Here is a 138,665-nt window from a genome sequence, read left to right as displayed (position 1 = left end):
ACTGTGGGACAGACAGGAAGGCAGTGTTGGGCTGTGATGATGAACTGGGTGTTTTGTAGCCAAACACACCGGAGCCTTGAATCCCGGCTCCTTCTTTTTGTTGTTGTTGTTGCAGCCCCAGCTGTTGCAATCCCGGCTCCTTCTTACTCGTACAACATGGACAAATCACTTCACCTCTCTGAGCCTTAGTTTCATCCTCTATAACGTCAGGACTACGATAGTGCCTGCCCCACTGGGTGACTGTGAGGACTGAGGGAGACACTGTGTGTGAAGTGACCTGCTCAGTGCTGACACAGAGGCCACCTGATGAATCTCAGCTCTGATCATCCCAAATACATTGTCCACCTGATCAGGTTCTCCACATCAGATGGACTCGCAGGCCCTGAAAAATTTTCAGCCTTTTCATGTCAAGCAACGTCGGGGAGGTTCTGGCACTGAATTCCCAGGGTGAGCCTGGCTGGAAGTGAGCCTGGGTGGGGAGTCAGGGAAACTGATTCTTGGGGACTGAGTTCCCTTATCTTCCAGGTGGATGCTTGCCGAAAAGGGTGACTGCTCTAGAAATTGAGGTACAGGAACTGATTGGGAACTGCACGCAGGTAGGAGACCCCCAAGGAGCATGGGTGGAAGTGTCCCGTGGGCTCTCAGGACAAAGGCAGGGGTGGTAGCAGCCTTGTGAGTGCTGAGCCACCCTCCCCTCCAGCCTGCAACATGAATGATACTCTGTCGTACAGTGTGGGGAGCAAGCTGGAGAAGCAGGAGCAGGAACTCAGCAGGTCCAAGGCCACCCTGGATGTTGTGTGTGGAGGGTTTGAGAGCTGCTAGGGCCAGGGCAGGGCACTGTTGAAGGGATTAGGGGTGTCTGGCCTCCCGGGACCTTTGCTGTCCCCCACTGCCCATCTGTGTATATCCCCAGGATGGATGACCATGTTCCCTCAAGTTCTGCAGCTGGTGGCTGATGTGCAATGTCCTGTCCTGTAATATGGCTGCCCTTGAGAGCCCAGGCTTCATCCCACCATGTTGCCTTCCCCCATGGGATCCTGGCCTCTGTCCATCAGGCTCCATGGGAACCTGGTGCCCCAGGAGCTGGCTGGAGCCCAGAGACAGCTTGAAATACCCCAACTTGGCTATAATGAATACATTTTAAACAATCCTGCTAACTCCATTTTGTCCACTCTGAGCTATGTAGGGCATTCTGTTCTGAGAGCTTGTGGTCTGAGACACCTGGCGTCTTAGTAACCAATTTTCTGAGAAGCAGGGCCCACTGGCCCTGTACATCCTGTACATTCTGTTTTGCAACTGTGTAACTGCTCACCCCATATCCTGAGTAAAAAAAACAACTTTAAATAGAATTTTTTTGTTAGGCACTCCCACTTCCCCAACCTGCTCCTTCTACTTCTGTAATAATCTGCTTACTGCCCCCCTCCTCCCAGCACCCCCCCAACCCCCCCCCACCCCGCCCCAACCCTAAACTGGTATAAAAATGTTGACCGCCATTTGTTCTGGGCTGAGAAGTTTGAGCTCTAACTGACTCGGACGCTGGCTGTTAAAGGTGGACTCTCAACACATTCAGAGTCTAGAGCTTCTGTTTTAAACTCGCTCGGGTATAACAAGCTGCCACCAGCCATCTTGCTTTTAGGCATTTTGGTCCAAGGCTGAGAACCCTCCACCAGCTGGAGAACCCCCACCTGGTTGCCATTCACTCCAGGAAGCGCTGATGAGGTCCTGATGGTGAGACCCCCAGCCTAGAGCACCTACATCTGGGTGGAGAGAAGTCAACGCCACCCATGTGTCTCAGATATTTGTTCCGACCTTCAAAGGCAGCATATATGTCAGGATGAGCCTCAGTGAACATGTGGGAGCTTGGGAATGAGGGGACGGCTCAGATGATGGGACACACTTCAGGGGAGTGTGCCACCGTCCCGTGACTCCCACTCTGCTCAGCTGTGCCTTCGTGGTCCGACTTCTCCCCTCTGCCCCTCACCCGAACGCTGCTCTGTTGACCTGCATGGTGGTCTTTGTAGTCCGAATCTTCCCCTTGTTTAGAGTCTACTCATCCTTCAGATGAGCCAGGCACAGAAAGGCAAATATTTCATGATCTCACTTACATGTGGAATCTAGAAAAGTCCAATTCATAGAAATTGAGAGTAGAATGGTGGATACCAGAGTCTGGGGCAAGCTGGAGCAGGAGGGGAGACATAGGTCAAAGGATACAAAGTTGCAGTTAGACAGGAAGAGTAAGTTTTCCAGATCTATTATGTGGCTTGGTGACTATCGTTAGTAACAATGAAATGTAAATTTTCTTTTTTTTCTGATGGAGGCGCGATCTTGGCTCACTGCAACCTCCACCTCCTGGGTTCAAGTGAGTTTCCTGCCTCAGCCTCCCGAGTAGCTGAGATTATAGGTGCCCAACACGGCACCCAGCTAATTTTTGTATTTTTAGTAGAGACAGAATTCCGCCGTGTTAGCCAGGCTGGTCTCGAACTCCTGACCTCAGGTGATCCACCCACCTCGGCCTCCCAAAGTGCTGTGATTACAAGTGTGAGCCAGTGCGGCTAGCCAGAATATAAATTTTAAAACTGCTAAGAGAATAGATTATAAATAGTTGCCTCACACACCAAAAAATGTATCTGAGGTGATGGGTATGTTAATTCGCTTTATTTAATCCTCCCCTAACTATACATATATCAAAACATCACACTGTACCTCATAAATATATATAATAATTATTTGCCAATTAAAAAAATAAAAGGGCCAAGCATGGTGGCTTATGCCTGTAATCCCAGCACTTTGGGAAGCTGAGGTGGAAAGATCAGTTGAGTTTGAGACCAGTCTGGGCAACATAGTGAGACCCCATCTCTATTCCTATTTAAAATAAATAATACAATTAAATGTTTAAAAAAGTAAAAATATCTTCATCCTTCAGATCTCAGTTTAAACATTACTTCTTTCATGGCCAGGCACAGTGGCTCATGCCTGTAATTTCAACACCTTGGGAGGTAGAGGTGGGAGGATGGCTTGAGCTCAGGAGTTTGAGACCAGCCTTGGCAACACGGTGAAACTCCATCTCTACAAAAAATACAAAAACTACAGCCAGGTGTGGAGGCTTACACCTGTAATCCCAGCACTTTGAGAGGCGGAGGTGGGTGGATCACGAGGTCAGAAGTTCAAGACCAGACTGGCCAACATAGCGAAACCCCATTTCTACTAAAAAATACCAAAAAATTAGCAGGCATAGTGGTGTGTGCTTGTAGTCCCAGCTACTTGGGAGGCCGAGGCAGAACTGCTTGAACCCAGGAGGCAGAGGTTGCAGTGAGCCGAGCTCGTGCCGCTATACTCCAGCTTGGGCAACAGAGTGAGACTTTGTCTCAAAAAAAAAAAAAAAAAAAGCGAAAACTAACCAGGTGTGGTGGCTCATGCCTGTAGTCCTAGCTATTCAGGAGGCCGAGATGGGAGGATTGCTTGAGCTTGGGAGGCAGAGGTTGCAGTGAGCCAAGACTGGGCCATTGCACTCCAGCCCGAGCAACAGAGCAAAACGCTGTCTCAAACAAAACAAAATTACTTCTTTCAGGGTAGGCTGCCCCATTCCCTGTAGAAAAAGGAACTTCCTGCGGTTCTAAGTCCCTCTGTAACTCTGTGCTTCTTCCTCTGTGCCCCCATCCCCTGACCATTACTAGTCCAGATGTCTGTCCTACCTCATGGACAGACCCCCAAGACGGAGGGACCACAGCGGCCCCTCCGCTGATGTCCTCTCAGCTGCTGGTGCTGGGTGGTGGGTGGAGGGAAGGAGGGTCCCAAGGAGCAGACATAGTATTCCACAGTCGCAGCGCTCACACAGGAATTTTCCTTAGTTCTCTCCGCCAGATCCCGGCAATGCTCTGGTGCACACGTTATCGCTAATGTGAAAACCAAGGTGGTGAAAACCACCTTGCTGACTCTGAATCACCCGTCACTGCTAGATTTTCTGTCCTTTTTGGCCTTGGTTGATTCTGGATTCTCTCCCTTCCATCTTCTCACTGATTTTCCTAGGGATGATCTCTCTTTGCAGTGGGGCCTTCTCCTCACAGGTGTTTGATTCTCCTTCTCCCTCTTCCTCCCCTGAGGTATCCATACTCTTTTCTGTTCTGCAGGCTCCTGGTCACACAGGTCACCCTGTATCCTCCCTGCCCCATGTACCATGCCTCTGTGTCTACTGGCTCAACCTTACCTCTTACACAAACCTCTGAGGACGCAGGAATCTTTAGATAACTCTCTTGCTGCTCTTTGGGGTGATGGGAGATTCAGAGTTTGTCTTCAGCTCCTTTTGCCCACACACCAGCTGTCATCCCTGCCTTCTGTCAGTGGCGCCTGCTGCTGCAAGGGCCTCTCCCTGATGTCTTTTGCCTGCCCTTCACCTGAAAGGCAGAGCACAACCCTCTCTGCTCTGTTCAACCCCAACCCCATGCACATTCAATCATCCTTGTTCCCAGAAGTTCCACCCCATCCATAGTCAGAGCTCTGACCCCTTTTACGATGAACCACGCCAGTGACTCACTTTCTGATTCTCTTGATTTCCCCAGCAGAACTGTATCTCATTCTGCAATGCAGTGAGGCTAGCATTGGATTATTGTCTCATCTCTGGACTTGGCTTTATGCAGCCCTGTGATCTGCATCATGGAAGCTTTGGCTGTTGGTGTTGAAAGTCAAACCTTTAAAATTCAAAAAATCTCTCAGGCCAGGCACAGTGGCTCATGCCTGTAATCCCAACACTTTGGGAGGCTGAAGCGGGCAGATCACAAGGTCAGGAGTTCGCGACCAGCCTGACCAAAATGGTGAAACCCTGTCTCTACTAAAAATACAATAATCAGCCAGGTGTGGTGGTGCACGTTTGTAATCCCAGCTACTCAGGAGGCTGAGACAGGAGAATCGCTTGAACCTGGGAGACAAAGATTGCTGTGAGCTGAGATTGTATCACTGCATTCCAGCCTGGGCAACGGAGTGAGACTCCAACTCAAAAAAAAAAAAAAAAATCTTTTCTCTCCTCTGTGGCCTGACTCTTGTAATCTAGAATCACCTTGGCTTTCAGAAGTTTGCTTCTGTTAGGAGTTTGAAAATCCATTCAGAAATGCAGCTGACATATCATCTACTGTTCATACCCACCCCCAATTTAGGGCTGTGACTAAGGAGAGCTGTCACTGAGGCCTGACCGCTGGGCAGGATAACGCTTACACAGGGGTTTGCTGTGTGTGACAGAGGCCTCCTTTGCTGCTCCAAATATTATCTACTGTAAGCCTTTCATTTAATGTCTTTCTGTACTGCTTGGATTTTTTACCTGCATAAATCATATTATTTAAATTAAAAACCAACAAATAAATGAATGAGTTAAGATCATGCTATAATGGTCACCCCCACAGTGAAAACAAAATCAAACAATTCCAGCCTGGTTGGGAGAGGATGATGTGGGGCAGGTTGCAGCCACCAGGAAGGGACAGAAAGGGGAGGCTGTCACAGCTCTGAGAAGCTGGAATGCTTACAGTGGGATTAGGTTAGATTGGGGCATTCGGTTGGTGGCAGGCTCCATACATTAAGCATACTCAGAGAGTGAGACAGGGACTGGGAGGAAGCTCAGCTGATCAGGCACAGCTGATGCACCAGTAGACTCACAGACTGAACAAAACAGTGCTTTTTATTTTATTTTTAGATGCAGTGTGGCTCTGTCCCCCAGCCTAGAGTGCAATGGTGTGATCTTGGCTCACTGCAACCTCCGCCTCCCGGGTTCAAGCAATTCTCCTTGGCCTCCCAAGTAGCTGAGATTATAGGCACCCACCACCACACCCAGCTAATTTTTTTTTTTTTTTGAGACAATGTCTCTGTCTGTTGCTAGGCTGGAGTACAGTGGTGTGATCTTGGCCACCTCAGCCACCCGAAGTGCTGGGATTACAGATGTGAGCCAGCCACCACGCCTGGCCAATGGCTTTCTTGCCTTGTGTGTCTGTGTCTCCTCTCTTCTTGTAAGGACACCAGCCATATTGGATTAAGGGCATGGCCTACTCCCACATGACTACATCTTAATTTATTACATCTGCAACAACCTATTTCCAAAGGATCACATTCTGAGATACTGGGGGTTAGAACTTCAACCTGTCTTTTGAAGGATACAATTCAACTCATAGCAGCTTGTGTGAGATGCCCTTGTATAATGAATGGTCTCTGTATTACCTAAATCCAAAGATTTTCTGTAGTTTATGACCCCAGAGTCCTTTTATTTTTTTGCTGGAGTCTCGCCCTGTTACCCCGACTAGAGTGGTGCAATGACGATCTCAGTGGCTTACCTTCCTGGTTCAAGCGATTCTCTTGCCTCCACCTCCTGAGTTAAAAAAAAAAGAAAGATTGTAAAAGAGGAGCTGTGCTTGTTACCTTCCTGTTGTGGGTGTTTCCTTGTGAGGGCAGGAGATCCGGAACAGTGGCTGTGTCTCGTGACTATGAAGGGAAGGCTAAGAGTCAAGTCCAGCTGTTACTGTTTGGCAGCTGTAGCAAGGTGAACGTGCTGTGATCCTTGGGGGAAGGCAGAGAGCTGGGAGTTCAGCTGTCCAGGTAGCAGGTCCACCACCGGCTTCACACCAGGCACTAAGTAAAGTGGCCAGCACATCCTGCCTCTCATCCAGAATGAAAAGATCCACTTACCTTACAGTCAACCACTTCCACATTTGGGAGAAAAAGGAATGGCCAGGGTTAACAGAATCTGAAGAAAATGTATGAATCATGCTAGAAAGGTAGACAAATGCGTCTAGTATTACCCCCGCAATTCTTAGGCTTTGTAATGTCAGAATAAGTCACAACTGGTTATGTTTTAAAAGTGAAAAAGCAATCTCATTGTATATTATTCATGGGGTATGTGAATACTTCATGGGGGTGGACAGGAACGGTCTATTGCCATTTGATAGAATGGTTTCGGAATGAGAAAAGAAAACCATTAAATAAATCAGAATGAGTAATGGGCACCACTCTTAACTATCCGTTTTCCACAGCTTGATTTGCACCATCTAAGGATGAGGGAGCAAGACATCTATACCTTCCAAACACTCAGACATGGCTTCTACCGCTTAAAATCAGCCAGTTCAGAAGTTGACACATATGGCCAGGTGCGGTGGCTCATGCCTGTAATCCCAGCACTTTGGGAGGCCAAAGGGGGTGGATCACCTGAGGTCAAGAGTTCGAGACCAGCTTGGCCAACATGGTGAAACCCTGTCTCTGCTAAAAAATGCACACACACACAAAAATTAGCCAGGCGTGGTGGCAGGCACCTGTAATCCCAACTACTCGGGAGGCTGAGGCAGGAGACTCGCTTGAATGTGGGAGGTAGAGGTTGCAGTGAGTTCAGATCGTGCCACTGCATGCCAGCCTGGGCGACAAGAGCAAAACTCCATCTCAAAAAAAAAAAAAGCTAACACGTAAATTCTCCAGTTTCATACCTTGACCATGATGAATTGAGACTAGGAATGGAGTAATTGTGTTCCAGGAACTTACAAGGAACAGAATGAGGTGAGATTGTCTTGGACATCTGTAGAAAAACTAAAAACTGCTGCCCTCTGTGTTCCACCACTGCTCTTCAGGCTTTTATAAGATTCTCAGCACATCCTCCTTCTTAAAGGGAAAAATCTTCTCCATCGCTCTCATTAAAGGCAAAGAGGGATTGAGTCATACATACTCTGCCTCCTTCTGCCTGAGAATCACCCCCGTTTCCTTCTTGAACCTAGAAGCTGGTTCTGTCAACATTGTGGGATCCAAATTGTGCAGGAGGACCAGTTAGAATGAGTTTCTATAGTGTTAGAAGACCTTCTATACACTCAGCTATAGCTACTTCCACTTAAAATCAGCCAATTCAGAAGTTAAGACATATGGCCGGGTGTGGTGGCTGTAGCCATCTAGGATGGGGAAGAGAGATACACATTTATTCATTGCTGCTACATTGATGCCCATGGACCATTGATGCCCATGCCAGACATGATAGGATGCCAGGTTCTTTGCACACGGTGTAGGTATTTCTTCTTGCTCCTTGGGCAGTATATATTTAGTGGGGGATAGAAGAATTGGTGGTAAAAATCAGGACAAATCATGTTTCTAGTAATAAACAACAAAAAAAAAACCTCAGCAGATTCCCAAGAATAGTCCCCTTCATAGTAATCTTTGGTTTTACAACCTCCCCAAGTTCCTTCAGGCACCAACAGTCAGTCCTAGATGGTTTAGTCAATACTCTTGGTTTTCTATGCAACACTGACTCTAGCTTTGTCCTCTCTTAACTGTCCCCAAGTGGTGTTTAGGAATTTATGCTACCTTACAACAGCAATGGTCTTCAGATGAGGCTGGCTCCAGCCAGTCCTAGAGGTAGGACCCAATGAAGTAAGTCAATCGTGGTGGAACCAGCCCTCTTGTCAGTGGCTGGTTTACTCGTAGACGTGTAGCACAATTCTGGCAATGGCTGAGGGACTGTCTGCCCGGGGCTGTAGGAGCAGAGATCCTTACTGCTAAGGGGCCCCACTGGAAGAGACGTGCTCATTTTCCTCTGCACGCTGTTATGCCTAGACGCCATATCTGAAACTGCAATAGCCATGTTGCAACTTTAAGAGGAAAAAGCTAAAACACTGGGGTGATAGACTGAAAATATGGGAAGAACCTGAGTCTTTGATGATGATGTTGAGACACTGATAAGCTAATGGAGTATTCCCACTTCTAGTTTTATTGATCTATGAGATCAATAAAGCTGAATGTGTTTGTGTTCCCCTGTCCCCCAAATGTATATGTTAACTCCTGAAGCCTAATCCGATGGTATTTGGAGGTGGAGCCTTTGGGAGGTGACTCGGTCATAAGAACGGAGGACGCGGGCCAGGTACAGTGGCTCACACATGTAATCCCAGCACTTTGGGAAGCCAAGGCAGGTGGATCACAGGTCAGGAGTTCAAGACCAGCCTGGCCAACATGGTGAAACCACATCTTTACTAAAAATACAAAAATTAGCCTGGAATGGTGGCGGGCACCTGTAGTCCCAGCTACTCGGGAGACTGAGGCAGGATAATCACTTGAACCCAGGAGGCGGAGGTTGTAGTGAGCGGAGATTGCGCCACTGCACTCCTATCTAAGTGACAAGAGCAAGACTCTGTCTCAAAAAACAAAACAAAACAAAAAAAAAACCAAAAAGAACTCATGAATGGGATTAGTGCCCTTATGAAAGATGCTTCACCAGATGTAGCAGCTCATGCCTGTAATCCCAGCACCTTGGGAGGCCAAGGTGAGAGTGGATTGCTTGAGGCCAGGAGTTTGAAACCAACCTGGGCAACAAACTGAGACCCGCCCCGCCGCCATCTCTATTAAAAAAAAAATTAAAAGTTAGCCAGGCTTACTGGTGTGTGCCTGTAGTCCTAGCTACTTGGGAGTCTGAGGTGAGAGGACTGCGTGAGTCCAGGAGTTTGAGGCTGTAGGGAGCTATGACTGTGCCAGTGCTCCAGCCGGGGCGACACAGTGAGACCCCCCTCTCTGACAACAACAGCAGCAAAGCCCAGAGAGCTAATTGCCCTTTTCTGCCGCATGAGGACACAGTGAGAAGGCATCAGGAATGGGCCCTCAGCAGACACCTGATCTGCTGGTGCCTGGATCTTGGACATCCCAGCCTCCAGGATGGTGAAAAGTCAATTTCTGTTGTTTATACCACCCAGTCTATGGTATTTTGTTATAGCAGCCCAAACAGAATAAGATATGAGAGAATCTATTTCCTTATTGTTTAAGTCAAGTTGTATTCCTTGGTGCTTGCTGCCAGCAAGAACTAACAGACATGATTTATGTAGCCGGTGAGCACACTGCTTACTTATGCTCTCCTGGACGGCTTATGACTCAAAGTCAACACGATCTTCCCTTCATTCTGGGGCTGGTAGTGCCAGAACACCACTGAGCCTTCTGCACACTGCCAGTTCTCATCACCATCTGCAATATGGGGTGGGATCATGGGAAGCCGAACCCATCATGAGAGGCAAAGACAAAGGCAAAAGTGAGAGAGACAGATTGAGAAGAAATGGTGAGTTGGGCATAGTGGCTCATGCCTATAATCTCAGCACTTTGGGAGGCCAAGGTGGGAGGGTCCCTTGATACCAGGAGTTTGAGCCAGCCTGGGCAACATAGTGAGATGCCATCTCTCTCTACCCCTCCAAAAAAAGAAAAGCCAGGTGTGGTGGTACATGCCTGTAGTCTCAGCTACATGGAAGGCTAAGGTAAGAGAATTGCTTGAGCCTTGGAGGTTGAGACTACAGGGAGCCATGGACCATGCCACTGCACTCCAGCCTGAATGACAGAGTGAGACCTTGTCTCAAAAAATAATAATAAAAAAAGAATGAGTAGAGTCAAGGAGGTGTAAGTGTTGTGCTGGGTGCTCAGCAAAATCAACAGCCACTGAAGGATCCAGCAGGTCAGTGTAGAAATGGATAATGAGATTTGAGAGGAGTTAGGAAGACAGCTTCCTTAATAAAACCAAACCTGAGGCCGGGCATAGTGGCTCATGTCTGTAATCCCAGCACTTTGGGAGGCTGAGGTAGGTGGATCACTTGAGGTCATGAGTTCGAGACCAGCCTGGCCAACATGGTGAAACCCCATCTCTACTAAAAATACAAAAATTAGCCAGCCGTGGTGGTGTGTGCCTGTAATTCCAGCTACTTCGGAGGCTGAGGCAGGAAAATCGCTTGAATCCGGAAGGCAGAGGTTTTAGTGAGCCAAGATTGTGCCACTGCACTCCAGCCTGGGTGACAGAGTGAGCCTCAATCTCAAGAAACAAACAAACAAACAAAATCCCACCAAACCTGGAAACTCCATGGGTTAGCCCAGGTAGGAAAGGCCCTAACGCTGGATGGTAACTCCAGGGTCTCTGAGTTTTCCCCTCTTCTTGGGGCCCTTTTTGCTCTGCCTCCATGCTGAAAACACCGCAGGTTCTTCTCATAGCTGTGGCCTGTCTGCAAACCACACGGGGTTCACTAGCCAGGTGACCCGAGATGGAACCTTCTTAAAGACTTAAGCAAATACTTAGGGATCAAAAGCTCGCCTACATTTGTTTATTTAAACAAACAAACAAGGCCAAGCATGGTGCCTCTCACCTGTAATCCCAGCACTTTGGGAGGTCGAGGCAGGTGGATCATTTGAGGTCAGGAATTGGAGACCAGCCTGACCAATATGGCAAAACCCCATCTCTACGAAAAATACAAAAATTATCCAGGCAGTAGTGGTGCACGCCTGTAATCCCAGCTCTTCGGGAGGCTGAGGCAGGAGAATCACTTGAGCTCAAGAGGCAGAGGTTGCAGTGAGCCGAGATCGTGCCATTGCATTCCAGCCTGGGCAACAGAGTGAGACCCTGTCTCAAAAAACAAGCAAGCAGACAAACCCTTAAATAGCCCTTACTTCTTGCTAGGAATTGTTCCAAAAACTGTACAAATATTTACTCCATTAATCCTTTCAACATTCCTAAGAAGTTGTGCTAATAGTAACAAGGTGCTATTATTGTCTTAGTTCATTCGAGGTGCTATAACAAGACAGCTTAAACTATTAATTTATAAGCAACAGAAATGTGAGCTAATGCCTGTAATCCCAGCAACTCTGGAGGCTGAGGTGAGAGAACTGCTTGACAGGGCAGTCTGGGCAACCAAGTCAGATTCATCTTTGAAAAACAAACAAGAAACAACAGAAACTGACTGCTCACATTTCTGGAGGCTGGGAAGCCGGATGATTTGGTGTCTGGTGAGGGCTTGCTCTCGTAGATGGCACTTTCCAGCTGTGTCCTCACAGGGCAGAAGGAGTGAATAGGCTTCTTCAGGCCTCTTTCATAAGGGCACTAATCCCATTCACAAGGTCTTCCTCCTCATGAAGAACTCAGTCACCTCCTAAAGATCCCACCTCTTTTTTTTTTTTGAGATGAAATTTTTCTCTTGTTGCCTGACCTGCAGCCCAATGGCACGATCTCAGCTCACTGCAGCCTCTGCCTTGGGTTCAAGTGATGCTCCTTTGTGAGCACTGCTCAGTACCAAGCTTGGATTTTCTAATCTTTTCAGGCAGATTCGTGGGAAGAAAAACACCAGCCGAGGTATATAGAGAAAAAGAGTTTATTTACAAGGATACCTAGAGACGCTCACAAACTTCAACACCGGCAATAAAGCAGCACGGGTTTTCGCAAGTCCAAACCAAATCACCATCGAAGCTCAGTTCGGCTTCTGCTAAACAATCTTTTATACTTTTTAAAACAAAGAAGGGTCAAGTCAGGACACTGTCCATGTCTTCATCATGTAACTAACATCCTTGAGGTGTTTACCAAAAATTGGATCAGGGAACTGGCCAGGTTCCCAGGTCCGGCTCTTCAGAGCCTTTTTTTGCATTGGGAAAATTCTGAGCTCGGAATGCTCTCAATGATAAGGAAATGAAGACAACATAAAGTCTGTCCATGACTTGTAAACTTAATTAACTCCTTCTGTTCCATTACAGCTCCTGTCTCAGTCTCCCAAGTAGCTGCGATTACAGGCATGCGCCACCATGCCTGGCTAATTTTTGTATATTTAGTAGAGATGGGGTTTCACCATGTTGTTCAGGCTGGTCTTGAACTCCTGACCTCAGGTGATCCACCCGTCTTAGCCTCCCAAAGTGCTGGGATTACAGGTATGAGCCATTGTGCCCAGCCAAGGTCCTACCTTGCACTGGGGATTAGATTTCAACATATGAATTTGGCAGAGAGAGGCACAAACATTAAGATCATAGCAATTATCTTTTTTTCTCAAAAGTAGGAACTATTATGTTTTCTGGGGGATGAGAGAACTACTGCAAAGAGAGGTTGAATAACTTGCTGTACGTTATACAGCCAGTAGCTACCAAGGCCAGAGCTTGAACCCAGGCAGTCTGGTACTGAGACTCATGTTCGTCCCAGCATGCTCTATTACCTCTTAATATCACATACTAAAATACACTCACATTCCACACTAAATATATTTTTACAATTAAAATTTTAAAAGACTTCTAAGATTTTTGCCATTTCAAATCTTAAAAGGAAGTTTATTCTTTTGAAGGATTATTCATCTGCAGGGTGCTCACTGAATCTATGATCAGCTCTGATTTCTCAACAATCATGAAAAATTTAGAAAATCCTGCAAAGTGAAAAAAAGCTTCAAATTGTTATCCAATGTAATGAAAATTTAGGAATATGAAATTTAACAAACAAATAGACTCATGTTTTGTAGACATTTTTTAAACACCTCAGCATTCATACTTGCGATTTTTAAGTGTTCCTTTTGTATTTGGAAATCAATACACTTTTTCCTATCCTTAGCATTTCTGTAAGCACGGGGAATGCTTTTAGCCCTAAGCCCTGTGTACTCAGGGAATAAATAAACTCTCCTCAAGGACAACAGGGAAATAAACCCAGAAACCATAAGCCACCCAAGAACAGCTGGGCTTTTTTTTTTTTTGGACAGAGTTTCCCTCTTGTTGCCCCCAGGTTGGAGTGCAGTGGCGTGATCTTGGCTCATCACAACACCCAACTCCCGAGTTCAAGCAGTTCTCCTGCCTCAGCCCAACAAGTAGCTGGGATTATAGGCATGTGCCATCATGCCTGGTGAATTTCCGTATTTTTAGTAGAGACAGGGTTTCTTCATTTTGGTCAGGCTGTTCTTGAACTCCTGACCTCAGGTGATCCACCTGCCTTGGCCTGCCGAAGTGCTGGGATTACAGGCGTGAGCCACCAGGCCCAGCCAACAGCTGGGCTTTTACATGTCACGGAGCTCAGGTCTCAGCCTACCCTGCTGCTCACTGTGTTCAGCACTCACTAGCCACGGTACTGAAACATCAGCTTTTGGGTCTGTGGCATCAACTTCCTGCCTCCCAGATCCCTGGGCCTAGGGAAGGGAAGCTGATTACCCATATCAGGGTACCCTTCCTATGCACCCAGTTGACGAGATGCCTGAGACCTTGCCTCACCTCTCTGTAGGCTTATTCGGGTGTGACTTCCCCCCAGGGGAGACCCTGATATCCCTTTTTCACAAATGCGTTTTAAACCAAGATTGCTCTCATTGCAAGAGACTCCTTATTGTGAAACCAGGAGAGAGACATAGGATGAAAGCTTGAGATGGAGGTTGATAAAGCTGGGTACAGCTCTTTGAATGGGATAGAGGGAAGGAACCCTAAGGAAAAGAGGCTGCCTAGCATTTAAATGTTTTGACAGGACCTGGCGCCATGGCTCATGCCTATAATCCCAGCACTTTGGGAGGCTGAGGTGGGTGGATCACCTGAGGTTAGGAGTTTGAGACCAGCCTGACCAACACAGAGAAACCCCGTGTCTCCTCAAAATACAAAATTAGCTGGGTGTGGTGGCGCATGCTTGTAATCCCAGCTACTTGGGGTTGGGGGTGGGTGCTGAGACAGGAGAATCACTTGAACCCTGGAGGTGGAAGTTGCGGTGAGCCAAGATCATGCCATTGTACTCCAGCTGGGCAATAAGAGCAAAACTCCACCTCAAAAATAAAATAAAATAAATATTTTTACAGTAGGGGAGAGGGAGGAGAAGGCTTTGCAGAGAAAATGGCATGGAGACGTGGGCAGGGGCAAAGGAAGTTCCTTTGCTCCTGAACACAGGAGCACTGGAAGGGATAAGCCCCGCCCTGCTGAAGGACAGGAAGAGGCTTGTGTGGCATCCACTGCAGCTAGTTACAGCCTCCCCAGTGTCCGGGCCCTCTTATGGCTTTGGGACTTTCTCGGGGCTTGGCCAGCCCCCACGTGACTCCTCCTAGTGTTCACAAAGGCTCCTCTGTCTTGGGGACAGAAAGCAGGCACCCTTTACTTACTTGGCCCCAAAAGACTCTGCCTTGCTATGTTAGATCCTCTAGGATGTGTAATTTGCATCCCTATAGAAAACCTGTTATCTGACTCCCTGTCTGCTCCCACCTTCGCTTCTGGTTCTGATTGACATTCCTTGGAGAGGTAGAGACTCTGGCCAGGCCAACCCTTGAAGGCTGATGTCCACTAAGAGCCAGAGTCCTTCAAGCCAGATGCCCAGGTCTCAGGCTGGGATGGGGAAGGCAGACGAAGGGGGCCAAGAAACTCAAAAGTAGCTGAGAGGTTGGTACAGCAGCGGGGAGATGACAAATACCACCCTCTGGCCCCTTCTGGTCTGACCTACAAATCCAGATAGGAGGGCACAGCGACTCGGAGTAGAATTGGACTGGAGTAGAGATGAAGGGGTAGCTACCCGTGGCCAGAAAATGGGATGAAATGAAATGGATGGGAACCAACCTTTGTAGGATGCCTGCCCTGTGCCTGGAGTTGTTCGGGGTCCTTTCCAAGCTTAACTTCACTGAAGTCTCACCAACAATCCTTTAAAGCATTGCCCCCTTTTTATAGATGCCTGGAAATGATTGGAGTTGGAAATCAGGAACTGTGCGTTTAATAATTCACCAGGTCTGCCGGGAACGGTGGCTCACACCTGTAATCCCAGCACTTTGGGAGGCCGAGGCAGGTGGATCATGAGGTCAAGAGATCGAGACCATCTTGGTCAACATGGTGAAACCCTGCCTCTACTAAAAATACAAAAAAATTAGCTGGGCATGGTGGTGTGTGCCTGTAATCCCAGCTACTCAGGAGGCTGAGGCAGGAGAATTGCCTGAACCTAGGAGGTGGAGGTTGTGGTGAGCCGAGATTGCGCCATTGCACTCCAGCCTGGGTAACAAGAGCGAAACTCCGTCTCAAAAAAAAAAAAAAAAAAAAAAAAAAATAATAATTCACCAGGTCCAATTGGAATCTCATTCCTATTCTAATAATCCATTTTAGTTGGGCTTACACAGTTTTAAGATTTTTTGGCCTTCTTGCATCTGAACGCTTTCCTTTAAAAAAATTTCCATCTTATTATTATTATTTTTGAGATGGAGTCTCACTCTGTCGTCCAGGCTGGAGTGCAGTGGTGCAATCTCAACTCACTGCACCTCTGCCTCCCTGGTTCAAGCGATTCTCCCACCTCAGCCTCCCAAGTAGCTGGGATTACAGGCACATGCCACCACACCTGGATAATTTTTGTATTTTTAGTAGAGATGGGGTTTTGCCATGTTGGCCAGGCTGGTCTCAAACTCCTGACCTCAGGTGATTCGCCTGCCTCAGCTTCCCAAAGTGCTGGGCTTATAGGGTGAGCCACTGTGCCCCAGCCCCACCTTATTATTTTTGAAAGGAGGCAGAACCCATCTGCCTATAGACACTGAAAGTACCAGGTTCTCACTCTTCCTGCCACCCCTTCTGGCGAGGATGAGAGCATGTGGCCTAGGTTCCCGTGGTCAGGATCACTGGACTTGGATTTGGGAGTGCAGCAGCAGAGAACATTTCTTTTTTTCTTTTTTCCTTTTTTTTTTTTTGAAGATGGAGTATCCCTCTGTTGCCCAGGCTGGAGTGCAATGGCACGGTGTTGGCTCACTGCAACCTCCACCTCCCCAGTTCAAGATTATTCTCCTGCCTCAGCCTCTTGATTAGCTGGGAATACAGGCTGGGAATTCAAGCGATTCTCTTGCCTCAGTCTCCCAAGTAACTGGGAATACAGGTGCCCACCACCACACCCAGCTAATTTTTGCATGTTTAGTAGAGATGGGGTTTCACCATGTAGACCAGGCCGGTCTTGAGCTCCTGACCCTGTGATTGTGTCTGGACACAGCTGAGAACATTTCTGAGGACGAGCAGCAGTGTCTAGGCCCAGTGGTTACAGAGGGCTGCCAGCAGCGACATCTAGTGTCCTGTGGTGATAATGGTGGCCTTAGCAACCCGTTTAGGCTTGTGGCCATCTCTGTTCCTGCCAAACCTGGCTCTTTGGTTTCCTGGTGATTTGATGAACTAAACAGCATCCTGTGATAAATCATTTCCTTGCGACTCACAACTTTGATAGAGATGTTGGCCAGGTCCCAGACTTAATTAATAGAATATGCCAGGCAAGACACATTTAGGCCAGGCATGATGGCTCACGCCTGTAATCCCAGCACTTTGGGAGGCTGAGGTGGGTGGATTACCTGAGGTCGGAGTTCAAGACCAGCCTGACCAACATGATGGAACCCCTTCTTTACTAAAAATCCCCCCCCAAAATTAGCCAGGTGTAGTGGCAGGCGCCTATAATCCCAGCTACTCAGGAGGCTGAGGTAGGAGAACTGCTTGAACCCAGGAGGCAGAGGTTGCAGTGAGCCTAGATCACGCCATTGCACTCCAGACTGGGCAACAGAGTAAGACTCTGTCTCAAAAAAAAAAAAAAAAAAATTGGAGATTTAGACACAGACCAGGTACAGAGCCTTTAGTTGGGAACTTTCCCCAGGCACTTTCCCCTACTGTCCCTGATCTCCTGTCCTGGACACTGGGCTGTCCAGAGAGACCCAGGAGTCAGGTCTTCCAGATCCCCAACATGCAATAGGGTGGGAAGGGGTTGGTGACGACAGAGGGAAGGGATTGGGCCTGGATTGGAAAAGGCACTGGAGACAGATTTGGTAGAGGGCACAGGAAAGGGGTAATGGAAATGCAAAGGTTAGCCAGGCGTGGTGGTGGGCTCCTTTCATCCCAGCTACTTGGGAGGCTGATGCAGGAGAATCGCTTAAACCCGAGAGGCGGAGGTTGTAGTGAAGTGAGATCACGCCACTGCACTTCAGCCTGGTCCACAGAGTGAGAGACTCTGCCTCGAAAAAAAGGAAGAAGTACTGTGAGGTAGGATTCCCAGCACATCTGAGGTCTTGGCTCTGCTCTAGCTCCAGCCTTAGCTCTGTCTCATCTGTGTCCCCATCAACCCTATCACCAGCCTCCCCACAGCCCCAGACTCAGCAAAGTCCTGCCCCAGTTCCAGTCCCCACACCAGGAAAGCTTGGGAGACTTGGCTCCGTCTCCTTCTTCCAGTTGGTGTGGTCGTCCAAGCAGACTTGTTCCAGGTACACAGGGAGCCCCTACCCTCCGGCTTCATTACCCACTTCCCCTTTCATTCAGTGCCTCTCAGCGATGTGCTCCCCGACCCTGAGCCACAAACCCTGAACTCTGTGTCCTTATCGCCTCCCCAGGTTACGTGCTTCTCCCACTTTTCCAGGCCCTGAGTGTGGGCTTTAGCTCTATGCTGACTTTCCACAGCATGGTCTCTGGGTGGTCCAGGGAAGGGGGCATTCTTGGGGGTGCGGGGTGAGAGGCAGCTCTATTAGGTCTTAGAAACCCAAGATCAGCTGAGCCAAACAATATAGAGCCTCGCATTTTGAGCACCTCCAATAGAGCAGTGCTTCCTGTGGGTAACCCACTCACTCTTGCCTGCCCACCTCCCTCCTGGTCCACCTTCTGCAGAGGGAGCCCATTGGTGGGGATACTGGGAAATAGATGGCCTCAGTTCAGGGCTTCCCCGAGGGGGCAGGCTCCAGGCCCCAAGAACCTCCAGCAGGAGCTCCCATGAAACAGCCCTGTTGGGAGCATTTGAAAGCAGGCCCTAAGCCCGGCATAAACAGGCCTTAAAGAAACTGGCCATAAACAGAATATCCATAGCACTGTGACATCCTCGTGATGGAGGGATGCACATTGCTAGAAGTTGTTGGTTTACTGGAGCCAGGGAAAGAAAGACCTAACCTGCCGTTGGGTGGAAGACAGATGGGGGTTTCTGAACCATAAACAATAGCATGAGTGACACGTGCCTTAATGACATGTTCCAGCTGCAGTAGATAAGCGAGCCAGAGCCTGTTTCTTGCCACTAGTAAAGAATGCTTTGTTCCCTGCGAAGAATGCTTTTATTTAAATTATCATGTGCTTGCTGTCAATAAATGTGTGGGTTAAACCCTGTTCGAGGCTCTCAGTGGGGAATGCTGAGGTCCCCTGTCTGTCCCTTACCTTTTTGCTCTCTATCTGTATATCTGTCTCTTCAGTGCCACCTGGGTTGGGGTCTCTACCACCAAGCTGGTCTCGGTGAGCCCCGGAGCAGTTCTAGAGTTTGCAAACATAGATGCATTCCCAGATCCTGTGGTTCTCAGAGCCAATGATGTACCATGCTTGACCCTTTTCTATGATCTCCCTGTAGACATCATCTAGCTCAGCATCTGCTTTGGGGGCTTTCCCCGAGTGGGCAGGCTTTGCGGTTTGGTCCATCCGCGACTCCTTCTTGTGCTACTGCTGCATTCTTTGGAGCACCAAGTGCCGGGTCCACTCATTCAACGACTCCTTTGTCCAATGTTTTCGTCCTTCAGTGATTCAGCACTCACCTTTGGCATCTTTGTATGTGAAAAATCCAGAAATCAATGACATAAGGTCCCACCTCTAGGGCCTCGTGGTGTAAGGGTAATGTGAGGGATAAAGGGCCTAAGACAAAAATGGAGAATTTCCTCCCGGGCTGATCAGAAGCGGGATCGCACCTGTGAATAGCCACTGCACTCCAGCCTGAGCAACATAGTGTGACCCTGCCTCTAAAAAAAAAAGAAATTTAAAAAATAAAAAGATGATTTCACTACAGGCCGAGAGGTACTCTGATAGGGTTAGCACAGGCAGATAGGAGCTGGCATGGTCAGGGGCTCTGCAGGGGGGGCTTTGCTGCACCATGGTGGCTCCCCATCACCCCACGGCCGTGTGCCAGGGAAAACAAAACCTTGGAATAAATATATACATCTTCCAGGAGAGCATATATATATATATGTATTTTTATTTTTATTTTTTTTTAGGCAGAGTCTGCAGTGGCGCCATCTTGGCTCACTACAACCTCCACCTTCTGGGTTCAAGCAATTCTCCTGCCTCAGCCTCCCAAGTAGCTTGGACTACAGGCGCCCACCATCACACCCAGCTAATTTTTGTATTTTTAGTAGAGACAAGGTTTCACCATGTTGGCCAGGCTGGTCTTGAACTCCTAACCTTGTGATCCCCCCGCCTCAGCCTCCCAAAGTGCTGTGATTACAGGTGTGAGCCACTGCACCTGGCCGAGAGTTATATTTTTTTCTTGAAGGTATGAGGAGAAAAGGTTAAATTATTTATCTTCTCACTGAAAGCATTATTTTCCTATGAACACATGCATCAAAAATGGTTATAAAGTAGAATGCGGCTGGGTGCGGTGGGTCACGCCTGTAATCCCAGCACTCTGGGAGGCTGTGGCGGGTGGATCACTTGATCTCAGGAGTTTGAGACCAGCCTGGACAACATGGAAAAAACCTGTGTTTTGCCAAAATACAAAAATTAGCCAGGTAAGGTGGTGTACACTTGATGTCCCAGCCACTTGGGAGGCTGAGGTGAGATGATCACTTGAGCCCAGGACGCAGAGGTTGCAGTGAGCCGAGATTGTGCCACCGCACTTGGCGACAGAGTGAGACTGTCTAAAAAAAAAAGAAAGAGTAGAATGCAAAATTCTGCATGAATTTTCAACATAAAACAAGATGTTTCAAAGAAATTTCCCACATGCAAAAGGCAAACACTCCTTACCCCTCTGATTGTGGCCTGACTCCTCTCTCCTCTGTCTTCAGCTTCCAATATTAGTGAGTGCTGCTTCAGTGGACATTTGCGAGCAGTATCGGCCTCTGGAGTAATATCTAACTTCCTTAGCTTGGACTTCAGGGCCTTTCAGACAGGACCCCCTGCCCCCACAGCTTCATCCTACGTTATTCTCCTACATATTCTCTGTTCTCTACACAGCGGCTATTTATAGCTCCCCAAACAATAAACAATGTGCCAAGCTAGTTCATGCCTTTGTGATTTTCCACAAGCTGCTCCCTTTGCCTGGAATGCCCCTGCCCACATATCCATCTGGCAAACTCCTACTCATCCTTCAAGACCCAGCTCAAGGAGTCCCTCTTCTGTGAAGCCTCCCAACAGGCCTAAGTGGAATGAGTCAGTTCCTCCCATGCAGCACTCTACGGTTTAAGTGTCCCTGTCCTTGTGCTGACAATTTTTTTCTTTATATGATGATCCTCTGATTTGATTGTGAGGCTGAGAGTGGAGAGACTGTATATTATTTATATTTGTATCTCCAGCCCTAAGCATAGCACCTGGCATGTGGCTGTCTATAAATATTTTGTATGAAGTTTTATTTTGGTTTATTTATTTATTTATTTTTGAGATGGAGTCTTGCTTTGTCTCCCAGGCTGGAGTACAGTGGCGAGATCTCAGCTCACTGTAACCTCTGCCTCCTGGGTTTGAGCGATTCTCTTGCCTCAGCCTCCTCAGTAGCTGAAACTACAGGTATGTGCCACCACACTCAGCTACTTTTTTATATTTTTAGTCGAGATGGGGTTTCACCATGTTAGCCAGGATGGTCTTGATCTCCTAACCTATGATCTGCCTGCCTTGGGCTCCCAAAGTGCTGGGATTATAGGCATGAGCCACTGCGCTCAGCCTATTAAAAAAAATTTTTTTTTTTTTGAGATGGAGTCTCTCTCTTGTCACCTAGGCTGGAGTGCAGTGGCATAATCTTGTCTCATTGCAACCTCTGTTTCCCAGGTTCAAGTGATTCCTCCTGCCTCAGCCTCCCAAGTAGCTGGGATTACAGGCATGCATCACCACGTCCAGCTAATTTTTGGATTTTCAGTAGAGACCAGGGTTTCACCATGTTGGCTCCCTCTGCAGAAGGTACATGGGGAGGGAGGTGGGCACGCAAGAGTGAGTGGTCTCAAGCTCCTGACCTCAGATCGTCCACCTGCCTCAGCCTCCCAAAGTGCTGGGATTACAGGTGTGAGCCACCGCATCTGGCCTTCTCTTTTGCTTTTAGAGTCAAGACAGGGAGACCAGCATTTTCTCGCAAAGTTTGGAAAATGCTAAGGGAAAAGAAAGAAGAAAGAATAAGAAAAGTAGAAATGTCCATTGAATCTCTATACCCACTTACATTTTATAACCCATGTGGCTCTCCTCAGAACTTACCAGGCCAATATGGCGCCTTGACCTTGAGGCATTTTTGTCATCAGAAGTAGCCAGGTAAGAAAGGGGCTGCCGTGCTGTTCAGTCCAGCCAGGTTCCTCAAGTCACAGCAATAGCGGCAATAGAGGCCAAGTGTGGTGGCTCATGCCTATACTCCTAGCACTTTGAGAGGCTGAGGTGGGAGGATCATCTAAGGTCAGGAGTTCAAAACCAGCCTGGCAAACATGGTGAAATCCTGTCTCTACTGAAAACACAAAAAAGTTAGCTGAGTGTGGTGGCAGGCACCTGGAATCTCAGCTTCTTGGGAGGCTGAGGCAGGAGGATCACTTGAACCCTGGAGGCAGAAGTTGCAGCATGCTGAGACTTTACCATTGCAATCCAGCCTGGGCAACAGAGAGAGACTCAGTATCAAAAGAAAAACAAATAGTGGCAGTGGGCTCTAACACATATCATATTTCCGCACTGTTCGAAGTCCTTTACTTATGTATGTAATCACAGTGACTCATTTAATCCTTATAGTGACTCATCAGGTAGCTGCTGTTATTACCCCCATTGTAGAGATGAGGAAACTGAGGCACAGAGAGGTTGAGTAACACTTGCTCACAATTGTATAGTTACTAAGTGGTAGAGCTGGAATTCAATCCCAGGAAAGCCAGCTTGGGAGTCCATTCTCCTAATCTCTGTGCTATTTTACCTCCATGAGCAAATGATGACAAGTTTTGCTAAGAATATAGGGAGCCCGAGGTAGGAGAGGAATGTGCCTTCACAGCCCTAGTCCCAGGCTCTGGGATGCCCTTCTGGCTTTGTAAGCATCCTGCCAAGGTGCTCAGACTCAGCACAACTCCCAGATGCAGAGGGCCCAGGCTTCTCTTTGACTGCCCAGCATTTCTGCCTCACCAGGGGAGACAGTGATTTGTTTAGCTTGGAGCAGAGTCCTCAGCAGCCTTCTCAGGAAGCAGGATCCCTGCCCTCCCCAGTGGCTGAGGACCTGGTGACTTTCACAACAGCTCTCCAGGCTGGGGAAACAGGTGGAGCCACTTTCCTAAGCTGTGTCTGTCAGGACCTTAAACCTTCATGAACTCCTGTACTCCATCCAGGGCATTTCAAGCAGAGAGCATGACATATACAAAAATTGAGGAGTGAGAAAAAGCTAGGCATGTCCACAGATCAGAGGAGAGAGTGGCCGACTGGAGGGTGCCAGAAGGGGGGCGGAGATGGTTTGAAATGGTAACCTAGGTCTACCTTTGATTATTGTAAAAGTACAGAAATGTAATTTTTCCCCTCTGTAGGCAATGGAGAGTCATTGAAGGTCATGCTGTGTTTTTTAGGTTTACAGTTGAGCTCTTCAAGAAGCTGTTTTTCTTGTCTGTACATGCAGATTGTTTCCCAACAATTAGGACACACTGCCATCATGTGGCTCAGTGCATGCATGATCCCAACTAAGTTGCTGCATTTTCTATCACATTGTTTAATAATTAAACCAAAGAACACATCTCTGAATTCAAACAGCTGAGGTAAAGCAATGTTACCCTGTAAAAAGGGACATTTTCTATAAAGTGGTTCAAAAAATCAATCTCTGGGTTCGATGATCTGATTTCTTACTTTGCTTTTAAAACTCTAACCTGGCCAGGTATGGTAGACTGTAATCCCAGCACTTTGGGAGACTGAGGTGGAAGGATTGCTTAAGTCTAGGAGCACGAGAACAGCCTGTGCAACATACTGTGAACCCCTCTCCACAAGAAGTGAACAAATTTAGCCAGGGGTGATGGTGTGGAGTCTGTAGTCCCAGCTACTCGGGAGGTTGAGGTGGAGGATTGCTTGAGCCTGGGAGGTCGAGGCTACAGTGAGGCTTGATGGTGCCACTGCCCTTCAGCCCGGACAAGACCCTGTCTCTAAAAATAAATAACGAAATAAAAATAAAAATAAACTTTTAACCTAAGTGTTTAGAGGTTCTGATCTCAAGGATCTCAAGACACACCTTAGAAAAGCGGCCCCACTGGTTTCTCCAGCCTGGCATGCTGTTGTGGTCCCTTGTTTTAGACTCCTAAATTTTCTGTCCCTGCAATGGTTCCGCCCTTTTCAGGGTAGTTTGCATCAAGCTGCCTCCAGGACATTTCCTTTAACCGTGCCAGATTTTGTTTCGGCACTGGGAAACCGAAATTCAAACATTTACACCATTTTTTTTTTTTCTCTGAGCTTCAGTTACTGCATCTGTAAAAGAAGAATAACACATCTGTAAAAGAGGAATAACACCGGCCGGGTGCAGTGGCTCACACCTGTAATACCAGCAGTTTGGGTGACCGAGGCAGGTGGATTACCTGAGGTCAGGAGTTCGAGACCAACCTGGCCAGAGGGCGAAAACTTGTCTCTACTAAAAATTACAAAAATTAGCTGGGTGTGGTGGCAGATGTCTGTATCGCAGCTACTCAGGAGGCTGAAGCAGGAGAATTGCTTGAACCCAGGAGGTGGAGGTTGTAGTAGCTGAGATCTTGCCACTGCACTCCAGCCTGGGTGACAGAGTAAGACTCGGTCTTAAAAAAAAAAAAAAAAAAAAAAAAAAGATGACACCTGCTGTAGGGTCTAGCCCTACAGGGTCCTTTGAGCCCCTCTCTGCTAGTGTGGAGACAAGAAATTGTAGAAATAAAAGACACAAGACACAGAGATAAAGAAAAGAGAGTTTGGGCCCATTGGTCCACTGCCAACCAAAGCTTGGAGTTTGGCAGTCGCCCCGAATGTCAGGACACTCTGACTTTTATTGAGTTGCAAATCTGGGGGCAGGGTAGGTAGGGTGTGGGCTTGGTGGTCTGCGACTGGTGGCGGGGTAGTGTGTGGCAGTGATAGAGTCAAATACATCACGTGTTATACAGGTAGGGGCTCAGGAATTTCTAGCAGCCCAGATGAGGTAGGGAGCATAATGCATCAGCACTTTTCCATACTTGTTAAGAAAGAACAAAGACATTCAGATTTATATTACTTTTACTGATTATCTCTTCTGAAAAAAAAGGAAATAGGTACAGAAGCGGAACATCAAAGTAGACATGGGACGTGACCACGGACGCACAACACCACACAGACGCATGACAGAGGGCTTAAAGTGTCTTGCCTTAGGGTCATTTCTTTCACAATGTCGCCCCAGGTTCACACTTCCGACCTGAGAGGCATGAGTAGAAGAATTCAAATCACCTATGAATAACTAATAACTACTACCATTATATTTCTAGTTACTTTCTTCTTCATTATTTAGATGGAAATAGGCTGAGGCTTGTGGCTTCTGCCTCCCCGTTTATGGGATCTCCCCGCTACAGACACCTTCATAGGGTCACAGGGTTATCATAAGGCGAAAGGATAGCATGTGTAAACAGTGCCTGGCACATTGCAGGTCCTCACATTGAGGGAGTCCTCTTTCATCCCTCTGTCCTTGAGAGCCTGTCATTTTTATTTTATTTATATTTATTTATTTATTTTTGAGAGGTAATCCCTGTCGCCCAGGCTGGAGTGCAGTGGTGCAATTTCGGCTCACTGCAACCTCTGCCTCCCAGGTTCAGGAGATTCCCCTGCCTCAGCCTCCCAAGTAGCTGGGATTACAGGCATGCACTACCACCCCTGGCTAATTTTTTTTTTTTTTTTTGTATTTTTAGTAGAGAAGGAATTTTACCATGTTGGCCACGCTGATCTCGAGCTCCTGACCTTAGGTGATCCACCCACCTCGGCCTCCCAAAGTGCTGGGATTACAGGAGTAAGCCACTGCGCCTGGCCTGGGGCCTACTATTTTAAGCACAGAGCAGGCGCGCAGTGGAGGTCTGTGATTTGATATCCGAGATTTACCTGGTCCTCAGCAACATTCCTGAGAACAAAACTACTCATCCCCTCAGGCTTTTGGGACCACTTCTATTTCCACGCATTGGCGGTGGACCCCGGGCTCGCTGGCGTTTGCAATCCACGTGTCTCCCCTGTGCGCAGCAGGAGGCAGGTGCAAGGGTGTGGGCAGGGCCCCGCGGCATTAATTCCTCGCCGCTCCCTCCCCGGAGCTCGGGGTTGTGTGTGTACATAATTCAATCCCCGTGGGACTGGAGTCTGGCCTCACCGGCGGCTTGGCGGATTGGCTGTCACAGCTCTCCCCCGCCCTCCATACCCCTCCTCCCCTTATCCCAGGTGGCTCAGGCCCCTGGCTGATTTCTGTTTACCAAGAGAGCTTGTCCAAGTTGGGCTCCATCTCTGCCCTCGCTCCCCTTTGGGGCCCCCGCCCGCCTGGGAAGTGGAGAGAAAGCGGGGCCCAGCCCTTCCTCGCCCTTCCCCTCCCCGCACCGCCCCCCGAGAGGTCGGGTAAGGAGGAAGGAGTGTGCGTGGGACTGGGAGCCCTGGGCCTGAGGGATCTGGCTGTCCCCATCCCGGTGCGTCGCGTGGACCCGGGAGTTCCAGCCTTCGGACTGGCTCCGGCTCCCTCCGCCCCGCGCCATTCCTCTCGGGGTGACGGGCCCACCCCGGACGAGCAGCCAGAGGCTGGATCTCAGGGATGCCAGCTCCCCAGCGAAAGCACAGGCATGGAGGCTTCTCTCACAGGTGTTTCCCCCACCCCCGCAGACGGCGATGAGCCCCCAGCCCGCCGGACCTCCGGACGGGGGCTGGGGCTGGGTGGTGGTGGCCGCAGCCTTCGCGGTGAACGGGCTGTCCTACGGGCTGCTGCGCTCGCTGGGCCTTGCCTTTCCTGACCTTGCCGAACACTTTGACCGAAGTGCCCAGGACACTGCGTGGATCAGCGCCCTGGCCCTGGCCGTGCAGCAGGCAGCCAGTGAGGGGGGCCCTGAGACGGGAACGGGGTGGAGGGGCTGCGAGTGGAGGGATAGGAGACCCACCTGATTATCCAACAACCTGAGAAAGGGCTACCGGCTCCAGAAAAGAGTGCACCTTTAGGTACAGGAGAGGAATCATTAGTTCGAGGGAGGCAAACAGCCAATGAGAAGTGTTGGACCGAGTTTGGGGGCCCAGGGGATTGTCTTCCATTGACCCCGCCCCCTTCCAGGCCCCGTGGGCAGCGCCCTGAGCACACGCTGGGGGGCCCGCCCTGTGGTGATGGTTGGCGGTGTCCTCGCCTCGCTGGGCTTCGTCTTCTCGGCCTTTGCCCGCAGTCTGCTGCACCTCTACCTCGGCCTGGGCCTCGTCGCTGGTGAGGGAAGTGGGGTGCCTGCATCATTCAGGGTGAAGGTGGGGACCGGAGCTTGTTGAGACCGGCGGGAACAAACGAGGTGGGGGGCCTGGTGCGGAGGGCGGGGCTGGGAATGCAGGGGCAGGTGTCCCCAGGGCCAGCCTCATCCCCTGCCATTCATTCGCAGGCTCTGGCTGGGCCCTGGTGTTTGCCCCTGCCCTGGGCACTCTCTCCCGATACTTCTCCCGCCGTCGAGTCTTGGCGGTGGGGCTGGCGCTCACCGGCAACGGGGCCTCTTCGCTGCTCCTGGCGCCCGCCTTGCAGCTTCTCCTCGATACTTTCGGCTGGCGGGGTGCTCTGTTCCTCCTCGGCGCAATCACCCTCCACCTCACCCCCTGTGGTGCTCTGCTGCTACCCCTGGCCCTTCCTGGAGACCCCCCAGCCCCACCGCGTGGTCCCCTAGCTGCCCTTGGCCTGGGTCTCTTCACACGCCGGGCCTTCTCAATATTTGCTCTAGGCACAGCCCTGGTTGGGGGTGGGTACTTCGTTCCTTACGCTCACTTGGCCCCCCACGCTTTAGACCGGGGCCTAGGTGGGTACGGGGCAGCGCTGGTGGTGGCCGTGGCTGCTTTGGGGGATGCGGGTGCCCGGCTAGTCTGCGGCTGGCTGGCAGACCAAGGCTGGGTGCCCCTCCCGCGGCTGCTGGCCGTGTTCGGGGCTCTGACAGGGCTGGGGCTGTGGGTGGTGGGACTGGTACCTGTGGTGGGGGGCGAAGAGGGCCGGGGGGGTCCCCTGCTGGCCGCAGCTGTGGCCTATGGGCTGAGCGCTGGGAGTTATGCCCCGCTGGTTTTTGGTGTCCTCCCTGGGCTGGTGGGCATCGAAGGTGTGGTGCAGGCCACGGGGCTGGTGATGATGCTGATGAGCCTCGGGGGGCTCCTGGGCCCTCCCCTGTCAGGTAAGGATCTGAGCCCACAGATCCACTTACAACTATGCTCTGCCCCTGGGCTTCAAGGCTTCTGAATTCCTTTACTTAACCTCCTAGGCTTCCTAAGGGATGAGACAGGAGACTTCACCACCTCTTTCCTCGTGTCTGGCTCTTTGATCCTCTCCGGCAGCTTCATCTACATAGGGTTGCCCAGGGTGCTGCCTTCCTGTGGTCCAGCCTCCCCTCCAGCCACGCCTCCCCCAGAGAGTGGGGAGCTGCTTCCTACTCCCCAGATTGTCTTACTCTCCCCAGGAGGCCCTCATCCCACTCTGGATACCACTTGTTGATTATTTTATTGTTTGAGCCCCTCTCCCAATAAAGAATTTTTATCGGGTTTTCCTGAAACCTTCAACTGTTCACCAATCTAGGACCCTGAAAACATTCTACTTAAAACAGCCAGAAAGGCTGATTCAAAGGAAAAGGCTCCCAGAAGGCCCTGGGGATGAAGAAGGGTTACTGTCTGTGCAGCCAACCCCTTTTTCTTTGCCCAAGTCCTTGCAGTAATAGGGAAGCTTTGAGAAGTTGTCTGCCAGCCAGTTTCAGTTTGTTCCTGGGGCTGGGGATAGGTTGCTTGTGGGTGCTATCTGCCCCATCTTCATGTCTCTTATTCTAGTACCCAGACCTCCCAGACTGACTCTCCCCTCCATTTCATTTCCTTCTTCTTGCTCTGTTGCCCAGGCTGGAGTGCAGTGGCGCGATCTCGGCTCACTGCATCCTCTGTATCCGGGTTCCAGCGATTCTCCTGCCTCAGCCTCCTGCGTAGCTGGGATTATAGGTGTGTGCCACCATACTTGGCTAATTTTTGTATTTTCAGTAGATAAAGGGTTTCTCCATGTTGGCTAGGTTGGTCTTGAACTCCTGGCCTCAGGTGATCTGCCCTCAGGTGAGTCTCCGCCTCCCAAAGTGCTGGGATTACCAGCGTGAGCCACCAAGCCCAGCCTCAATCTCCTTCTATGGGCCTGAGGGAAATACAAGAATCCTAGGCCCAGACTTCAGCTTTATCTGCTCTTTCCAAAGCTATCTGCACATCTATACCCTGTGTCCTCAGCAGTCTCTCAATTTCTTTTCTAAGCCACGAGGATAATAAGGAAGAGGGAGGTATGTGGGGCACTGGAGAGCAGAGTCCAGGGTTAAAATGCCTTGGGTCATCAGAGCTCCTGGATACAATCCCCCACTCCCAGGCATGACTCCATTCAGCCAACCCAAGCATATGGGCCCCAGCTCATCTTGAGGTTGTGATTATTATCTAATTTTCTTATTTGATTTTATCTCAAAGGAACATTCTTGTTTCCCAAAAATAAGTGTTCAGAGAAGAAACTTAGGAGGTAACACTAGAGATGGTATACAAAACATGATCAGTCTCTTGGCCTTGGATTTTCACAGTTGATTCACAGCTCAGTGAAGCAGGAACTCCTAGATGTTTAAAAACTCCTGGATCCTTTAGAAAAGGTTAGGAGAGTAAAGGAGGAGAAATAAGAGTCCTCAAGAAAATACAAGAAGGGGTTGGCACACACTTTGCAGGAGCCCCAGGCCTGCTCTAGGGGGAGGCAGATCAAGGATCTTAAGGCACTATTGTTCCGTGGAGGCCAAGACGTGGCAAGAGAAGACCTGGAGCTGTCATGCTCTGACTTTCTGGGCCTGACTCTGTGGAGTTCAGTCCTCTTCCAGCCCTTCCCTGGGCAGGGGAACTTTAGTATCCAGTGCTTCTGTTACAAGGTTCTGGGGCCTGGAGGCAGCAGCTGAGAAGCAGGAGAAGAAGTGGGGCAGGGTGATAAGAACTCCACTCCCTGAAAGAAGGAAGGCTCCAGCCACCACAAAAGAAGCCGTGTAGTTGCCTGTCACATCCCGGAGGTAGCCTAGGTCCAAGAGAGAAAAAGTATACATATGGGTGATCTGTTTGCTGGGGCTGACAGCTCAAACACATTTTTGGGTGGAGGGAAGACTTATCATTGCAGAGGAGTTGGAACTCCCATGGAATATTTGGATAAACTTGAGAACTCTGGCTTCCCAAAGGGGCCTCAAAAGTTAATTTCAACTACCTCCCTGCCTTCAGAAAGGACCTCCAAACCAGCCTGCAGGTATCTGGAGATCCAGATGAAATCAGGCATACTTGTGTCTTTCTTTCTGCCAACTGTGGCCTTTCTAAACCTTCAGTTAATAGCTAAGAGGAGATAAGGGTCTGAAAGTTCTGGCACTCTGAGCCAGCAGAACTTTGACCAGGTGCCTCAGACATCTGGTTTAGGGCCCAGTGGGCCCAAGGTCAGGGTAGACAATGGAATGCCAGGCCAGGTTCTGCCAGGTCTTCTGAAAACCCAAGCTGTAGGCGCCCTGCCAAGGGTTCCACTTAGTTTCTCTTTGTCTTTGCACTCAGACTTTCTTGGCCCCACGTTCTTTGCCCCTTGGACCTATTTCAGGGATGCTATGGTTGGCCATGCAGGCTGTGTACTGTGCTACACCAGAGTACAATATTCACGTACACTGTAATGAGAATAGTAGCCTCCCCAGCCGTGTGTGGTGGCTCATGCCTGTAATCCCAGCTAATCCTAGCACTTTGGGAGGCTGAGGTGGACAGATCACCTGAGGCCAGGAGTTTGAGACCAGCCAGGCCAACATGGCGAAACCCTGTCTCTACTAAAAATACAAAAACTAGCTGGGTGTGGTGGCGCAAGCCTGTAATCCCAGCTACTCAGGAGGCTGAGGCAGGACAATCACTTGAACCCAGGAGGTGGAGGTTGCAGTGAGTTAACATCATGGCACTGCACTCCAGCCTGGGCAACAGAGCAAGACTCCATTGCAAAAAAAGAAAAAAAAACAAAAAAATAGGCTCCCCTAGCTGTGCAACATGGCAGCCCTGATCCCCTAGGAACCCCATTCCACTTACCTGATAGAGGAGGTCCCAGCAGCCCCCCGATGCTCTCTATCATCTGCAACAGTCCCAGGCCACAGTAAATCCTTCTAGTCCCTACTAGTTCAGGCAGCACGGAGAAGGCCAGTGGAGCCAGCGCCCCTGATGTGAAGCCGTAGGCCACAGCCAGAGCCACCAGGGCTGTGGGAGCCCGAGCTATAGGGAACAGGGCTAGTGACACCCCAGTCAGGGTGGTCCAGAGCATCAGGAGTCGCGTCACGGGCCCTGGGACTGCATCTCCTAGCCATCCAGAGGCCACACGCCCCACGAGGTCAGAAATAGCAGCAACTGAGAGTAGGAAGGCAGCAGGCAGTGGGTCCCAATCCAGGTCCTGGAGATGGGCTACCAAGTGGAGGTAGGGAATGAAGTAGCCAGTGTTGATCAGGGTGAGGGCAACAGTGTAACGGAGGAAGGGGCCATGATGGAGGAGGGAGCTGAGTTGGGCCCTGGGACCACCCACAGCAGGGTCCTCAGCCAGGGAGGGTGGCCGGAGGAGAGCACCACAGGCCACCAGGTGGAGGGAGATGGCAGACACCAGCAGTAGGGACCCCCGCCAGGCGTAGTGGCTGAGCAGCCACTGGAAAAGGGGGGCAAATGCGAAGGAGGAGAGGCCCACGCCTGTTAGTGCCAGCCCGGTGGCCAGGGATCGACGACGAGAGAAGTAACAGGACAGGCAGGCCAGGGTCGGAGCGAAGGTCAAAGCCCAGCCAGAGCCTGTCAAAAAGGAAGAAGTGGGGTTAGGGACTCTTTTTTTTTAATTTTTTTTGAGATGGAGTCTCCTTCTGTTGCTCAGGCTGGAGTGCCGTGGCATGATCTTGGCTCACTGCAACCTCCGCCTCCTGCGTTCAAGCAGTTCTCCTGTCTCAGCCTCCCAAGCAGATGGGATTACAGGCACATGCCACCACACCCAGCTAATTTTTTGTATTTTTTTAGTAGAGATGGGGTTTCACCATATGGGCCAGGCTGGTCTCAAACTCGTGACCTCATAATCCACCTGCCTCAGCCTCCCAAAGTGCTCACTGGCATGAGCCACTCTTCCGGTCTGGGTTAGGGACTCTTAGGGAGCTCAGGGCACCCGGTCATCACCACATTGCCCAGCAGCAGAATGTAGTACTTAACTTGGCGTCCCACAGACCTGGGATACAGTCTTGGTTTGGACACTTTCTAGCTGTGTAATCTTGTATTTTACTTAACACTCCCAGCCTCAACCTTCTCAACTGCAAAATGTAATACGCTTTTTGGGATTGTGAGGATTAGAGACAGAGTCTGTAAGGTAACTAGCATAGAACTTAGACCTGGGCTCTACCATTTCTGGTGGTGTAACCTTCATTTGCCAAGTTGTATAAGCTTTAAAGCGTTTCCTCAGCTGTAAATAGAATAATGATATTGATTTCACAGTCACAGTACCTAGCACCATTTTATAGTAATTCTTCCTTTTACACTCCAGTCCAACTAGCCCTGGGCTTGTAAATAGGTTTCATTTTTTTTCTTTTTCTTTTTTTGAGACGGAGTCTCGCTCTGCTGCCCAGACTGGAGTGCACTGATGCAATCTCAGCTCACTGCAACCTCCGTCTCCCAGGTTCAAGGGATTCTTCTGTCTCAGTTTCCCCAGTAGCTGAGATTACAGGCATGTGCCACCACGCTCAGCTAACTTTTTGTATTTTTAGTAGAGACAGGGTTTCACCATATTGGCCAAGCTGGTCTGGAACTCCTGACCTCAAGGGACCCGCCTGCCTCATAATCCAAAGTGCTGGGATTACAGGCATGAGCCACCACGCCTGACCAGTTTTCGTCATCTTTGAATTTCCTAATTCCTCACCACTTTGTCTGTTTAGCAACTGGCCAGGTTTCATCATCTTTGAATTTCCTAGTTCCTCACCACGTTTGTAGGTTTAGTCATTCCTTTTAAAAGTTGCCTTCTGGGCACAGCTGCTAGCTTAACTTTCCCTCAGCTTCTCCCAGAACCTTTTGGAAGAAGCAGGAAGGAGGTGACCATCCAACTATGTAAGCATTTGACTCTTCCGCCCTTGTGCAGGCTCTCACCTGACAGCAACCCAATACTCAGGTATAGGTGGGTCAAGGAGGTAGCAAAAGAGGCGAGCAGCATCCCCAGCGCAGCCAAGACACCTCCAGTCATCACCACCGGCCTGGGCCCGAACTTCGTGCTCAGGGCGCTGCCTACCGGGCCTGAGGAAGTGGAAGGGGCGCTGCGAAAAGATCTCGGGCGTGTCCCCGCTTGCATCTCCCACCCCTTGCCTTCCCCTTTCCGGTCCCCGCATTCCCTCTCCCTTCCGAGGGTCGAAGTCCGCCAGATCCAGGCACAGCACTCACTCCCAAACTGCTGCACCGCGATTCCTATGGAGGCGATCCAGGAGATGCGCGATGCCTGCTCCTCAAACGCCGCCACAAACTCCACGAAGAAGACCCCAAAGGAGCGGAGCACCCCGAACACCAGTGCCGACTGGAAGAATGCCGAGAGCACCACCATCCAGCCCCAGCCCCCGTCGGGGGGCTCGGCCGCACGCACCATCTGGGCGGTAACAGGGCTGCTTGCTACCCAGAGCCTCTGCGGGAGCCGTGTTCTGGACGCCGCACCTCTGCACACCCACCCACGCAGCCAGGTGGCTCGGGGCCGAGAGGGTTTGGAAAGGCAGGTAGAGAGGAAGGACCCGACGAGGCGGCGAGAGGCCCATGCACCTTTTCCCAAGTGGGGGCGATATATGACTGAAGACCAGCCCTGCGCTGGCCAGGCAGTAGGCTCCCGGGGGCGTGGTTCCCCGGGCTCGGAGCTGAGCAAGTCCAGGCCGGGGCCGGATCGATCCCGGCTCAGTGTTTGGCTGGGAGCCAGAGGGCGGGACTGCGTTTGGGCCACACCCCTGGGGCGCGCCGGTCTCAGTGTGGAAGATCTATTTTATCGCTGGGGTGTCGGCGCCGGGCCACCCAGGCCAGCATCCAGGTCCAGAGCTGGCCAATCAGGACGTAGGCTCCCGGGCAGGGCGGGATTTAGGCTTTGTTGGGAACCCGCGCAGTGAAAAGGCGCATGCGTAAGAAGGGGAGTTAGGCGGCCGACTAGATTGGGCCCCACGTGACGCGGGGACTGCCAGGAAGCTTCTGGGGTGCTTCCGTCTCCTTTTCATCTAGCGGGCCAACTCATCCTCATTTCAGCACCCAGACCCACACGGAAGGGTTGGTGGTGGGTAAACTGGTTCTGGAGAGGAAAGCACTGTCTTGCTTTAATGAGGTGTTTCGGAATTGTAAGGCCCTGTTGGGGGTAGGGGAGGGGTTATGAGATGAGACTCAAACGGAGTATCTGTCGGAGCGCCTGAAGCTACTAACGCGCAGCCCTGTCCACGCGGATTTAGAGGCCTGGATCCCTGAGAAGTTCAAAGGCTAAGGGAAGAGAGAAGGGAAATCAGTTGGACTCCCGGCGTTCATTTCTGTAGTGGGAACTCGTTCCTGTCACTTCTGTTCCCCCTAACAGGAAACCTACAGGTCACAGAGACCAAAAATAACTGAGGAGAGGAAGGGCGGCTGTAAGCTCACACAGGGCCCTGCCAGCACCACCTACCTCTTCCTCACTGGCGCTGGAACTTTTTCCTCTGCCCTCTAGTAACAGCCACTTCCTAACCACCTTTTTTGATCTCATGGTGGGATAGACTAAAGAGACAAACTATGACCCTGGCCACTGGAGCAGTCAGCTCTCTCCTACCCAACTGGTCCTCAGGCCCCTGGCCAACACCCCCCAAGTCCTTCCCATTCTCCATAACACCAATGAGTTGGATTTCCTGTTGCTTCATTATAAGCCAAGCTTCCTAGGCACGTGCCTGTAGTCTCCCAGCTACACAGGAGGCTGAGGCAGGAAAATCGCTTGAACCTGGGAGGCAGAGGTTGCAGTGAGTCGAGATTGTGCCACTGCACTCCAGCCTGGGTGACACACAGGGCTAGACTCCGTCTCAAAAAAAAAGAAAAATATGGAAGTAAAAGCCATTCTGATGAGGTTTCAGATGGGACTGAAGAGCAAGGTACTGAAAACTAGAGTAAAGCCCATCCTTGTTATGAACTGGCAAAGACCTTGGCTGAACTGTGTCCATGCCCAAGGGCTTTATGGAAGGCTGAACTTGAGAGTGATCAACTAGGGTATCTGGCAGCCAGAAGAAATTTTTCTTTCTTTTTAAAAGAATGTGAGGGGATCCCTTAGGAGGTGGTGCTCCTTGGAGCTGTTCAGGCCTCCTTCACCTGGGTCACATTTCCCTGGAAGGTGAGCTCTGCTTTTCAGAGCCAGTTTGCTTGTCACCAGATTCAAATTTCACTAAAAGGCAAGATTTCCCCTTAGAGCACTGGAATCAAAATGCTTATTTATTCCCTTCATGGTCATTTCTGGCTAATCATCATAAATGCATCATTTGCAGACTCGGGAAAACCTAATTTGATCAAACTTTGAAAACCCCAGTGGCTAGAAGAAATTTCTAACCAGCAAAACGCTGAGGCTGTTGTGTGGTTTCTTCTAACTGCTTATGGTGATCTCATAGAGAAGAGAAACAGAGTGGAAAAATTTGGAAAATTCTCGGCCTGGCCACATGGTAGAGAATGAAAGAGCAGTTTCAGGAGATGAATCTGAGGGTGTGGCTAAGCCACTGCTTGTCAAAGAAAAAGATTAACATGGCTGAAAGGGAGCCAGGTGCTATTCCTCAAGAAAATGAAGAAAGTCCCTGAAGTCATTTCAGAGATATTTGAGGCTGGCCCTCCCATCACAGGCCCAGAGGCCTTGGAGGACAGAGGGTTTCAGGAGACAGGCCCTCCATGGGCTCCACCGCCCAGGGCTACCTCAGGACTCTGCACCCCATGCCCCAGTGTAACACTCTGCGGCCCACCCAGCCTGGCGGGGGCTTAACTGGCCCTAGGTGTTGCTTGTATTGAAGCTCCAGAAGGTGCAAATCATAGACCTTGGCTGAATCCTTGTGGTGCTAATTCTGCAGTCTTGCAGAATGTAAGAGCTGTGAAGGCTTGACAGCTTCCACACAGACTTCAAAGGATGTTGTTCAAAGCCTAGGGGCCCAGGCAGAGACTTGTCACTGGGGCAGAGCCACTAGAGAGCGACCCCACCAGAGCAATGACTAACAGAAATGTGATAGTGAAATTGTCTCAGAGAGTGCCTGAAAGGACAATGCCTATTGGAATTATGGAAGTGAGGTCACTGCAGAGTCCCCACTGGGGTAATCCCTGGTGGAGCCAGAGGACCAAGGCCAGTCCATAGAATCCTCAGTAAGGCAATGCCCAGTGGAGCTGTGGGAGCAGGACCACCACCAGGCTCCCAGAACTTTGGAGTCACAGGCAGTATGCAGTCCTAGGAAAGTTTCAGGCACCAGACTCTAACCCACTCACCAAAGTTACAGGGGCTGGGTTGCTTAAAGCCTTGGGGATCCAACCTCCACCCTGTGTCAGAAGATACCACATGTCGTCAAAAAAGATTATTCTCTACCTTTAAAATATAATGTTGACCGGGCGCAGTGGCTCACACTTGTAATCCTAGCACTTTAGGAGGCTGAGGAGGGCAAATCACGAGGTCAGGAGTTTGAGACCAGCCTGGCCAACACAGTGAAACCCCATCTCTACTAAAAATACAAAAATTAATTGGGTGTGGTGGCAGGCACCTCTAATCCCAGCTAATTGGGAGGCTGAGGCAGAAGCATCACTTGAACCCGGGAGGCGGATGGTGCAGTGAGCCGAGATCATTCCACTGCACTCCAGCCTGGGTGACAAGAGAGACTCAAGCCCCCAGCCCCCCAGCAAAAAGATGTAATGTTGGCTCTGCTGGGTTTCAGACTTTCTTGGGGGCCTGTTTCACCCCTTTCTTCTTGCCTATTTCTCTCTTTTGGAATAGGAATGTGGACACTATGCCTGTTCCCATCATTGTATCTTAGAAGCAGATAACTGGTTTTGATTTCACTAACTCATAGATGAGACCTTGAAGCTGCAGTGAGTTAAGACTTCGGGATTATGGGGATGGAATGAATGTATGTGAGGACAGGAGTTTTGGGGGCCCAGGGGCAGAATGCTATGGTTTGTATGTCTCCTCCAGAAATTCATATGTGAACTTTTATTCCTCAACATGACAGTATTGAGAGCTGGTTTTTTTTTTTTTTTTTTTTTTTGAGACGGAGTTTTGCTCGTTACCCAGGCTGGAGTGCAATGGCATGATCTCGGCTCACTGCAACCTCCGCCTCCTGGGTTCAAGCAATTCTCCTGCCTCAGCCTCCTGAGTAGCTGGGATTACAGGCACGCGCCACCATGCCCAGCTACTTTTCTGTATTTTTAGTAGAGATGGTGTTTCACCTTGTTGACCAGGATGGTCTTGATCTCTTGACTTCGTGATCCACCCGCCTCGGCCTCCCAAAGAGAGCTGGGGCTTTTAAGAGATGACTGGCTCCTTAGGGCTCTGCCATTCACGGATGATGGGTTATCATGGGAAGGGAACTGGTGGCCTTACAGGAAGATGAAGAGAGACCTGAGCTGGCAGCCTTTGCATACTTGCCATCCCCTATGTGATACCCTGTGCTGCAGAGCCTCCGCCAACCGGAAGACCATCACCAGATGTGGCCACTTGACCCTGGGCAGAATTTTCAGTGTCCATAACTGTAAGAAATACATTCCTTTTCTTTATAAATTGCTCAGCTTCAGGTATTCTGTAATAAGCAACAGAAAATGGACTAAGACAACCACAACTTTCAGTGTTGGGAGGGAGTTGCAGAGATTATGTTAACTGACTTTTCACAGATGAGGAATTGGAAGGCCCAGAGGGAGGTAACATCAGAATTGACCTCTGCCTGTGGGGCAGAACAGAGATATGCACCCAGAAACACAAAGGACAGGGGAAAGGGTGGGAGGGATGCATGCACTGGACCTGGGATAGATTCAGGATCCCCTTGCTGCGGGAGGGTGGGCTGGCATGTTGGTTCTAACTCAGTCTTCTCAGTGCCACCTCCAGCCCCTGTGGTCCTTAGGGGACCCAAATCCTAGCCCTTTTCCTTGGTGGTGGAGGCATGTCCCGAATATTAAGATCCCCTCACAGATGCATGCCCCAGCCTCTTGGTATTATTAGCGGCTTCCTGGTTTCTCCCTGCTGCCTCCACACCTCAGGCAGGAAGTGACTTCAGGGCGGCAGGATGCAGGTGGCTCCGGAGAAACTTCATGAAGTCACTGGTTCCTACACAATGAGCAGGAAGGCAAGGGCAGGGAAGGGGACAACGAGGACTATTTCAAATGTCTGGTGGGAAGGGACAGGGGAATGGTACAGAATCCAAGATGTTATCCAGGAGGAAGAGTTCTCTTCCCTTGTCCCCAAGCCCCCCTCCACCCCCTCACCAGGCAAGAACCTAGGACACAGCAGGCAGCACAGAAAGGCTTCTTTATTCCATCCAATCTGCTAAATAGAAACCATGGTTCCTTCTTACATACTCTTCTACCTTCCCTTCTTCCTTCTTAAATTCTGCAATGGGGGCCACAGGTGGAGGGCTCTTCCCTTAGGGAGACCAGAGCAGCTTTCTCACTAGTCCCCAGGTGATAGCCACTAGCACTGACTTATTGTTTAAGTTCTACCCCGAAAATTCAAAAGTGCTTCTTACTTTCCACCCTTGTCCCATAATCAAATAGGCCCCAGGGCAACTGGGGGCAGAACTATAAATCAAGGCTTCAGGGCATCTTCTAACATTTCAAGAGACTCCACCCATTCAAGAGACAATCCCATTTCTAACTTTTTACCCACCTGGCCTACACCAGAAACTGCACCCCTCAGCCAACCTCTTAATCTTACCTGAAACTTGGTCAACTAGAACAGGCCTTTGGCCTATCAGCTAGTCAATCTTTTAAATCTGTAATGCCAACAATAATCTCAACCAAACTAAAGCAAACCCAGAATGGAACTCAGCCCCTTTTCTTTTCCTATGGAAGGTTCTAATGCATTCACTGGTTCTGGACAGGAATGCAGTGATGGGAAGACCAGGTCACAGACCCAGCTTTTCTAAGGTAAGGTTACAAAGCACCGTCACTTTCTAGAGGCAAAGAAGGTTCTGGCATCTGGACACTTGCCAGAAGATGTCCAAAACCCAGTAAAGGAAGAAGGGGTTCAACTCAGTAGAGAGAACCCCAAGTAACATTCAAACCCAGATGCCTCTGTAGTATACCATCTAATCAAGGTAAAGAGTTTCACGATTCTTCCCTAGGTCATAACATTCATAGAGAGTGGACAGAGTCAGAAAAGGTCACATCATCTCTGATAAGGAATTTCTGATCTCTCCCCCATGGAGGGATCAACTCAGTGCTACGAACAGGCACCCTGTGGGCTCAACTTAAGCCCTGCTGGGGCTCTACCGCTATAGATGGATACAGCAGCGCCAAACCCAAGTGCCCGGATTAGTCGGACATTTTAGCTTCTGGACCATCTTGCAGAAAAAACTGCCGGCCTCTACCTGGAGTGATATGGAATTCCCCGCACCCACAGCCTCTAGGACGCATTTATTATTACCTCCATTTTAGGCTCAACATAATGGTTCCTATCACTCTTGAAGAACAGAGACATGTCTACATCCATTTCTAGCCTGCTAGAGAACCTACAACATCCAGAATACCAGAGAGGGTTCCTGACCCACTTCCACAATCCCACGTGCTCCCAGAGCTGCCCTAGAACAAATAAAGTTCCAGACCTAGAATTAGAGGGGCAGGACACAGAGAACCCCTTTTTCCATTTTAAACAAACTAACAAGCAAACACACAGGAGAAAGAACAATTCTAAAGATAAAACTCATGACAGAAATAATATAAAACACCCAAGCCAAAGGAGCCAGCCGAGGGCTGTAATCTCTGCCAGCAGAGCCGTGACCTCACCTTCTGTGTTCCAGGTCACTTTTGATCACACTTGTGGAAGAGGGAAGTGGGAAATGGAATAGAATGAAGGTCCTGGTGCCACCTGAAGGCCTCAATAAATTATATTTACAGATAAACCGAATGCAGTGGGGGCCACAGGTGGAGGGCTATTCCCTTAGGGAGACCAGGACTCCAATCTCTCCCCTAGCCCAGTCCCTAGCTAGCTCTCTCCTCAGGAACAATCCGGCTCATCAGGAAGAGGTTTTGACCTGCAAAACGGAGGCAGATCTAGCCGGGATCTGCCACCCCTGCTCTCCCCGGCAAGAAATTCAGATGGTGGCAATTTCTGATACCAAAGTGGCCCTGCACACCCCCATGCTCAAGCCTGATAGGGAAGCAAGGCCTGAGCCTGCAGCTTTCCCCCCCACAGGAAGCAAGTGGGGTCTGGACCTGCGCTCAGCTAGGGCCCCCCAAGAATGTGGTAGTGCACTTTGGTGTTGGTAGCAGCTCCGTGTTTCTGGCGCAGGTGCAGCCGCAGTTGACTCTTGTGCCGGAAATGCAGGCCACAGGGGTCACACTGTGGGAGGACAGCCAGGTCAGGGCCTGCCCCATCCACAACCACCTTTTAGGTGTTGGGGGGCGGTGCTGTCCAGCTCGCCCAGGAGGGAAATGTCCAGCGGAAGGTGAGCGCTTCGATTCTCACATCCTGCCAAATCCTCAGGTGTGGCTGAGGGGCCAGGCCCCACCTTATTTAGCAAAGGTTTTCCCACCTGTTAGCTCCTCTCTGAGGAAACAGCACCCAGCCGAGAAGCGTAACTTCTATACCTGCCCACCTCTCTTCCCAGCCTCCACCCCTTATTTGCTTGGACTCTTCCAGCCCCTGTCCATTTCTAAGAGATCTGGGGACAGCAAGGCCTGCACCTCTCAGAGCCCACCCCCAGGCAAAGAAGAGATAATTAATTCTAAGGCACTGGGCAGGCCAGGTCGGGTACCCACGTGGTAAGGCTTCTCGCCAGTGTGGATGCGAACGTGGCTCTTGAGGGTCTGTAGGTGGCGGAAGCGGGTCCCGCAGGTAGGGCAAGGATAGGGCTTCTCCCCTGTGTGGATCAGCACGTGCGCCCGCAGATGTGCCACCTGGGAGGGTGGAGATTTCAAGTCATGTTTCTGGGAGAGACAGAAGAACCCTCCCTATTGGCCCTCCCCACCTCTTGCAGGTTTGCCTTTGAAGCTGCTTGGAGGCTGGTTTCGTACCTGTACAAAGCGTGAGCCACACGTCTCACACTTATAGGGCTTCTCTCCCGAATGGATGCGGCTGTGCGTTTTCAGGTTTGCTGGCCGGTTAAAACGGGCTCCGCAGATTGAGCAGTGGTAAGGCTTTTCCCCTGGAGGTGGGGAAGATGGGAGGTCAGGCACTTTGCCCAAGGACACCTGTGGGCTTGAATGCCAGGGCCCTCTCCTCCTCTACCTGTGTGCACTGTGCGGTGACTGGCCAGGTTGCCCTTGTAGCGGAAGGAAGACCGGCAGAGCTGACACTTAAAGGGTTTGTCTTCATCCCCAGGAACCAAGGGGTCCAGCCCCGATGAGCACCCAGCCACAGCCTCACAGTTCTGGCAGCTGAAAAATTCATTTCCTGGCAAGGGGCATGGGTAACGGTAACCACAGTAATTAATGAAGGCTGTCTAGATACTAGTGAATCCTCAAGCCACATTGTAGCTTTCGTTTTCCCAATTTATTGTTAGGACTTCTGGGATTGGTTTGACTTGCTTGAGGCCAAATAAAAAAATGCTGATGACTCGTTCCCATGTCCAGATATTTCAATCTATGGAGCATGACCTGGGCGGTGGGAGTTTAAATCTTCCTAGGTGATTCTAATTTGTAGTAAAGTTTAGTAACCATTGGAGTAGGCCTTTCTGGGGAGGTTTTTGCGGCAAACTTGCCTGGAGCAGTCATGGGAGAAAAGGCAGGAAAGAAGTGCTCTTACCTGGTAAGAATGGACGAGCTCGCTCAGAGGGGGATCCAGAGGTCTCTTGAGCCTGGGACATGAGGAGGTGGGGGGTATTGGCTGGAGCCCCACATTTGAACTGCACAGTGGCAGCAGCTGGAGAGAGCCTAGGCAGATGGCAAGGCCCAGAGGAAAGGGTTAGAGATTGTATGGACAGCGTGAGTGGGTGGGGAGGTGGGGGAATCTCTCCTGGGAAATTTGGAGCCAAAGTCCTGCCCTCTGGAGGTGAGCCAATATTGACCAATGAACTACGCACATTGTACTGCCAAAGTGCCACCCTGCTGGATAAGCCTGGTCCCTGGCCAACTCCCTAAGGTGGGATAGTGTCTCTGAAACCCACCCTGTCTCCTTTCCTCCTGACCATGAAGGCCCAATGGCTCTGTCTCCTGGTTGAGGCCAGCTCTGACAAATCCTTGAGGTTCTAGACTCTGTACCTGCTCTGGGGACCAAGAATGGGTCCTTCTTCGCTGCTGCTGCTGCTGCTACTGGAGGCTTCATCTCCACTGGGGAGCCTGGCTTGGGGGCAAGGTTGACCAGAACTCCTCTCCCCCACCAGGCTCCCTGCTTGGGAGGCCTGAGAGTTTAGCACGATATACTTGTATTTTTTCCAGTTGCAGGCCTTGGGGTCTGGGCTGGCTGGACTAGGGGGGCCTTGACGGCAGCTTCGAGATTCAGTTGGTGGGTCTGGGTGTCCTTCAGAGCGTCTGGGACTGCCTGGTGGAGGGGCTGTTGGGGGTGTCGGGGGTTCTGCTTCCAGAGACCGCAGGGAGATGCCCAAAGGTTCATAGCTGGGGAAAGTGTGATCAACGTTAGTGCCATTTTACAATCTCTGCCTTTGCCCTTAACACCTGGGGCACCACCTCAGCCACAGAGAACGCCGACCCAGGCTCTCACCTGGCCTGGATGAAGCGGTGGCATGCCTGGACCACGTGCTCCATCTGCAAATAGGTGGCAGCGGCAAGGACTGCTGGTGCAGTGGCCGGTGAGAGGCGCAGGCGAGAAGTGTACATGAAGTCCAGGAGAGGGGCGAAGCCTCTGGCTTCGGGACCCCCGGGCAGAGAGAGCACGTCCACCCCGACTCCCGCACGGCCCCGGAAGATTGAATAGAAGAAGCCACTGGAAAGAGAGCAGATAGGTCTATTAGGGGCTGGGGAACCAAGGGAGGCAGTAGCCGTTTTAGGAAGCCCCGCCCCCTGAAGAAGTTCCACCTCCTCACGATCACCCCGCCCCCAATTCTGGGACGCTCGGTCTCCTGCTTCTGGAAGACTTGGCTTCGGATTCCCTCTCCACGGCCGTCTGGCCCCGCCCCTTTCCGATTTTGCCCCGCCCCCGTCTCAGGCCCCACCCCTCGAACCTGCAGGCGATGAGAATTGCCTTGTGTGCCCGGAGGGGTTGCCCGCCAACCAGCAGCGTGACGTCAGTGAGGATCCCGCGCAGGCGCAGCTCGTTGAGGTTGCCCAGCACGTCGGAGGAGTGGCGAGTGAACTCGCGGACGTAGCCTAGCGCTCCCTCCGGGGCGGCGGGGGAACCCATAGCGACGCAGGCCTGCAGAGGCCGTGGAAAGTGCGCTGGATCCAGGCAGTCCTAAGACGCCTTCCCTCCTCTGTTTGCCTTTTCCTTCCGAGGTGCAGCTAGAGCCCGGGCCTCCAGCCCCTAGCCCCGGCACATGCAGCCTCCCTCCTAATTCTTCTTGCTCATTCTGCCCTCAACGACACCATCGCTCCCTTGCCTCTTCCAGATCCCACAGCACTTGGAGCCAGTTGAAGGTTCCACACCGCTGCGTCGTTGTTGAGCGTGGGGGAATCCCGCGTCCAGCACCCTGGGTTCGACTCCCAGCGCCCTTCCAGCACCGCCACTTCCCTCTGCTCGCCTGCGTCCCAGCGTCTGACCCTACCTAGAGACTTCACGGCCTGCCGTCCACACACCTCCAAATCCCAGCAGAAGCTCCCTTCCCCGAACGACGGAATTCTGCGACTCCGGTCTAGTCCCCAGTCCCTAGTGTAGCCCAATTTCTGGGACTCAGGCTTGTTGCCATCCACAAGCCCCAACCCTCTTCGGGGACCCAGCAGTCTGGCTCCCTCCGTCTCTCGTTCTTACCCCCGTCCCGCAGGGGCCGCGACTTCTCTTCTTAAGGGGGGCGGGGTCTCTCTCCCCGTTTGGCCTCGGCTCCTTTATCTGGCCGGGATGTCGGGGGCGGGGGTGGAGGTGGGGTGAACGCCTGGGTCTGTATCCTTCCTTCCTCCCTCGCTCTCCAGATGGCAAGCCCAGGGCGGGGTCTCCGTCTCGAGGGCGGGACCTCAGAAACCAGGGGTGGTCGTAACGTAGGGGGGCTTGGGTCCCTGCAGGTGGACACGAGGACGGGGTTGTTGGAATTGGGGAGGGGGTTAGGGATATCGAGGTTGGAAATACCGGAGTCTGACTCGTCGGAAGGCCTGGGCCAGTGAAAATTGGTGTGTTGGCTTTTGGGAGGGTTTGCCAGGAGCCAACCTTGGTTGCAGGACGTAGCGCGTACAGCAACCCCCTCTCCCCCTCTTTTACTGGGTTAGGGGAGAAAAGGGGGAGCCCAACGAGACAGCAGGTTTGGGGAGGCGACAGTGGGCACCCGTGGGGTCTCAGACAGGGGGAGGGAGTGGTGTGAATGACAGGCTCCTCTATCCGGCCCTACAAAAAGGGGGGATCTGGCCGGGCGGGGTAGTGAGAGAGCGGATATGATTTCTAGTTGGTTTCCTTCCATTGTCCTGCGACCGGACGGCTCCGCCAGCTGCTTCCCCTCGAGGAGGTGGGGAAAGCCCCGAGGTGGGGGCAGGAGGACGAGAAGCGCTCTGGAGACCTAGGCGTCCGGCCTCTCTCGCTCCCGACTCTTCTGAGTCCTGGTAGGGGACCCAGAGAGACGGACTCCCGCCCAAAGCCCGCTCGCTCTCCCCCAGTCCCCGCTCTCCAGGGCCTCGGGTACCCGCCCGTCGGCAGCGCTCGGAGGCTGGCTGGACGCCGCGGTCCAGCGCGGCAAGTAGGCAAGGCTCGGCAATGTGCGGCTCCTTCCACGAGGGGGCGGCCGAGCACCGGCCTCGTCTCACCCCTAGTCTCCACCCGGCCGGGGGAGCGCTCAGTCAGACCCGGGCGCAGGATCCATTCGGTCTGGTCGGCTGAAACCTTTAGCCTCCTCCCCTTTGCGCGGGTTTATTTTGCACCTCTGTCTCCTAGGAAGGGACTAGGGTTGGGCGGAGGGAGTTAGAGTTAGGAGACCGAGGGGACTTTCCCCTCAGGCTGGGGTTCCTACCCGAGGTGAGAAATCGCGGGCTGTGGGAGTCAGGGGAGTGGGTGAGACATGAAGCGGGATCTGAGCATGGAACTCCGGAATTTCTTTTCGAATTAAGCTAGACACTGCCACCCAGATGTCTTTGGAGGTGACTTTTAATTGAACATTAATATTAAAATTGGGTGGGGTAAACAAGAGAAGGGAAGACGACATGGAGGAGGGAGAGAGGGCAGGAGGGGGCTAACAACCCTAATTTGAAGTCCCTGATCTGAGAGATGGGCATGGATCACACCCTCATATTTTGTTTCAGGAGCTTGCGGGGAGGCAAGGAAAGGCTCATTGGGAGCAGGGGTGCTAGAGCTGAATCCCGCTGCAAAGCAGAAGCTTCACGGATATGGGCTGGGGAGAGTGTACAGTTGGCTAGGAATGACCGATCATGGTCCGTGGGGCTGGATATCAGGCCCGGGGACCCCCACTTCAGACCGGAGTGTGTTTTCATTTGAATGCATGAAAGAACAGCTGAGAACCCAGGAATTGGGGACCACTAAGGATTCAGGATGATGAGGTGGCTTTGACATGTGAGGGTTACTTGGGTCTCTGCCCAGCTTGAAGATGGGAATTAGACTAAGGGGTCCCTTTGGCATCAGGATGGAGTATTATTTGGTTGGTTGTGGGGTGGCTGTTATTATGGGGTGTTGAGTTGATTTGATTGTTATGAGCACTGGTGGCTGCACTCAGCCTTCCAGGGCCTGTGTGGTAAATTTCAGATATGGAGCTGATTTTGAAGCTACATTCATTCTGGGGGTTCTGACACCCACAATTTAGAGAGTGTGCTCATCTGTGTCATCTTGGATTATCAGCAGAGCCAAAGTACTCACGCTGATTTGGGGGTGCAGTCTATTTTGGGGTGCCATCTAAGTCTCAAGGCTCAGATTAGATTTGGGGGACAGGAAATTCAATTTGGAGTTTTAAAAATTAGTTTGAGGTGGCATATTATAGGAGGCTGGGAGCAGGTTCAAGGCTTTCTGTGATTGGGGGTCCTGGGAGGGGGGGAGCGAACTTTTATATTTGAGTCTTGTGTAAACTCACTTTGACGTGGGCTATTCCTGTGTGGGCACGAATACCCAAGATGCTTTTTCCTGGGGGAGAAACAAGGTGAGGGCCACGAGGACAGGAGACTAAAGTTCTGGGATGTCCTTATTTTTTGGGGGGGGGGGGTTATCACTCTGGATGCTTTTGGTGAAGTGAAGGGATAATCAAAATATGAGACTGATTTGGTGGTTCACTTAATTTGGAGCACGATGCTGGTTTGGGATGTCTTTTGCTTATAGTGCCCTCTCACCCCGGATTCTAGAAATTTCTTCAGTGAACCCCCAAATAAGCCCAGGATTTGAAGGGAGAAACTTGGAAAGGGTGTGGTATCTCCTTTTATTATTATGTGGCTTGAAGGAGAAGAGAAGGAGAAAAGGTGGTTTCAGACTCTGAACCCCACTTTCTTAAGGAAGCACACCTTAGTTTGAGGGAAGTTGAAGGAAAATGGGGTGTCTCTTGGCAAAGTGGACACCCCTGATCAGAGCAGTGCTGTTGGAACTGTGGCAAGGAGGGGTGCTGGTGGGGTACAGTAGGTGATTCTTGTACCCTAATTTTCTAGGATGAGCCCCAAACAGAAAGCAGACAGAGAACTAGGAGTGTGGGTGAGATGGGGGGAGGGGTTCCCCACGGCAGCCGGGGCTACAGGGTAAGCCAGGCCAGCTCCTCGAGCCTGGGTCCCTTCTCTCTTCGACTCTCCTCCCCTCTCTCCCTCCCACCGCCCACCCCCCCAACCCAAGAAAAAAAACTGCCTGTGCAACAGCAATGGCAGATTCCAATCCTCCAGGCTTTCCTAAACCACCACGGAGACCAGCCAGGGGGGAGGGGAAGGGAGGATCGGGCTTTCCTGCTTCCTTAAGACAGGGGCAATGAGCTTGACCTCCTGCCCCCTAGCCCTTTGAAGAGTGCTCTCCCCGGTCTGGAAACCAGGTGTCCTGGACCCTAGCCCCCGAGCGGTGGTGGGGGGGGGGTGCTGGAGAGACGGGGAGGAGGAAGGAGGGAGTGACTTCCAAAATTGGCATCGGGACAGAGCAGGGCTGGCGGGAGGCAGGCAAAAGACGGAATTTTCCTGAAAAAACGGGGCTATCTGAGGACCCCAAATTTGGGGAGCTAGTCCAGGACCGTCCCCCCAACATCCTAGATTTTTTTGGGATTTTTTGGGGACCCCGGGACCCCTCTAGATAGGGTGAGGAATGTAGTGTTGGGGGAATCTGACTGGGGCATTGCAGCTGCCTCTCCCGCCGAGTTGGAGACGGATGGGCTGGGACGGGTTTTGGGGGGGTGTCCCCAATTCTGACTGGGAGTGGAGGAACCCCTTCCTGAGCTCTCTTGTGGGGGTGCCCCCTCCCCAGGGCACTCCCCAGTCCCTGAGCCAGCCGAGAGGAAGGAGGCCAGCGATGCGACTGGGGCGGCTCCTTTCTCCTGCACCCCAAATGTGAGGGATGCACCCCAAATTTTGCTCTTTTCAAAATAGGGGACCAGGATCTCAGGGGAGAGTAGCTGAGGTAAGTGGGGAGGGAAGTGTCCTCTGTTTTCAGGAGACATGGCGGTTGGGGGGAGGTTTGGAGGTGCGTGCTGGGGTGGGGTTGGGCTTTGTCAGTCTTGGAATTGGGGGGATGATTGGAGAGGCTTTCTCTTACACCCCAAAACTGCAGTCCCCCAGACAGAAACTAAAGGCTGAGACCAGAGAGCCCCTCAACATCCCCAGCCATTAGGATAGTGTTTAATTTCTCTTTCACCCCCACAAAAGCTCTGCCGAGGTGGGAGCTGAGGGCAACTCTTAGTTTGGGGGCTCTGGAGGGTGGAGGAGGAGCAGGAGGCCTTGGCAGAATTTGATGGAGGACAAAGAGGGGTCTGGGGAGGGGTCTGGCATCTTTGGGGCCCTAAAAAGACTGCTTACATACACCACCTTAGATCTTTCAGATTGCTCAGAGTTTTGGGGGGTGTGTCGGAAGAGGGGGTGGTAAAAGATGCCATGGGATATAGGAGGGTAACTTCTGGATTTTAGGGGGTAATATTTTGATGTGCAGAAGGGATTTTGGCCCTTGGATTTTGCTTTCTGAGGGGTATTTTTAAAAAATCAAGTTCTGGACAGGAGAAAAGGGCTGAGGGAAGGCCTGGCGTTGGGGGTGGGGAGAGGCATGTTTGTCTCAGCTTAAACGTGGCTCTCTGGGGTGGGCCCGCCTGCCTTGGCCTGGTGGATGGGCTGATGGAGGTTGCTGTGGGGGCGGGCTCAGGTCCTGAGGGGCCCTGGGGAATGGGAACAGCACTGGGGGTTGAATACCTGGCCCCCCAGGTCCAGATGGCCCTCTTCCTGGGTTCTGCTGCTCCTCTTCCCCCTGGTCTCCATTTCCTGCCTTTGGCCTCCATCTTGTGGCAGGCCCAGGGCCCAGGGCGACTTCCGGCCCCCCTCTCCCAACCATGTTCCGGCCCCACCACCTCTGAACTGCCAACTCCCAACCCTGCTGGCCTTGGCCCTCTGTCTCTCCTTGCTTTTCTCTTGGGTTCTGACCCAGGGAGGGGAGGGACGGACACAGGAAGCCTTGGGTCCCTGCCCTTGCTGAGACAGGAGACAGTCTGTTGGTCCCCCCAGTCATTCCGTTTCTTTTGCCTCTGACTTCACCCTAGAGATCCCCTGAGCTGAGCCCCTACAGAGGGAAGATGGCCCAATCTTACTACATTGTGAGCTCATCCCTGTGGCCCCTCTCCTTCCAGTTGCCAGCTCAGCTCCTGTCCCTGGTTCCTCCCAACCGTTTTGGGGGGCCATGTTTGCCTTTTAAGGCTTCTCTGCCCCCCTGCTCCTGCAGGTGGTGCTGGGGTCTTCCTGGGACTGCTGTGTGCTTTCTTCCTCTCAACCCACCCGGTCCTGCTCCCGCCCCAGCAGCACACTGTGGTTTGTACGGCACTGTGGCCACGTCCAAACCACACTGTGGTGTTAGAGCGAGGGTGGGGGAGGCACCGCCGAGGTTTGGCCCTGGGAGGCCGTCCTGGAGAAGTGACACAAAAAACATCTGGGGTCTTATGACAAACTTCTTGCCAGGTAGGGAAAGAGAGGGTGTGGTACGCAAGCACTGGAAACAGCCCCTTTAAAATCTTCGGGGCAGTTTCAAGAATACTGACGGCCAGAGATCCTGGGAGTAAGTTCTGCCTCCAGAGAACAAAGTGGAGTCTTTGTTGCCCACACCCAGCTTCCCTGGCTCTAGCAGCACAGAAATATTGGCACAAGGAAGCAAGTCTGCCAATATTGGCTGTGCTGCTGCAGGCAGGGTGGCAAGAGCAACTGAGGAGGGGCTACGGGCCGAGGAGAGGGGACAGCCCCCTCCTGTTAATAATGTGAAGCAGGCAGCACGAAGCTGAGAGGGAAGTCTTTATTATTTTCTGTATAAAAATGTCCATCAGATGAAGGTCAAAGGGGTTGGGGGCAGATGCTTATGTGGGAACAGCGAGGTGGCAGCCCCAGCAGCCTTTCAGCCCTCTCTCGTGCAGGCCTTGCTTAGAGTCCCAGGTGATCCACAGGTCTGGCAAGAACAGTGAGAGGGGTCAGAGGTGGAAGCCTCAGCAGGAGAGGAGAGGAGGATCAGCAGAAGTCATGAGAAGGCCAGAATCCAGGGTCAGGCTGTCTGGAACAGGAAGTAAAGTGGGCCGAGATGGAGCGAGCCCCCAGTGGGCTTCTGAGGCCAGTCCCACCTCCCTGAAACACCCTGCTACGGACTGACCCAATGCCCTGTGCTGTGAGAGCACCTTCTCTTCTGAAAGCCCTACAAAGGAGGGGCCCCTGTGGAGACCCTACCCAGCCAGCCATCCAGGTGAGCACTCTCTCCCCACCCCGTCAGCTGTATGGGACGAAGACTCCTACCCTGGTCAAAGTTGAGTTTCTTAGCTGGAGGAGTCTCTCCTAGCCCTTCGATATCCACCAGGTCACTGTTGGCGTCGGAGTCATTCAGAGCACTGAGTGTCACATCTGGGAGGGGGACATAAGCTAGGTTCTAGGTTTCCCTGACAGCCTCTCCCCCAACCCCGAGCTTCCCAAAGCTTCGTGCTTCCCCTCCCCTCTGCCCCTCTCTGGGAACCTCCACAGGGACAGGAAGAGAGACTGACCCTTCTTTGACCCAGGCCCATTTCTCTCACTGAACCTCAGATGGGACCTTTAACCCCTAGGCATCAACTCCACAGCCCTCACCAGCCTTCTGTTTCTTTATGGGGGGACCCCCGGCCTCAGGGACACTGGAGCTGCTGGGAGGAGGGGCAGCTGGAGGTGACAAGACACCAGATGCCACCTTCTTGGGCCCTTTCTTGGGTGACTCAGCTGGAAGGGGGATGCCAGAGTCTTCATATACCTTGCGTTTCACAGTGGCCTTTATCTGAGCTCTGCAGAAAAGAGAGAAGAGGTTAGGAAAGGAGTCATCAGAGAGACTAACAGAAGGGAGGGGAGAGGAAGGAGTTCCGGGAGTCCCTTCCTAAGAATCCAGGTCGGGGCCCCAACCCACTGGTAGAGTTCTCACTGTCCTGAAGCTTTGCACTCACTCAAGGTGGATGGAGTGTGGAGAGTGGAGTCCCTGAACTGAGTAGTGGGGACTCCGAATTCTCTTCTGGGAGAGACATCAGGTAAGGCTTGGTGGTTTACAGGTGGATCACGATTTACTGATCAACTAGTTCAGGATCATCATACCCCTGGAAACACTGTAGTAGGGTCCCCCAAAATTTATATAAATAACCAGGGGACCTCCATCATCAAATACAGTAACTGAGCATCTCAGGCAACCTAAATTTCACATTCTTGGAAGGATCACCACAGCATTTTAGGAACTTCTGACCAACGGTGACAATTCTATCAGTCCCCGAGGGAATTCTAACAAAACTAGTGACAAAGTAGGGAAGCAGTTGAGCTGGAAAGGAGTTCTGAGGACGATGGAGCCTTGGGTAAAGAGGAAGAAAGCTGCCCACCCCCCTTTTCTGGCAGCCACCCTCCCTCACACTGTCCGTTCCTTGATGACACAGCTGATGTGATTAAGATCATCCCCAAATCGCTTCACAGCAGCCCTCAGCATCTCTATCTCCGTCTCCGTCCACTTCGCACTGTCAGAAGGGGAGAGGGGGGGATAGCAAAAATGGGAGGAGGGGTGTGGGGCCAGCCCACAGGCAATGTGTCCCACAGCCAACCAGCCGCCTCCTCCCAACTTCTGGGACCCTTTCCCAGAAGGGGAGGAAAAAAAGCTTTTGAGGCCCTGCGGCAACGGAGAGGACCCCAATCACAAATCCCAATCACCTCCACCTTAGAACACCCCTCTCCATCATCAACGTTACACGGCTGCTGTCCATAGCGCACTGAAACCAATTCGCCAGGAGGGGGCTTTACAGACAGACAGGGCCTCCAAACACAGCCTGCAGCCGTCTGGGGGAATTCCATGAACTGGGGTGGTTGGGAGTGGTGGTGGTTTGTGGTCGGCCCGTTCGCAGCAGGGAGAACCGTGAAAGAGGAGTCTGGGCTATGGGCCTGTGTTTTCATCTGTCATTCATTTCCTCATCCAGCGATCATTTATTAACACCTACTCTGTGCTGTACCAGGCACACAGGGAAACTAACGTCTGTCCCTGTGCTAGAGAAGGTCTATGTCTGTGACCGAGTCCCAGCGCCCGTCTCAGCGTCCACGTCCCAGACCCGGCTCACGTACCCCGCAGGGGAAGAGTCGGCCACCGGATGCAGTTGCATCGTCAGCTCCCCGAGCTTCGTGAAGGCGGCGCCGGCGGCCGAGAAGATCTCTCCGACCTGGGGGCGGGGCAGCGTCATGGGGGGCCGGCGCCCGCCCTCCCCATCCCGCTCGGAGCCCCTAGCCCCACCCCAGGCTCGGCTCTCGCCCGCCCCCCACCCCCCGCCCGGGGCGGAAGAGCCACGCGCCAAGTGGGGGGCCCGCCATCCCGTGGCCGCCAGGGAGCGCTGTCCGCGAGGGAGGTCGAACCTTTGTGGACGCTGACGTCATGGCCTCGCGCGCCTCCTCACGGAGACGCCGCCGCCGCCGCTACACGCGAGCCAGGACCGTGGAGAGCCGGGAGACGGAGAGACTCGGACCCCGCGCAGGAAGTCCCGCCCATCCCGCAGCGGATAGGCTGAAACCCGGCGGCTCCCCGCCCCATCAGACGCAGTTGATTAGACCGCTTGGCTCGCCGGGGCGAAGGGGGAAGCCGTAGCCTCACTTCCGCGCCACTTCACTCCACTTCCGCTCAGGGGTCGGGACTCCTCAGGCCGAATCCGACCTCCCGCCTCAGCCCCGTGCCCGCCCCCACTCAAGCACAGACATAGGGCTCAAGAGAGCGGATTCTCTTTATTGAGATTCGGGACGCAGAGAAGGGTGGAGAGAGGGAAGAGCCCCCCCAGCCCCAGCCCTCTCTAAGGGGGCCGACGCCAGGGATGGGAGAAGAAGGGGTTCAGTCTCGCCCGGGAAACCCAGTCTCGCAAAGGGCGCGGGCAAGGGTGGGACGCGGTGCAGGGAGTGTTTAAATAGAGGAGGGGCTGGAGCGGGGAAACGCGCCTGGACTCTAGCGCACCATGTATTCCTTGCGCTTATTGAGCCGAACTTGGCAGAAAGAGAAGCCCCCGAGGAGGAGGTAAAGGCCCGCGGCGATGAAACAGTTGTAGCTGACTTGCTCGTAAAGGTTGTATATGTTCTGGGGGCCATTCCTGGGGGTGGGAATGAACCAAAGGTGTCATATATTAAGAGCAGTCAACCCCTGCCGAGCGCTATGTGCCCGGCAGCGGTCTAGGCGCTGTTACGTGTATTACTTTATTCAGTCTTCCTGACCATCCCATGGGGTGAGATCTGTCATAGCTGCCATTTTGCAGAGGTGGACTGAGACGGACGGAAAAGCAAAATACCTAAAGACGCCACCCCTAGAGTGGCGGGTTTGGGATGGCCGCTGAGGTCTGACTCCCTAGCTCCTAACTACGTTCTCAAGAAAGCAGCTCTCCTCTCCCAGTTGTCTAACCTAGGGGCCCCGATCACCCGGCCTCGCCTCCCCCACCCGACTACTTACTCAAAATCTTTCTCTGTGAAGGGAACGTCCTCAATCAACACAGCGGAATGGACATTGAAAAATATTCCGAGCATTATCTGGAAAAGGGGAATGGGTAGGTTGTTGAATTCAGGCACCTGCCCTCACGTTCACTTCGTAAACTCCTCCCATTTCTAATGTTGCTGCAACACCCGAGCCTGAGATTAACCAAAACGAGGTGGTGGTTACTGGATTCGGACTCAGCCACCTGGAACAGGGTGTGAGGTGGTGACATTAAGACAAGTGGCTATGGCAAGGGTAGGAATAGGGTGACCAAGCCATCTCTCCCAGGAACCCAGCAGATCGTCCTCCCTGGAGGCGTCATCATCACGGGACAGTGCGGAAGAGGGGAGGGAGAACCGGCACTTCTACATATTCATTTCTTCTTGAAGTGGCGGTGGGTGGATTACTGGGGAAACAAGGCCCAACTACCCATTTCTAAAACAAGCACTCTGTTTCCCCCCATGCCCTCCATTCAACTCAAACACCTCTCAGGAGAAACGCTCTTGTTTCTCCTATCTTGAGGGGTCTCCACATTTACCAGTCCCAGCTCCTCCCACTCCAGGGCCCTTCGCTCCAGTTCCCATTTTCCAATCCCTGTCTCCTCCTCCGGGGCCAGTTGATCCCCGGCTCCTTCGGCCTGCCTGCGGCCCAGAGTGTCCTAGCTCCCAGCCCGGGGCCCCTCAGGCCCTCTCGGATCCTTGCCGGCGAGTCCCCTCACCAACATGATCACTCCCCAGGCGCTGAGGACGATGCCGCAGGCGGCCAGCTTCGGCCCACAGCACAGGAGCGACGCCATGAAGAAGGGAGTCGGAGATCGCCGAGGTGCAAGCGGGCTGGAAAATCGGTGGGAGAAAGCCCAGGATGCGTTCGGCGGGCTGCAGAGGGGGCGTGGCCCCGGCCTCAACCATCCCGCCTGGGGGTGGCAGGCGGACAAGGCTGGGCTCCTCTAGGGGCTTTCATGGGAGACGGCGCTGGCTGAAACCGATACAGCTTTTGTGAAAACCCTTTTTGACCTCTGTAGCTGGGGCGTGAGTACTGGAAGAGCGAGGGCCCCCGGTTTCTTGGTCCCTCTCCACCTGCGAACGGGAATGGAAGGAGCTGGCATGTCACGTGATGAGGAACTAGCAATAACCAGGCCTTGGGGAAAAAATTCTAACTGGTGGAGCTCCTGGTAACCGGGTGCGATGGGGTCTTAAGATCTGAGGATTGGAACCATCTGATTTTTACCTCTGGTACTTTAGTCTCGGGTTCTCTTCTGTGTTGGGGAAATGGTAAGTGAGACGGATTTTCACCAACAGGGAGCCTTTCTATCTCTTCTTTACTCCTCCCTTTTAAATATCGAGATTCTGACAGTATAAAGGAGTTAGGATCCCCTTCTGGTGTGGTTAGAACGCTTTAAAATTGCTGAGGGTTCTTAGTATTGGAACTTTTTCTCCTAAGCAATATTTTATCATCACATTTGAAATACTGTAACTCTAGATGCCAGATCCAGGAAAAATGGGCGGTTAGGAAAAGTCCAGGAAAAACAGACTATGAGCTGGTTGTGAAGGTGGGCAGTTCTGTTAAATATACAAAGATGTCACTTGGCTTCTCTACTTTAAACTAGGGAAACTGATAATAGGTCTTTTGAATAACGTAGAACACAACATTAAAAAATATAAATAGGTTATCCCCTGCAAAAAAAAGCTGTTTGTATACTTAACTGGTGAGTGACAGATCTGTAATAATTATTTAGAAATAGGAATGTCGAGGCGGGAGTATCACTTGAGGTATGGAGTTTGAGACCAGCCTGGTCAATACGGCGAAACCCCGTCTCTACTAAAAAATACAAAAATTAGCTGGGTGTGTTGGCGTGTGCTTGTGATCCCAGCTACTGGGGAGGCTGAGGCAGGATTATCGCTTGAACCCAGGACCCAGGAGGCGGAGGTTGCAGTGAGCCGAGATGGGGCCACTGCACTCCAGCCTGGGCGCAGAGGGACACACACACACACACGCACACGCACACGCACACACAGACACCCAATTTTGCACTGAGCAAGTTGTACCCACTCTAATGAGGACAATGACCTCAGAATAATTGAGAGGGATCATTTGACCCTCAGACCCCAGGACCAAGCAAGGAAACACTGTCATTGGCTAGAATAATTTTGTAGTTCTTATTTATTTTGTGCATATTGTTCTTAAAAGGCTTGCAAAAGAGAACTTGGAATGTGGGAAACACATAGATCCTAGAGTGTTAAAGGGGCTGGGAAAGTAGCCTGGAAACATGAAGTATATGCCTCTCATCTGGGACTGTCTGGGCAAGGAAGCCATTTTGGGGCAGTGGTTTTTATTCTGCCCTAAAAACACTATTCTTACTCAGACACTTTTGAGGTACATGGGTGAATAGGAGAAATATGGGTGGAAGGAAATTGCCAAAGAATAGAGTCAGGAATCTGTATGCTGGCCACCAGGCATGAAGCTGAGGTGGTTGATTTTTCTAAGAAATCCCCCTGCTCCATGGTCTTGGATGTTTTGGAAGCAGGGTCAGGGCCTCAGGCTAGTGCAGGGTTCACGGGCCAAATCTGGTCTGTAGCCTGCCTGTTTATGTCTCAAACAAAGCACATTTGTTTGTTTGTGGATTTTTTTTTTTTGCATTTTAAATGGTTGAATAAACCAAAAGAAGACTATTTTGTGATGTGAAATTCATATCTCAGTGTCCATAAATAAAGTTTTATTGGAACATAGTCATGCTCATTTCCATATTGCCTGTGGCTGCCTTCATGCTGCAGCAGGAGAGCTGAGTCTTTAACTGACTATGTGGCTAGAATATGATCTAGCCTTTGCAGAGAAAGTTTACTGCTCCCCTGGGTTAGTGGGATACTAATGTAGGGAGTTTACCTGGGGGAGGAAATAGAGCCTTAGCACCAGAGACTTCAGGAGAAAGTATGAAATTCAAGAGAGAAATGTCAGTCTTAAAGCTGATGTGAAGTCTTGCAGGTGGGGTCACTTTAGGGCTCAGATAGTGACACTGTTCTCTATGCAGCTGGGCTTCAGATATTCATAGGGCAGGTCAAGTTGCTCATTCCGGGCTGTAATCTCCTTTTCCAGGTTTTCCAAATCTGTTTGGAATTGGTTTAGCACAGCTTTGGGCTTGGGGCCTGAGAAATATTTTTCTTTGTGATGCCCCAGAGGCACCTGAGACAGAACAAAGGGATCATCAGTCAGTTTCTAAAGACAATCGAACCTAGAGCCCAGACCCCTACTCTGATGTTTCCTTCTAACTGTCATTTCTCTCTCCTAAGAGTGCCCTCTCACCATGTCTGGCTGGCGGCGACCCAGATGCCATGTGATGGTCATTTGAAGACAGGCCTGCCGGACATCAGGTAGTGACCCCATCACTGTGGCCATTGTCACGTCTTCCTTGGTGGTAGGTGGGGGCATCCGCATTGTGCATGGGGCATTAGGAACCCAGGCATACCAGTCCAGCTGGAGGAAGGAACTGTAACACTAGAACCCTGGTACTTAGGGTTTGAACTCCCGTCTCTCCCTCAGGCCTCCCAGGCGCCAGACATTGCCCTCAGGGACCTGGGCTTTCAGCTGTCCATACCTGGCCCTGGTTGATGGCTGCATGCTGGGCAGTGCACGTGAAGATGCACATGGTGAGGAAATGGCAGAGTTGACCCTGGGACTGGAAGGAGACAGGGAAACCTGTGCAGGAAAGGAATTAGAGTTAGAAGCCACGGCATAAGAGGAGAGAAACAAAGGCTGATCTTTTGGGATGCCCATATTTTAGAATTGATGAGTATTTGTTCATTTTATTTAGATATAGTTGCATCAGACATGGGTTTGAGTCCTGGCTGAATCACTTACACTTGGTTACCATAGGCCAATTACTTAACCTCTTTGAACTTAAGTTTTTTCACCTGTGAAATATGGGCAATAGCTATATTGAAAATGAGATGATGTATCAAAATCACCTGGTAGGTAATACATGCTCAATAAGTAATAATTATTGTTAATATGGAAGGACTGGGGCTGAAAAGTTCTGAGTGACCAAATATCCCTTGCCTCAAAAAGTGGTTAAGAATTGAGGACGCATGGCTGGTGATTCATGTCTGTAATCCCAGCCCTTTGGGAGGCCAGGGCATGAGAATTGCTGGAAGATGAGTGACAGAGTAAGACCCTGTCGCCATTTAAAAATTAAAAAATAAAGAAAGAAAGAAAGAATAGAGAATGCTGACTCCTATTCCTGGACAGAATGACAAGTCTGTGTTAAATAAGGTGGGGAACAGGAGAAGTCATGGATTTCCAGTGTCACAGCTAAGAGGGGCTTTCCACAGGGGTTATCTCTGGCCACTCATTTTACAGTGAATGTGGGGGTTCAGAGACTGATAATTTTTTTTTTATTTTTTGAGACGGACTCTTGCTCTGTTGCTCAGGCTGGAGTACAGTGTCGCAATCTCAGCTCACTGCAACCTCTGCTTCTTGGGTTCAAGTGATTCCCCTGCCTCAGCTGCCCAAGTAGTGGGGATTACAGGTGCCTACCACCAAGCCTGGCTAATTTTTGTATTTTTAGTAGAGACAGGGTTTTACCATGTTGGCCAGGCTGGTTTTGAACTCCTGGCCTCAGGTGATCTCCTCACCTTGGGAGAGCTCTCCCAAAGTGCTGGGAGACCCGATAATTTTATCAGTTGATTGGAATAAATATAATTACTCTCATTTTATAGATAAGAAAATCAAAGCCCATAGAGAATAAACCGTCAGGAAGGCTAGTTGGAAAAAGGGAGAGGCTGACCTTGAACTCAGGTTCCCGACTGCTAATCCCATGCCATTTTTAATTAGCACACTGCCTCTTAAAACGTCTGTTGGGAAAATTAGACAGAGGTGGGCTATGTGAAGTGAAAGAGAATGGGGGGGCCAGTTAGTGGAGGTTAAAGTTAACGTGTGTCAGAAACTGAGTGTCATTGGCTCTTCTTATATTGAAATCTAATCTCCATTATGATGGTATTTGGAGGTGGAGTCTCTGGGAGATAATTAGGGCATGAGGGTGCAGCCCTCTTGAATGGGTTTAATACCTTTATGAGTGGAGGGCAGACTGCTAGTTTGCTGTCTCTCTGCTATGTGAGGATACAAGGAGAAATTGGGTGTCTGCAGCTTGGAAAAGGGCCCTCACCAGAACCTGGTTTTGGACTTCCAGCCTCCAGAACTTCGAGGAATACATTTGTATTCTTTATAAGCCACCTAGTCTATAGTGCTTTTTTGAGATGGAGTTTCGCTGTGTCGCCCAGGCTGGAGTGCAATGGCGTGATCTTGGCTCACCGCAACATCTACCTCAGGTTCAAGCAATTCTCCTGCCTCAGCCTCCTGAGTAGCTGGGACTACAGGTGTGCGGCACCATGCCTGGCTAATTTTTGTATTTATAGTAGAGAGAGGGTTTGACTATGTTGACCAGGCTGGTCTGGAACTCCTGACCTCATGATCCCTCCACTTTGGCCTTCAAAAGTCCTGGGATTACAGGTGTGAGCCACCATGCCCCACCAGTGTTTATAGTAGTCCAAACTGACTAGGAGCCTAAGGGACAGTACAGAGAAGAACTAGAGAGAATTTGGTCCTGGAAGGGTGGGGTGGCACAACCAGCTTCCCCAGGGAGAGGATCCCTCCAGGGTAAGGATGTTTGCCACATTCCCAGGATTGGCCATAAAGGCTCCCCAGTAAATGTTTTTCGTTGTCCCACAGAGGCAGATGGTCTGAAGTGTGAGAGGGAGAGGCTGAAGGATGAGTGACAGCAGTCCATGCTGGTGCCTGTGTGATGAGCTTGAGCTCAGCAAAGGCTATTTCTTCCTCAAAGGTTCAAATGTAGGGAGTGAGGGTTGACTAAACATAGTGGCGATTCTAGCCAGGGGGTGATTAGGGAGGGAGGGTTGGGTTAGCCAAAGAAATCTGAGCCCCTAGGATCAGGGTGCTGAATTTGGGTTTGAGGCAAAGCACATATAGGGTTGAGCTCACATCCACAGCTGACCTTGCACTGTAGCAGGTGTGCAGGATCCCTGGACCCTCTGGGTGTGTTGGACAGTAGCAGATAGGAAGAGAGGGAGGGAAAGCCAGGTGGGTCATTGGGGACTTTGGAGGGAAAATCTTCCCATTTACATCCTCAGGTAGGAAAACAGGGAACCATCAAGAGAGACTGTGAGCCCAGAGGGACTGTGTAGACCCCTCATGGCTGTGGCTCTGGCCTGGTGGGTGCCAGGATATGGCAGCTCAGGGGCATCTGTGACGGGTGAGGTGGGACTAGGGGTTGATGGCCAGGGTCTCCAAGGAGGACAGCCCTTGGGTCTCTAGAATTGTGCTGAGTCTGAGGAGGTGGGAGTGGGATGCACATGCTTTCCTGTGTGGAGGGAGGGAGGTGTGATGAGGGGCTGGGGTCCTGTCCCAGAAGGACAGGGCTGGGAAGGGGCCCTGGCAGAGTCTCTCCAGCGCTTCTGTCTCTGGAACGGATCTTACCTCGGTCCTGGGCCTGGCACAGCCCCACCTCTGTGATCTCGCGACACCAGGCCTGCAGCTCAGGGTCCCCACTCACCACGTCATCTCTTTGGTAGAAGAGGTGGACGATCCCCTTCACATACCTGCCCGGGGGAGAAGGTGCTTGAGCCTCTGAGAGCAGAAGGCCCTGGCCTCTGGCCTCTATTCTTTCTGTGACATCTGCCCAACGCTTCCTTAGTATCTGGGAAAAGAGCTTGCCTTGGGACATCCACAGCCCTCTAAACACACTAGCATCTCATGGAAGCAGATGTTTAGGAATTCTCAGAGTTGCTGTCATACATCCTCAGAAAATCCTGATTTTTCCAGACCCCTCCCATTCTCCCCCCACAGTTCCCCTCACCTCCTCTCTCTGCCCCATCCCAGTCTCCTCATTTTCAGAGCCACCCACCATGTCCTCACTGTTCTTCATCTCTCCCCAGGATTGAATTCTCTGCTTCTCCTGTCTGGACCCTCTAATTTCCTCGTTGCTTTTGCCCCATACTGGCCTCAGGCCAGAGGCCCCCTTTTCCCCTCCTTACTCACCTGGCAATGATCTCCCAGAGCCGTAAAGCGTCGTGGGCATAGAGAGCACTTGGGAGTCCCAGTAGGCCCCGGTCAGCCAGGTCATCAGGAGGACAGAGTGAGCAGTAGGTCAGCTGAGCTGTCGCGCAACGGAGCAACTGCACGTGGCCCCCTCCACCTGTGCTCACTGCCTGGGACAGGAGATGACAGGTCTTAGAGGGGAAACAGGGCTGGAGAACCATCACATCTTCCATAAAGAAGGGCAGATGTGGGATTTCCAGATATGAAGACATGGGTATAAAATGGATAGGTTCACAGGTTAAGAGTGAGGACATTCCCACTTGATGGGTCTTATATCCTGAAAGTGTCAGCTCATGGAGAGATGGATGAGGCAGTCCCATGCCCTGTACCCTTCTCACCTTATCAAATATTCCTCCATCTGAGATGAGTTGGGTCCGGGCCCGGGTGTTGATTTCCATGGTGTAGCGGATATGGGGGATCAGGAGCTGGGGAGGAGGAGATTGGAGGGCATGGCTTAGTGGAGGCCATGCTTGGGTCCTTCCTGGTAGAGCCTGGCACCCAGCATAGCACTTTCTCCTTTTGCTGCTTTCCTTGACAGGCTGGTCTCCTGCTGCTCTGATCATTCACTCTTGTGCTCTCCAATTTCTCAGCGAGTTGAGCTCTGGAGCCAGACTGATCAGAATTTTAACCTACACTTTATGCCTCATTTTAATCTGCAATCTCTTCATTTGTCAACAGGGGGCAGTAATAGACTCTCTTATCTCAGGGGCAGTGGTGATGCTCACCTAAGTGATGTATGGAGAGTGTTCAGTACACACAAGAGTCCTGGAATCGTAGCTGTCCTTTTCATTGTTTTCACCTTGAATATAGGTGTCTTATGAATCAGCCCCTTGTGATTTTCTTTGCTCCCTCCTCTGTCATTCACATTCTCCTAAACTAGCCTCTCTACTCATTAGCAAAGCTGCATCTCCATCTTTTAGTTGGTTCAGAGCTGGGTTTCTTTAGGGGACGGGTTGGGAGAGAACTTTTGGTCAGAACTAGAAGAGCTCCATTCAGCTACCTGCTTTTTTTTTTTTTTTTTTTTTTGAGGCGGAGTCTTGCTCTGTCACCCAGGCTGGAGTGCAGTGGGATGATCTCAGCACACTGCAACCTCCGCCTCCCAGGTTCAAGCAATTCTCTGCCTCAGCCTCCTGAGTAGCTGGGTTTACAGCTGCCCCCCACCACACTCAGCTAATTTTTGTATTTTTGGTAGAGACGGGGTTTCACCATCTTGGCCAGGCTGGTCTTGAACTCCTGACCTTGTGATCCACCTGCCTTGGCTTCCCAAAGTGCTAGGATTACAGGCGTAAGCCACCACACTTGGCCTCAGCTTCTTGCTTAAGCAAATCTTTCTCCACCTCTACTTAGGCACTGTTGGGTCCCTCTTCTCCTTTTTTTCCTTAGCTATTAAAAAGAGGCCACCTGATTCTTAACATGCATGTTTTTTTTTTTTTTTGAGACAATGTCTTGCTTTGTCACCAGGCTGGAGTGCAGTGGCGCGATCTTGGCTCACTGCAGCCTCCGCCTTCTGGTTTCAACTGATTCTCCTGCCTCAGTCTCCCATATAGCTGGGACTACAGACATGTGCCACCACACCCAGCTACTTTTTTTGTATTTTTAGTAGAGAGAGGGTTTCACGATGTTGGCCAGGATGGTCGCGATCTCTTGACCTTGTGATTTGCTCGCCTTGGCCTACCAAAGTGCTAGGATTACAGATGTGAGGCACTGTGCCTGGCTGTATTTCTTCTTCTTCTTTTTTTAAATCTTACAATGTTTTTCCTCCTTTCCACATAGCTAATATGCAGGTTTCAAGCAGTTTTGCTGTTTGTCTGAATTGTTGATGCTGGATATTGGCAATGACCCAAGTGATACCTTTGGTGTTAAGATATCAAAGCAACTCACATTAATCTGAAGCTTTTCAGAAGATTCATGAAAGATGCCAAATGTCACAAGCCCAAAGTCCGCATGAGGAGAGATGCCTAAGGATGAACAGTCCCTAATAGTAATAATTGCAAGAACTAGCTGGGTGAGGTGGCATGTGCCTGCAATCCAGGTTACTTGGGAGGCTGAGGCAGGAGGATCATTTGAGCCCAGGAATTTGAGACTAGCTTGGGCAACATAGCAAAACCCTGTCTCTACAAAAAATAAAAAAAAGTTAGCCAGGCATGGTGGTACACACCTGTAGTGCCAGCTACTCTGACGGCTGAGGTTAGAGGATTGCTTCAGCCCAGGAGTTTGAAGCTGCAGTGAGTTATGATTACACCACTGAACTCCAGCCTGGGTGACAGAGTGAGAACTTGTCTCCAAAAAAAAATTGCGAGGCCAGGTGCGGTGGCTCATGCCTGTAATCCCAGCACTTTGGGAGGCCAAGGCGGGCAGATCATCTGAGGTCAGGAGTTCGAGACCAGCCTGACTAACATGGTGAAACCCCATCTGTACTAAAAATACAAAAATTAGCTGGGCGTATTGGTGAGTGCCTGTAATCCCTACTACTCTGGAGGCTGAGACAGGAGAATCTCTTGAACCCGGGAGGCGGAGGTTGCAGTGACTTGAGATGGCGCCACTGCTCTCCAGCCTGGACAACACAGTGAGACTCCATCTCCAAAAAACAAAAGGCAAGAACTAATGTTTTTTGTAGCATTTAGCTTGTGTCACACTATTAAGTCATTTTCACCTTTAACAACCTCACGATGGAACATGTGAGGACATCTGGAAATTACTGAGGCCAGGATTCAGGACTGAGACCCCAGCAGTCCAAAGCCAGAGGCTGCACAGGTCACTGTTAGGACATCTGCAGACTTAACCGTCATGTGCATCCACCAGCAAGTCCGCCGTCTGCCAGGGGATGGCATGACTGTGGTGAGTGGAGACAGCGAGAGGGCTGAACTAGGAAAGGGAACTGGGTGAACAGAGGCTTCAGTTGTTTAAGTGGAGCAGAGGATGGGGACACAGGACACAGCTTGAGATGAATTAAATCCAATATGCCATTAATCGGGCTGGTCTCCATCTTGTCTCTGTTACCAAGGGGTCACTCCAGAGGTGGCACAGCTATACTGGCCAGGCCTGGGGGATCTGGGTGGAGGCCGCCAGCTGAAACACAATTCAGTTGTTTTTACCCAGGACTCACTTGTGTATCTTACCAATACATCTAACTCCGTGTACCTAAAACAAAACACCTCATTTTCGCCGACTCTGGCTTGTTCTAACTTTACTGTTTCTGACAATTACTCTGGTTTGTAAGCCTGTATCATTTTTGTGCCCCCTCTGCCAAGTTCCTTATATGTAAAGTATCATCAAGATTTTGAGAACATTTTTTTAAAGCAAACACAGGTTTTATTTTGCCTTCTCCCTGGCAATATATACTGAACTCACTGTTTTATAAAATTACAGTATTTATTTATTAAAATTTTTTTTTAATCTAGAGACTGGGACTTGCTATATTGCCCATGCTGGTCTTAAACTTCTGGTCTTAAGTGATTATACTGCTTTGGCCAGCCAAAGCACTGGGATTACAGGCGTTAGCCACCACACCCAGCTCTTCAAACCACAGTATTTCTAGGTTAGTACAGCATACCCACCCCATGGACATACAGGTGTGGCAGAAGCTTGTACTGATGGCTTTTCTCTGTCTTGCACCCAGGCACACTGTGGCTACTGTTTCATCTGCTATGTTTTAGGTTTTTTCCTTTTTGTTCCTGTCATTACCATGCTAGTGTACATCTCTATCCACCTTACTGTTGGGCAGGTATGAGCGGCTTGCTGGCTGCTCTTCCTTGCCTTTTGATCTGTTTTTTACTTAGCTGACTCCTCATGAGTACATTCTTCATGAGTACTAGACTGTTCCAGGCTGTCTCATGCGATTCCAAACTCTAGTTCCAGATAATGTTCTCTGGTTGGCTCTTACGGGCTAAATCTGTTTTTCTGGTTAAATACTAAATCTAAGGTAGGAATACGGCTTGGGTTTTACTAATAGTTTTCAAGCCCTACTGTGAGCGCACTGCTAGACTGTTAGATCTCAGAATTTCAGAGGGTTCCTATAGAATGTTAAGTGACTAAACTTCATTAAAATAAACTTAATTAAAATTAACATCTCAAGATATTGATATAGTCTTGTCTTCACTCACAAATTGCTACAAAGAGTTTTTGCTGCAGCAATATGATTTGATACTGGGCTGTTCCTCTCTCTGGGGTCTGAGGGATATGTGATGTAATAGACTAATAAGTAAGTACCTTGAAGATGGGGTGCAGTCCTGGGAGGCACCGCATGGTGGCGACAGCGATGACCTCAGCTACCAGATGAGTGTTCAGCAAGTGATACTGGAGCTGATGCAGTTGGAAATCTGAATTTCGGACCCAGGACTTTGCCAGGAGCCAGGCAAGTGGGGGGTCTGAGGGCAGGAACAGTGTTGGGGTTGGGGAGCTGGGGTTGGGAGGCTGAATCTGGGAAAAAGAGAAAAGATTGAACTCCCATTCTGTATATGACATTATAGTCAGCATTCTTGGGGAAACAGAGATGACTAAGTGAGATTGCCTTCTAGGAAGTTGTAGCCTACTGGGAGGACTGTGACCCCTCCCAGGCTGCCTCTCGCTATCTGTAGCCCTGATGTCAGATGGAGTGCAGGCGAGACTGGGAGAAGGGAGTCCAGAAGGAGGCCTTCACAGTGGCGTGGGAGAAATCTGTCGGTTTGGGGTTGGTGCTCATGTGGTGGTGGAATGTGAAGGAGAAGCAGGAGGTGTGAGATTACTGACAGTTCTTGTCAACTGACTGTTAAGAATAGTGAGAGAAGGTCGGGCGTGGTGGCTCACATCTATAAGCCCAGCCCTTCACTTGGGGAGACCGAGGTGCGCAGATTACTTAGCCCAGAATTTCAAGACCAGCCTGGGCAATATGGCGAAACCCCATCTCTACAAAAAATACAAAATTTAGCTGGGCGTGGTGGTGCATGCCTGTGGTCCCAGTTACTGGGAGGGCTGAGGTGGGAGAATTGCTTGAACTGGGAGGCACAGGTTGTAGTAAGCCAAGGTCACGCCACTGTACTACAGCCTGAGTGATAGAGTGAGATTGTCTCAAAAAAAAAAAAATTGAGAGCAAAGATATTCAAGAGATGGTGAGGGTTCAGAGTCAGAGGCCACTGAGAGATTAAATAGGGATTCTCAAAGTCTGGTACTGAACTGGTAGTCAGCATCACTTTGGAACTTATAAAAATGCAGACTCTCAGTTCCCATCCCAGACATACTGTATCAGAAAGTCTGGTCATGGGACCCAGAAACCTGCATTTCACCAAGCACTTCAGGTGATTCTGATGCATGCTGAAGTTTGAGGACCACTGGATATGGGACAAAAACTCCATGAGGCCATTTTGACTCTTGAACAAGTACTTCTAGTTGGGTGAGTCAGGGGAGACTAGGGTACAGGCAAATAGTGTGACATGAGGACAGGTCTCACTGAGTGACAATGGATGGGGTTTAGGAGCCAAGAACCAGGGGGCTGGGTCCCTGGGAGCAAAGGTTGAGATGAACAGAGCACAGTGTTGTTGGGGAGGCCGAGCGCCCTCACCTGGATGACCATGGGTAGCAGCTTCCCACTGGGTTCCATCTTCAGCATGACAAGGGGGGCAGCCAGGTACTGCTTCTCTCCTTGGATCACGTTGGTTGGAATTCCATCCAGTAGGATGAAGTCAGCTTCAAACAGGGAACCGTTCTGGGGATAGGAGGGATGTATCCATTTCTAGAATTCAAAGTCTACTGCCACAGGACCAGGGCAAAGGGCAAGACTTTTTTTTTTTTTTTTTTTTTTTTTTTGAGACTGAGTCTTGCTCTGTTGCCCAGGCTGGAGTGCAGTGGCGCAATCTTGGCTCACTGCAAACTCTACCGCCCGGATTCAAGCAATTCTCTGCCTCAGCCTTCTGAGTAGCTGGGATTACAGGCACCCGCCACCACGCCTGGGTAATTTTTGTATTTTTAGTAGAGATGGGATTTCACCATCTTAGCCAGGCTGGTCTTGAACTCCTGACCTGGTCATCCACCCGCCTCAGCCTTCCAAAGTGCATAATTACAGGCATGAGCCACTGCACCCGGCCAGGGCAAGACATTTAGTCTAGCTTCTTGCCATTCTCCTGTGTCAGTTCCAGGTCCTGTTGGGAGAACTAGAGCACCTGGTCCAGGTCCTCTTATCTTAAAATGAATGAACAGCCTGGTGAGGGTAGATGCCTTGTGTGTGGAGGTGTGGTCTCAGATCTGGGTTTGGAACCAGGCCTGTTCAACCCAGTTGGCATCACAGGCATTGTAAATTGACCCCCTGTCAAAGGCCAGGCCCCTTTCTGATCATCCCCGAATGGTTTGTACTCTGGTTTTGGCTGCCATCAGCTCAGCAAATGCTCTTTCATTCCCTATTCAAATCACATCTCCTCTGCCAAATATTTCAGAGGGCTTCTTCTAGCTACCCCTGCCACTGCACATAGCACACACATGCACACGCACACATTCTGCCCAGGCTTGTCCTCCTCAGCACAGTCTATTGCTTCCAAACCCCGCTTTCTTTTTCTAGAAAGCATCCCCAATTCTCCACACCTGATGGCTCTTTCACCTTTCTCCTTGCCCATGAACACTGGAGTTCAGAGCACCGTGGCCAGGGAATGTCACTGTTCCTGCCAACATATCCAGCCCCTCTCTGCGTGCTGGGGATCCTTTCTGTTTTTTCCCCTTCGTGCTGGGAGCTCCTCATAGTTTTTTCCCCTACATATTTTATTTCTGTATTTTTCCAGCACAAGACTGCACCAAGGGGCAGTGTAGTACTGCAGCCTTCCTTCCTCTGAGTCAGTTTGGTTTCTCTCTGTCTGTTCTCACCACACTAAGGAGAGAACAGTGCCAGGCAGGAGAAGGGGAGGTACCTGAAGTTCTCTCTCCAACTGAGTCCGAAGCTCTTCCATCCCAGAGGGCAGCACTAGCCTCGAGGGCAGAGAGGTCGAGCGTCTCAACAGCATGGGGTTGGCACCATTGAGGAACTGGTAGCCGAACAGCTCATCGTCCTGCCAGCACTGGTGAACCTTCTCTGTGGTGGGCAGTGGAAGGAGGATATATGTACCACAGCCTGCATATCCTTCTCCTCCAGAGTCTACCCCAGGGATTCAGGCATATGGGCCACCCTGAACCCAGCTTTCTGTGTTTTCATTCTCAAGGCCTCTCTGAATTGACCGGACATGATAAAGTCTCTTCTTGTGAGGAGTTACAGGAGACTGTGGAGAATGCTGGGTCATCCAAAGGACCTTTAAGGGATTATGGAGGTCTAGGGGAAACACTGACCAGCCAGGGTACTCTTCTGGCCCCAGAAGATCTGATCAAAGTCTTCTAGGCAGTTCCAGGAGCTCAGGAATGTGTAAACACGTTTAAGTACCATCTCCAGAGCCCTAGGACAGGTATTGAGGTAACTCATCAGCCGATCTCTTGGTCCCTCACCATCCCCCATCATTCATGGACCTCCCAGCCCTTATTCCACTCTGAGGTCCAGCCTTTTTCTCACCCTGCCTTCAGTGTCCATTCAAAGTCCAGCCTCTTCTCCTCATGGAATCTCATATTTGGAGGTAGATCATCCTTAGAGTCTGCAGCTATGGTCAGGGGTAACCCTTCCTTCCAGGTGGCCCAGCTAGGAGTTGGGGACAAAGCTTCAGGAAGGATGTCATGGTCAGTGATGGGGGCAGGGTCAGGGAAGGGGTGGGACAATGGGTGGGGGGAGTTTAAGGGGTGAGTGGTCACCAATAGATCTGCTGTCTGTCTTTCAGTTCCTTCTCTCGATGCTTCTGGAACACGTCCAAGGCATTGTCTCCTGGCAGGCGGGCTGGGGAGACATCAGGACAGTTGGCCACATGGCACTGTCTGGTCCTGTGCTGGCCTCTTGTCCTCATCTCCCTGCGGGTAGCTGTGTTCCATGTGTTCAGCCTTGCACAGTTGCTTTTATCTCTGGCTTTGCCTCATTTGATTATCCCTGAGACAAATTTATCCCATCTTTGCCAACTTTGCACTCCTGCCTTCTCTTATTTCAGCCCTCATCCTTTGCCTGTAGAGAAAATCTTCCTGTTTGCCACCTTCACTCATGCTTGCTCCTTCACTCATCTTCCGCAACCTGGCCTGATTTCATCAATATCTATGGTTGGAAAAAAATCACCTTAATTAAGGTGATGAAATCTTAGTCACCTATATGCCTACGCCTACTGTCTACTACAAAATGCTTTGATTAATTTCACACCTTAAACCTCACCTGCCACACCTTCTTCACCTGTTCTCAAAAGATTCTACGTTTGCCTTTTTTTTTTTAGCCTCACCTTTCTGGATTTACCATCATAGTCTGTATCTATCGACTTCTTCTGGCTCATTTCTGCACTCACACTCACCTGACTCAAAGTCATAGATTTGATGTTTCCATCCCTACCACCCTCACTCTCCTCTGTATTCATCTCTTTCTCACTCATTACCCATGGTTAAACATTCAGTACTTGCCATCCTCATTCCTCCTGCCTCCTGCCTGCCAGTGGCTTCTTGTGCTTCGCCAGTGGCTTCTTGTTCTTCACCAGTGTCTTCCATGTGATTCCAGCCAAACCAGCTCACCAACATCCTATCATTTGGTTCCCTTAGCTGTCTGCTCTCGGGTCACCTGCCCCCTCCTGTTCCATGTGGTCCCCTCACCTGACTTCTGATTCACCTAGACATCTTCTTCCTACTTTTACTTTGCTTCTCTGTTTTCCTGGATCGCTGCAACTCCCACTTTCTGTCTTTGCCTTCTTGGAAGATGGGAACTTATTAGATCACTTATTCCCTGCCTCCAGCCTCAGTGCAGCCTCACTTAGCCTGTGTGAAACTTTGGGGATTGATAACTCCTTCCTGTTTCCTGTCTAGCACCCTGGGATCCCTATACTTAGCCTGCCCTGGGCCCCTCCCTACATCCTCTAAGTCCTCTCCGACCGTCCTTAGCTCTGCCCTCCCAGCCCTGCAGCAGTTCCCGGGACCTTGCGCCCCGTTCCCCGACACGGCCCGCTCACCAGTGCCCTCGGGCAGGCTCAGGGTGTCCTCGCCTTGCACCCAGCAGTAGCAGGGGAAGGTCGCCTCCGCGCAGGCCCCAGGGCCCTGCACTGTGATGCGGTCACAGAACCATGCGTCGTCCACTAGCCGGTGGTGTTTGCGCAACTTCACGAACTGCAGGAGCCCCAAGTCCTCTGCAATGTCACGATCAAATTCCTCTTCCTGCCCAGACCAGACCCAGGCCAGACTTAGTAGGAGGGACCCGGCCTGCTCCCCTGTGCAGCCTGTTTCCCAGAGCCTCCAAAGATGGCATCGTTCCCGCCCGGACTCAACCTGCTCCTTGGGCCTCAGGCGCCCGGAGTGAGGCGGAGGACGAGGGCCCACAGCGCCTGGAGCAGCATTGTCCACGTGGGTTCCACTAACTGAACTCTCCCCGTGCGGGTGCTTTGAGAACCTTTACGTCCGACCCCTGGCCTCTTACTTACACAGGTTCTGGGTCACTGGGAGAAGGAGCTGGAGGCGGGGAAGGGAGGAGTTGAGCCCAGCCCGGGATTCCAGCTCCGGACCGGACCTTGTCCCTGACGTTGCCGCGCGTCCCAACTCCGTGGAAGTCCCGGTCCCCGAGATCACGCTGTCACCTTCCCCCAGCCTCCTGGCCTCCCGCTGCGAGCCCAGTCAGGCCTGGGCCCAGGGTCCCCGCTGCCTCACTGCCCCGCTGCCCCGGTCCCCTAGTTCCCCGCGCTGACCTCACCCCGCACCGGCCGCAGCTGCAGCTCCAGTTCTGCCTCCCCGCGCGCCCCGATCAGCCACAGCTGCACGCGGTTGTGCGACCCGGAAAAGAGCCAGGCCCCGGTGGCCACGCGGATGCGGTAGCAGCCCATGGCGCCCCCCGCCCCACCCCAGCAGCTTAGGCGAGGGGAGCCGGGTCCCGCCTGATTCCCGGGACCACCCAGGGCCACCAGCACCTCGGGGCCAGTTCCGACCTTTAAAAAACAGGTCTGCGGCCCCGCCCTCCTGGCAAGTTTTAGTCGCTCCCAAGTCCCCGCCCCAGACTAGCCGAAACCTGCGAGCAGAGCTGTAGGGCCGGCTGCGGGGACTGGCTGTGCCTCCCGGTCCAAGAGTAGCTGCAGGATAATAAAGGGGCCTGTGCCAGGGTGAGGCCAACGGGGTGGGTGCGGTGGGGCCTCTCTGGACCTCCCGGGAAGGCGGGATTGGGGTGGGTTGGAGCGAACATGGATGAGGACACGTAAGGTCTCCAGGTCTTTTGGGGAGCTAGGAAGAAGTGGAGGATGAATCCATCTTCCAAACTCAGAGGAAGGTCTCTGCTTTTCTGGGCTGGGACGTGGGGAAGGCAGTGGGCCGGCTTCGGCCTGGGAGGCTGTGCTGGGATCTAGGGATGTCCCGCTGCTAGACCCCCTGCGGCCCATATGCCTTCCAGTACCTGAGCATTACCGCCTTTGAGCGCTGCACTTCCGTCAATGACCAGGGGTTCCCCAGGCTACCTAGAACCTGGAAATGAAGCAGCTCCACACTTGCTCCCCACCTCCTTTCAAATATCTGGGCATTGGGGTCCCAATGTACACCAAATATCATGGGCCAGACCTTGGAGAGAGGCCTGAGGCAGGGCAGTGAAAACCTCATTTTGTTCAACCTCCGTAGCGGGTACAGACAATGCTAGGGACCCAGGAACATCAGTCAGGTGTTAGGGTACGGTGTGGAATTGCTTAGGGACCTGGCATACATGGGCCATTCCCACAAACTTTGCCTTTTCCAGGTGAGTGCAGCCCCTTCCGCTCCAGTAGGTTTCAGGTTAATTTTTATCCCTGTTTCCTGGTTCTGCACGGGTATCAGGTCTTCTGGAAATCCAGGAACAGCAGTTGGGCCACAGCTATTGAGGGACTTTGTCAACATTGAAGGATGACTCAGAGCTCCGGCTTTGTCACCCATCCATTAATCAGTCAGATGAAGCCTGCTACACAGGTCCCTGTGTAGATCTTGATCCAAGTGATTAGAAGCATTTGACTCTTCGTGGATATGTCTGGCGGTCTGGGCTAGGCCAGTGGAAGGTGAATCTGCTTTCTTGAGCCAGTTCTCAAAATTAACTTGGTTCCCCAGTTGTTGGTAGAGGTAAGTGAGAGGGGGTTCTAGCCCCACCTTCCAGCCTCTGGACCTCCCAGAAGTCTCTGCTCCTCATTGGATTCAATTCATTTTCTTTTCTTTCTTTTTTTTTTTAAAGATGGGGTTTCACCATGATGGCCAGGCTGGTCTGGTCTTGAACTCCTGACCTCAGGTGATCCACCCACCTCGGCCTCCCAAAGTGCTAGGATTACAGGCGTGAGCCACCATGCCCGGCTCAACTCCTTTTCTTATCTTCTAGGTCCACTCTGTCCTGCATCCTCTGTGCTCAGGACTGTGGGTCTGCCATTTGCTGGTCCCCAGTTCTTCCAGTTTTCTGGGGTCACCCTATTCTGGTTCAGATTCCCATCCTGCATAATAGTAGGATCTGGCCTTTTCCATACACATTTTCATGGGTTATTTTTGCCTAGAAAAGAGTTTGTCTCATACCTACTCCCAAAAGCACTGTTCCTCTGCTGTCTTATGACTTCTTTTCTGCCCATTCTAGTGTACTGTATGGCCACATGCAGACAGAGGGAATGAATAATTGAAAACAGATTTAGCACATGCTAAATGAGTGAATATGGTTAAACACTGAGAACATGGCCCGGTGCGGTGGCTCACACCTGTAATCCCAGCACTCTCGGAGGCTGAGGTGGATGGATAACCTGAGGTTGGGAGTTCAAGACCAGTCTGGCCAACATGGTGAAACCCTGTCTCTACTACAAATACAAAAAATTAGCCAGGTGTGGTGCCAGATGCCTGTAATCCCAGCCACTCGGGAAGCTGAGGCAGGAGAATGGCTTGAACCTGGGAGGCAGAGGTTGCTGTGAGCTGAGATTGTGCCACGGCACTCCAGTCTGGGCAAGAAGAATGAGACTTTGTCTCAAAAAAAAAAAAAAAAGAAAGAATTTACAAGTTTTCTAAAGCAGAAGTCTCTTCCGTTATTTTCAACAGAGAGAACTAGGTCTTTAATTTTTTTTGTTTTTTGAGACAAAGTCTTGCTCTGTTGCCCAGATTAATGGCATGACCTCGGCCCAGTGTAACCTCCTCCTCCCAGGTTCAAGCGATTCTCCTGTTGCAGTCTCCCAAATAGCTGGAACTACAGGCATGCAACACCATGCCCGACTAATTTTTGTATTTTTAGTAGAGATGGGGTTTCACCATGTTGGCCAGGCTGGTGATCCACCTGCCTTGGCCTCCCAAAGTGGTGGGATTATAGGCATGAACCATGGTTCCTGATCGGTGCTTTGTTATAGTAGCCCAGACTGCTTAAGAGCTTTTTTTTTTTTTAAATGAGACAGGGTCTCACTCTGTTGCTGAGGCTGGAGGCCAGTGGCGCCATCACAGCTGACTGCGGCCTTGATCTCCCAGGCTTAGGTAATTATACTGCCTCAGCCTCCCAAGTAGCTAGGACTACTGGCCTGCACCACCACGCCCGACTAATTTTTGTAATTTTTTGTAGAGATGGGGTTTTGCCATGTTGCCCAAGCTGGTCTCGAACTCCTTGGCTCAAGTGATCCGCCAGCCTTGGCCTCCCTCCCAACATACTGGGATTACAGGGGTGAGCCACCGCACCTGGCCCTTTTATTTTTAAATTTTTATTTGTCCCTAACAATTACCATTTTGTTCTTATGTATGCTACAGAAAGGACCAGGGACTTAATTTTGTCAGTGTCCTTTGCAGTAGGAAAGCCCATGTGGGTACACATGAATGCCAAATGTAAACTTTCTTCTTTCAAACTCCTGATTCCTTGCGGTCTGTGCCAGGAGTCAGCTCCCACATTCCCATTACCTCTCTTTGTAGAACAGTTTAACTTCTTTTTTTTCTCTTTTGGAGATAGTCATGCTCTATCACCCAGGCTGGAGTATAACAGTGTGATCTCAGTTCACCGGTACCTCCATTTCCTGTGTTTAAGCGATTCTCCTACCTCAGCCTCCTGAGTAGCTAGGATTACAGGTGCACACTACCATGCCCAGCTAATTTTTCTATTTTTATTTTTTTTAAGTAGAGATAGGGTTTCACCATGTTGGTCAGGCTGGTCTTGAACTCCTGGCCTCAAGTGATCTGCCCACTTTGGCTTCCCAAAGTGCTGGGAGTACAGGTGTGAACCACTGTGCCTGGCCAATTTAACGTCTTCATCAAAGCTTCTTCCTCTAGGTTATGCCCCAGGGAATGTGGATGATGGGAATAGTCTTTACATTTCCGAGCCAGAAAGGCCTGTTAAAGAGTTTTCCTAAACACAAGAATAATTTCATCCTTTTCCTTTCTCCTCTGCCGGTGTGGCTTAAACTGCAGCTAGTGTTACTTCTGTTGTCTCTGCTATGTGGGTGTTTGGACCCCATGTTTGGCCTGGGTCTATACACATTTGTATTTGTTCCTTGAGACACCTACACATTGGACACAGGAGGCATGACATTAAAAACTGTCATTTTAAATTGTGTAATTTTAAACTGCTATGTAATAATGGAATGTAATTTCAGGGCACAAATTGTGTCATCTATTTCTCCAGTTAGTAATTTGGGGACCCCTTGTCCCTATTTGCAGGAAGTCCAGCACTTCCCTCTTTGAGTACTGTCACTTGCTATGTCATTGTCTTATGGTATGCCCAGGGAGACCTTGTCCTGCACTATCTAATGGGTCATTTTTCTTCTCTCTTTTCTTTTCTTCCTCTTTTCTCCCTCCCCTCCCCTCTCTCTCCTTTCTTAGATGGAATTTTGCTCTTGGCACCCAGACTGGAGTGCAATGGTGCTATCTCGACTCACTACCCCTTCTGCCTCCCGGGGTCCTGAGTAGCTGGGATTACAGACATGCACACTAGTAGAGATGGGGTTTCCCCATGTTGGCCTGGCTGGTCTCAAACTCCTGACCTCAGGTGATCCATCTGCCTCGGCCTCCCAAAGTGCTAGGATTAGAGACGTGTGCCACAATGCCCGGCTAATTTTGTATTTTTAGTAGAGACAGTGTTTTGCCATGTTGGCCAGGCTGGTTTTGAACTCCTGACCTCAGGTGATCCCCCCCGCCTCAGACTCCCAAAGTGCTAGGATTACAGGTGTGAGCCACCGTGCCCGGCCAATGGGTCATTTTTCTAGTGCAGCAGGGCCACGACAGTGACATAGACTAGACTTCCAAACTCTTTGTTTGCATGTTTGGGCAAAGTCCTCAACATGGGATTATGTGCCAGGGCTGCGACCAGACTCAGCCTCCTGAAACTTCAGGCCTTGGAGTTGAGCCTGGTCATTAGACCAGAACACTTTCTTCACACAGTGTTTCCCTTTGGGAGCCTGGGTGTTTTTTCCTGCTGGTGAACCTCCACTGGGACATTCTCAATCTTCGGGAGAGGCTTAATTAATATTTAGCAATGTTGAAAAGAATGAATCAGGGGCCAGGTATGGTGAGTCCTGACTGTAATCTCAGCACTTTGGGAGACTGAGGCAGGAGGATTGCTTGAGCCCAGAGAGTTGGAGCCTAGCTTGGGAAACATGGCAAGACTCTGTCTCTAAAAAAGGTAATAATACTGGGCCGGGCATGGTGGCTCATGCCTGTAATCCCAGCACTTTGGGAGGCCCAGGGGGGCGGATCATGAAGTCAAGATATCAAGACCATCCTGGCCAACATGGTGAAATCCCATCTCTACTAAAAATACAAAAAATATTAGCTGGGCATGGTGGTGCATGCCTGTAATCCCAGCTACTCAAGAGGCTGAGGCAAGAGATTCGCTTGAACCTGGGAGATGGAGGTTTCAGTGAGCCGAGATCGTGCCACTGCACTCTAGCCTGGTGACAGAGCAAGGCTCTGTCTCAAAAAGAAAAAACAACCCAAAATTAGCCAGGTGTGGTAGCTTGTGTGTGTAGCAACTGCAGAGGGGCAGGCATGGACTCAGGTCCCAGTGGCAGTCCTTGAGCCTGGATCTTTCTCTGTCCGGGATTCTTGCCCCTGAACCACTGTACCTGATCGGCTGTGCACCTTTGGGAGCCTCACAGTGCTTTTTGTGGGGACCAAGGTCCCACAGCCCACTTGCCCACTGACTACCCCTTGCATTTCAGGTTCCGCTTTGATTATACCAATGAGAGGGCCCTGCGGTGCACGCTGCAGGAAGACCTGGTGAAGGATGTGCTGAGGAACGCGCATATACAGAATGAATTGGAGCGGGAATTTGAGCGGATGCAAGAGGATCGGGAGGTGCGCAGGGTCATCTTCCCAACTGGAGACAGCAAGGTGTGTGTGGGTGGGAAGTGCTATGCTGCAGATGTGCCGCCCTGGATGGTTGTCCCCAGACTCAACCCCTCCCTCCATTCCCTCCTTCCTCAGGTCGTTCTCCCCTGTAACCTGCTGCACATGATCAGAAAATCTTCCACATCAACCCGTGCCTTCCCTCTGACCTGCACCCCATCAAAGTGGTAGAGGGTGAGTACCTGCTGAGGGGTCTCCAAGCCAGGCCAGGGGAAAGGAGACTGCTGGGCCCTGGTCTAACAATCTCTTCACCTTTAGTTGGTCCCCAGGAGTCAAGGAATTGAGCAAGAAGCTGGTGATCGTGAATGGGGATGACCCACTAAGCCAGCAGGCCCAGGAAAATGCCACGCTGCTCTTCAACATCCACCTGCGATCCACGTTGTGTTCCCGCCGCATGGCGGAGGAGTTTCGGCTCAGTGGAGAGGCCTTTGACTGGCTGCTTGGGGAGATTGAGTCCAAGTTCAACCAAGCCATTGTGAGTGTTGTGCTCCTCATGGTAGTCTTGTTTTTCTCCTTTTACCTGTTGACTTTGGTTTCCAAGAACAGCCCACTTCTGTCCACAATCACCTAATAACAGCTCTCATTCATGGAGAGACTGCTGTGTACCTTACCAAGTTCTGTGTTTGGCCAATAGCGGCTTTAGAACACTCCTAAGAGGGGAGGGCTTGTTAGTCCCAGGTTGCAGACACAAAAAGGCTTGGAGAGAGTGGCTGGATTGTATGATGGTCATGTGGGAAATAAGTGGCATGACTGGGATGTGATGTAGGAGAATTGTTCTTTTTTTTTTTTTCCTACTGTCCCTGCTGTGTGCACAGTCTAATTTAGATAAAGACAGGGAATTGGAGGGAGTAAACAAAAAAAGATTTACAGATATTGGAATATGCTTTCACTGGCTTTAAAGATTTTATAGGATAATAACAGGGTAAAGCAGTGTCATTATAATGTCATCATACCTCTGAATCTGTTCAAGTCAATTTTCATAAATTAAATAATAAAAAATATTAGGAAACACTGTGGAGCACGGCTGAAAGAAATGTAAGAAGACGTAAATGAAAGATATCTCATGTTCATGGATTGGAAGACTTAGTATTGTTAAATAGCGCTACTTCCCAAAGTGATCTACAGATTCAGTATAATCCCTATCAAAATCCCAACTGGCTTTTTGGCAGGAATTTACAAGCTGATGCTAACATTCCTATGGAAATGCAAGGGACGTAGAATAGCCCGAACAATATTTAAAAATAACAAAAGTTGTATGACTCTCATTCCTTGATCTTAAAACTTACTACAGAGCTACAGTAAGCAAAACAGTGTGCTCTGTCATAAAGGTACATATGAAGACTGATAGAGTAGAATTGAGTTCAGAAATAAACCCTGACATTTATGGTCACTTGATTTTTCGCAAGAGTGCCAATTTAATTAAATGGGGAAAGAATAGTCTTTTTAGCAAATGGTGCTGGGGCAGCTGGATATCCACATGCAAAAGAAGTTGGATTCCTACCTAACACCATGTACAAAAACTATCTCAAAATCCCTAAATTCAAGAGCTAACACTATAAAACTCTTGGAAACTTGGATACCTCTTAATGACTGTGGATTAGGCAGTGAATTCTTAGTATACCAGAAGCATAAGCATCCAAAGGGAAAAATAGAGATGAAAGGGACTTCATCAAAATTTAAAACTTCATGCTTCATAGTAAAGCATGATCAAGAAAGTGCCTACTATCAAGAAAGTAAAAAGATAACGCAGAGAACAGAAGATATTTGGGCTTTTTTTCCACATGTTATGAGGGCTGGTTGGCGGTGGGGGTCTCTCCTTGTGGCAGTATACCAGAGCAGAGTACAACGTGAAGGGAGTCGTGGCAGGACAGCATAAAAACGTTTCCTCCACTCGTTGAGTGAGTACTAGTCGAAAGGAGTGCTGCTATAACCAAAGGAGGCATTATGCTTCCAGAAAAATCTCAGGGAAAACGACTGCAAGCAAGAGTAGTTGCCATTGGATCGGGTTCTAAAGGAAAGAGTGGAGAGATTCAACCAGTTAGCCTGAAAGTTGGAGACAAAGTTCTCTCAGAGTATGGAGGCATCAAAGTAATTCTAGATGACAAGGATTATTTCCTGTTTGGAGATGGTGACATTCTTGGAAAGTATGTAGACTGTCACTGTTGAAATGGCATCAGCATGAAGCTGCCCATTCCACTGAATTTCTGAAATCTTTCATCATGTAAATAATTTCTGTGGCCAGGTGCGGTGGCTCATGCCTGTAATCCCAGCACTTTGGGAGGCCAGGGCAGGCACACCTGCAGTCAGGAGTTCGAGACCAGCCTGGCAAACATGGTAAAATCCTGTCTTAAAAACAAAAAAATTTATGTACACACATATATTATAAAAAATTAGGCTGGGCGCGGTGGCTCACGCTTGTAATCCCAGCACTTTGAGAGGCCTAGGTGGGTGGATCACAAGGTCAATAGATTGAGACCATCCTGGTCAACATGGTGAAACCCCGTCTCTACTAAAAATACAAAAAATTAGCTGGGTATGGTGGCGCGTGCCTGTCATCCCAGCTACTCAGGAGGCTGAGGCAGGAGAATTGCCTGAACCCAGGAGGTGGAGGTTGCGGTGAGCCGAGATCGAGCCATTGCATTCTAGCCTGGGTAACAAGAGCGAAACTCTGTCTCAAAAAAAAAAAATAAAAACCATTTCCATATCTCTCTTTTTTAATAAACTAATAACTAATGACAAAAGAAGAAAATATTTGGAAATCATTTATCTCATAAGGACCACACATGAAAAATATGTAATGGACTATAACAAGTCAACAATAAAAAGTTTCAAAGGGGGCTGGGCATGGTGGCTTACGCCTGTAATCCCAGCACTTTGGGAGGCCAAGGCAGGCAGATCACCTGAGGTCAGGAGTTCGAGACCATCCTGGTCAACATGGTGAAACCCCGTCTCTACTAAAAATACAAAAAATTAGCTGGGCGTGGTGGTGCGTGCCTGTAATCCCAGCTACTCAGGAGGCTGAGGCAGGAGAATTGCCTGTTCCCAGGAGGCGGAGACTGTGGTGAACTGAGATTGCGGCGCCATTGTACTCCAGCCTGGGTAACAAGAGCAAAACTCTGTCTCAAAAAAAAAAAGGAGAAAATATTTGGAAATCATCTATCTCATAAGGGCCATACATGAAAAATATATAAAGGACTAAAAAAGTGAACAATAAAAAGTCTCAAAGGATTTCAATACATGTATCCCGGCTGGGCATGCTGGCTCATGCCTGTAATCCCAGCACTTTGGGAGGCCGAGGTGGCAGATCACCTGAGGCCAGGAGTTCCAGACAAGCCTGGCCAACATGGTGAAACCCTGCCTCTACTAAAAATACAAAAATTAGCCAGGGATGATGGTGGGAGCAAAACTCTGTCTCAAAACAAACAAACAAAAAACAAAAATTAGCTGGGCGTGGTAGTGCATGCCTATAATCCCAGATACTCAACTTGAACCCAGGAGATGGAGGTTGCAGTGAGCTGAGATCGAATCACTCTAGCCTGGGGGACAGAGCGAGACTCCAGCTTAAAAAAAAAAAAAAAAAAAAAAAAAAAAAGTCAGGCATAGTGACTCACACCTGTAATCCCAGCATTTTGGGAGGCTGAGGCTAAGGCGGGAGGATCACCTGAGGTCGGGAGTTCGAGACCAGCCTGACCAACTTGGAGAAACCCCACCTCTACTAAAAATACAAAATCAGCCAGGCATAGTGGCACATGCCTGTTATCCCAGCTACCCGGGAGGCTGAGGCAGGAGAGTCGCTTGAACCCAGGAGGCAGAGGTTGCAGTGAGCCAAGATCATGCCATTGCACTCTAGCCTAGGCAACAAGAGCAAAATTCCGTCTCAAAAAAGAAAAACTGGAGAGATGGGGTCTCTGTGTTGTCCAGGCTCATCTCAAACTCCTGGCCTCAAGCAGTCCTCCCACCTCAGCCTCCCAAAGTGCTGGGATTACTGCAGCTGGCCTAGTCTCAGGATAACTTTCTGGGCCCCAAGCCCCACCCACTGCCACCGTAGTCCTGGTGATCTCTGAGTTCTGGCCAAGGCTGTTCCCCGACCAGCCTCTCTGAAGAAGGGACTTGAAGCAGCTAGGATGCTGTGGTGAGCAGGGAACTTGGTGTCTCCAGCTATGAGGGTGACATCACAGAAGAGGCCACAGAGCCGCTGTTCATTGAGCTGGTGCAGGACAGCGGGAGCATGGGACGGGTCCGTCACCTCTGCAGGGGGGGGCATGATGCCAGCCTAGACAGTGAAAGAAGAGGCCGGGGAGAGTCTCAGAGGCTGGGCAGAGGGCAGGGGCTTCTAAGATCAGGCAGGGAGTGGGTCAGGGCTGCTGGTCAGAAACTAGTGGAAGGCTGAATCACTTCAGGTCAGAGAAATCAGGGGTTGGCCTTAGCCACCCAAGTCTGGCCAGCATCCAGGACCTGTATGTCTAACTCACCTCTGTATCTGGAAGAGGCCAGAGATACCTCAGGTCATGGTGAAGGTCAAGGGGTCATGACCTCTGAAGTCACAGACTAGGGAGATCAGCAATGGAACCTCTCGTCGGAAGGAGGGGGAAGCCCCGCTACTCCTGAAAGCCATTTCACAGAACTCCCCAGCCTAGAAAAAATGGCCGCCCTCCTGGCCTGCTGCTTTGGGTCTAGTTTTTCCTCACTGCAGTCCTCTGGGCACCCTCTCACCTGAGAGCGCAGCCAACATGGAGTGGGACGGGGGGTGGCTCAGCAAGTCCCTTCTGCTGGGCCTCTTCCTTCTGTGGAGAAACAGAAACCATGTCAGGGGAACCCAGAGGAGGAGCCAGGAAAGGGTCCTCGGGCAGGGAAGTGGGAGGAAAAGCCCCCAGGAAGTGGGGACGGTGCAGCACTGGGGCCAGAGAGGACACCCCGGTCAGCCCAGAACCCTCCCCCGAGCCTCAGTCAGGTTATTTGTTTAGCTGCATCCAATCAAACCTAGAAGGTCAGGCAGATTATCGCAAAGCCTGGTTCTGCCGGCCCAGAGAATACAGCGACAAGATAATTTGCATATTCCCAATTCACCTCCAAACAGTACAGCAGCACAGGTCCAGCCCCACAGGTTCAGGGAAGCCTGTCACATCACTCTCAAGTCCCTTTGCCCCAATCTTCAGGGCTCAGAGAAAGTCAAAGATTTGCACATGGTCTTTTACCACAAGGGTCTCATTTACATAGCAAAATAATTTGTTTTTTTTTAAATTGAACCTCATTTGGTAGCTATGCAAATTAGGAGAGGACCTCCTCACATCCCACCAGCCTCATAAATCTTAGAGGGGGTTTCTGGCCCTGCTGCCAGGCAACCACTGAAGACCACTGACCCATACACAACTGCCAGCTTGCTCCAGTCTCTGGAGGGCACTGGAAAGGCCACAAGACTGGGAGGCCTGGTCCCACGCCTTACTCAGAGACTGATGCCCTAGGGATTTGGACTGAAAAAGCAGCAGAATCACAACTTCTACATCACCTCTTGCTGGGAGACTCATCCAAAGGGAAGAGCGAGGCTGGGCATGGTGGCTCACGCCTGTAATCCCAGCACTTTGGGAGGCCAAGGTGGGTGGATCACCTGACGTCAGGAGTTCAAGACCAGCCTGGCCAACATGGTGAAAACCTGTCTCTACTAAAAATACAAAAAAATTAGCCAGGCATGGTGGTGGGTGCCTGTAATCCCAGTTACTCAGGAGGCTGAGAAGAGAATCGCTTGAACCTGGGAGGCGGAGGTTGCAGTGAGCTGAGGTCTCACCATTGTACTCCAGCCTGGGCAACGGGCCAAAACTGTCTCAAAAAAAAAAAAAAAAAAAAAAAAATCTGCTGTGCTTGGTGGCTTATGCCTGTAATCCCAGCACTTTGGGAGGCCAACACAGGTAGATCATGAGGTCAGGAGTTCAAGTCTAGCCTGACCAACATAGTGAAACCCCATCTCTATAAAAAATACAAAAAATTAGCTGGCCGTGGTGGCAGGCACCTGTAATCCCAGCTACTTGGGAGGCTGAGGCAGGAGAATCGCCTGAACCCAAGAGGCGGATGTTGCCTGAACCCAGAGGCGGAGCCAAGATTGCGGCATTGTACTCCAGCCCGGGCGACAGTGTGACTCTGTTGAAAGAAAAAGAGAGAGAGAAAAGGAAGGAAGGAAAAGAAAAGAGAAGGAAAGAGAGAGAGGGAAGAAGGAAGGAAGGAAGGAAGGAAGGAAAAACTGCTGTAAAAAAAGCAAAAACAAAAACAACAAAGCGAAGAGCAAGCAACTCAGAAGCAAGCTCAGGCTGTCAGCCACTCCGAGTGCCACACCTCGGCTTTCCCCTGCAGGCACCATTAGGGCCTTGAGGACTCTTTTCAGTTGAATGTTTGAGTTCCAAAGCCATACAGAGATTTATTCAAAGTCACACGGAGCTGGTAATAACAGGCGGGACCTATTCAGAGATCCCGGCCTGTGACTTGAGCTCTCCAGACCCTCTCCTCCACCCTCCACAAAGCCTGGAGCTATTGCCTATCTTTGAGGGTGTCCTTCCATATGCCCTGGGCCACACATGTCTTCAGAGGTATCTGGCATCAGGAGTTCTTCATACAATTCCCATCCCCTGAAAAAATAAATTCTTTCCCATTTATTACTCATACTATCTGGACTCAAAGGCCTTTCCTCACATATACCCCATTTCACATTCCCCAGAATACTTTCCTCATACCTCTCCTGGATGGGAAGAAGGAAGATGGAAAACAGGGCTGATATTCCAAAGTTTTAACGACCCTATCTGCCAGGCACAGATCAGGTTCTAGGTCAAGTGTTACCCTGTCAGTTGGTAAATTTCAGATAGGTCAGTTACCCTGAGGAAGGGGCCTCACCGCATTCATGGGCAGGTGTTGAGGTCTCTCACTCCCTTCCATGATAACTGCTGGTCCACTGGGACCCTGAGAGTCAGTGTTTTATTTGCATTATTTCATTCGTTCCTCATCATTATCCTGAAAGGTAGCAGTTAGCTTTCCCACTTTAAAATGACACTAAGGCTGGCATGGTGGCTCATGCCTGTAATCCCAGCACTTTGGGAGGCCAAAGCAGGCAGATCCTCTGAGGTCAGGAGTTTTGAGACCAGCCTGGCCAACGTGGTGAATGTAAGGGTTATTGCCGAGTTTAAGATGAGGAAACTGAGGTCAGTATAAGAAAATTAAATGCCAGTTTATTCAGCTCCTGGGAGAGGTTCTAGGGTCTGGGGAAAGGGGGCCAGAGAAGTACCGCTGACTTCCTGGGGCGTGGGGTTTTTATGGCTATGAGGAACGAACAACAGCAGGGTGCTCTGATTGGCTCCGGGGGAGTGGGATTGGGACGGGGCAGGCCGCCATTTATTGGCGGGTTATCGGGTGGGTTTTTTAGTGCAAGAGCTGGCCAGGGTTGCATTAGCCGAAGCTTTTTGGTTTCGGTTTCTTGGCCCTGGGCGCCGGTTTCCCGACGTCACAAGGTACTCCAAATGAGGCCGCCAGCCTTACATTCCGACCCTTTTGATGATATAGGATGCTGTTTTCTTCTGGCTACTTCCTGCTGAATAGGGGCATAGTGAGGGAAAAGGGTCAGTTGGCTGGTGCCTCAGTTGGGAGTCGGACATAGGGGTGAAGTAGCATCTGGTTTACGGCCACCCTGGAAATTTCCCTTATGCGGGCCTGTAAAAACCTGAGGAAAAAAGGGGCTAACATTAACAGAAGGCAAACGACGATAATGGGAGTGATAATAGGGGTCAGCCAGGTAAGCATGGGGGATTGCCACCAGTTGAGAGGCCAGACTGATGCATTTTGCTCCTTGCAGAGGTCTTCTTGGAGGCCATAGAGAATGCTGACATTTTCCTCTACAAGGCCTGTTTCATTGATATAATAGCAGCACTGTTCCTGAAGAAACAGACAGCTACCTCCCTTTTCTGCTGTCAGCAGGTGAAGGGCCCATCGGTTCTGGAGTTACCTGGACCATTGACATCATTCGTCACTGGAGAGGCCAGGGAGGTGGCTGATGCTTTGGTTCTTGGCTTTGGTTAAATTTAACATGTTGGCTCCCTGCTGTACTAGAGTCAACCAGGAGAAAGGTTAAGAGGTACTATCTGAGAGTTTGAATTGGTTAGTTAGGGTAGCTTCATTTTGCAGGTTGTGTGGCTCACAGAGCTGAGTTATTCTATAACCTCAGGGACAATTTGGGTATAGGACCGGAGTATCAGCCATGTTCCCTGGGGCGGGCTGTTTTGCCACCAATTGTAGATTTTTCCATTGACCCCCTTTATCCAGCGGTTGTCCCACGGGTCACGGATGGTAAGAAATAACTTACCTCTGCCGTCGGAGGTGAGTACCTTTTTTCCTTTTTGAGTTCCCGTTGTGTCAAGCTGTGGTGTATGGATGACGCAGGAATTATATGGGCATCCCCCCATAGGTGGTGTTCCACCGATGGCAATAGTCATGGTATTGGTCATAGAGAAAGCACAGGCCATGAGCAGAGAACCCGATTTGTAGAGTTTTGGTCTTTGTTTTTTGGATCTTAGTTATTACCGCTGACTGGCAGCCAGCGGGTTGGCAGTCTGCCTGGGCAATGTAGTGAGTCCTGGTGGTGGGACCCTCAACCCAGGATTCCTGGTTGTAGAAGCGCCAAACTTATGAGTTGGCTCCAAGAGGAGATATCAGAAGGACTGTCAGGAGGAGGCGCTGAAGGGTTAGGGGGCGACAGGTTGGGGCAACGGGTGAGACGGAGGCAAGTGGGGCCCAGGGGTTCAGACTTCCCCTGATCATTTTGGGGGGCCAGCTTGAGGCGGGACACATGGTACCACAGAGTGTGACCCAGGAGTTTGGCCACTGTGGGGGTGGTTAGGATAACAATGTGAGGTCCCGACCACCTGGGCTGCAAAGATCCTGGTTTGAGCTTTCGGAGAAGAATGCTGTCGCCTGGTTGGAGAGGTGTTGCTGGGTGGGGGTCTTCCAGTCCTGGAACAACAGGGAGGGTGGGGTCTGTGTGCTCCCTTAGCAGGTGGCGGAGAAGAGAGAGGAAGGGAAGGTAGGAAGCCAGTGGGGGTGGTTTTACAGGAAGATTATGGGAAACCAGGAAAGGTCAGCTGTACAGCAATTCAAAGGGGCTAAGGCCCGTTGGCCCCGTGGGGTTGCCCGGATCTGGGCCAGGGCAAGAGGTAGGAGTGTGGGCCAAGAGAGTTTTACCTCACTAGCAAGTTTGGCCAAATGGTCTTTGAGGATGCTGTGGGCCCGTTCAACTTTACCCGATGACTGAGGATGGTAAGGGATGTGTAGTTTCCAGGAGATGTTGAGGGACTTGGTGATTAGCTGGACTACTTGGGCCATAAATGCTGGACCACTGTCTGACTGGATGGTGGCAGGTAGGCCGAAGCAAGGGATGATTTCTTGAGTAAGAAGGGAGGCCACTGTGTCTGCTGTCTCCCGGGAGATGGGGAAGGCTTCAATCCAACCTGAAAAGGTATCTACAAAAGTTAGGAGGTAGCGGAGCTTTTTGTGAGTGGGCATATGAGTGAAGTCAATTTGTCAGTCTTGGGCTGGTAGGTTGACCACGCATTTGGTGGATAGGAAACTGGCCTTAAGCCTCCCTGAGGTGAGACTTTAGAGCAAGTAACGCATGCCTTGCGTACCTGCTCAATTGTTTGTTGCAGACCTGGTGAGAAAAAGAGGGGCTATACAAAGCAGTGTAATGCCTTAGGCCCTATATGTAAGGATTGGTGGGTTTCAGCAATACTTTTAGGGGCCTGTTCCTGGGGAAGGGTGATTCTGTTATTTAGGAAGATCCAGCCCTGATTAGATTCTGTTCCCCCTTTTAGTATGAGGGCCTATTTTTCTGATGGTGAGTATACAGGCTGTGTGGCCGTGGTAAGGAAGAGAACAGGGGTAGGGGTCAACTTGGCGTTAGTTAAAGATCTTGCTGCTGTATGCCCACGCGTCGCCCCGGGAGACAGCGTCATGCTGGGCCCGGTGTCCTCTGCAATGTATGACTGCAACCTCCCTGGGCAATGATAAGGCCTGTAAAAGGTTGGAGATCTGTGTAGCATTGATTATGGGGACCCCTTCATGGTAAGGAATCTCCAGTCTCTCCAGAGGGCAGAGTGACAATGGGTAATAAGAAAGGCATATTTTGAGTCAGTATAGGTATTTGCTCACTTTCCCTGTGCTAGTGTAAGAGCTCAGGTTAGGGCAATGAGTTCTGCCTTTTGTGATGTGGTTCTGTTAGGGAGACGATGTGCCTCGAGGGTGGCTGAATCTGTGACTACCACATAGGCTGCCTTTCGCTGCCCGTCGGCTGTCATTACTGAACTTCCATCCACATAGAAGGTAAGGTCTGGGTTAGGTAGGGAAAGGTCGGTCTATCTATCTATCTATCTATCTATCTATCTATCTATCTATCTATCTATCTATCTATCTATAAAATGGGCTGGGTGTGGTGGCTCACGCCTATAATCCCAGCTGAGATCCTGCCACTGCATTCCACCCTGGGTGACAGAGCAAGACTCCCCGCCTCCCCTCTGAAAACAATAGGAGGTAAAAGTGACCAGTTCTTGGTGAATGACTGAATAATAATAGTGGCCATTCATAAAGCAGCAATCACATCCTGGATTTAAACAGGCTGATTAAGTCCTTAATGGTTACACAGTTTATAAGTAATAGAGGCAAGGGTCCCTGATAGCTAAGTCCATGTTCTTTGGACTGTTTTATGCTTGAAGGTAAGGAAAGGTAAGCATAGGTTTCTGAGTCTAAGATGGAGACTAAAGGAAAAAGGCTTTTGTGGAAAACGGCGTTTGCTTTTAGACCTGTTTAATTTGCTTTATTGGTGTGATGTTTGCAGGGGGTTCAGTAGGTAAATATTCGAACCCTAAGTCCAGAAGAAAAGTGAGGCCTGGAGTTAGAGTTGAGAATGAGTGTACAAGCTCGCCTTGGAGATCTGTGAGTTTGATTCTGGACCACTGCAATAAAGCAAGTCACGTGGAGTGTTTTGCTTGCCCTGTGCATATAAGTTATATTTATACTACGCTGTAGTCTACTAAGTGTAAGTGCAATAGCATTACATATTTGTTTTTTCTTTTTCTTTTCTTTTTTTTTTTTTTGAGACACCCAGGCTGGAGTGCAGTGGTGCCATCTCAGTGCACTGCAACCTCCGCCTCCCGGCTTCAAGCGATTCTCCTGCCTCAACCTCCTGAGTAGCTAGGATTATAGGCACCCAGGACCACGCCTGGCTAATTTTTTTTATTTTTAGTGGAGATGGTGTTTCACCATGTTGGCCAGGCTGGTCTTGAACTTCTGACCTCAGGTGATCCACCCAACTCAGCTGGGATTACAGATGTGAGCCACCGTTCCTGGCCCATCTACTTCTGAGTTCTTCTGTTTCCTCCTTTCCTTCACTGAAATGTCCCCTCAAGTCCTGGCTCCACCTTTCTTCGGATTCCAGCTGTTCACTTTTGCTTCAAATCACTTCCACCAACCTGTCTTCCTAGCACCTGTTTCTCCAGTCTTTTAATAAAATCTCCCTCTGGACATGACAGTGTTCAAGCAAGGTCAGGCCTGGAGAAGGAGGGCATGCCAAAGATGAGGGTAAAGAAAGAGGACTGCATCTCTGAGTGCCTTGTTCATTATCGGGGCTTGAGTTGGCAGGGCATGTCTTGGGGCAGAACACCTGGGCTGTCATGGCAAGGGTACCGGTACAGAGAGGCTCCTGCCAGGGTCTCAGAGTATGAGGTTGATTTCTGCTTGGGAGGAACAAATAAAGCATTGTTTTGTTTTTTGTTTTTCCTGAAACAACTTTAATTTCTTTTTGTGGTTAATCCTGTGGATGTCAGAGACCTAGAATTTAACCCAGATGGAAGTCTGGGGTTTGTGTCCTGGTGGCAGGTGATTTGTATGGAACTCAGTGTTGACCATTTTTTAGTGTGAGTTCTTTTCCTGCCTCAGTGTCTGGAATAAGCCTCTGATTTGGGAGATTGAACCCGTTCCCCTTACTCTAGGCTAAACTTACTTAGTTCTTCTGTAAGTAGTTCAGGGTTTTCCCAGGCCTTGGTACAGAGCTTCCCAGCCACAAAAGCTAGGAACTGGGAATGCTGTTTAGTATTTGGCATTTCTTTCTTTGCAGAAGCGAATGTCTGTGATGGAGGGTGGTATCAAATACCCAGAAACGACTGAGGGAGGCCGCCCCAAGCTTGGGGGGCTGATGGATCCAAGACAGGGGGTGATTGAACGGACTGGCCGCTGCCAAACATGTGCAGGTAAGTGCTGGGGGCTGGGTGGGATCCCAAAGGGGAGGTAGGTAGGTTGGGTCCTCAAAGAAAACTAGGGCTGATGGTAGACACCTGGAGGCCTCAGAGATGAGTGGAGCTTGGAGCAAAGCACTGGGTGTGTGTCCCACAGGAAACATGACAGAGTGTCCTGGCCACTTTGGCCACATTGAACTGGCCAAGCCTGTGTTTCACGTGGGCTTCCTGGTGAAGACAATGAAAGTTTTGCGCCGTGTCTGCTTCTTCTGCTCCAAACTGCTTGTGGACTCTGTGAGTGGGGAATGGGCTCTGGTCTGGGAGGGAGGCTGCTGGTGGTGGGGAGGGGGATGGCTTCCACTGACCCTGCTCTGCCCTGTCCCCAGAACAACCCAAAGATCAAGGACATCCTGGCCAAGTCCAAGGGACAGCCCAAGAAGCGGCTCACACATGTCTACGACCTTTGCAAGGGCAAAAACATCTGTGAGGGTGGGGAGGAGATGGACAACAAGTTCGGTGTGGAACAGCCTGAGGGTGACGAGGATCTGACCAAAGAGAAGGTGGCTAGGGCTGGTGGAGACTTGGGAAGGAGGGGTCAGAAGGTAGCCATAGAGGCCTGGAGGGAGGAAACTGGAAGGGAAGGACATGGAGGAGCAGGAGGAGCCAGCCTGGTGTGGAGGGAAATGGCTCAACCTCTGGGCTCTGATGACTCCTCTCTCTCCTCGGAAGGGCCATGGTGGCTGTGGGCGGTACCAGCCCAGGATCCGACGTTCTGGCCTGGAGCTGTATGCGGAATGGAAGCACGTTAATGAGGACTCTCAGGAGAAGAAGATCCTGCTGAGTCCAGAGAGAGTGCATGAGATCTTCAAACGCATCTCAGATGAGGAGTGTTTTGTGCTGGGCATGGAGCCCCGCTATGCGCGGCCAGAGTGGATGATCGTCACGGTGCTGCCTGTGCCCCCACTCTCCGTTCGGCCTGCTGTTGTGATGCAGGGCTCTGCCCGCAACCAGGTCAGTGGCTCCAGGGCTCTGCCTTTTAAGCTGGAGGGCGAGATGTCTAAACGGAGGAAGCCCTGTAGGTGGGGCTGGGGTGTGCCCTGGGGGATGGATGGATGGATGGACCTGGGTTTGAAAATACCCTGCCACTTACTTGTCATATGACCTTTCATGAGTCCCTTTATGTGGTTAAAGGCCACAAAGGTGTTTCTGAATCTATCAGTGATAGTGGGCAGCCCCACCTCCCAGGGTGGAATGAGGATGAGAGCTGTGCTGTGTGCCTGGCACATGCCTGCCGAGCGCTGGCAGTGGTGGCTGGACCATGATGATTCTGACTTCCTGCCTCAGGATGACCTGACTCACAAACTGGCTGACATTGTGAAGATCAACAATCAGCTGCGGCGCAACGAGCAGAATGGTGCAGCGGCCCACGTCATTGCAGAGGATGTGAAGCTCCTCCAGTTCCATGTGGCCACCATGGTGGACAACGAGCTGCCTGGCCTTCCCCGTGTGAGTCAGCATGCTCCCCACCCCTCTGTGGATTGGAGCCAGGGTTGGGGGCTAGCATGAGGCCTCAGAGCTCTGGAAGAGGACCCAGTGTTGACTTTCTGGGCCACCCCACCCTGTGTTTTTCCTCACAGGCCATGCAGAAGTCTGGGCGTCCCCTCAAGTCCCTGAAGCAGCGGTTGAAGGGCAAGGAAGGCCGGGTGCGGGGGAACCTGATGGGCAAACGAGTGGACTTCTCGGCCCGTACTGTCATCACCCCTGACCCCAACCTCTCCATTGACCAGGTTGGCGTGCCCCGCTCCATTGCCGCCAACATGACCTTTGCGGAGATTGTCACCCCCTTCAACATTGACAGGTGTGCCTCCACTGGAAATGGCTAGGGAAGACATGGCCTCAGTGGCAAGGCTTCGAGTCTGTTCATCCTACCTCGGGAGTGGGCTTGAAGCAAGGAGCTGAAGTTCTGAAGTTGAACTTCTACTCAGGGCTCTGGGGTGAGGGTGGCTGCAGGGGCTTTTTAGAAAGCATTGTGTTCATTGCACCTCTTTCCTTCCTAGACTTCAAGAATTAGTGCGCAGGGGGAACAGCCAGTACCCAGGGGCCAAGTACATCATCCGAGACAATGGCGATCGGATTGACTTGCGTTTTCACCCCAAGCCCAGTGACCTTCATCTGCAGACCGGCTATAAGGCATGTCACAGGCCAGGGCCTCTCAGCCACCTGAGCAGAAAGCTTTCTGAAATGGGGCAGGCTGGGATAGGCCATCTGAGTCTGTCTTGTTCATTGGGATTTTGACTTGACTCTCTTGTTAAAGGCTACTGCTGGCCAGGTGTGAAGGCAGCTGCTGGCCACTGACATTCAGGGTGAGGGTTGCACAAACCCAGGGGCAGCATGCATGTGGCAGAGAAGAGGGATCTGTGGAGGAACAGCACAGAAGGCTTTATGCTCAGAATCTCTCTTGCTTTTCTGTCCTCACTGAGATTAGTGGATGCTGTATTCTGTTCATCCCTGATAACCTAGTGTCTGGCCCAGGCCCTTGTCCAAAGGAGTGTTTAATAAGTGTTTCAAGTGAATTAGCACCATGGTGTCATCTCTTTCAGGTTGCAAAGGACTTTTTCTTTTTTAAACTCTGGTGTGTAGAGTGTAGTGCTGGTATCTTGGCTCACTGCAACCTCCGCCTCCTGGGTTCAACCAATTCTCCTGCCTCAGCCTCCCGAGTAGCTGGGATTACAGGTGTGTAGTACCACGCCCAGCTAATTTTTGTGTTTTTAGTACAGACGGGGTTTCACCATGTTGTTCAGGCTGGTCTTGAACTCCTGACCTCAAGTGGTGTTCTTGCCTTGGCCTCCCAAAGTGCTTGGATTACAGACATGAGCCACCTTGCCTGACCTGAAAAGGACTTTAGGTTCATTGACATTTCATTCTTAGATACCTCCTTCACTGAGACCTTTACCTTATCTTACCTCCCTAGGTGGAACGGCACATGTGTGATAGGGACATTGTTATCTTCAACCGGCAGCCGACTCTACACAAGATGTCCATGATGGGGCATCGGGTCTGCATCCTCCCCTGGTCCACCTTCCGCTTGAATCTTAGGTCAGTCCCTGGCTGAGGGAAGCAGGTTGGAATTGGGGTTTGGGGGGGTCCACGCTGGGCAGCTCCTCGAGGTTTCACTGCCGACATCTTCCCAACCCTGACTTTTCTCTTTCACTGTAGTGTGAAAACTCCATACAATGCAGACTTTGATGGAGATGAGATGAACTTGCACTTGCCACAGTCTCTGGAAACACGGGCAGAGATCCAGGAGCTGGCCATGGTTCCTCGAATGATTGTCACGCCCCAGAGCAATCGGGCCTGTCATGGGTATCGTGCAGGACACACTGACAGCAGTGCGCAAATTCACCAAGAGAGATGTCTTCCTGGAGCGGGTATGTGGTCCAAATGGAAACCTGGCTTGTGTGGGCAGCAGGGCTTCAGGTGCAAGGTGTAGGCCAGGGAGAAAGAGCTGTGGTTTTTTCCTGACTTACTCTGCACTTGTCTGTTTGTGGGATTGCCTTTGCTGGTGGGCAAAAGGAAAGGGGCTTAGGAAAACTCAGAGGCCAGAAAGGGTGTAAGGCATTAGTTCCCCATTTAATTCCTTAAAATTTCATGTAATTCCAGATATTGTGTGTAAAGGAAAGATAAAGGGGAAAGTAAGTAGGACCTCATTAAAATTTTATTTTTCCATTTTTTTTTACCTTCACTCATTTCCTAATTATTAAGAAAAATTTATGCTTATTGTTTAAAAAAGAATAAAAACAACAGTTTTACTATTACAATGAATTTTTAATTAAAAGTTTGAGACCGGGCGTGGTGGCTCACACCTGTAATTCTAGCATTTTGGGAAGCTGAGGCAGGCACACCACTTGAGGCCTGGAGCTGGAGCCAACTCTGGCCAATACGGTGAAACCCCGTCTCTACCAAAAATACAAAAATTAGCTGGCTGTAGTGGCAGGCGCCAGTAATCCTACCTACTCGAGAGGCTGAAGCAAGAGAATTGCTTGACCCCAGTAGGCTGAGGTTGCAGTGAGCCTCGATTGTGCCATTGCACTCCAGCCTGGGTAACAAAGCGAGACCCTGTCTCAAAAAAGAAAATAAAAGTTTGGAAACACATTTCCTGATATCTGTGCCTCCAAAATCTGGCTTTCTCCCTTGGGCAGGGAAACTCTCTAACATTTGTCTCACATTCCTGAGATGTGAGGCCTGCAGTCTGACTTCCTCTCTGTCTTACTCTTTGTCTCACAGGGTGAGGTGATGAACCTCTTGATGTTCCTGTCGATGTGGGATGGGAAGGTCCCACAGCCAGCCCTCCTAAAGCCCCGGCCCATGTGGACAGGCAAGCAGATCTTCTCCCTTATCATACCTGGCCACATCAATTGTATCCGCACCCACAGCACCCATCCTGATGACGAAGACAGTGGCCCTTACAAGCACATTTCTCCTGGGGACACCAAGGTAGGGCCTGGATTCTGAGTATGTGAGGACAGAATTTGGACATGGGAGCCAGGACCGGAGCAGGGACCTTGAGTGGATGCTTTGTCCTTAGGTGGTGGTGGAGAATGGAGAGCTGATCATGGGCATCCTGTGTAAGAAGTCTCTGGGCACGTCAGCTGGCTCCCTGGTCCACATCTCCTACCTAGAGATGGGTCATGACATCACTCGCCTCTTCTACTCCAACATTCAGACTGTCATTAACAACTGGCTCCTCATCGAGGGTGAGCATGGAGGCAGTACCAAGACCTCTCTGTGACTTCTCTCACCTGTTAGTCTTTCCATCCCTTTCTTTCCTCCTTGAATTTGGTGTCCCCCCCTTCTACTCTCTCAGCTATAATTCCAATCCATGTTTCTTAGAGGTACAAAGTGGGGATTGCTGATGCTTTTCCCTGTCTCTAGGTCATACCATTGGCATTGGGGACTCCATTGCTGATTCTAAGACTTACCAGGACATTCAGAACACTATTAAGAAGGCCAAGCAGGATGTAATAGAGGTGAGAGGGAAGGCTGCCAGAGACGGAGTAAGGGGTTTCCAGGGACTTTGAATTTAGCATCGTCAAGAGCAAAGGGAGTGCAAGGTTAGAGGGAAGGGGCAGAGAGAAGGGATTGATGTCTCACTGGGAACTCTGCCTGCAGGTCATTGAGAATTCAATATGCCCCACCTTGCTGTTTCCCAGATCATTGCTGTCGTCGGGCAGCAGAACATGGAGGGCAAGTGGATTCCATTTGGCTTCAAGCACTGGACTCTGCCTCACTTCATCAAGGATGACTATGGGCCTGAGAGCCGTGGCTTTGTGGAGAACTCCTACCTAGCCGGCCTTACACCTACCGAGTTCTTCTTCCATGCCATGGAGGGTTGTGAGGGGCTTATTGACACGTCTGTTAAGACTGCTGAGACTGGTGAGGCTTTCTTCATGGGTCTTCGTTGGGCTATTAACAGGGACTCCTGCAGACTGAGAAACCCCTGACAGGTGGGGAGTGGCAATTCTTGGGCTTCTATTCCCAGGAGTATCATTCTGGCTCTTGTGGAAAGATTAGAGACCCAGAGTAGGCACTAACACCCTCATTTGGATTGCTGTGCAGCATTCCACAACCCAGGGATAGAGCCTCTGGGGCTCTGCTGGCCTGTCCCCTGGGGACAGTTCCTGCTGGGCTTTTTGTCCTGCTAGTGGTAGACATAGTTTTTATTCAAAGGCATTAAAGACAAAGGGGCTACTAGCTGATTCTTCTGAGAGTCAGGGAGCCTGGGTCTTTGGGCTTTATCATTCTCTTTTTTCCTTGGTTCCTACAACTGATTACTTCCCTCCAGGATACATCCAGCGGCGGCTGATCAAGTCCATGGAGTCAGTGATGGTGAAATACGACGCAACTGTGCGGAACTCCATCAACCAGGTGGTGCAGCTGCGCTACGGTGAAGATGGCCTGGCGGGCGAGAGCGTTGAGTTTCAGAACCTGGCTACACTTAAGCCTTCCAACAAGGCTTTTGAGAAGAAGTAAGGAGGCGCAGGCGGGTGGTTCTTGCTCCTGGGGCTCAGGGCCTGAGTAGTAGGGTTCCCATCCCCACTGCAGAGAGACAGCCTGGTATATGTCGAGCTTACCTTTTAGTGTCCTTTCCCCTACCTATCTGAAACAGCTGTGTGACATGGGGGAGGGGTGGATAAAGGTAGATTTAAGATTGGTCCCCACTTTGTCCCTGCTGAGGTTATAAAGCAACTGCAGAGGGGCAGGCATGTACTCAGGTCCCAGTGGCAGTCCTTGAGCCTGGATCTTTCTCTGTCCAGGATTCTTGCCCCTGAACCACTGTACCTGGTCGGCTGTGCACCTTTGGGAGCCTCACAGTGCTTCTTGTGGGGACCAAGGTCCCACAGCCCAGTTGCCCACTGACTACCCCTTGCATTTCAGGTTCCGCTTTGATTATACCAATGAGAGGGCCCTGCGGCGCACACTGCAGGAGGACCTGGTGAAGGATGTGCTGAGCAATGCGCATATACAGAATGAATTGGAGTGGGAATTTGAGCGGATGCGGGAGGATCGGGAGGTTCTCAGGGTCATCTTCCCAACTGGAGACAGCAAGGTGTGTGTGGGTGGGAAGTGCTACGCTACAGATGTGCCGCCCTGGATGGTTGTCCCCAGACTCAACCCCTCCCTCCATTCCCTCCTTCCTCAGGTCGTTCTCCCCTGTAACCTGCTGCACATGATCAGAAAATCTTCCACATCAACCCGCGCCTTCCCTCTGACCTGCACCCCATCAAAGTGGTAGAGAGTGAGTACCTGCTGAGGGGTCTCCAAGCCAGGCCAGGGGAAAGGAGACTGCTGGGCCCTGGTCTAACAATCTCTTCACCTTTAGTTGGTCCCCAGGAGTCAAGGAATTGAGCAAGAAGCTGGTGATCATGAATGGGGATGACCCACTAAGCCGGCAGGCCCAGGAAAATGCCACGCTGCTCTTCAACATCCACCTGCGATCCACGTTGTGTTCCCGCCGCATGGCAGAGGAGTTTCGGCTCAGTGGAGAGGCCTTTGACTGGCTGCTTGGGGAGATTGAGTCCAAGTTCAACCAAGCCATTGTGAGTGTTGTGCTCCTCATGGTAGTCTTGTTTTTCTCCTTTTACCTGTTGACTTTGGTTTCCAAGAACAGCCCACTTCTGTCCACAATCACCTAATAACAGCTCTCATTCATGGAGAGACTGCTGTGTACCTTACCAAGTTCTGTGTTTGGCCAATAGCGGCTTTAGAACACTCCTAAGAGGGGAGGGCTTGTTAGTCCCAGGTTGCAGACACAAAAAGGCTTGGAGAGAGTGGCTGGATTGTATGATGGTCATGTGGGAAATAAGTGGCATGACTGGGATGTGATGTAGGAGAATTGTTCTTTTTTTTTTTTTTCCTACTGTCCCTGCTGTGTGCACAGTCTAATTTAGATAAAGACAGGGAATTGGAGGGAGTAAACAAAAAAAGATTTACAGATATTGGAATATGCTTTCACTGGCTTTAAAGATTTTATAGGATAATAACAGGGTAAAGCAGTGTCATTATAATGTCATTATACCTCTGAATCTGTTCAAGTCAATTTTCATAAATTAAATAATAAAAAATGTATTAGGAAACACTGTGGAGCACGGCTGAAAGAAATGTAAGAAGACGTAAATGAAAGATATCTCATGTTCATGAATTGGAAGACTTAGTATTGTTAAATAGCGCTACTTCCCAAAGTGATCTACAGATTCGGTATAATCCCTATCAAAATCCCAACTGGCTTTTTGGCAGGAATTTACAAGTCGACGCTAGAATTCCTGTGGAAATGCAAGGGACGTAGAATAGCCCGAACAATATTTAAAAATAACAAAAGTTGTATGACTCTCATTCCTTGATCTTAAAACTTACTACAGAGCTACGGTAAGCAAAACAGTGTGCTCTGTCATAAAGGTACATGTGAAGACTGATAGAGTAGAATTGAGTTCAGAAATAAACCCTGACATTTATGGTCACTTGATTTTTCACAAGAGTGCCAATTTAATTAAATGGGGAAAGAATAGTCTTTTTAGCAAATGGTGCTGGGGCAGCTGGATATCCACAGGCAAAAGAAGTTGGATTCCTGCCTAACACCATGTACAAAAACTCTCAAAATCCCTAAATTCAAGAGCTAACACTATAAAACTCTTGGAAACTTGGATACCTCTTAATGACTGTGGATTAGGCAGTGAATTCTTAGTACACCAGAAGCATAAGCATCCAAAGGGAAAAATGGAGATGAAAGGGACTTCATCAAAATTTAAAACTTCATGCTTCATAGTAAAGCATGATCAAGAAAGTGCCTACTATCAAGAAAGTCAAAAGATAACGCAGAGAACAGAAGATATTTGGGCTTTTTTTCCACATGTTATGAGGGCTGGTTGGCGGTGGGGGTCTCTCCTTGTGGCAGTATACCAGAGCAGAGTACAACGTGAAGGGAGTCGTGGCAGGACAGCATAAAAAAGTTTCCTCCACTCGTTGAGTGAGTACTAGTCGAAAGGAGTGCTGCTATAACCAAAGGAGGCATTATGCTTCCAGAAAAATCTCAGGGAAAACGATTGCAAGCAAGAGTAGTTGCCATTGGATCAGGTTCTAAAGGAAAGAGTGGAGAGATTCAACCAGTTAGCCTGAAAGTTGGAGACAAAGTTCTCTCAGAGTATGGAGGCATCAAAGTAATTCTAGATGACAAGGATTATTTCCTGTTTGGAGATGGTGACATTCTTGGAAAGTATGTAGACTGTCACTGTTGAAATGGCGTCAGCATGAAGCTGCCCATTCCACTGAATTTCTGAAATCTTTTATCATGTAAATAATTTCTGTGGCCAGGTGCGGTGGCTCATGCCTGTAATCCCAGCACTTTGGGAGGCCAGGGCAGGCACACCTGCAGTCAGGAGTTCGAGACCAGCCTGGCAAACATGGTAAAATCCTGTCTTAAAAACAAAAAAATTTATGTACACACACATATTATAAAAAATTAATAAAAACAATTTCCATATCTCTCTTTTATAATAAACTAATAACTAATGACAAAAGAAGAAAATATTGGAAATCATCTATCTCCTAAGGGCCATACATGAAAAATATATAAAGGACTATAACAAGTCAACAACAGGCATATCTTTGAAATATATTGTGATTACTTCCAGACTACTGCAATAAAGTGAATATTGCAACAAAGAAAGCCACAGAAATTTTTGGTTTCCCTGTGCGTATAAAAGTTGTATTTATACTATACTGTAGTCTTATTAAATATGCAATACCATTATGTCTAAAAAATGTACATGCCTTAATTAAGAAATACTTTATTGCTAAAAAATGCTAACTATCACCTGCACATTAATTGAGTCATAATATTTGGCTGGTGGAGGACCGTGCCTTAGCGTTGATGGCTGTTGACTGACCAGGGGCGTGGTTGTTGAATGTTGGGGTGGCTGTAGCAGTTTCTTAAAGATAGAAATGAAGTTTGCTGCACTGATCAACTCTTCCTTTCACAAGATATTTCTCTGTAGTATGCGATGCAGTGTGATAGCATTTTATCCATAGAACTTTTTTCAAAATTGTGGTCAGTCTTCTCAAACCCTGCCACTGGTTTATCAACGACGTCGATGTAATATTCTAAGTCTGTTGTTGTCATTTCAGCAGTATTTAAAGAAAGCATCTTCACCAGGAGATTCTATCTCAGGAAACCTCTTTCTTTGCTCATCTATAAGAAGAAACTCATCATTCATTAATCTTTTATCATAAGATTGCAGCAAGTCAGTTATATCTTCAGGCTTTACTTTTTTTTTTTTTTTTTTTTTGAGACTGAGTCTCACTCTTGTGGCCCAGGCTGGAGTGCAGTGGCACGATCTTGGGTCACTTCAACCTCCGCCTCCCGGGTTTAAGCGATTCTCCTGCCTCAGCCTCCTGAGTAGCTGGGATTACAAGTACCTGCCACCATGCCAGGCTAATTTTTGTACTTTTAGTAGAGATGGGGTTTCACCATGTTGGCCAGGATGGTCTTGAACTCCTAACCTCAGGTGATCCGCCTGCCTTGGCCTCCCAAAGTGCTGGGATTACAGGCAGGAGCCACAGTGCCTATTCCAGGCTCCACTTCTCATTCTAGTTCTCTTTCAGTTTCTACCATATCTGCAGTTACTTCCTCCAGGAAGTCTCGAACCCCTTGTAGTCATCCACAAGGGTTGGAATCAACTTCTTCCAAACTCCTGTTATGTTGATATTTTAACTTCCTCCATTGAATCATGAAATTTCTTTCTTTCTTTTTTGAGACTGAATCTCACTCTGTTGCCCAGGCTGGAGTGCAATGGTGTGATTTCAGCTCACTGCAACCTCCACCTCCCATCTTCAAGCCATTCTCCTGTCTCAGCCTCCTGAATAACTGGGATTACAGGTGCCCACCACCATGCCTCGCTAACTTTTTTTTTTTTTTTTTTTAAATGTAGAGATGGGGTTTCACCACGTTGGCCAGGCTGGTCTCAAACTGCTGATCTCAAGTGATACTCCCACTTCAGCCTCACAAAGTGCTAGAATTACAGGCATGATCCATGGCACCTGGCCTGAATCATGAATTTCCTTAGTGGCATCTAAATGGTGACTCCTTTCTAGAAGGTTTTCGATTTATTTTGCCTAGATCTATCTATGGCAGCTATAGCTTTATGAAATGTATTTGTTTTTTGTTACTTTATTATTTTTTTAAGTTTTAGAGACAGAGTCTGTTGCCCAGGCTAGACTACAGTGGTGTGATCATAGCTCACCATAACCTTGAACTCCTGGGTTCAAGTGGTCCTTGAGTGGTCCTGGCTCAGCCTCCTGAGTAGCTACGACTGCAGGTACACACCACCACATTGGCTAATTTTTACATTTTTTGTAGAGAGATGATGTTGCACTATGTTTTTCAGCTGGTTTTGAATACCTGGGCTCAAGTGATCCTCCTGCTTTGACCTCCAAAAGCATTAGGATTACAGGCATGAGCCACCATGACTGGCCCCTGTTTTTTTTTTTTGAGACAGAGTCTCACTCTGTCACTTAGGCTGGAGTGCAGTGGCACAATCTCGGCTCACTGCAACCTCTGCCTCCTCGGGTCAAGCAATTCTCCTGCCTCAGCCTAGTGAGTAGCTGGGATTACAGGCACCTGCCACCTCGCCCAGCTAATTTTTATATTTTAGGAGAGATGGGGTTTCACCATGTTGTCCAGGCTGGTCTCGAAATCCTGACCTCGGGTGAGCCACCTGCCTCGGCCCTGGTTTTTAAAATAATTACGTGTGAAGGTCAGAATTACTCCTTGATCCATGGGTTGCAGAATGAATGATGTGTTAGCAGTCACAAAGACAACATTAATCTCCTTGTACATCTCCATCAGAGCTCTAGAGCAACCAGCTGCATTCTCGTTACGGAGTCATATTTTGCTGCTGCTTTTTTTTTTTTTTTAAGTACGTAGGAGCCAATGAAGGTATGGATGGGATGGGGAAGTTGTGTTATGTAATCTCTACTTTAGGAAGTTCAGTCCAACAAGGATGACTCAGATGGTTTAGAGAGACCAGTAAGCAGACTGCTGTGAGAGGAACTGAGTCTGAACTAGCATGGAGTAGTGAAGACAGAAAGGGTGCAGAATTGGTAGGACTTGACAACCGATGGAATGTGGGAGAAAGAGAAGATGATGATGCTGTCATCATCCATCAGAAATGAAAGAGGAGGAACTGGGTTTGGAGCAAGGGCCTGGGAAGTTTTGAAACAGACATTATTTATTTATTTAAAGAAAGAAAGAGAAAGAGAAAAGGGGTAGAGAGAACAGGAGTCTTGCTCTATTGCCCGGGCTGCAATGCAATCTAGTAATAGGTATTAAAAACCTCTTTTATGCTGATGATTGTGCTTAACAGTGGAGACAGGAAGGAATAAGGAAAGAAAATAACAAACAAACAGCCAACCAATATTTCGTTTAAATCTGTGAAATGCTGTGCAAGTGCTGAAGAGTGATTTGCTTCCATTTATGTGGTCACTTTCAAAATAGGTGTCATGTGATACTAAAAAAAAATATATGTTCTGTGGACCTGGGGTGTAGAATTCTATAAATATTCACTGAGTTTACTTGTTCCAGGTCTGAGTTCAAATCATAAATGTCTCTGTTAATTTTCTATCTCATTGATCCATAGAATATTAACAATGTGGTGTCAAAGTCTCCCGCTATTAGTGTGGGAGTCTAAGTCTCTTTATAAGTCATTGAAAACTTGTCTTATATATCTGGGTGCCCCTATATTGGGTACATATATATTTATGATCATTGACTCCTATTGTTGCATTGATCTTTTTATCATTATGTAATGTCCTTCTTTGTTTCTTTTAGTCTTGGTTACTATTGTAGTCTATTTTGTCAGAGACGAAAGTTATGACTCCTGTTTTTTTTTTTGTTTGTTTGTTTGTTTTGTTTTTCTTTCCTCTCCATTTGATTGGTGAGTCTTCCTCCAACCTTTTGTTTTGAGTTTTTGTGTGTCCTTGCTTATGAGATGGATCTGGATACAGAGTGCTGATGTGTTTGACTTTTTAATTCAGTTTGCGTGTCTGTGTCTTTGATTGGGGCGTTTAATCCATTTAAATTCAGAATTAATATTGATATTTGTGAGTTTAATATTGTCATTTAATGCTGGCTAGCTATTTTGCCCATGAATTAATATAAATACTTCATTATGGAGATACTCTTTATCTTTTGGTAAGTTTTTGGGATGACTGATACTGGTTGTTCCTTTCTGTGTGTAGTGCTTCATTCAGAAGCTCTTGTAAAGCAGGCCTGGTGGTGATGCAATCTCTGAGTGCTTGCTCGTTCATGAAAAATTTTATTTTTCCTTCATTTATAAAGCTTCGTTTGGCTGCATATGAGCTTCTGGGTTGAAAATTCTTTTCTTTGAGGACATTGAATATTAACCCGCCCCCTCTCTTCTAGCTTGCAGGGTTTCTGCTGAGAGATCTGCTGTAAGTCTGATAGTCTTCCCTTTATGGGTAACCTGACCTTTCTCTCTAGCTGCCCTTAGAATTGTCTCTTTTATTTCCACCCTGGTGAATCTAACAATTATGTGTCTTGGGGTTACTCTACTTGAGGAATATCTTTGTGGTGTTCTCTGTATTACCTGGAGATGAGTATTGTCCCACCTTAGTAGGTTAGGGAAGTTTTCCTGAATAATATCCTGAAGAATACTTTCCAGCTTGGATTCATTCTCTTCATGACATTCAGGTACACCTATCAAATGTAAATTAGGTCTTTTCACATAGTCCCATATTTCTTGGAGACTTTGCTCATTCCTTTTTACTTTTTCTTCTCTAATCTTGTCTTCTCGTTTCATTTTATTAAGTTGGTCTTTGACCTCTGATATCCTTTCTTCTGCTTGATCGATTTGAGTGTTAAAACCTGTGCATACTTCTCGGAGTTCTCGTATAGTATTCTTCAGTTCCATTAATTCACTTATATTTCTCTCTAAATTGTCTATTCTCGTTAGGATTTCGTCAAATCTTATTTCAAAGTTCTTAGTTTCTTTACATTGGGCTAGAACATGTTCTTTTAACTCACAGAAGTTTCTTATTATCCATCTTCTGAAGCCTAATTCTGTTATTGGAATATTTTCCATCAGCCCTGTTCCCCTGTTGATGAGGAACTGTGATCCTCTGTAGAGGGAGAGGTATTCTGATTTTGAGTATTCTCAGCCCTTTTATGCTGGTTTCTTCCCATCGTTGTAAATTTATCCACCTGTCGTCTTTGGAATTACCAACTTTCAAATTAGGTCTCTTAGTGGACATCCAACTTAATTCCCAGGGCTGAAATGTGAGCAACCCACTGCGCTGGCTTAAACAGCGGCATCAAGATTCTTAGTGCTTTTCTGTCTGGGAGTCTCCTGTCTGGCTTCCCTCCTGAATCCCTTCTTCAATCAACTCCAAATGTCGGTGAAAAGGGGAACCAGTCCCGTTTACTCTGCACCAAGAACTGCTGCGCTGGGGCACCAGCAAAACCGCAGAGCCAGCTGCAAGAGTCGTGCTGGCGACCCGTGGGGCTCCTCAGCTGGGAATCTTCTGGTCCTTGTGCAAGAAAGATTCATCTGAAAGTGTGGCGTCCTCTCGTTCTCTGCGCTTTCACTGGGAGCCACAAGCCTGAGCTGCTAGTGGTCAGCCATCCTGGATCTCTCTCTGTCCAAGGAGTCATTTTTTGAAAGGAATCTTTTCTTGAGCTGTAGGTGTGAACAGTGGGTTTAAAATATTTAGTAAATCGTGATGTAAGCAGATGTATCATCCAGGCTTTGTTGTTCCATGTAAAGACACAGGTGGGGAAGATTTAACCAAATTCTTAAGGGCCCTAGGATTTTCAGAATGATACATGGGCATTGGTAAAGTCACCAGGTGCTTTAGCATCTAATGAGAGGCAGCCTGCCCTTTGAAGCTTTGAAGGCAGGTATTGAATTCTCTTCTCTAGCTATGAAAGCCCTAGATGGCATCTTCTTCTGATATAAGACTTTAAGACCAGGCATGGTGGTTCACACCTGTAATCCCAGCACTTTGGGAGGCTGAGGTGGGCGGATCACCTGTGGTTGGGAGTTCGATACCATCCTGACCAACATGGAGAAACCCTGTCTCTACTAAAAATACAAAATTAGCCCGGTGTGGTGGCACACACCTGTAATCCCAAGCTACTTGGGAGGCTGAGACAGGAGAATTGCTTGAACCTAGGAGGTAGATGCTGCGGTGAGCCGAGATGATGCTGTTTCACTTCAGCCAGGGCAACAAAAGTGAAACTCCATCTCAAAAAAAAAAAAAAAAAAAAAAGACTAATTTACAATGAGAATCTGTTGTTTAGTGTAGCCACTTTCTTCAATGATCTTAGCTGGATCTTCTGGATAACTAGCTGCAGCTCCTCCATCAGCACTTGCTCCTTCACCTTGCACTTTGCTATTATGGAGATGGCTACTTTCCTTAAACCTCATGAGCCAACTCTGGTAGCTTCCTCACCTCTCCCTTCACAGGCTTGAAGAAAGTTAGAGCCTTGTTCTGGATTGGCCTGGCTTAAGAGAATGTTGTGGATGGTTTAGTCTTCTATCCAGACGACTACAACTTTCTCCAAATCAGTAATAAAGCTATCTCACTTTTGTTCTTCTTCTTTTTTTTGAGATAGGGTCTCACTCTGTTACCTAGGCTGGAGTGCAGTGATGTGATCGTGGCTACTGCAGACTCCATCTCCTGGCCCCAAGTGATCTTCCTGCCTCAGCCTCCCAAGTAGCTGAAACCATAGGCATACATCACCATACTCAGCTAATTTTCTTATTTTTGTAGAGACAGGTGTCAACCTATGTTACCCAACTGGTCTCAAACTCCTGGACTCAAGGGATCCTTCCGCCTCAGTCTCCCAAAGTGCTGAGATTACAGATATGAGCCACTGGACCTGGCCAGATATTTTATTTTTATATCAAATCCCCTTGTGTTGGTGATGGAAAAGTTTTATTTTAAAACAGTTTTGTCATTCTCAAATTATGAATCAAAGAAGCAAAAAGTAGTTTAACTCGTATCTCCTGTTTCACCAGTTTGTTACAAAATTAGGTTACATTCCTTTTAATATTTAAATGATTCGGTGTCTTCACCCTGACTACTAGGATATGTTCTTTTCCCTTCTCCAGGGCCCTTCTACCATGATGTAAGCTAACAGTACCATACTACTTACTTTGAGCCAGATGCTCTTCTAAGTGCTTTTTACATATCATAACTCATAACAACTCCAGACTCCTTAGAGAGGCTTATGAAGTTTTATGGGTTAGTACTTCTTATTATCTTGGGAAGAACAAAGCCTGAAAACCTGCTCAGTCAGCCAGAGATTCCTGTTCTCTTTGGCTGTTGTTGCTTTTACTCTCAAATGGTATTTCTGGTGAATTTCAGGGCATCCTACTATTTTTCTGCTAGTTTACTGCTAGGAGAGTAGCTCTCCAATAAACACTGGCCAATGAGAGTATCACATCATCAGTTCAGAGATGGACATATGGTCCAGTATGGGCTAATCAGAGCTAAGGAGGCTTTTTCTGGGGCTTTGATGGAAACAGAATGAAATCTTTGTGTTTCCATGGTGACTGCCAAGCTGGTAGACTATAGGTCTGTTGACTCCAGTGACCCTCTTGGGGAAAGCGTATGAGAAAATAAAGCGAACATACAGGAAAGCAAAGCAAGGTCATGGAGAGGAAGTGAGAGAGTGAGTGTGAATCCTGATGATATTGTTTGAACCCCTTGATCCAGCCATGCCTGAGGTCAGACTAACCCTGATCTTTTATGCTATAGGAACCAATAAATGCCTTTTGTTTTTATTGTTTCTTTTCTGTTTCCCTCCAACTTCGGTGAGACAAGAATGCCTATTTTGTTTTGTTTTATTTTATTTTTTTGAGATGGGGTTTCGCTCTTGTTGCCCAGGCTGGAGTGCAATGGCACAATCTTGGCTTACTGCAACCTCTGCCTCCTGGGTTCAGGTGATTCACCTGCCTCAGCCTTCCTAGTAGCTGGGATTACAGGCACACACCACCATGCCTGGCTAATTTTGTATTTTTGTAGAGATGGGTTTTCACCATGTTGGCCAGGCTGGTCTCGAACTCCTGGACCTCAGGTGATCTGCCTACCTTGGCCTCCCAAACTGTTGGGATACAGGTGGGAGCCACTGTGCCCGGCCTAAGAATGCCTGTTTTCAAAAGCCACTTTGAATTCACTTTCTGTTACATGTGGACCAAAGAGTCCTGACTAGGGCAAGAGGTGAAGCAGAGGTACAGTCTCTAGGCTGGAGCACCTGGGCACCTGTAGAGTAGACCTACAAAACCACTGACTTCAAACAATGCACTAGCCCATGAGTAGGTGCTTCCTGGGCAGTCCAGGATGTGTGCAAGTGAGTTTGCATGTGGAGTGAATTTCTTGCTTTCCTCATACCTGAATCCTTTTTGAGGGGATATTTTCTCTAAATTGCTGGAAACTTCACCCCTCAGGGGTGGGAAATTGGCACCTCCTAGGTTTTTTTCATGTTCCTATGGGAGAGTCAGCCAGGATAAAGGTCACTGCATTTGGGTATAAGAATATTGCCTAGTGATTGGCCTTGTAGTTTCACTTTTTTTTGAGACAGAGTTTTGCTCTGTCACCGGGCTGGAGTGCAGTGGCGCAATCTCTGCTCACTGCAATCTCCGCCTCCTGGGTTCAAGTGATTCTCTTGCCTATGCCTCCTGAATAGCTGGGACTACAGGCACGCACCACCACACCTAGCTAATTTTTGTATTTTTAGTAGAGACGGGGTTTCACCATATTGGCCAGGCTGGTCTCGATCTCTTTACCTCATGATCTGCCCGCCTCGGCCTCCCAAAGTGTTGGGATTACAGGTGTGAGCCACTGCGCCTAGCCTATAGTTTCACTTTGACTCACTATTTAATATTTCTTTTTAAATTATTCATGTAGTTGGAAGTAGCAACCCCCTTTTTTCTAGAGAATTTATTATTATTTTATTGTTATCTTGGTTTCTGCCCATTAAATTTCAGAGGGATAGAAGATAGTTGTATTAGTATTAGTCTGTTTTGTGTTGCTATTAGGGAATACCTGAGGCTGGGTAATTTATAAATAAAAGAGGTTTATTTGGCTGACAGTTCTGCAGGCTGTGTAAGAAGCATAGTGCCAGCATCTGCTTTTGGTGAGGGCCTCAGGAAGTTTCCAGTCATGTTGAAAGGGAAAGGGGGAGCAGGCATGTCATATGGCAAGAGAGCAAGCAAGAGAGAGAGGGAGAAGGTATTACAGTCTTTGAAACAACCAGGTCTTGTAGGAACTCATTACCACTCATTACTTCAGGGATGGCACAAAGCCATTTGCTAGATATCTGCTCCTGTGACCCAAACACCTCCCACTAGGTCTACCTCCAACATTGAGGGTCACATTTCAACATGAGATTTGGAGGGGACATCAAATCATATCAAAGTTCTGTCCAGCAGCAACTAGAGGGGGTACTTTAAAGTTAGTCATCTCCTATTCGACTTGTATTTTTAGACAGATAATCTTCCAAATTTCTCTATCATTATGTAGAGGTCACCTTGCCACTGGCCAGGTAGTTTGTGTTAATTTTATAGTAATATTTATTATCTTTTCAGTGGTTTCTGGCACCTGGAGGTGTTTTTGCAAGCAGCAGCAATACTTTGTTTGGGAGTATGACTTGGGTAGGGTTTTTAGAGTCTCCCTTCCATACATCTACTTTAGAGCATTAATCTATGTGTACTTGTGGTCTCCACCTGACATCAAAAAGTAGCATGTAAAGTTGGTGACATCAAGATTCCACTGATGTGTGATTCAGAAATGTCACACCTTCTGCTAATGCCACTGTGTTACCAACATTAAAAAGTATTCACTGATTTATTTTATAAAACAATAGCTTTAAAAAATAAACTTCAAGGCAGGGCGTGGTGGCTCACTCCTGTAATCCCAGCACTTTGGGAGGCCGAGGCGGGTGGATCACGAGGTCAAGAGATCGAGACCATCCTGGCCAACATGGTGAAACCCCGTCTCTACTAAAAATACAAAAAGTAGCCAGGCATGGTGGCACATGCCTGTAGTCCCAGCTACTTGGGAGGCTGAGGTGGAAGGATCACTTGAACCCAGGAGGTGGAGGTTTCAGTAAGCCGAGACTGCACCACTGCACTCCAGCCTGGTGACAGAGCAAGATCTGTCTCAAAAAAAAAAAAAAAAAAAAGAAAAACTTTAAATTTTAGAATGGATTTAGATTGACAGGAAAATTGCAAAGATAGCACAGAGAATTTATCACTGGTGTTTTGAAATTTGTTTTACAATTTTTAGGTTTGGGGTTCTCTTTGGGGTTATTTGTGATGCCCCTGTACTTGTGTATACTGGCTAAGTAGAATATTTCAGGTAGTAGCTGGATCTCAGTCTCCTATAATCTGAGTACAGTATATGAACAAACTCTTCTACTGAAGAAGCATTTCCCCCCCATTGTATCTGTACAACTGTGATTGCTTTCTGGCTTATAGTGGGATACACTTCTGCGCAGCCATGGAAGTGATTGATCAGTGAAAATAGTCTTTTAAAGTTGCACCTATCAAACTTTGAGGATATGAGGATGCACAATTTATGACTGTTTTATAAAAGGTATCAATGTTAGTAAGGCTTTTGCATATGTGGAGAATATGTCTTACAATTGGATTTGACGTTCTCAGTCATCTTAAAACCAAAATGGCCAAACATGCCATATTTTATGACAAAAAATGTACAGTTAAATATTTTATTGTATTCCAGATTATTCTGTTCTTTTCTTTTTCATAAAATAACATAATTTGATTATCTTTCTAATATTCTGTGAATGGATTTTGCATCAAGCATATTTGAGGTATAGATCATTTACAATACAGTGTGTTCATTTCCAATGTACATTTCCAAATTTCAGCAAATTTATATACCTGTATATATTATGAACACCTCTGTGAACACAAACTAGAAGATCTAGAAGAAATGGATAAATTCGGGCCGGGCACGGTGGCTCAAGCCTGTAATCCCAGCACTTTGGGAGGCCGAGGCGGGTGGATCACGAGGTCAAGAGATCGAGACCATCTCGGTCAACATGGTGAAACCCCATCTCTACTAAAAATACAAAAAATTAGTTGGGCATGGTGGCACGTGCCTGCCATCCCAGCTACTCAGGAGGCTGAGGCAGGAGAATTGCCTGAACCCAGGAGGCAGAGGTTGCGGTGAGCCGAGATTGCGCCATTGCACTCCAGCCTGGGTAACAAGAGCGAAACTCCATCTCAAAAAAAAAGAAGAAGAAGAAGAAATGGATAAATTCTGGGAAACACACAACTTCCTGAGATCAAACCAGGAAGAAATTAAAACTCTAAACAGACCAATAATGAATTCTGAAATGGAATCAGTAAACAAACAAACAAACAAACAAAAAACCTACCAACCAAAAAAAGCCCCAGACCAGATGGATTCAAAAATTCTATCAGATGTATAAAGAAGAGCTGGTACCAATCCTACTGAAAATATTCCCCCAATCATGGAGAAGGGACTCCTCTCTAACTCATTCTACAAAGCCAGCATCATCCTGATACCACAATCTGGCAGAGACACAATGAAGAAAAGAAAACTTTAGGTCAATATTCCTGATGAGCACAGACACAAAATTCCTCAGCAAAATATTAGCAAGCCGAATCTAGCAGTGCATCCAAAAGTTTATTCACCATGATTTGGTAGGCTCTATTCCTGGGATGCAAGGTTGTGTCAACATGTATGAATCGGTAAATGTGATTCACCACAGACAGAATTAAAAACAAAAATCATATGGTCATCTCAACAGATGCAGAAAAAGCTTTTGATAAAATCTAACATTTCTTCCTCATAAAAGCCCTCAGAAAACTAAGCATTGAAGGAATATACCTCAAAATAATATGAACCATCAATGACACACGCACAGCCAACATCGTACTGAATGGGCAAAAGCTGGAAGAAATTTATCTTGAGAATTGGAGCAAGGCAAGGATGCCCACTCTCGCAACTCCTATTCAAAATAATGTATTGAAAGTCCCAGCTAGAGCAATCATGCAAGAGAAAGAAATAAAAGGCATCCAAATAGGAAAAGAAGTCAAACTATGTCTCTTCACAGATAACATTATTTTATACTTAGAAAACCCTAAAGAATCTGTAAAAAGGCTATTAGATCTGAAAAATGACTTTAGCAAAGTCTCAGGATACAAAATCAATGTAAAAAAATCAGTTGCATTTCTATACACCAATAACATGTAGAATCTAGACTGAGAGTCAAGTCAAGAACACAATCCCATTTCCAGTAGCTAAGAAGAAAATGAAATATATGGGAATACAGCTAATCAAGCAAGTGAAAAATCTCTACAAGGAGAGCTACGAATACTCCTGAAAGAAATAATAGATGACACAATAAATGGGAAAATGTGCTCATGGTTTGGAAGAATCAGTATCATTAAAATGGCTATTCTGCCCAAAGCAATTTATAGATTCAGTGCTATTCCTATCAAACTACCAATGTCATTCTTCACAGAACTAGAAAAAAAATTATAAAATTCATATGGAATGCCTCTCTCATTGTTTTTGAAATTGTTTTCTTTGTCTTTAGTTTTCAGAAATTTGATTATGTTGTGTCTTTGGCATTGATTTCTTTGAGCTTATTCTGTTTGGGGTTTGGTAAGGTAGGTTTAGATTTTTTGTCAAATTTGGGGAAATTTCATCTATTATTTTTGTGAATATTTTTTTGGCTTCACTCTCTGTCTCCTTTCCTTTTGTGACTAAAGTGAGGTGAATGGTGGATCCTCTGTTAGCCCCTCAGGTCCCTGAGATCCTTTTTTTTTTCCTGCCTATTTTCTTTCTGTTGTTCAGATTGGGTAATTTCTATTCTGTCTTCCATTTCACTTTTTTCTCTGTTTCTCCCATTCTGCTATTAAGTCCATACACTGAGCTTTTTATCTTGGTTATTGTATTTTTCAGTTCTAAAATTTCCATTTGGTTCTTTTAAATTTTTTATTTCTTGGCTGAGATTTTTCATTTTCTATTTGTTTCAAGTGTGTTTATAATTGCTTATTGAAACCTCTCTCTCTCTCTCCTTTTTTCGAGACAAAGTTTCAGTCTGTCATCTAGGCTGGAGTGCAATACCTCGATCTCAGCTCACTGCAACCTCCGACTTCCGAGTTCAAGTGATTCTCCTGCCTCAGCCTCCCATATAGCCTCCCATATAGCTGGGATTACAAGTGTGCACCACCATGCTTGGCTAATTTTTTTGTATTTTTAGTAGAGATGGGGTTTCACCATATTAGCCAGGCTGATCTTGAACTCCTGACCTCAAGTGATCTGCCCACCTTGGCTTCCCAGAATGTTGGGATTACAGGTGTGAGCCACCATGTCCAGCCCATTGAAACATTTTTGTGATGCCTGTTTAAAAATTCTTGTCCATTAATTTCAACATCTGTGTCATCTTGGTGTTGGTGTCAATTCTCTTTTCTCACTCTGGTTGAGATCTTCCTGATTCTTGGTATGATGGGTGGTTTTTGGTTATATCAGGGAGACATTTTTGACCTTATGGTATGACATTCTGAATCTTATTTAAATCTTTTTTAAAGCAGGCTTACTCTGACACCACCATGATCAAGGAAGTGGCTATGGCCTCATTACTGCCAGGTTTTGGTGGAGGCCCAGGTCCCCCGGTAAGTCTCGATGAAAAACATACTGGCTAGAAGGGGGAGAAGCACCTTGTTAACTTCTCCCCACAGGCCTTCCCTGACACTTTGGTGGGTGGGAGAAGGCCATGTTACTACTGGATGGTGGCTAAAGTTCCAGCTTCTCTCTCGACCTCCTCTGATTCAAGTGGAGAGGAGGAGTGGCACCTTTTTATTGTTTGGTGAGAATGGAAGTCCAGGATCTCTGTGTGGTGTCTCCTGACATTTTAGAGGAGGATGCCATGTCACCACCAAGTGAGGATGCAAGTCCTGGATCTCTACTTGATCTTGTCTGATAATACCTCAGCAGGGGAATTTTTTTCTTGAGATGGATCTTGCCTGCTGCCCAGGCTGGAGTGCAGTGGTGTAATCTTGTCTCACTGCAAACTTCACCTCCAGGTTCAAGCGATTTTTCCTGCCTCAGCCTCCTGAGTAACTGGGATTACAGGCACAGCCACCACACCCACTAATTTTTGTATTTGTAGTAGAGACAGGGTTTCACTATGTTGGCCAAGCTGGTCTCGAACTCCGGACCTCAAGTGATCCACCTGCCTTGGCCTCCCAAAGTGCTGGGATTACAGGTATGAGCCACTGCGCCCAGCCCAGCAGGGGAATTTTAAGTGTGCCTTGTCCCAGCTAGCTGAGGGTAGAAATCCAGGCTGCCACTCAGCACTTGCTAATGGGATGACAACAGGGTGGTCTTTCCCATGATGTTTGGCCAGGATGGTGTGATGACTTTGTCTAAGAGTTTTCTGTCTTGCCAGGTTACCCCTTAACTGGTCTTTTGGCCAGAGAGACCAGGCTTTCTTGGGGATTTTTTTGGTTTGTGCCCATTGGTCTTTCCAGTGATTTCTCCAGCATCCAGTTCCAGATAGATGAGGCATAAAAGAAAACCGAGGGAACTCACTGCCATGTCATTCTTGAGGTCCCAAGGTCTCTACCTGGTCTGTCTTCTCTCCACCTTTAAGAGTCTTTTAGTGTTTGTTTTATCTATAATATCCATGGCTTTTAGCTATACTTAGTGGGAGGTATAGGAAGTAGTGCCCCTATTTAATCTTAAGTTCATTCCTTTTTCTAGCTGAGCAGTATTTTATTGCATAGAAATGTCGCAGTTTGATCGTTCATTTCAGCAACCTGTTGATGAACATTTGGACTGTCTCCAGCTTTTGGCTTTATGAAACAGTGCTGCTTTGAATGTAATTTAATACTGTTATGAATATATGTTGTGAGGTCTTTGTGTGGACTATGTTTTCACTTCTCTTGGGTAAACACCTAGGAGTGGAATTGCTGAGTCATGTGGTAATTGCATGTTTAACTTTATGAGACATTGTCAAACTTTGTCACAGTAGTTGTACCATTTTACTTTCCTATCAGCAATGTTCCAGTTGCTCTACAACCTCACCAATGCTTGGTTTTAATAGTCTTTTAAGTTTTAGTCATTCTAATTTTAATTTGCGTTTCTCTGGTGACTGATGGTGTTGAACACCTTTTCATGTACATATTTGCCATTCATATAGCTCATTCAGTGAAGTGTCTGTTAACATATTTGGCCTAGTTTTTTTTTATTGGGTTGTCTTCTAGTTATGAAGTTGAAGAAGTTCTTTATATATTCGGAATACAATCTTTCATTAGAGATATGTTTTATAATTTTTTTCCTCTCAGTCTATGCCTTGTATTTTTGCTGTCTTTTTAAAAAGAAAGCTTTATTGGACCTGAAATTTTCATTGTCTTAACTGTATCTTTTGAAGATAACAAGTTTTAAATTTTGATGAAGTTTGGTTTTTTTTCTTCTGTATCTTATATTTTTGTGTCTTATCTAAGAAAATTTTGCTTGAACCAAAGTCATAACCTTTCTTTACTATGTTTCTGTCTAAAAATTTTATAGCTCCAATTTATATACTGAGGTTTATTATTTATTTTGAGCTATTTTTTATATGATATGAGATAAAGGTTGAGATCTGTTGTTTTGCATATGGATATCCAATTATTCCAGCACCTTTTTGTGAAGATTATCCTAATTATCTTGATATTTTTGTTGAAAATCGATTGATTATATACACATAGGTCTACTTCTGGACTCTATCCTGTTGATCTATATGTCTATCCGCAATATTAACAATATTCTTATTAATAATATATATTACTATTTCACATATTAATATCTACTGCTGAGCTAGCTTTATAGTTAGCTAAGTCTTAAAAGTCAGACAGTATAAGTCTTCTAACTTTGTTCTTATTTTTCTAGATTGTTTTAGATATTCTAGATCCTTTGCTTTTCTATTTTAACTTGAGAGTCTGCTTTTATCCCTTTCTATAAAATAGCTGTTTTGATTTTTATTGATGCCTAGATCAATCTAGGATGGTCTTGAACTCCTGACTGCATGATCCACCTGCCTCAGCCTCCCAAAGTGCTGGGATGGATGGATGGATACATATATATGTGTGTGTGTGTATATATATATATATATATATATATATATATATATAGAGAGAGAGAGAGAGAGAGAGAGAGAGAGAGAGAGAGAGAGAGCGCCGAGCTTTGCTCTGTTGCCCTGGCTGGAGTTTAATGGTGTGATCTCAGCTCACTGCAACCTCTACCTCTCAGGTTCAAGTGATTCTCCTGCCTCAGCCTCCCAAAGTGCTGGGATTACAGGCATGAGCCATCACTCCCAGTGAAGAATTGATATCTATACTGAGTCTTCTGATCCATGGGCATGGTGTACTTCTTTATTGTTTATTTATGTGTTAACGTTTCTCGGCATTTTATAGAATTTTAATTTTCAATTTTGGTCATTTCTTGTGACTTTGAAACCAGTTTTTTTTCTTTCTACCTTCTTTTCTCTGTCCTTCTATCCTACTTTTTCCTTCTTCCTTCCCTCCCTCTTTCCATCCTTTCTACAGTTTTTAATTCTTTCTTCCTTTTAAAATTCAGCCATATAGTACATATCTTGAATCCTTGTTGGCTTTTCATTGATTTATTACAACTTAAAATGCATTCTTTAGACAAATGCATTTGGCCATCCTTTAAAATGAAGTTAGGCAGAGATTGCAGCCAAGCACACAGCACTTTGTGTAGAGAGGCTGTTCTGTATAGAATAGTTGTTAAGAGCACAGACTGTGGATCCAGACCACTGTTGTTTGCAGTTCTGTCTCTGTTATTACTAGATGTGTCACCTTGGGAAAGTTATTTCATCTTCTTTGTGTCTCAGTTTCTTCATTTGTAAATTGTGAAAAAAAGTATCTAGATTGGATGATTTTGGGGAAAATTAAAGGTCAATACAAGACAAATGATTGGAATAGTAACCAATAAACACTGGATTAGTGTATGATAATACTATTATTATTATTATTATTTTGAGACAGAGTCTCCCTCTGTTGCCAGGCTGGAGTGTGGTGTTGCGATCTCAGCTCACTGCAACCTCTGCCTCCTGGGTTCAAGCGATTCTTGTGCCTCAGCCTTCTGAGTGGCTGGGATGACAGGCACGTACCACCACACCCAGTTAATTTTTGTATTTTTAGTAGAGACGATGTTTCACCATGTTGACCAGGATGGTCTTGAACTCCTGACTGTGTGATCCACCGGCCTCAGCCTCCCAAAATGCTGGGATTACAGGCATGAGCCACCACGCCTGGCCTATAATACTATTGTGATTATGATCCACTGTCTACTGGGAAAAGAAGCTTGCAGTGGCAACAGAAATAAAATGTTGAAGAATGCTGACTGAAGCCTAGGAATGCAGAGGTTGGAAGGGTCAGGGGAGTTTTCAATGATAATTTAATACTGAAGTCTTAAAAAAAAGTTTAAAACCACTTTTATTGAGGTATGATTGACAGGAAAAGCTATTCATATTTAATATATACATCGCAATGAATTTGCAGATAAATACGTGCCTGTGAAACCAACATTACCATCAAACCCATCATCATCTCCCAAAGTTTCCTCCTGTCCCCTTCTGTGATAATAATGATGATGATGATAAGTGACTTTTTTTTTTTTTTGGCAAAAACCCTTGACATAAAATCTTTTAGCAATTTTAAGTACAAAATATAGTATTGTTAGCTATAGGCAGTATGCCATGGAGTAGATTTCCTGAACTTACTTATCTTGCATAATTGAAGCTTTGTACCCTGTCATCACCACCTCCCCAGTTTCCCCTCTGTGCATCCCTTGCAACCACCATTCTGCCCTCTGCTTCTATGAATTTGACTTTTTTCTTTTTTTTTTTGAAACAGAGTCTTACTCTGTCACCCCTGCTGGAGTGCAGTGGCATGATCTTGGCTTACTGTAGCCTCCGCCTCCTGGGTTCAAGCTGTTCTGTCTCAGCCTCTTGAGTAGCTGGGCTTACAGGCACCCGCCACCATGCCCAGCTAATTTTTGTATTTTTAGTAGAGACAGAGTTTCACCATGTTGGTCAGGCTGGGTCTCGAACTCCTGATGTCAGGTCATCTGCCTGCCTTGTCCTCCCAAAGTGCTGGGATTACAGGTGTGAGCCACCGCACCCTACCTGAATTTGACTGTTTTATATTTCACGTGTAGGTGAGATCATACCGAACTTGTCTTTCTGTGCTTGCCTTATTTAACTTAAAATAGTGCCCTCTAGGTCCATATGATGATCACAAATGGAATCATTTCCTTTTTAAAAATGCTGAATAATATTCCATCATATGTATATGCCACAATTTTGTTGTCTGTTCATCCATCAATGTCCATTTAATATTGCATATTAAATATTCAACCTTGAATATTGCAAAGAATGCTGCAATGATCATGGCGGTGCAGATATCTCTCTGAGATACTGATTTGTTTCCTTTAGATATATATGCCCAGATGTGAGTTGCTGAATCATTTGGTAGTCCTATTTTTAATTTTTTGGGGAACCACCACACTATTTTCCGTAATAGTTGTTCCAATATGTCTTTCCACCAACAATGTATAAGAGTTCCGTTTCTCAACATCCTTACCAGCACTTGTTAGTTTTGAATTTTTGATAATGCTCATGCTAACAGGTGTGAGATTATATATCATTGTAATTTTGACTTGCATTTCCTTGATGATGATCTTCAGCTCCTTTTTATATGCCAGTTGGCCATTTGCATGTCTTCTTTGGAAAAATGTTTGTTCAGGTATTTTGTCCACTTCAAAATCAGGTTGTTTGTTTTTTGCTGTTGAGTTGTATGAGTTCCTTATATATTTGGAATATTAACCCCTTATCAGATACATGGTATGCAAATGTTTCTCTTATTCTGTGGTTGTCTTTTCATTTTGTTGTTTTCTTTGCTGTGTAGAAACTTCTTAATTTGATATATTCCTATTTATTTTTGCTTTTGTTGCTTATGCTTTTGGTACCACATCCAAAAATGGATATAGATTTTGATGGACTACCCCACTCCCCAAATTATTGTTAAGACCAGTGTCATGGAGCTTTTCTATATGTTTTCTTCTAAAATTTTAATGATTTCAGATCTTACATTTAAGTCTTTAATCCATTTTGAGTTGACTTTTGTGTATGGTATAAATAAGGTTGAATTCCATTTTTTTAAATGTTTATGTTCAGCTTTTTAATTCTTGTTCACAGTTGCTTTAGATATTAGAGATCTTTTGTAGCTCAATATAAGTTTCAGGATTTTTTTTTTTCTATTTCTGTGAAAATGCCATTGGAATTTTGAATGGAGTTGCAATGGATCCTTAGATTGCTTTGGGTAGTATAGACATTTTGACAATATTGATTCTTCCTGTTCACGGACATGGGATTTTGTGGAATAGGTTCACTGTGCACTGATTCCCAACTTATCTGAGTCCAGTAAGACTGAGCCCACTTGGAGAGAGATACAAGATGGCCGATCACTAGCAGCTCGGGATTGTAGTTCCCCGTGAAAGTGCAGGAAATCAGAGGATGCCACACTTTCAGACAAATTTTTGTTGCTCATGGACCAGGAGATTCCCAGCGGAGGAGCGCCACGGGTTGCCAGCGCAACTCTTGTGGCTGGTGCGGCGGTTTTGCTGGCGCCCCGGCACGGTGGTTTTTGGTGCGGAGTAAATGGGACTGGGTCCCCTTTTGGTCGACATTTGGAGCTCTGGGAAGGCAGAGTCACCTATTTAGCTGATTGAAACAGGGACTCAAGAAGAAAGCCAGACTGGAGATTCCCAGGCAGAAAAGCACCACAAATCTTAACGCTGCTGTTTTAGCCGGCGCAGTGGGTTGCTCAGATTCCGGCACTGGGAATCAACAAGTTGGACGTCCACTCAGAGAACTAATTTGAAAGTTGGTAATTCGAAAGACAACAGGTGGATAAATTTACAATGATGGGAAGAAACCAGCATAAAAAGGCTGAGAATACCCAAAATCAGAATGCCTCTCCCTCTACAGGGGATCACAGTTCCTCATCAGCAAGGGAACAAGGTCTGATGGAGAATGAGTGTGTTCCATTATCAGAATTAGGCTTCAAAAAGTGGATAATAAGTTAAAAGAACATGTTAAAAGAACATGTTCTAGCCCAATGTAAAGAAACTAAGAACCTTGAAAAAAGGTTTGACGAAATTTTAATGAGACTAGACAATCTAGAGAGGAATATAAGTGCATTGATGGAACTGAGGAATACAATATAAGAACTCCGCGAAGTATGCACAGGTTTTAACAGTCGAATTGATCAAGCAGAAGAAAGGATATCAGAGGTCGAAGACCAACTTAATGAAATGAAACGAGAAGACAAGACTAGAGAAGAAAGAGTAAAAAGGAATGAGCAAAGTCTCCAAGAAATATGGGACTATGTGAAAAGGCCTAATTTACGTTTGATAGGTGTACCTGAATGTTATGAAGAGAATGAATCCAAGCTGGAAAATATTCTTCAGGAAAACTTTCCTAACCTAGTAAGGCAGGACAGTACTCAACTCCATGTAATACAGAGAACACCACAAAGATATTCCTCAAGTAGAGCAACCCCAAGACACATAATTGTTAGCTTCACCAGGGTTGAAATAAAGGAGAAAATTCTAAGGGCAGCTAGAGAGAAAGGTCAAATTTCTATTACCTGTGAGTCTAAAAGGGAAGCCTATTAGACTCACAGCAGATCTCTCAGCTGAAACACTACAAACTAGAAGAGAGTGGGGGGTCAATATTCAATGTCCTCAAAGAAAAGAATTTTTAACCCAGAAGCTCATATCCAGCCAAATTAAGCTTCATAAATGAAGGAAAAATAAAATTTTTCATGAACAAGCAAGCACTCAGAGATTGCATCACCACCAGGCCTGTTTTACAAGAGCTTCTGAAAGAATCACTATACACGGAAAGGAACAACCAGTATTAGTCATCCCAAAAACTTACCAAAAGGTAAAGAGTATCTCCATAATGAAGAATCTATATCAACTAATGGGCAAAATAGCCAGCTAGCATTAAACGACAATATTAAACTCATATATCAATATTAATCCTAAATTTAAATGGATTAAATGCCCCAATTGAATAAAAAGTCAAAATTTTCAATTTTATTTAAATTTCAATTTATTTTATTTAAATTGAATAAAAAGTCAAAACCCATCAGTATACTGTATCCAGATCCATTTCATAAGCAAGGACACACAAAGACTCAAAACAAAGGGTTGGTGGAAGACTTACCAATCAAATGGAGAGGAAAAACAACAACAACAAAAAACAGGAGTTGTAACTTTAATCTCTGACGAAATAGACTTTAACAGTAACAAAGACTAAAAGAAACAAAGAAGGACATTACATAATGGTAAAAGGATCAATGCAACAACAGGAGTCAATGATCATAAATATATATGCACTAAATATAGGAACACCTAGATATATAAGACAAATTCTTAATGACTTATAAAGAGACTTGGACTCCCACACAATAATAGCGGGAGACTTTGACACCACATTGTTAATATTTGACAGATCAACAAGATAGAAAATTAACAGGGACATCTATGATTAGAGCTCACACCTGGAACAAGTAAACTTAGTGAATATTTATAGAATTCTTCACCCTAGGTCCACAGAATATACATTTTGCTCAGTACCACATTACACCTATTTTGAAAGTGACCACATAATTGGAAGTAAATCACTCTTCAGCATTTGCATAGCATTTTACAGTCTTAAATTAAATATTGGTTGGCTGTTTGTTTGTTATTTTCTTTCCTTATTCCTTGCTGTCTCCTCTGTTAAGCACAATTATCGGCATGAAAGAGGTTTTTAATACCTATTTTTAGATTGCATTCCAGCCTGGGCAATAGAACAAGACTGCTGTTCTCTCTCCCGCTTTCTCTTTCTCTTTCTTTCTTTCAAAAAAAAAAAAAAGACTGAACCCACTTATATACAACAAATTAAATGTAATGAATTTATTAGCTACAGATAGGCAGCAAGGGACAATGAAAGCCCAGTGTTGATTGCAAGCATTCCCCGTCTCTGGAAAGCTGCTGTGGTGGATGGAGTGTCATATGGATGTACTCCACCTGTACTGCAGCTGAGGGACCTCCCCAGAAAAAGCAGTCTGCTCTGGCTTTTTGTTTTCAGACAGCGTCTCACTCTGTTGCCAAGACTGGAGTGCAGTGGCACTATCTCTGTTCACTGCAACCTCCACCTCCTGGGAGATTCTCCTGCCTCAGACTTCCGTATAGTTGGGACTAAAGGAGTGTACCACCAGGACTGGTTAATTTTCATATTTTTAGTAAAGATGGGGTTGCGCCCTGTAGCCCAGGCTAGGCTCCCAGAGTGCTGGGATTATAGGCATGAGCCACTGCACCTGGCTGGGTTTTTAAATTTATTTTTTTAATACCCTGGGGTAGAAGGCGGAGGTTGCGGTGAGCCGAGATTGTGCCATTGCACTCCAGCCTGGGTAACAAGAGTGAAACTCCGTCTCAAAAAAAAAAACAGTACCCTGGGGTATGTGACATACTGGGCTAAAGCATTGAAGGACATCTTATTTCTAGGGGGGACTGGAATAGAGCCTGGGCTGTTCTGGCCAACTCCTTATCTCAGGATGCTGAATTCCCAGCACATTGTATAGTTATTTTTGGGAACTACAAGCAAGAAAGGGGGAAAAACAAAATCAATGCAAGACTCCCCCACCCAATAACTGTCTTGCAGATATCTTTACATTTATTTGTGACTTTCCAGTGTATTTCATTAATGTTTTATAGTTTTCAGGGTACAGGCCTTTCACCTCCATATTTAAGTTTATTCCTAAGTATTTTGTCCTTCTCGATATTATTGCAAATGGAATTGCTATCTCAGTTCCTTTTTTGGATAGTTCATTGTCAGGGTATGGAAATGATACTGATATTTTTAGGTTGATCTTTATATCCTGCAACTTTACTCAATTTATTTATTAGTTTTAGCAATTTTTTTGGTGGGATCTTTAGGATTTTCTACATGTAAGAAAGATCATGTTAGCAAACAAGACAATTTAACTTTTTCCTTTTCTATTTGGATGCCATTTTGTTCTTTTTCTTTCCTAATTGCTCTGGCTAGGACTTCTAGTACTACTTCATGGTACTAGAAGTAGTGAATATGGATATCCTTGCTTGTTCCTGATCTTAGAGGAAAACTTTTGACTTTCACTGTTGAGTATGACTAGCTGTGGGCTTGTCATGTATGGCCTTATTATGTTGAGTTACATTATTCAGTACCTAATTTGTTGAGAAATTTTACCATCAAAAGATGTTAAGTTTTGTCAAATTCTTTTTCTGCATCTATTGAGATGATCATTTTTATTTTCCAATCTTTTAATGTAGTGGATCACATTTATTGATTTGTGTATTTTGAACCATTTTCTCATCCCAGGAATAAATCTAACTTGATGATGGTGTATTATTCTTTTAATGTATTGTTGAATTTTGTTTGTCAGCATTTTTATTGAGGATTTTTGTATTTATGTTTATCAGGGATATTGGCTTGTAATTTTCTTTTCTTGTAGTGTTTTTATCTGGCTTTGGGATCAGGGTAATGCTGGTCTTGTAAAAAGAGTTTAGAAGTGTTCCCTCCTCTTTAATTTTTGGAAAAATTTGAGAAAGATTGGCATTAATTCTTCTTTAAAGAATTGTAGAATTCAGCAGTGAAGCCATCTAGTCTTTATTAGTGCTCTGTTCAGATTTTGTATTTCTCCTGACTTAGTTTTGTAGGTTGTAAGTTATGAAAATTTATCCATTTTTTATGCTACCCAATTTGTTGGTGTATAATTGGTCACAGTAGCCTCTTATGATCCTTTGTATTTTTGTGGTATCAGTTGGAATGACTCATCTTTCATTTATAATTTTATTTACATCTCGTCTTTTTTTTTTTCTTAGTTTAGCTAAGGGTTTGTCAATTTTGTTTTTTTTCAAAAAACTGACTCTTTGTTTTGTTGATTTTTAAAAATTGTTTTTCTCATCTCTATTTCATTTATTTCTGTTCTACATTTTATTATTCCTTTTACTAGCTTTGGGCTTTGTTCTTATTTTTCTATTTCTTTGGGGTGTAACTTTAGGTTGTTTGTGTGAGATCGTTTCTTTTATTAATGTAATCATTTGTTGCTATAAACTTCCCTTCAATAACTGCTTTTGCTGCATCCCATACATCCGGTTTTGGTTTTTTTCCCCCAGTTTTGTTTGTTTCAAGGTATTTTTATCTCTTCTTTCAATTTCTTCTTTGACCCATTGGTTTTTCAGGAGTGTGTTGCTTAGTTTCTGCATATTGTGAGTTTTCCAATTTTTCTCCTATTATTGATTTCTAGTTTCATTTCATCATGATTGGAAAAGATATTTCACATGGTTTCAATCTTCATAAATTTGTCAAGATTTATTTTGTTGCTTAACATGTGATCTATCCTGGAGAATGTTCCATGTGGCTTAAGAAGAATGTATATTTTGTTCTGTTGGATAGAATGTTATGTATATGTTCATTGTATCTCTTTCGTATCTAGTGTTTAATTCTACTGTTTCCGTATTTGTTTTCTGTCTGGATGATCCATCCATTGTTGGGTGGGGTATGTATTTCTTCTACTATGTATTACTATTTTATGTCTTCCTGATGAATTGATCCTTTTGTTAGTATATATAATGACTTTCTTTGTCTTTTATGAGGTTTTTGACTTGAAGTCTATTTTATCTCTTATAAGTATAGCCACCTTTGCTCTCTCTTGGTTATTTTTATGGGATGTGGTTTTCATCCATTCATTTTCAGGCTATTTGTATTCTTAAATCTAAAGTGTGTCTCTTGTAGACAGCATATAGTTGGGCCTTATTTTTAAAAATCCATATATCCACTCTGTGCCTCTTGATGAGAGAATTTAATCTATATACATTTAAGGACTTACTATTGCTATTTTGTTAATTGTAGTTCCTTTCTTCCTCTCTTGTTGTCTCTCTTTGTGGCTTATTATTATTATTTGTGGTAGTATGCTTTGATTCTTTTCTTTTTATTTTTTTTGTATCTACTACAGGTTTTTTTTGTGTGTGTGATTACCATGAAGCTTACATAAAACATCTTGCAGTTATAATAGTCTATTTTAAGCTGATAATTTTTATTACATACAAAGACTATACACTTTTACTTCTTCCCCATATTTTATATTATTTATAACACAATTTATATCTTTTTATATTGTGTATCCAATTATATACCATCATCACAGTATCAGAGAATTCTGAGTTTGACTATATACTTATGTTTATCAGTGCATATATGTTTTCATGTTGCTAATACATGGTCCTTTTATTTCAACTTGAAGATCTCCCTTTCACATTTCTTGTAAGGCAAGTCCAGGGGTGATGAACTTCCTCAGTTTTGGTTTGTCTGGGAAGGTCTTTATCTTTCTTTCCTTTTGGAAGGATGGCTTTGCTGGGTATGTTTTTGGTCGGCAGTTTTTTTTCTTTCAGCACTTTGAGCATATCATTCTGCTCTCTCTTGGTCTGCAGGGTTTTTGGTGAGAAGCCCATTGATAGTCTTATGGAGGTTCCTTTGTATGTGTTGAGTTTTTTTTTTTTTTTTTTTTTTTTTTTGCTGCTTTAAAAATTCTCTGGTAAAAAGAATTTGAGGAGGTTAAAAAATAAATAAAATGAAACAAAAATTAAAAAAATCTCTCTTTGTCTTTGATTTTTGACTATTTGATTATAATGTGTTTTGGTGAAGACCTCTTTATTCTCAATGTACATGGAGTTCTTTGGGTTTAATGGATCTGGGTGTTTTTTTCTCTTTACAGATTTGGGAGGTTTTCTGTTATTTTATTTTTTGTAGTTTTTACAGTTTTATTTAAACACAGAACGTGCACATGAGCTGTCTACTCATTTTCTTCACTGTGCAGACTGGCATTGGAGTTAGTGACTCTGATGGCCAGCAGGCAGCTCTTTCCAAGATGGCTTTGTGGTTCTTGGAGGAAACATTGTGAGCAGTCTCAGCACAGTGAGATTTGTTGCATGTCAGCAGTGCTTCCAGCTCCTTCATGTTGTGAACCAGGAACTTCTGGAAGCCACTGGGCTGCATATGTTTTGTTTTTTTGTTGCTCCCATAACCAATGTTGGGCATCAAGATCTGGCCCTTGAACCTTCTGCGAACCCTGTTGTCAATATCTCTGGGTTTCTGCCAGTTACGCTTAATTTTGACGTATCGGTCTGACTGGTGCCAGATGAACTTCTTGGTTCTCTTTTTGTGATCTTGGACTTTACAAGGGGTCTGAGGGTGGCCATGATGCCAAGGAGGAGATGGCTGCCACCTTGGCAATACCAAGGAAGAGAGACATTATATTTTAAAATAAGCTTTCTTTCCCTTTCTCTTTCTCTGGTCCTTTTGGGATTTCTATAGTATATATAATATTTTACTTGATGTTTTCATAAGTCCAGCAGAGTTGAGCCAGCTGCTAAGATTCATGCCTGTTGTTATTGTTCATGTTCTCTCTACAGCAGCTAATGTGGGCCACGCACAATGGTATTGGGCCCCATACATGGTGGGGTGGGTTATGTAGGGTGCATAGACTTGTTGGGTGGGGTTCTGCAGGTGAGTCATCTGGTGGGATTTGTGGGCAAATCTCCTGCTGGACTCTGTAAGCTAATTGGCAGAATCTGTTGTTGGTTGTTGAAACCACATGCCAGTTTCTGTGCACTCCACTCCCTTCTCCCTGTTTCTAGGCGATCAGTCATCTGTATTCTGGGCAGGGAGAGACATAAGTGAGCCTCCTGGTCAGTGTTCTTCAAGTCTGGGGAAGCTAGGTGTTCACTATGCTTTCACCTTCCCCTGTGGGAGAAATGGAAGGCCAAAAAAGCTGCTCTCAGCACAAGCTGTGCCTCCTTGGGGAAGGGATGATGCAGGTAAAGTGGAACTGCACTTGTTGCCCTTTTCAGTGCTTCCACTCTTGGGTTGATTTGCTCCAGTGGGATGCTGGAGCCTCAGCCAGACTCCAGGCCTCCCACATAGTGATTCTCACCTGTCACTGTCTGCCTTAACTGGTGTTTCTTTCGGGGGATAAGAGCTGGAACATCCTATTCTGCCATGCTACTGATTTCACTCCTGACTGAATTTTGAAGAATGAACAGAACTCACTAGATGTATAAGGAGAAAAGAGCATTCTAAGCAGAGGGAACTCCAGGTACAAAGGCAGAGAAATTTAATCTATCAAGGTGCTTGTGATGGACAGTAAGTTTTTTGTGGGACTGGCATGTAGGGTTCATGGAAGGAGACAGTAGGAGTGTGTAATTGGAAAGTTAGTCAGGGGATAGATTACCATGGGCTCATATGGACAGTGAAAACTATAAAAGAAAATGGAAAACTTGTGATGGCTCTACACATTGAACTTTACCAGTGAAGACTTTTCCTTCTATCTGAGCAGGATTTTAGACATGGATTCATCAATGAGCAGTTGCAATACTGTACATGAGAGAAGTCAGGAGTGATGATAGAGCTCAGAGATAGAGACATCAGTAAAGGCATGTACAGTCACAGTTTATGAGATGGGCAATAAGAGGAGTTCATTCAACTAATATTTGCTGAGTATCTACCACATACCCTCAAACTTGTAGAAATTGAAGACACAGCAGTGAACAAAAAGAAAAAAATCCCACTCTTCTCTGTTACATATGTTTGCTATATCTATACATATTTTTTTTCTGGAGTATTTAAAAGCAAATCCCAGACATCATGTCATTTCACCTTCAAATATTTTAGTATGTATCTCTAACTCATAAGGACTTTAAAAATACATAACCATCATACATAACTACCATGTCATTTATCATAATATATAATACCATGATATCATTTCAGAGTTATTATGCATTTATATTTTCACTAGTGTTTAAAATGTCTTTTTAAAATTAGTTACTTTGGGCCAGGTGTGGTGGCTCATGCCTGTGATCCCAGTACTTTGGGAGGTAGAGGTGAGCGGATCACTTGCAGGCCAGGAGTTCACGTCCAGCCTGGCCAACATGGAGAAACCCTGTCTGTACTAAAAATGCAAAAATTAGCCGGACATGGTGGCGTGCGCCTGTAGTCCCAGCTACTCGGGAGGCTGAGGCAGGAGAATCACTTGAACCTCAGAGGCAGAGGTTGCACTCCATCCTGGGTGACAGAGCAACTCTGTCTCAAAAAATAACTAACTAAATAAAATTAGGTGCTTTGGATCTAGGTTCAAATAAGGGCCACATATTGTATTTGGTTGACATATCTCTTATCTTCATTAAAATCTAACAATTTCCTATCCTTCCTTTGGTATTCTTTTATGCCTCTTAAAATTGTTTCACTTTAAAATTATCGTATAGTAAAATTTGCTTTCTGGTATACAGTTCTATACATTTTAACACATGTATAGATTCATGTAATCATGACCACAGTCAGTATACAGAACAATTTTTTCACCTGCATGTGTGGGGTAGGAGGAGATCTGGTGGTTGATCCTCTATGACAGACTGTTAAATACCCCCTTGATTTTGGGTCTATGGCTCACCTTTCCACCTTGAACCTCCCTGGGCTGAGACTTTCCAGGTTCTGTGGGGGTTTAATGTCTCACTTTCCATTGGGTCAGGAAGATTAAATTGCCCAAGATTCCACATTGTATTGCGGAATTCAGATTCAAACCCAGATTTTCCATCTTCAAACCTCTATATTTAAAATTTATTGTATAAAACTAGAAAAATGTCTGAGCACATAGAGTACCAGAAGAACCAGTTTCAGAATATAGATGCAGGATTCCTAAATAAAATAATAACAAACCTGAATCTAGCACAAATTAATGAAAAAATTTATGAATGGTAGATAATAAATAAATATGAAGTAAAATGAGGAACCATTTTTGTGTATAGGTTACTAACTTGGCAGAGATTTTAAGAGAAATACTATCAGCTACAGTCAATAGATGGAGAAAACAGGCATTCTTATATGTTTCTAGTGTGAAAACAAATTGGTACCACCATTCAAGGGGTCAGTTTTACTATCTGTAACAAAACTCTTAATATTTCCCAACTTTTAACCCAGAAGTTTCACCTCTAGGAATTTATTTTCAGGAAGCAATCATGATATTTATAAAAATTTAACTATGAGGATATTAATTTCAGTGTTATTTATATATTGAAAAAATTAATAATATATCTGTCCACGAACATAGACTTCATAAAATAAATTAAAATACAAGACACAAAATAATATTGAAGAATAATGTTAATAACATGAATGTAAGATAATTAAGTGAAATACCTAGTTTCAAAACAGTGTTTTTTTTTTTATTACAAGGGATTCTTTCTGTTGCAAGTAATGAAAAGTCAACTAAAAATGGCTTATGAGAAAGAAAAGGAAGATATTGATTCATAAAAATGGAAAATCCATGGTCACAAGGCCTCCAGGTAAGGTTGCATCCAGCTTCCTCATCAGTAATTGGTTTCCATCTCTTGGTTTGGCTTTACTTTCAGATAGACACTCTAAAAACATTGTTAAAGAGAGCTACCAGTAGCTCTGGGATTATGCTTTACCAACTAATAACCTAACAGGAAAAGAGTATTCCTTTTAAATTATTCCAACAAAAATCCTAGTGCTGAATCTCATTGGTCAGGTCTGGCTCATGTACTTCTCTCCTTCTTTTATTTTTTAAATTGCATTTTAGATTTTGGGGTACATGTGAAGAACATGCAAGACTGTTGCATAGGCACACACATGGCAGTGTGATTTGCTACCTTCCTCCCCATCACCTATATCTGGCATTTCTCCCCATGCTATTTCTCCCCAGTACTCCTCTCCTTAACTGAGAGGTGGTGTGAGTCCCATTTGAACTATATCATAATAATGACAGCTGAAATTTATAGAGTATTGACTATGTGTCAGATTATGAGTCTGAGTCCCATGATTTTATGTATAAGTTTGGGCAATTTAACCTTCCTAAGCCAGAAAAGAACACATAATCTGTGTCCTCTGTATGATTTCACTAAATTCTCTTGGCAATCCTAGTGAAACAGATTCTATGTCCATCCTCATTTTATGGATGAAAACACTGAAGCTCAGGCAGATTAATTATTGTCTTAGTTTATTTAGCATTGCTATAAAGGAATACCTGAGGCTGGGTAATTTCTTTCTTTTCTTTTCTTTTTTTTTTTTGAGACAGAGTTTTACGCTTATTGCCCAGGCTGGAGTGCAACGGCGTGATCTCAGCCCACTGCAACCTCTACCTCCTGGGTTCAAGTGATTCTCCTGCCCCAGCCTCCTGAGTAGTTGGGATTACTGGCTTATGCCACCACGCCCGGCTAATTTTGTATCTTTAGTAGAGACGGGGTTTCTCCATGTTGGTCAGGCTGGTCTCAAACTCCCGACCTCAGGTGATACACCCACCTTGGCCTCGCAAAGTGCTGGGATTACAGGCATGAGCCACTACGCCTGGTCAGGCTGGGTAATTTCTAAAGAAAAGAGGCTTCTTTGGCTCATGGTTCTGTAGGCTCTACAAGAAGCACTGCACTGGCATCTGCATCAGGTGAGGGCCTCAGGCTGCTTCTAATGGTGGAAGGTGAAGGGGAGCCAGCGTTGGAAGTAAGGTGTGGAGGCGGTGCCAGGCTCTTTTTAACAATCAGTTCTTCTGGTAATGAATAGAGGAAGAACTTACCCTTGAGGGAAGGCACTAATTTATTGATAAGGGACCCACCCCCATGACCCAAATACCTCTCATTGGGCCCCACCTTCAACATTAGGGGTAAAATTTCAACATGAGATGTGGAGGGAACAAACATCCAAACTAAAGCAAGTTGATTATATAAATTGAAAGAATTAGCAAATAATGCGTTCACTCACATGGACTGAGAATACGGGAGGCAGCAGTTCTTCAAAGAAGGATCAGATGCTGCTTCAGACATTGAATAGAAAGCCCAAAACAAAGTAAAGGAAAACAAAACAACCCCATAGAATAAACAAGGATATGAAAACTTTAAAAGTCTGCTAGTAATATACTTGGAAAGGTACAGAATATATTGCACCCATATTATAACAGAGTAAGATCATGATACTTTTTATTTTTTTTTGAGACAGAGTCTTGCTCTGTGGCCAGGCTGGAGTGCAGTGGCTCGATCTCTGCACATTGCAACCTCCACCTCCCAGGTTCAAGGGATTCTCCTGCCTCAGCCTCCCAAGTAGCTGGGACTTACAGGTGTATGCCACCATGCCTGGCTAGTTTTTTGCATTTTGGTAGAGACGGGGTTTCTCCATGTTGGTCAGGCTGGTCTGAACACCCGACCTCAGTTGATCCACCCGCCTTGGCCTCCCAAAGTGCTGGGATTACTGACATGAGCCACTGCACCCAGCCAATAAATTTTAAGAGAATAAAAAGGGCCCTTCAAAATTAAAGCAAGAGAGTAGACCTGAAAAGTGTGACAGAAGAGTTAGAAGATAAACTTGAGGAAATAGCCCAAGAAGACATAGAGTTGGAAAATAGGAGAGAAAAGATAGAGAAGATTAAAGATTAAGACTGGAGTGTTCAGTATCTGAATAATAGGTGTTCAAGAGAGAAAAAGAATATGTAGGAGAGGCAGTCATCATAAAAACCATACAGAAAGTTTACTCAAAACTCACGAAGGCCCGGTGTGATGGCACGTGCCTGTAGTTCCAGCTACTCGGGAGGCTGAGGCTGGAGGATCACTTGAGCCCAGGAGTTCTGGGCTGTAGTGTGCTATGCTGAGTGGGTGTCCGCACTAAGTTCGGCATCAATATGGTGACCTTCCGGGAGCAGGGGACCACCAGGTTGCTTAAGGAGGGGTGAACCGGTCCAGGTCGGAAACGGAGCAGGTCAAAACTCCCGTGCTGATCAGTAGTGGGACTGTGCCTGTGAATAGCCACTGCACTCCAGCCTGGGCAACATAGCGAGACCCTGTCTCTTTAAAAAAAAAAATTAGAAAAAACTCATGAAGGACATGAATTTCCAGATTGAAAAGGTTCTTCAAATGCTTAGAGAAATGTATGAAAAAAGACTTGTCAAGACACATTATCATGGAATTTCAGAACACAGAGTCCAAGAGATCTTGAAAGCTTAGAGAGCAAGGAAGAGGATATATATGAAGATCAAATATAAAGGACTGGGCATCAGCTTTGGCTTTGCCTGCTTCAATAAACAATGGTAGAGGCAAGAGACACCAGAGCAAAGCTTGTCAAATTCTTAAGAAAAACTATTCCCGGCCTAGAATTCTGCACCCAGCTAAATTAGCAATCAAATATGAGTGTAAAATAAGGACATTTTCAGATGTGCAAGGTTTACTTCCCATGCATTCTTTCTGAAGGAGCTGCTGGAGGCTGTGCTTCTTGAATAAGAGGACAAGCCAAGAGAAAGAACATATGGGACACAACAGATAGGAATCTAACATAGGAGAGTGGTGAGGGGACTCTAGGATAAGGGTGATGGGAGAGTCCAGAATGACAGTTATGCACTAGGTGCAGAAGGAAACAAGTCCAGCTTGAAGAAATGGGACACCGGGACTCCAGGGAGAGACATACTGAGGGTTTCCATCACCACTCCCCACTGCCATCAGGCTAACTCTCTTTTTTGAGATGGAGTCTTGCTCTGTGGCCAGGCTGGAGTGCAGTGGTGCGATCTCCGCTCGCTGCAACCTCCACCTCTCGGGTTCAAGCAATTTTCCTGCCTCAGCCTCCCATGTAGCTGGGATTACAGGCATGCGCCCACCACCATGCCCAGCTAATTTTTTGTATTTTTAGTAGAGACAGGGTTTCACCATGTTGGCTAGGATGGTCTCGATCTCTTGACCTCGTGATCCTCCCGCCTCGGCCTCCCAAAGTGTTGGGATTACAGGCGTGAGCCACCACACCTGGCCCATGCTGACTTTTAAATCAAGGACTAAATACCCAGAGTCTGCCCCAGATTTTTCTCTGTGTTTATCTTATTTTGACCACATACTGATAAAGTTCCTGCTCGTTCCTCCGTGCTCTGACACTTGAGCTACTATGGGTATCATCTAGTAATGTTCTGCTTTGACTTCTGGGAAGTGGAGGGGAAGTCATGATGAGCAGAATATACAGAACATCCCCCTCCTTCTGACTATCCTGGCCAAACATCTAAAACGTGGCCCATCCTCCAGAGCTACCGTATGTCTCACCTGTGCTGAGCCCAGTGTTTCCCAGTGTTACTCATCACCTTACTCAAAGATTTTCTCATAAAAGCTTTTATAAATGCTTAGGGAAGCTGAAGCCAGATAATGACGCAGAGGCTGTTCAGCTTATCTTCTCCTGAGCCTTCCTCAAACAGTGGTAACATCACCCTTTCCTTATCCTTCTAGATTGGTGCTTGCTGCTCAGTTTTTCAAGATGAAAGTTGTCACGTTGTTTAGGGTTGCATTTATTGGTGGAAAACTGTAAAGGAAACAAGAGAATGATTAACAGAAGTCATCATTGTGGTTATCACTGGGGGCGGACAAGAGACCGCAACTGGGGAGGGATAAACAGAGGCTTCTAAAGGACTGGTTATATTTTGTGTCTTTTTTTTTTTGAGATGGAGTCTCACTCTGTCACCCAGGCTGGAGTGCAGTGGCTCAATCTCAGCTCACTGCAACCTCCACCTCCCGGGTTCAAGCGATTCTTCTGCCTTAGCCTCCCAAGTAGCTGGGATTACTTTTTGTACGCCTGGCTAATTTTTGTATTTTTAGCAGAGACGAGGTGTCACCATATTGGCCAGGCTGGCCCCAAACTCCTGACTTTGTGATCTGCCTGCCTTGGTGTCCCAAAGGGTTGGGATTACAGGTATGAGCCAACACACCTGGCCTATATTTTATATCTTAAACTGGGTGGATGATTATTTATCTTATTATATTAGGTTGGTGCAAAAGTAATTGCGGCTTTTGCCATGACTTTTAATTTAAATATTTGATCAAGCAAATTTTATTCATCCTTCTATTTGTATGATGCATTTTACAACAAACCATTTTAAAAATCAGGTGCTGTTAATAAAAGTGGAAGTCAATGGAAACAAGTAGAAATAAGAGATATTTTTTCAGGATCTTTGGATAGTAAAAATACCTGCAAAGAGAAAGGACAAGAAGGGACATTTTATTTCTTTTAAAGTGAAAGCAAGTTTATTAAGAAAGTAAAGGAATAAAAGAATAGGCAGAGCATCTGGGAAGGGACATTTAGTCCCCGCTCTGGCTTTGTTGTTGTTGTTTCAAGCAACAGAGACCTGCTCAATTTGACTCAAAAAGAATAGGGGTTGTTTTGAGCCTACACACGGAAGAAAATGGAATAGTAAAACTTAGACAGTGTTTCTTACAGGCATCCTTGTGTGTCTGTCTGCTCTGTTCCCTGCTAACCATACAGATGCTCCTTGACTTATAATGGGGCTGTGTCCTGATAAACCCATTGTAATTTGAAAATATCATTAAGTAGAAAATGCATGTAATACACCTAACTTAGGCTAAGGTATCTTAGCCTAGCCTGCCTTAAATGTACTCAGAACACTTAATATTAGCTTAAAGTTGGCAAGATTATCTAACACACAGCCCATTTTATAATAAAGTGCTGACTATCTCATGTGATTTATTGAATATTACACTGAAAGCAAAAAGCAGCATGGTTGGATGGGTACTCAAGGTGCAGTCTCTGCTGAATGTGTATCACTTTTGCACCATCCAAAAGTTGAAAAACACTAAGTTGGACCATTCCAAGTGGGGATTGTCTGTATAACAAATCTCCCCAAAACGTATTGTCTTAAAATAACAACTACTACTTATTTATTGGCTCAAAATGCTGAACTTTGGGAAGGGATTGACAGGAACAGCTTGGTTCTTCTCTATGTGGTGTTGGCTGGGCCACCTTTCCTGGGGCTGGAGGATCCGGGTGGCTTCAGTCACATGTGTGGCTCAGCAGAGGTATCTAGAACAACAAAGGACTGGCCAGGCCAGTCTCTCCAGCAGGCAGTCAGTCTTCTTTATTATGGTAGCTCAGGGCTCCAAGAGAAGCAAAGGGCAAGATGTCAAGCCTCTTCCTGGTCAAGAACTGGCACCGTGTCACTTCTGCATTCTGTTGGTCAAAGCAAGTCACAGGGCCAGTCTAGAATGCAGGGAGGAGAAACAGATTTCACCTCATGATGGAAGAAGTGCTTACGAGATGAGAAGCATTCGTGGCAGCTATTTTTGCAAACAATTTGCTGTACCTGTCTTCCACCTCATAATTTTGGTTGTACGTAATTTTAGTTTGCTATTGCTGAACTCTTGTTTTTCTGTCACCTCCAGCTTTATTGCCGACTAGCAAATCTTTTTTTCTGTGTTTTGGTTTAAATTCCTAAGAACAGTTGGTTTAATTAATCTCTTTACCTCATGTCAGTGGTCAGAGGTCAGAGGCCATCCTATTTTTTTTCACCAAGTTTTCATTTGGAAAAGCCTTTGGGAGAGTTACAAGAACAGTACCATGAATATCTATAGATGCTTCACTTAGATTCACCAGTTTCAACCTTGGGCACATTTGTTTGATCACACATTCATTCTTTATGCATATATATGCATGGAGTTGGTTGAAGACGTCATGATGTTTTACCTTTAAATACTTTAGCATATATCTGCTGAGAACAGGGGCATTCTCTTATATAACCACAACCAAATTACCACACTCAAGAAATTTAACATTTATATACAACTATCATCTAATTTACTAACTATATTTATATTTCTACAATTGCCCCAAAATGTCCTTTATATATCATTCTTTTTTGATCTGGTATTTAATAATCACACATCAAAATGGGTTACCATGTCTCCCTAATGTTCTTTTCTTTTTTTTGAAAGAGAGGAGGATCTCATTCTGGTCACCCAGGTAGGAATGCAGTGGCTTGATCATGGCTCATTGCAGCCTTGACCTCCTGGGTTCAAGTAATCCTCCGGCCTCATTTTTTGATTTTTTTGTATGTAGAGATGGGGACTCACTATGTTGCCTAGGCTGGTCTTGAACTCCTGGGCTCAAGTAATCCTCTCGCCTCTGCCTCCCAAAGTGTTGGGATTACAGGTGTGAGCCTCCCTAATGTTCTTTAATTTAGATAAGTTCTCTGTCATTTTTTGTCTTTTAGGATATTGACATTTTGGAGAGCCTAGGCTAGCTGTTTTGTACAATGTCTTTCAATTTCAGTTTGCCTGATTGTTTCCTCATGATTAGATTCAGCTTAAACATTTTTTGGCAAGACTACACCATTGGTGATGTGTGGCCAGTCACTTCAGGTGCTACTCTTAGGCAATTGCTGGCCAGCTGCCTGTGCGTACTACCATCCCATCTCCACCTTCCATCATTTCCATTGCCCGAAGTCTTCCAGGTAAGTTTGGCCATGGAAAGATAATAGTGGATGATTGGAGGGTGGGAAGAGGGGAAAGGCTAGGATATTGCCCCTATTTCTCTCTTTTCTGTGACTGCTTTTCTTTGTGTCTCCAATTCTTCCCCAACAAATGCTCCCTCTGTGGTTTCAGCTCCCCTAGGGAAATGCCCTCTCCTTAGTTCTGCTCCTTCTGGTTGGCCTCAACTTCTGTGCTCTGATAAAACTACCTTCTCCCATTGACTCCTCAGTTCCAGGATGGCAGTTCCTTTTAGCTGTTGCCGACCTCTCAGTTGCCTCATCATCCCATCCTGTGTCTGGCGTCTCAGCTTTTCCATTTCCTCTGTAACCAATTTCCTTATTAACTTTCCTGTTTATTTTGTTTGAAAAGTCTAGGGTGGTGTCTGTTTTCTTGACTAAACCTTGATTAAGATAGTTAGGGTGTTCATTGTCAGTGTGATTTGCGTGACTTGTGGAATGGGGCCACGTTGCAGAAAATAAGGCAGCATTAGCAACAGGAGGTATAAGATGGGAAATTCCTTTATAAGGATAAGTAAGCAGCATAGGCCTCCTCCCTGGTTACCCAAAAGGAAATATACAAAAAAACAAAGAAACATCTCAAGGTGGTAGAATTTTGTATGATTTTTATATTAATTTTCTTCTTTTCTGTTCATCCAAATTACCTAACTTTTTTTTTTTTACAATGGACATAGATATTTTTGACATGAAGAAAAAATTGCCAGCATGTTGTATTTGTAAACAAATGAAGGAGAATGGTGTGCAGGTATACATGTTGTACACAATAAGACATTATCAGAGGATACAAAAATGGCTAAACCCCATCAAAAGACAAAATTACAACAAATTTAGAGACCTTAATTGGCTTTTATTTGCCATTCTAGAATAAGGTAACACCTCATTCTACAAAACAGAATGAGTGCTCTGATGAGCATGAGCTGAACACAGGAGGTTGGTTTTATCAGCAGAAAATGGCCAAGAAAAGCAGAAATAGGAAATAAAAGGTAGACGGGTTGTTTCAGAGTTACTTTTTTTGTAAAGATTAAAGCAGAGTGAATTTCCTTATTATACCAGCTAAAATTGTGTTGTTTGGGGATTTGGCTATTATATCTCACTCTCTTGATTTCTTGGAAGGTCAGATAAACAACTTAGTTTCGTCTTGGTGATGTGGAACTGTAGCATGAGTGACTCCATTTTGGTTTAGTCTGTTGGGCTTAGTGTAGGAGCTCAGTCAAAATCAACGGCCTCCTATACATTTTATTTAATACCCCCACAAAAAGCATTTGGCTCCCAAATCTTTTTTTCTTTTTGATGGAGTCTCGCTCTGTCACCCAGGCTGGAGTGCAGTGGTGTGATCTCGGCTCACTGCAACCTCCGCCTCCTGGGTTCAAGTGATTCTCCTGCCTCAGCCTCCCAAGTAGCTGGGACTGCAGACGCATGCCACCACACCTGGCAAGTTTTTTATATTTTTAGTAGAGACGGAGTTTCACCATGTTAGCCAAGATGGTCTCCATCTCCTGACCTCATGATCCGCCCGGCCTCCCAAAGTGCTGGGATTACAGAAGTCAGCCACCGTGCCTGGCCCAAATCTTTGGAATAGAAAAAATAAGAAGGTCATTCAGTGTAAGATGATAAAAAGAGTAACAAGAGACTACTCTTATTTCTTCATATAAAATGCTTATACTTTTTTGTATGTCTAATTTGTAATTTAATAATTTAAAAGATTTTTATTAAAAAGGAAGTCGTAAAATGGGAAATGGTTCAGTTGTTGAGGTTTTCCTGTGATCAGTCTAGCCCACAAATGGGCAAATCTCCATTGATCATGAAAAAACTACACTGGTTCTTATGGAAATGTTTACATTTAATAGGTGACATAACAGTGATTGTTTATAACAATTAAAGGTACTTTTCCCAATGTTTACTTAGTCAGCTATCCTTAGGAGTTTTGGAAAGCTTATTAGAGACTAAAGAATTTAAAGGGGTACCAAAATAGCTGAAGCATGAGTTAGAATTCACAGAACATGAGTAAAAACGGCTAGGAAATATTAGGGAAAAGATCAAATAGATGGCAAGGCTAAAATAAAACTGCAATGATGAAGACAAATGGAAAACGCTGGAGACAAAGTGGATTTTGGAAACAAGAAGTACAAAAACAGAGTTACTCAGTAAGTACCAGATTTGAAAAATTAACAAGAAGTTTTCACAGAAGAGCCTAACATAGGAAATATGCACTGCAAGTGAGGGCATGGGAAAACCTGCTTCTGCTCTACATATAATCCAATATAATCTGGTACAGAATGCCTTGAAAAGTCAAAAGAAGATAGTTTCCTAGGTGTTTAACTATTTCAATGGCTCCCATCGGTAAGTCATAGCTAGCAATGGACTTTTGACTTAAACCTGCTTGTACCTGCTGCTATGTTTTGAATGTCTCCTCCAAAACCCATGTTGAAAGTTAATTGCCATCGTGCTAGTATTAAGAGATGGGACCTTTAAAGGGTAATTAGGTTATGAGGGCTTGGCCCTTATGAATAGATTAATGTTATCATGGGAGTGGCTTAGTTTTCGTGGGAATTAGATCCCCATTTTCTCTCTCTGTTTTGTGTGCTTGCTTGCCTTCCTGCTATGGGATGAATCAGCATGAAAGTCCTTGCCAGATTCTCATGCCATGTTCTTACACTTTCTAGCCTCCAGAGCTGTGAGTCCAATAACCTTTTATTCTTTATAAATTATCCAATTGATGATAGTCTATTACAGCATCAGAAAATAAACTAAGACACAGGGCAAAACCTGTATGTAGTCAGAGTCTAATTACGGCTATCTCAAGAGTTTATTCAATGGGCTCACTAAGTGCTATATGTGAGAATAAGAAGATTGTTAATTCTGTCTGAAATGAAGCATACTAATAAATGAATGCATTGACATTTTATGTGAATAATTATGACCTTCTAGTATTGCATATTTAATGTTATGGCTTAGAAACATGGAAGAAAGCATCAGGTCAGAGTTAAACCTGTTTGTCTTTACCACCCACACTGAAAAAAGAATCTAGGTCGAAGTAAGAGCTCTGATTTTGAGAACCTCTTACTTTAGAATTTTCCATCGACAATGTTGGGAAACGTGATCTGGACTATGCAGTATTTGGCTCTTCATAGGCTGCAAAATTTTGAAAGGTGCTGGTGTGAATCTTAGCAGAGATCTCTGGCCTAGGTATTCCTTTATCTTTACTTTCTCCCAACTTTATCCCAAGTAAATATCTCAATAGAGCAATATCTACTAATTCACAGGGCTATAGTGACATTCTTTTGACACATCAGGAAAATTTTAGGAAACAAGACTGGGAGGAGAAAATGGAGTTGGGATACCTTCTCATAGCTATGCACCTAACACTACCCAGATAAAAAATTCTATAGATTTTATGTTTAAAAACTGGTATTAAAAAAACAACAAAAAACAAAGCAACCTGGTAGTTATTAGTTATATAACTCAAGCTTTTTTCTCTTAAGTTTTCCCCCATTCTGTTTGTAGAAGTTCCAGGTCATGATTACCTTTCCAATTTCCAGAGACACTATAAAATAACCATCATCAGACTTTTAGCTGTAGGTAATAAATAGAAGAGTTATTATAACATTCTGAGCATAATAACTGGTGTTCCTAGAAGTATCCAGGACAATTGTCTAAGGCCTTGAGGTATCAAATAGGCATCTAAATGGAAAATAAATCTGAACTGTGTTCAGTGGATGGTTGAGATTCCTTTGAAAGCTGTTGATGTGCAGTTATGTGAAATACAACAGCCATTTATTAAATGCCCATAATCTGCTTGAGAGTAATCGTGTACATAGTTAATACTCCAAACTGCTTTTCCATTCAGATCATTTCAATTTGGTTAATGATGTAAAAGCAAATATTTGTTCAGAGCAATGCTGCTCCTCCATTAATGAACTACTGCCTGGTCCCCTCATTATTGTACATCTCAGTCACCTTCAATGATGCTCAAAAAGCGTACCTCCCAAAGGAGTCTTTTTTCCCATGCTCACTCAGTTTAACTTCCTCTCCTGGTTTAGCTAAACAGGAATTCATCTCCATTTTAGGAAGTACTTACTTCACAAATTAGCTTTCCTTATATTCCTTCTAAAGCAAAACAAATCTAGTTTAGTTTTGTTTTTAAGAATCGAGGTCAGAAATGCTATAACTTAAATTTTGTAACTGTTTAACAAGGAACATGTTGACTACTAGTTTTTCTTAAAGACAGTATTACCCATTTCCAGAGTACATATTTTTAAAATTAATAGACTTTATTTTTAGGGAAATTTTAGATTTACAGAAAAATTAAGCAGAAAGTAAGAATCTATTTTTTGAGCAGAAATTTTTGAGAGCTGGCAAAATTTCAGGGTCTGTTGTAATAGTTGGGTTTTTGTTCCATTCAGCTGTGGATACACCAATAGCTTATAGCCAAGCGCATATTAGTATCCATCAAATCCATGAATGAGATATTTTTCTTTAATATCACATGGCTCTTAATTACAGGTTTTACATACAGTTAGCCCTCTAACAGCAGAGGTGGAATCTACGGATACAGAGGGCTGACTGTTACCTGAAAAACCAGGGTTTGTTTGCCTGGTGAGTAACAAGCGACTGTCCATGAAAATGCAGGAGTTTTCTTACAAGAAAGGCCAGCACTGGGAATATTCTCCAAATCAGTGTCTTCTCAAAAGAAAGTAACAGGAGGCTGTTGACAAAAAGAACTAAACTGTAAAATATTTAAAAAGGTTTATTCTGAGCCAAATATAAGTGACCAAGGCCCATGACACAGCCCAGGAGGTCCTGAAAATAGGTATCCAAGGTGCTTGAGTCACAGCTTGATTTTATACATTTTAGGGGACAGAAGTTACACAGATACCAATCAATACAATCAATACATGTCAGGTGTGCATCAATTCAGTCTGAAAAGGTGGGGCAACTCAAGGCAAGAGCCTCCAGGTCATAGGTAGATTGAAAGATTTTCTGACTGGAAATTGGTTGAAAGAATTACGTTATCTGTTTTTTTGAAATTGAGTCTCGTTCGCTCTGTCACCCAGGGTGGAGTGCAATGGCACGATCTCAGCTCACTGCAAACTTTGCTTCCCAGGTTCAAGTGATTCTCCTGCCTCACCCTCCTGAGTAGCTGGGATTACAGGCACATGCCACCACACCTGGCTAATTTTTATATTTTTAGTAGAGACAGGGTTTCACCATGTTGGCCAGGCTGGTCTTGAACTTCTGACCTCAGGTGATCCACCTGCCTTGGCCTCCCAAAGTGCTGGGATTACAGGCATGAGCCACGGCACCTGGCCAAGTTGTTATTATCTAGGGATCTGGAATCAATAGAAAGGAATTGTCTTGGTTAAGATAAGGGGTTGGGGAGACCAAGATTCTGAGGTGGGAGGCAAGACTTGATTCCAGAGGGGGGCTTGGACGCCAGACCAGTTGAAGACTAGCTAAAAACTGGTGCTGTGGGGCAGGGGGCAGAAATACCTCCTCATAAGACACACCCAGCAGTGTGCCATGTCAGTTTACCATTGCCATGGCAACACCTGGAGGTTACTGCCCCTTTCCATGGCAACGACCTGACAACTGGGAAGTTATCTCACTCATTCTAGAAATTTCTACATAACCCCCTTAATTTTCGTATAATTACAAGTGCGTATGAGTGCAGACCTGCCTCTGAGGTGCTACACACACTGCCTATGGGGTAACCCCACTCTGCCAGGAGGAGGACCTCCGCTGCTGCTGGTCCACTGCTGCTTTCAATCAAAGCTCCTATTTAACAGCAGCAGCTGGCCC

The 138,665-nt window shown here is 47.3% G+C and overlaps 7 protein-coding genes and 2 pseudogenes across 19 annotated transcripts; 3 read left to right on the top strand and 6 right to left on the bottom strand.

The window, feature by feature from the left end:
* The first annotated feature begins 26,027 nt into the window (after nucleotides 1-26,027).
* SLC16A11 (solute carrier family 16 member 11) lies at nucleotides 26,028-28,322 on the top strand. 2 transcript variants are annotated; one of them, XM_035299758.3, is made up of 5 exons: nucleotides 26,028-26,172; nucleotides 26,431-26,638; nucleotides 26,870-27,013; nucleotides 27,180-27,947; nucleotides 28,035-28,322. In XM_035299758.3, exons 2-5 carry the CDS (start codon nucleotides 26,437-26,439, stop codon nucleotides 28,262-28,264), a joined length of 1,344 nt encoding a protein of 447 aa, XP_035155649.1. In that variant the 5' UTR covers nucleotides 26,028-26,172; nucleotides 26,431-26,436; the 3' UTR covers nucleotides 28,265-28,322. The 2 variants fall into 2 exon arrangements, with proteins under 2 accessions (XP_035155649.1, XP_078228970.1); XM_078372844.1 differs by lacking the exon at nucleotides 26,431-26,638 and having other exon boundaries at nucleotides 26,028-26,409.
* Nucleotides 28,323-29,204: 882 nt separating this feature from the next.
* On the bottom strand, nucleotides 29,205-33,608 carry SLC16A13 (solute carrier family 16 member 13). 2 transcript variants are annotated; one of them, XM_002747980.6, is made up of 4 exons: nucleotides 33,214-33,608; nucleotides 32,926-33,069; nucleotides 30,859-31,596; nucleotides 29,205-29,833 (listed from the first exon to the last, which is right to left on the bottom strand). In XM_002747980.6, exons 1-4 carry the CDS (start codon nucleotides 33,410-33,412, stop codon nucleotides 29,631-29,633), a joined length of 1,284 nt encoding a protein of 427 aa, XP_002748026.1. In that variant the 5' UTR covers nucleotides 33,413-33,608; the 3' UTR covers nucleotides 29,205-29,630. The 2 variants fall into 2 exon arrangements, with proteins under 2 accessions (XP_002748026.1, XP_035155648.1); XM_035299757.3 differs by lacking the exon at nucleotides 32,926-33,069.
* Nucleotides 33,609-37,940: 4,332 nt separating this feature from the next.
* On the bottom strand, nucleotides 37,941-43,890 carry BCL6B (BCL6B transcription repressor). Of its 6 annotated transcripts, none has more exons than XM_078372841.1 (9): nucleotides 43,669-43,890; nucleotides 43,098-43,288; nucleotides 42,638-42,859; nucleotides 42,178-42,531; nucleotides 41,723-41,850; nucleotides 41,207-41,371; nucleotides 40,993-41,123; nucleotides 40,738-40,875; nucleotides 37,941-38,086 (listed from the first exon to the last, which is right to left on the bottom strand). In XM_078372841.1, the coding sequence occupies exons 2-9, from the start codon at nucleotides 43,274-43,276 to the stop codon at nucleotides 38,069-38,071; spliced, it is 1,335 nt and encodes a 444-aa protein (XP_078228967.1). In that variant the 5' UTR covers nucleotides 43,277-43,288; nucleotides 43,669-43,890; the 3' UTR covers nucleotides 37,941-38,068. The 6 variants fall into 6 exon arrangements, with proteins under 6 accessions (XP_078228967.1, XP_035155643.1, XP_035155644.1 ...); XM_035299752.3 differs by lacking the exon at nucleotides 37,941-38,086 and adding an exon at nucleotides 38,271-40,318 and having other exon boundaries at nucleotides 43,638-43,890; XM_035299753.3 differs by lacking the exon at nucleotides 37,941-38,086 and adding an exon at nucleotides 38,271-40,318.
* Nucleotides 43,891-49,442: 5,552 nt separating this feature from the next.
* Nucleotides 49,443-52,161, bottom strand: BACC1 (BPTF associated chromatin complex component 1). 4 transcript variants are annotated; one of them, XM_035299747.3, is made up of 6 exons: nucleotides 52,045-52,161; nucleotides 51,760-51,854; nucleotides 51,063-51,164; nucleotides 50,269-50,456; nucleotides 49,945-50,049; nucleotides 49,443-49,708 (listed from the first exon to the last, which is right to left on the bottom strand). In XM_035299747.3, the coding sequence occupies exons 1-6, from the start codon at nucleotides 52,063-52,065 to the stop codon at nucleotides 49,644-49,646; spliced, it is 576 nt and encodes a 191-aa protein (XP_035155638.3). In that variant the 5' UTR covers nucleotides 52,066-52,161; the 3' UTR covers nucleotides 49,443-49,643. The 4 variants fall into 4 exon arrangements, with proteins under 4 accessions (XP_035155638.3, XP_035155639.3, XP_035155640.3 ...); XM_035299748.3 differs by having other exon boundaries at nucleotides 49,443-49,704; XM_035299749.3 differs by lacking the exon at nucleotides 51,063-51,164.
* A 227-nt stretch (nucleotides 52,162-52,388) lies between these two features.
* RNASEK (ribonuclease K) lies at nucleotides 52,389-54,233 on the bottom strand. 2 transcript variants are annotated; one of them, XM_054255770.2, is made up of 3 exons: nucleotides 53,860-54,233; nucleotides 53,117-53,193; nucleotides 52,389-52,763 (listed from the first exon to the last, which is right to left on the bottom strand). In XM_054255770.2, the coding sequence occupies exons 1-3, from the start codon at nucleotides 54,043-54,045 to the stop codon at nucleotides 52,622-52,624; spliced, it is 405 nt and encodes a 134-aa protein (XP_054111745.1). In that variant the 5' UTR covers nucleotides 54,046-54,233; the 3' UTR covers nucleotides 52,389-52,621. The 2 variants fall into 2 exon arrangements, with proteins under 2 accessions (XP_054111745.1, XP_035155642.1); XM_035299751.3 differs by having other exon boundaries at nucleotides 53,856-53,995.
* Nucleotides 54,234-54,277: 44 nt separating this feature from the next.
* LOC100407909 (DNA-directed RNA polymerase II subunit RPB1-like) lies at nucleotides 54,278-125,853 on the top strand. The gene is given in 24 exon segments (XM_078372839.1): nucleotides 54,278-54,408; nucleotides 56,422-56,502; nucleotides 75,394-75,565; nucleotides 75,659-75,754; nucleotides 75,839-76,055; nucleotides 87,717-87,849; nucleotides 87,992-88,128; nucleotides 88,221-88,394; nucleotides 88,564-88,845; nucleotides 89,179-89,340; nucleotides 89,472-89,692; nucleotides 89,892-90,024; nucleotides 90,806-90,930; nucleotides 91,051-91,186; nucleotides 91,188-91,262; nucleotides 92,119-92,328; nucleotides 92,420-92,588; nucleotides 92,767-92,861; nucleotides 93,045-93,267; nucleotides 93,677-93,860; nucleotides 94,270-94,441; nucleotides 94,535-94,630; nucleotides 94,715-94,931; nucleotides 125,795-125,853. Coding segments are annotated over 18 exon segments (2,805 nt in total). The 5' UTR covers nucleotides 54,278-54,408; nucleotides 56,422-56,502; nucleotides 75,394-75,565; nucleotides 75,659-75,754; nucleotides 75,839-75,974; the 3' UTR covers nucleotides 94,628-94,630; nucleotides 94,715-94,931; nucleotides 125,795-125,853.
* Nucleotides 55,280-70,195, bottom strand: ALOX12 (arachidonate 12-lipoxygenase, 12S type). 2 transcript variants are annotated; one of them, XM_002806810.6, is made up of 14 exons: nucleotides 69,979-70,195; nucleotides 69,253-69,454; nucleotides 67,973-68,054; nucleotides 67,740-67,862; nucleotides 67,523-67,626; nucleotides 67,111-67,271; nucleotides 65,778-65,921; nucleotides 64,451-64,660; nucleotides 60,580-60,666; nucleotides 60,182-60,351; nucleotides 59,621-59,742; nucleotides 56,727-56,827; nucleotides 56,435-56,605; nucleotides 55,280-56,314 (listed from the first exon to the last, which is right to left on the bottom strand). In XM_002806810.6, the coding sequence occupies exons 1-14, from the start codon at nucleotides 70,111-70,113 to the stop codon at nucleotides 56,135-56,137; spliced, it is 1,992 nt and encodes a 663-aa protein (XP_002806856.3). In that variant the 5' UTR covers nucleotides 70,114-70,195; the 3' UTR covers nucleotides 55,280-56,134. The 2 variants fall into 2 exon arrangements, with proteins under 2 accessions (XP_002806856.3, XP_078228966.1); XM_078372840.1 differs by having other exon boundaries at nucleotides 60,182-60,666.
* On the top strand, nucleotides 94,758-96,749 carry LOC128932270 (10 kDa heat shock protein, mitochondrial pseudogene; annotated as a pseudogene).
* On the bottom strand, nucleotides 122,358-122,763 carry LOC144582567 (large ribosomal subunit protein eL32 pseudogene; annotated as a pseudogene).
* Nucleotides 125,854-138,665: the final 12,812 nt, after the last annotated feature.

The sequence above is a fragment of the Callithrix jacchus genome, chromosome 5 (genome assembly GCF_049354715.1).
Source record: "Callithrix jacchus isolate 240 chromosome 5, calJac240_pri, whole genome shotgun sequence".
NCBI lineage: Eukaryota > Metazoa > Chordata > Mammalia > Primates > Cebidae > Callithrix > Callithrix jacchus.
The sequence above is the reverse complement of the archived record's forward strand: the minus strand, read 5'-3'. Positions and strand labels throughout refer to the sequence as shown.

Coding starts and splice junctions, on each gene's coding strand:
- RNASEK (XM_054255770.2), bottom strand. CDS start 54,045: ATGGTTGAGGCCGGGGCCACGCCCCCTCTGCAGCCCGCCGAACGCATC. Junction 53,194..53,859: donor AGCGCCTGGGGAGTGATCAT/GTTGGTGAGGGG, acceptor CCCCTTTTCCAG/ATAATGCTCGGAATATTTTT. Junction 52,764..53,116: donor TTCACAGAGAAAGATTTTGA/GTAAGTAGTCGG, acceptor TCCCACCCCCAG/GAATGGCCCCCAGAACATAT.
- SLC16A11 (XM_035299758.3), top strand. CDS start 26,437: ATGAGCCCCCAGCCCGCCGGACCTCCGGACGGGGGCTGGGGCTGGGTG. Junction 26,639..26,869: donor GGCCGTGCAGCAGGCAGCCA/GTGAGGGGGGCC, acceptor GCCCCCTTCCAG/GCCCCGTGGGCAGCGCCCTG. Junction 27,948..28,034: donor CCTGGGCCCTCCCCTGTCAG/GTAAGGATCTGA, acceptor TTAACCTCCTAG/GCTTCCTAAGGGATGAGACA.
- BCL6B (XM_035299752.3), bottom strand. CDS start 43,276: ATGGGTTCCCCCGCCGCCCCGGAGGGAGCGCTAGGCTACGTCCGCGAG. Junction 42,860..43,097: donor GCAATTCTCATCGCCTGCAG/GTTCGAGGGGTG, acceptor CTCTCTTTCCAG/TGGCTTCTTCTATTCAATCT. Junction 41,124..41,206: donor TCACCGCACAGTGCACACAG/GTAGAGGAGGAG, acceptor CCCCACCTCCAG/GGGAAAAGCCTTACCACTGC.
- BACC1 (XM_035299747.3), bottom strand. CDS start 52,065: ATGACGTCAGCGTCCACAAAG. Junction 51,855..52,044: donor TGACGTCAGCGTCCACAAAG/GTTCGACCTCCC, acceptor CCCCGCCCCCAG/GTCGGAGAGATCTTCTCGGC. Junction 50,457..51,062: donor GTCATCAAGGAACGGACAGT/GTGAGGGAGGGT, acceptor TCTTTTCTGCAG/AGCTCAGATAAAGGCCACTG.
- SLC16A13 (XM_002747980.6), bottom strand. CDS start 33,412: ATGGTGCGTGCGGCCGAGCCCCCCGACGGGGGCTGGGGCTGGATGGTG. Junction 33,070..33,213: donor CGCGGTGCAGCAGTTTGGGA/GTGAGTGCTGTG, acceptor CCACTTCCTCAG/GCCCGGTAGGCAGCGCCCTG. Junction 29,834..30,858: donor GCTGGGACCTCCTCTATCAG/GTAAGTGGAATG, acceptor TCTTGGACCTAG/GCTACCTCCGGGATGTGACA.
- ALOX12 (XM_078372840.1), bottom strand. CDS start 70,113: ATGGGCTGCTACCGCATCCGCGTGGCCACCGGGGCCTGGCTCTTTTCC. Junction 68,055..69,252: donor GAGCCTGCCCGAGGGCACTG/GTGAGCGGGCCG, acceptor ATGTCTCCCCAG/CCCGCCTGCCAGGAGACAAT. Junction 65,922..67,110: donor AGTTGGAGAGAGAACTTCAG/GTACCTCCCCTT, acceptor TCCTATCCCCAG/AACGGTTCCCTGTTTGAAGC.